Below are 139,617 nucleotides of genomic sequence, written 5' to 3' on the forward strand. Positions count from 1 at the left end.
TGTTTCCAGGCACTGCTCAGGAATGTATTTATGCACACAGTGCTTTATTTGCTTAAGAGAACAAATCATTTTTCTGATATCCTTTGAACTTTTTCCCCTCCTTTTCAACTTTTTTAAGTTTTTGATGTAAAACTTCTGTGAAATAGAGCAGGGTAACTGTCTACTATAAGTATTCTTAAAGAGTCACGATCTATTCTGTATCCAAATGATTAAAACAGATCCTGTTTATGCAACAGCATTAATCATTCCTTCAATTATGTCCCTGAACTGCTTTCAGAGCTCTGATATCTTATTTCTTCATCTCATATTAAGTGTGACAGGAATGAAAAGTGGCTATAAAAAAAAGTGGGCACTACTACCCATTTTAGTTCATGGGATACCTAAAACCACAACACTACTTATATCTGGATTAAAAACCTGGATAATATTCTCACTTGAGGAGAGAATGCAACAACATTGATGGGAATAATTCAGGCATTTTTCTTTAAAACAGGTTGACAACTTGAAAAAATGTGCTGTAAATTAAAACAGCTCATCCAAGCAGCTGTAAATTGCATGACTAGCACTTACTCAGCAAATGACTTCCTGTGGACCTCACTGACCTTGTCAATATTGTCAGGGGCATGGCTTCACATAGAGAGAAATTGCTTTTGAGTGGTTGCTCTGAGAATGTACAAATAAGCATGTCTGTAAAAGGAGGCATGAGATAATTTAAAAATACATGAGAAGTTTTAAAGCATAGGAAGAACATACAAAAATTTTCTGTGCAATTGGTGTTCCTGATCCACTGTTTTGTGTTTAAAGCTATAGCTTTAAGAATCATTCTTTTTAAAAAAAAAAACAATCTCAGCTAGTTTGGAGGGAAGGTCATTCATTAGCTGTCATATTTATGTAAGAGCTTCCAGCTGTCAAATTAATTGGACTAACATGCAAAATAAGGCTTTCTTAGCCCAAAGTTTTACTCCTGATGTAAGGTCAATCTAAAGCCCAGTTCAGTTTTTCTGGAAATCCAAATCAGCAATACTGGTGAGATGTGCTGCTATGCAGTAGATTCCTTTTTGCACTTGTTGACCTTAAAGTAAGTAATGCCTATTGAAAAGACATTATTTCAAGGCATAACACTCATTTTTGCTTTAAACCTCTAGATTCTGTGAAATTATCCTTTTTTTTTTTTTTCCGATAACTATTTGTAGCAAAAAATCATCCAGGTACCTTAATAGACAATAAAAATAAGATTTGAACACATTTGTTTTTAAGTTTGTAGATAGTTTTTCTGTCTCACTCATTTTTTTTAAAATTCTTTTTTTGCAATTTACCTTTGACCTTGTCTTACAATGTAGACAAGTTACAAGATTGTACTTTGAACCGTCTTCTTCTTGATAGAAGTGATTTTATTGGCACTTCAAAGGATTTGTTGTCTCTTACCTATTGTTTCCTGAGTATCTACTGTAATAGCCTTGGTAGCAGAAATGATTTGGAAGTTAAGCAGTGTAGCTCAAGGAAGCACTATTTGATTCAGATAGTTTTGCTATATGCTTAGATACTTCATTGCTGCGACTTAGGTAAGCCAGCTCAATGCTGTTGCACACCTTGAAGTGTTCCTGGACTATAGAACTTGCAAGGACCATAGAACGTGCCCTCTGGATCTTTTGTATATTTTTTGAAATTTCCAATTTGGATCTTTTAGCAAGGACTAACACTATGGTAATGTCCAGAATTTAAGATTGTCAGGTGCTACATAACTTCAGATACTGTCTGTGCTAAAGGACTTAAAAGCTAATTTACACAATACTCAACTGCCTCTCACAGTCACTTCAATGGAACAAGAGAGGATGGAGAAAATAACAATACAATAATCTGCTTACAGAAGCTGTTAAGGCCTCAAATTTCATGGTCAGTTCACTTTTGATACAGGTGGGAAAAATTTCATAGGAGGAACTGATTTGGAGAACTAAGGAGATTCTAGGCTGTTGATTCCTGAATGCATGCACAAATGCAGCTAATAATATGTAGTATATTCTATCTGCAGGTGCCTAAGTTTTCTCTAAAAATGAAAAACAAATTTCACCTCTACCTATAGGATAGGGAAAATGATAAAAGAGTAGTGAAATAGCCAGCCCAGGCTTATACTGTAGGAGAACATCAAAGAATAGAATTCCTTATCATCTGCATACTATTTGCAATACAATTTGCTCTTACTGTCATCTGTAACCAAACTAATAACATGACTTCCTACTGACATTGTTTGGGACAAAAGTATTAAATAAAAATTATTCATCACTTCTACCTTCCATTCACGTCTTCTTAAATGCAGAAGCCTGTATTGAAATTTAAGGGCAAAAATATTACACTACCTATACTGCCAATTCAAAATGACTTATCATTATTACCATGTATGAATAAATTTCATAGCTGGCTTTGATGAACAGTGTAAAGGCATAACTCCAATACCAGTGTTCCTACATTGTGAACTTTCATATTTGGTGTTCAGACCTGCCTGCTTCTACAAATTAGCACAAGTATTCAGAAAGGAAAAACAGGTCAAAGGCATTTTAGTAAGGCATATATCCTCATGGCAGTAAGCAAGGTAGGCAGATAAAAGAGACACTTAGCTGAATCACAAAAGAAATTCTCAGATACTTTGTCTGTTGCCAAAAAAAAGCCTCTCAAGTGCTTGCAAATTTCTGGTTTGGTTTTTGTTTGTTGGGTTGGTTTTCGGTGGTTTGTTTTTTTCATAATTGCAAATAATCAGCTGCCAGAAAATCATATGATAAATAGTTTGTGGGCATTCTTGAGGAAGGTTAAGGCTTGTATCTTAGGAAGAATAGCCATATTTTTTAGGTATCTCAGCACTGTCATGATGACGCATCTCTGAATTTTGTGGGACTTAGTCTGTTATAAAGCTGTTAAAATGCAGTTCTGGCCATATGTTACTCCTTATGTTATTTGGATAAAATTCTGGTAAATTCAGTAGCAGCAGGTGGCTTATGAGCAATGATTGCAAAACACGTACCAGATTCTATAAGGCTGTGGTCTTGGTTTCTTTTTTTTTTTTTTTTGCAGCTGAATAAAATGATTTATTCCATGTGTATTAAATGCTCAGTTATTAAGGATATGGCTGTGGATTTTCTTGTAATTCTAAATTTAGTTCAACAAATTGAGTTGTTTCAGCCACATAGCCCTGATTCTGAACCAGCTGCAGGATCAGTCTTTAGGTTACAGGTTTCCTATAAGGACCTTTGGACTTCATGAGCTCCTTTATGAGTATGTACCGATTTCTAAATAGAAACCAACCGGTTCATTTGTATTTTGCAGAAAGTTACTGCTGGCATCTAGTGGTGTTCTTTGAGAGGACAAAAAACTGACAAATTTGACTGCTTCATGAGCAAGTGCAACTGCTAACCTGATACTTCAATGCTCACTTCTCAAAATCTAATAAAATGTGACATTTCCTGTTGTAAACAGCTTTCTTTGAGGGGCAGGGGGGGGCTTGGGGGGTGAGACAGAGGAGTGGGGGTATAGTACAAATAGCAACCCTATGCTTTTCAAATGATTTTACTGTCACACAGAAAAGGCGCTCTAATGCACTTCTTCTAATTTTCTTATAATTAAAGTACCTAAAATATAATATTTCTCATCGTTCTGTTATTAGTTCAGTTGCTAAACAATGCATTGAAAAACGTTTAAAAAGTATTCTGGATTATTTTTTATCAATTTATTTGTATTTCAACTATTAGCCATAATGAAGCAGTGACAAATAGTTTCAAGTCTCAAAATCTCAAGGAATTTCAATAAACCTATTCAGTATTTACTTATGTATTTAGCCATGTAGTACTATATAGGATCAAATCTACTGTCTTCCCTGCCTCCTATGGTTTCTCCAAATGAAAAGTTTGGTTTTTTGTTTCAGTGCTTTTAGCTGAAGGTTTGGTTTTTTTCCAGTACTGTTAACACAAGGAATTCAAAACAGAAAAGATACATAGTATCCACTGTCTGTTTACAAAGAACCTTAAGGAAGATCACTTCCAAAGTAGATTCTTACAAGCTGTAGAAATTGCAGTTCTAGAGTTTGGGGGATACAAATAACTGTTTTGAGACATTTAGCTGTATACACATACAACTGTTTTCACTATAGGTACAGATATTAGGTATATAGATTAAAGATGCTGAACCTCAATTGAAGGGAAATTAATTTGATTTATGGTCATGTTTATGTAGATAGATGATCGTCATCTTACAAAGTGTTTCCCAGAGTTATCAGGAGCAGCCCAGTATGAAAAATATCATGCAACACCTAACCCGTGTGGTGGAATTAAAAGGAAAAGTCAAGGTGAAGTAATTTTTAGGGAACCCAGCATATGTACTTCCCCAATATGAATTAGACCTTATGCTTGACATAGCCATGCATGCTGGGCTGAAGTAGGTTACTTAGATACAGTGAAACTTCATTTCTTACCAAAATTCATGGATGTCCAAATAGTTGGAGCTATTAGCTAGACAGATGCATATGATGGCAGAATTATAATTGTGGACTTAATCTTTGGCAATTAATAAATTCCCGACTGGTTTTGTTTATTCGATTGACCATTATTAAGGCAAAGATGCCATTCTTTGCCCTGTACATGTTATAGACAGTCCCATAACAAATTTTCTTATTGCAGGATGCTACCATCGTCAATGTTCTCACTCCTGTACTTTTCCTGTGTAATATTCTGTTTGCTTTTCGATTTTTACTGCAGGTTTTAGGTTCATTACATTGTTTCGTGGTCTGGGATAGTGGTCTGTGCTGATGTTCTGTGGATTCTTCTGATCTAGATTGCTTTTGAACAGTTTGTAAAAGCAGGAAGCAGGTCTCAATGACATGGACTGTCACTTCCAGGTTTTATTTGGCAAGATTCTCTGCAGAATGTAATATCAGCTCTTGCAGAATCTTTCTAGCTCTCAATATCTTTTTTAATTAACAATGATCAGCAATTGGATGCACAACACAAAGTTTCAAATGGATATTAACAAGTCATTAGACAGATCTCTGTGGTGACCTTCATTGTCATCTTGCATATTTCCTAGCAGTGAATGGTAAATCCTTACTTCTGGGAAATTAGGTCAGAATCCACCCAATGGAACCTCCCAGGGGGCAAAACATCAACCTTAGATGGAATTTTATTATACGCTCTCTTCTGATTCCTGATCCTTATGATTCCTAAGTTTCTGTCTGCCTGGGATGAAGTCTCATTACTGCAGCAGGGACCCATATTTTAAGTGTATAATTTCTATATCTCATTTTCCATTCTTTGCATAGATGCACAACACGCTGGAAGATTTCTTTTTGCCTTCACTGCCCATTTATATTATCATCAAATATCCCCTAATATTTGAGAAAATGGAAACCCAACAGATAATCAGTTTCCAATGTTACAGACATGCTGTTTTAGTTGTGCTAAACAGAGTGGTGACTCATACTTCCTTAACACTGTTCTTCAGTTTTAACTTTCCCTAATGCAAATTAGTCTGAATGTTATGCTGTTATTTTGTTAAATTCCCCACTGGATCAAAATTATAGCCAAGTTACTGAGGCATTAGGTAATTAAATTCCCTTATCAGTATTGGCTAATGGAGAACAACACAGCCATTACCATGCATGGAACCATATTTATATGCAAATGCCTATCTGTATTTGCAAACAAATATTTCCAAATTTATTTTGTATGCTCAAAGCATTAAGCTGTAGGCAAAAAGAAACTGATCCCAGTGAATGCATTTTGTGCAATATAGAAAAAAATGGTAATAGTCTCTAATTTCTAGACATTGACTCAGGCCTGGTGCTTTACAATTTGGTTTTAAAATGTTTTCTTGGACTTCAGCTTTTGTAGATACATTGCTGTTCAAAACAGTCATATTTTCAATACATAAAACTTGTCTTACAAATTCAATGGAATTGTAAATGCGTATCAGCTGTTAAACCTAGTATTTTTTTAGCCATTACAATAAGACATACTTCTCTATTTTTTGTTCCTTTGTTCTGGCTAGGAAAAGGAATTGAAAGATATTGTTCCATGCTTTATTTATAGATAAAAGCTTTCACAATCTTAATCTTAGAAAAGCAACAGATGCTTAGACTCTGCAGATGAATTTAGTAATAATCTAATGCACAAGTGTTGGGATTCTGTCCTCAGATTTTAATCTAACAAGATTACAGTCAAAGCCTGTTAGTTTTTCTAGCAGTTATGACTGACCTTTCTTTTTTTTCTTCTCTGTGAACCATTTCCTAACTTTCTCTGTTCCTCTTGCAAAGAATGGGCTACAACGGTGCTGTTGACAATGGACCTAAAAGAGCTGTTGATTGGATTCAAATAGCTGTTGTGTTCACTTTGATTCAGAATGAAAAATTTTAATTTTAAACGCCTGTAGAAGTTTTATTTTAAGAACATTGAATCATGTTACTTCGTCGTATACATTTATTCAGTTCATCATTATATTTGTTACATTTAAAACATAGAGGTCCCATTTACCATTACTAAAATAAACTACTTCTAGATATCAAAATTTAATTAGAAAGTTGAAATGATTTGGTATTTCTTCTTCAAAAACTTTGTCCAAATATTTGTTCCCTTAAAACATCTGTTTTTCTAAGGACCGTTACAATTGCTTTGACTATCCTGCTCAACAAACCAAAAACTATAACTAAAATCATATTTTGTTGCTTTTAGTAGCTAATCTAAGACAAATTAAAAAAAAAAATCTTGTTGGGAGCAATGTGCAACTACCCTTGAATCCTTCACAATAAAACAAAGCATTGCCAAAAATCACGCACAATTAATAGAACATACAGAAGCAAGATCATCTGTCTGAAGTCCACTAGCACCATGTAAACAGTGATATTTCCATAAGGCTCACAAAGAATATTCACTACTTTTAAAAGCATGTTCATGATTTGACTGCTAGCTTGTAAGTGAAATTAGATGCATCAATTTATATATATGGCTGCTGTGATACACCCTAGAAACTTTTTAATACCTGGCAGTTGATAGTGTCTCCTTTCATACCACTGAAGTCAGGTAGGGTTGAAAATATATTTATTTTGGTGAGGAAAAAAATAACCTAAAGAATAACTTATTGCTACTGTTTCCATATTATGACAGACAATAGAAAATAGGTGTGGACAAGCCATGTACTGGGGCCATTGTAAAGAAGTAATTTTGCATCTGAAGTTAGCTGTCAGCACAGCCAAATATTTCTTTGGGGTAGGGAAGTAAAAAGGGTGGTTTATCTAGGTGTGTTTGCATATTTATTCTCTACTGTGCATCTTACCTTCTGTGAGTTCCAAGTGAATCTGAGCATTTAGGGCTTTGAGGCCACAGTGAATACTCAGGAAAAAAAATCTATGAAAAAAGATACTGGGTATAACTGAATAGATATTTTAGTAAATGGAAAGATAAAATGCAGTAGTGGCTCTTTTAAATACAGCTTATCTTCAGAAGCTAGAGGCTACACTGCCATCAAAGGCATAGCCTTTGGTGGGAAAATATTCCTAAAAGTGGTAGGCTTGTCCTAGTGTTTGTTACCTGTGTTGCAAGCATGAATGTAAATCAAATGATGGAATTTCTTCTTTATTATTAAAGTTTGCTGCATTCACAGTGAAACCATTTAGCATGGGAGCCACTGTATATGATCTGCACTAGGATATAGATTTCCTGTTGGAAATATATCATAAAAATATAAATGAAAATTTGCCAAAAAAGGGGGAACATGAAAAATGGAAGTGATTCTGAAACCAGACAATTAAATTCTGTGGGGAGATGCTGTTAAATAGAAACTACTGCACATCAAAAATGTTTAATATGCATGCTTAATTGAGAAAGCTGGAAAAGAACAAGATTTTAAGAAGACTGTCACCTTTTGGGGGGGGTTCTTAGAGGTAGAAAAATATTTCCACAATACAAGGATATCCAATTCCTAAATCCTAACTTCTTTACTACGTCAGTATGAAAAAAAGCTAAAACATTTAATAGGAAAAAAAATATATACATAAATCCAGTACTGCAAACATGAAACATCGAGATACCTCTTTTAAAAAATGTTGACATAATGGAGTGAAATGTTTTGACCTTTTAACCCTGCCTAAAAGGTTAACTTAAAAGTGACTAACTTCTCATTTCTCTGGCTCCACAGTTCTCTCTTTGGGATTAGAATTCCCCGGATGGAAAGTAAAGGCACTGACACAGTACAGGTATGAGTAGTGATGCATCCTTGTTGGAGCAGTGGAACATGCAGAGGAAAGGGTTGCAAAGGCTGCCTTTGTCACAAAAAAAGAGAGGAGAGGTGGTTTTGAACAGGAATCCATCCTAGAGCTGAAATCTTAGTTCTCTAACTCACCTCCTGGCTAGGCTAAGTAAAGCAACCTAATTGTACTGAAATGAGCTCTCATAAATGCTCTTATTGGGCCAGAATTTTTCAGATGCGATCTGTTCTGCTCTGATAATGTGACTTATTCTGCAGGTGCAGTTGATCTTTACAGTCAGTGCAACACATCAGAAGTGTACAGGTAGCTTAAATCCCAAACAGTGTCTGGAGTTCCCAGCTACGTGCTCAGGTCATGTTCACAGCTTATATTCACAAACATTTTTTTAACTCCACAAAAGGAATATAAAAGAAGTGCATGGAAACAAATTCTCCTGTTTTTGAGGTTTGGGAGAATGCTTATGAACACAGTCTGCCTGCCAGCCCTCAGGTACCCTTTTCCACATTTGTGTCAACTCTGAGCCTGATCTCCTGTTGGGCTTTCTGGACAGTCTGGACCCAGAGATGTTTCTCAGATGTGCTGATTCAGAGTCAACGTGCCTGGAAAACCTGGAGAAAGAGATCTTCGGAAAAACGAATTCCATATCAACCTCCATCTCTCCTCCTTTGGAGTCCCCATCAGCTAAGCTGGAGGCCATTAATGAATTGATAAGGTTTGATCATGTATATACAAAGCCCCTAATACTGGAGATTCCTGTTGAAGCAAGCAACCAAACCAATATGCTAGTGAAAACTGAGAAAGAATCTCTCTCTTCATCTGAAGACAAGGCTATCCCTGAGGTCCCAGCACCTGTGAAGGAAGAACCTGTAGACAGCTTCATGCCTGAACTGGGCATTTCTCATTTGCTTTCTTCTCATCCTAGCCTTGAAGCCTCAAACTACTTGTTGGATGCCTGTAATGACTCTGGGTATGAAGGATCCCCGTTGCCCTTCAGTGACATGTCCTCTCCACTTGGCACTGACCATGTGTGGGAGAATAGCTTTGCTAGTGAACTCTTTTCCCAGCTGATCAGTGTTTAACTTGGTAGTGTTAACTCCCTTTGGGTAACTGTCCTGGCAGATATCAGCATATGCCCCTTTGTGAAGTGTGTATGGGGAAAATCAAGTGTATTCAGAAAAGTGTTGCTCTCTTCTACCCATGCTAGTAGATGGAGTGATGGTATGAGAAAACACAGAGTGTCCTGCTCTGCCCCCCCATCAGTGTTGGCTTATGAGCGAGGAAGGTTTGTTTCTCAATAACTTGCTAATTCTATATGAACCTGAAAATGTTAATTTTGTTTTACATTTAAAATTTTAACACCAAAAACTGCAGTGGGATAGTCATGTATAGACAACTGGAATAAAACTTTAATAGTCTCTACATCTTACAGCTTTACTATGTAAATGCTTGATTTCCATTTGCGATGTAGAGTTGCTTTCTCCATTTAATATTTAACTGTATTGGTGCAATTAAAATGCAGTGCAGCTCACTGACCCTTTTTTGCTTTAGATCTCAGTGGGGAGGGGGGAGTATCTGGGCCTTCCAGAACTTAAGTTTAGGTTCCTCAGTGTCTCATCCCACCAAAAGGCACTGATAAGCAGCACTTGCACAGTGTCTGGAGCTGGATGCTGTAGCAGCTTCTTCTCGATGTGGTAGAGGGGTTTGTGTGAGGGCCAGAGCTGCTAGAGCAAAACCTTCAGCCTCAATAAGGAAAGTGGGTGGCAGGAGCTTGAAGTCTGAATAAAGTCACGGTGGTGTCACCCTGGTGTGGCCAGTAATGCCAACCAAAATGCTCAATTGGAGGGGAGGTGGGGGCAAGACAGACATAAGGTGAAAAAGGTGCACATTCTGTGTTAGCACAGGATATTCTGAAGCATCAAATGAACTTCACAGAGAGAATTTCAAATATCACAGCAGGGCTCTCTGTTGTCCACATCCATTTATTCCAACACTACAATATTAAAAACACTTGAAGAGACAGAAGAAACTGAAATTTTATACTGAAAGAGCTGTTGCAGGTTTTTGCACAGCTGCTCTTAGTTTCAGTGCTATTTCATGTTTTGAATCCAATTTTGACAAAAATAACTTGGAGTGGGGAGGGAAGGAAATGGGGGATGGAATGGGAGGGCTTTGGTCACTAACATTCAAGGAGATAGGACTTGGATTACGAGCTTCTTGTAATAAAGCATTCCATCTGAATAGTGGATAGAAATAGAGACTACAGCTATGCAATGTAACAAATTTAGATTAAATACGTGAGTAGTCAGAGAATAGGTTGCTTTACTTTCAATCTGGCAAATAGGGATGACTGCAACAGGACCTTTAGTATCAAATAAATTGTTGTGAGTCCAAAAAGCAAACAGAAGTGAGGATTTGATCCATGGTTTTGCATTACTTTTGTTAGCATTATTGGAACTTCATAGGACATTAAATTAATTTCTTAACTAGTGCAATAGATGAGTAAACAGAGTAATTGATGGAACTGTCTCTGTTCAGCGCCGCAGTACGTGTAGGCAACGTGTGTTTTGCTGTGAATTTGACATTTGGGACTGAGTCACTACAGGCACAGCCCATTCCTGTATGAGGCTCCTGCTTATTTTTGTGTCTTCAGGAGATGATCCCAACTGTAGGGTAAAGTGGAAGTTTTAGTGACATGCACAGTCTTCTCTATCTCAGGTTATCAATGATGTTTCACTTGTGATGGTTTAGCATTAGAGTTGCATTTTCTGTGCACCTTAAAAAAAGCTACAGTGACTAAACTGTAATAATGCAGCAAGAAATGGTGTCCCAGCAAAATGGCTTCATTGAGCATTCAAGAACCTGCCTGGAAAACCTTAATATCCACTTATGTGTATTTGCAAAGAACATGTCTCCAGCCTTTACGTTTAAAGGTGTAGAAATTCTGTCATTAAGAACTTTGAGGGGAACAAGAAGGCCAGAACTGAAGGAGTAAGAAATAGCATAGGGCTCAAAGACACATTACCATCTGATACCTGCACAATTGTAGGTACTTTGACAGCAATGCTTATGCAGTTGCTTTTGGGTTTTTTTCATGCTAGCTCAGATTAAGATACAACATTAACTGCCAGGATGAGGAAGAGTGGAGATGAAAAGTTAATGTGAACTCTTTTGGCAAACTGCTTAAGAGAGAAACTTGTGCTCATTGCATCATGTTTCATGAGGAAAATGTGACCTTTGTTTGCAATGAATAAGGAAGTTTATGGTTCTTACATTCAGGTTTTGATACACCATTACAAAGGCAGGGCCTCGTATCATATGCACACTTCATAGTGACTAAATCCAAGAACTCAGCAAGAGTGATTTGGCTTAAACTGAAGACCAAAGTGGGGTCACCTTTCACAAAATTATAGAGGCAGAGAAAAACAGTTTTCTTTAACAAAGACACCTGAAACATCTGGAAAAGCTGTCTAGGCAGGAAATGGCTGAGGGCAATTTGTTAAGCTGAAGACAAAAGTTGGTGGAAGCACTGAGACCTGCTACCTCCATGTCTGACAGAAATTGAAGTCCAACACCTGTATGTGAATGGCACACTGAAAGAAATATGAATACATGCAAAACATGGCCATCTTAAACAAAAAATCCTGTACCAATTATCAGCCTTGCCTATGCTTAAGCCGTCAGCAAGAAAAACCACCAGCAAATCCAGCTTTGTAAAGGACTGCTTCAGACAACATTGAGAATGAAACAAATGATACCTCTGCTGCGTATGACTCTCCTTTTTTCTTAAGCCAGTCAAACTGCAGTTCTCAGCTCCTAGGCAAGGTTCTCCTCCAGTAATTATTCTGAGTCAGTGGTTTAAGAAAGATCAGGGCTCACAACTTTGAGATTTTAAATTGCTTTGATTCATTTGAGTAGTTGGTGGTGGTTTGAACCAGCATCTTGAGTAAAGTGTAGTTTGATAGCTGCACACGTAAGCTTTTTTGGGTACCCTATAAACTTAATTCAACTTACAAGCCTCCCTTAGAGCAGCCAAGTGTTTTGAAGCCAAGGCTGCGCCCACAGCAGGGGCAGGTAGCAGTGAGGGCACAGATTCCCTTTTCTCCTCTGTCACTGCAGCAGCTGCCTGTTGTCACTGACACAGAGCACTGTGATCCTCAGAACCATCCGTGGGCATTAGGCAAAAGGCACAGGATGTGTGGTATGGAGCAGAAAGCTGCTGCCTTCTGCTGGAGGAGTAACTCCCCTGCAGCATGTCCTACTTCTGCAGGCAGGGAAAGCATGTCTGTCCTGTGGCTAAAAACACCTCCGGGTGGGGAGTAATGAGGCATTGGAATGGGATGCCCAGGGAGGTGGTGGATTCACCATCCCTGGAGGGTTTTAAGATGAGACTGGATGTGGCATTTAGTGCCATGATCTAATAACCATGGCAGTATTGGATCAAGGGTTGGACTTGATGATCTCAGAGGTCTTTTCCAACCCAGTTGATTCTATGATTCTATGAATCTATCAAGGTTTAACTGTGAAATGGGAATGAAAGAAGCTTTAGAGCCTTTCAGCTCCAAAGGAACTTGGTTCTGGTCTCAGTTTGTGTCTCAACTCCAAGAAAAAAATACTAATTTATATTCAGCAGTTGCTGAAAGAATTCAGAGAACAGAAGCTGGAAGTAAAGGCCCTAACCTCTTGGTTACCCAGCCTACCTCCTGGGCTCCACAGCAAATCTCTTAATAGTCCCAGATTTAATGTGATATAGGGTAGAAACCAGCACAAGTTCCCTCCCTCCCTCCCCAGAGCTCCTGATGGGCAGGCAGTTAACACATTGCTGCAGGCTTTCAAACACTTTCAGTGAATAAATAGATCCCAATTTATTCTTTCCTGTGTTAGTCTGCAGCTACCCAGTCTTCACTCAAGAGGGGACAGCACAACTACTTAAATATGTAAGGCAAACTGAGGTGATGGTGTGTCCTAAGTACAGCTGGATGAGCCCTGCAGAGGATTCATCAGTGCCAATGTAGCCAAAGCAGTAGCACTTCTTGTCACATCCAGAGGCTTATACAGAGGAAATCCTCTCCACGAAAACTGATGGACAGGCCTTTGGGAAAGCAGGAACACAGGAATTCATAAACAGTATGAAAAAGACAGTATGAAAAGCTGTAACTGAAACTTTTATTTGGACTTTTAAAAACATTTTTTAAGATAAAAAATATTTGATTATCCCTCTTAAAAATGAAATATATTACTCTCTCACATAAACAAATTCTCTTTTAAAAAGGAATATTTTACATGGCTCTGCAGGTACCATTGGTTATTTGTTTCTACATTAAAAAAGTAATATTCCTCTGTCAGTAATCTGTTGTTCAGGGTATCTGCTTTCGGGGTATGTCCACGAGGATTTTCAGAGACACTGGAAACAGCTAGGAATAAACTGTAATCGAGTTTTAAGCAGGATTGCGTGATGCTGCTGGTGCTCATCTGTGACACGTCTGTGCGCTTAAATCGCTTTCTGTCAGCCATCACAAGTGGCAGCGCAACTCTGAGCCACCTCCACCTTTGGCACCTCCGAAACCTTTCAGCCCCGGGCAGCTGGGTGCGGTGGGGGGGCAGGGGCTGCGGGGCTGCGGGGCTCCGGGGCCGCCCGTCCCGCGGCTGTCGGGGCCGCCGCCCCTCCCCGTCCCGGAGCCGGCCCGGCCGCTCGTCCCGCTTCCCATGCCGCGCCTGGCCCCAATTTCGGTTTCACTTCTTCCGGCTCTGGGCAGAATGTTTCCTCATGGTTTTCGTGGGCCCAGGAACTCGTGCAGTGGCAGGATGCTTCCAGACTAAAGGGGATAAAGCCTCAGGTGAGTGGGTAAAATTCTTTACTTCACAGTAATAAATGTGGATATCGAGGTGCAAAGGCAAAGTGCTGCTCAGGAGTTTGGATGATTTCTTTGATCTTGGATTTCTCTTGACTTTCAAGCCAAGTCGGTGCCACTGTGTGCGCTTTGGTGCTTGTGCCCAGATATGGGTCCCCAGCTAGCAGAACATATTTTTGTATTTTTAAAGAAAAAGCAATATAGGTGCAGTGGGAAAGTCCCTCTCTGGGAGATGCTGAATGCTTTCTTGCTAAATTCTCTAGTTTTTAAAGTTCTTGCTCATAATGTTAAAACTATAGTTCTTTCTTTTGCCCATCTGTAAAAGTGTCATTTAAGCCTCATAACGGGTGTGTGCTTTTTTCACTAGACCCCCGTCAAAGCTAAAACATGTAAAACTGACTCCAGATTTACTGCAAGAAAAAAACAGAAAAACGCAGCCCATCGGGCCTTGCTGGAAGTCAGCCAAAGAATTCCCTTTGTGACTGTGCAGTACATTTCTTGTGTCTATCAAACTTGGAGAGGAGCTGGCAACAATTGCTGCAAAGCCTGGCAGCTATCTGATCACCCTAAAACAAACCCTGGGACGGATGCAGACCAGGATGCAAGCTTCTGTCACAGACAAGCTTCCCTTTTGTTTTCCTTAGCGTTTCCAGCAGCCAGGGTGCAGAGGGATGAGGTAGGACAAGTGGGCCTTTATTTTCCTCAGCTATAGGGACACGGGTGCCGTGTCTGGCAGCAGCTGTAGCAGGTCAAGCTGCCTGCAGGACCAACAGATTCAGTTACTTGCTGTCCCCACTCCTTCCCTGTTTGCCAGTGGTGAGCGAGTGGAGAGCCTGGCTGTTTGAGCTGCAGGATGCGGGTCAGGCCGACATGCAGTAACCAGTAGGGAATTGTTTTTCATTAAGGTTTATTTTAAGTCATCTTTTGCAGTCCTTTGTGTAAGCCTTTGCAATGCTTTAGGTCTGTCTATCCCTCGCTTGTATCCTCACTCCTATGGGATTTTACTAATGTCTATCTTTAGATGGTCAGTGCCACAGTGGCACTCACAAGGTTCCCCTCTGGCCACTATAATATGACTTTTTGTCATTGGAGCCCTCTAAAAGGGCAGGTCAGCTATGGACTTTTTGTCTAAAGTGTGCCCTCTGAAAAGGCAGGTCAGCTATGGAGCCAAACTCTGCTGGGGTCTGACCTTCTAAACTCCTGCCTGGCTGCAGGTTGCAGTGTCAGTTCTTTGGAGTGTCTTGTTATTCTAGTGGAAACTTGTCTCTTTAGAAAACATCAGTTCTGAAGGATTCTTCTTTTTCTGTACAAATGTGCTGGTTTAATTTCTTATTTCTTGCTTTATTGTTTGCTATTGTGCAATACTCTAAGGTGCTCAAAGCTTGATCATGTTAATTAAACACAGGTTTTAAGAAAAAGAAAAGGGGAACTGTAGAACTAAGAAAGCTCATATTCCTGGGATTTAGTCTTTTGAGAAGCTCTTTCTGTTAAGTCTAGGAAGGTTAAATTACCAACTATAGACTGTTTTGTACTGGGGCACTAATACCATTCTCTAGCTGGGAGCCCATCATGCTGAGAATTTAACTCACTGGTAAAGTGAGGTTGGCAGGTAGGTTCCAAATTTATTGGCAGAAGGCAATACAGATATGTGTGTATTGAGATTGTGGAGACACTTATAGCTTCAGGGCTGAAAGTATAAGCTTTCTGTTTTTTAAAAAAGAAAAAATTGAAGAAAGGAACCTAAGCTTACTGTTCTCTGCTAAAGCATGGAAAACATTCTGGCAAGCACTCACAAAGTATTTGTTCTCCCTCTACTAAAGACTAATTCTGTAGAGAATAATATGGAAGGTACAGAGAACTCTTGATTAGCAGAAAGGCTATTTATTAGTCAAGCTCTATGACTCAGCAGGCTGGTCAAACCCTTCTGAGTTCTTACAGCTCTATTCTGATCAGAATTTATGTGGAATTAATTTTCTTCCTTATCCAGTAAAGCTGCATTACAAGATCACCAGGTGAATTTAAATCTAATGGATACTATATGAAAATGAACAAAATGTGAAAAAGCCTGAGATTCATTAGAAGTGTAATGACTAAACAGGAAGAGCCATAGAATGGAAAGAGGTTTATACTGTTATGGAAATGTTCAAAGGGTTTGGGGTGGAGTATATAAATTCTTAAATGTATAAGTTTTCCTGGAAGTGTTTGGATAAATGTATTGAATCTATGAGCAGTGCCTACACTTTGGCTCTTCTCCATTTCTCTGATTAGGTTGGTACAGATTTATTTTGTCTACTCTTACTTTCTCATACACTTTTCTATAGCTCAGTATTCCTTCTTGTGCTATGAGATGGAAAGATGGCTAGAATTTTGTGACTAGCTTGTAAAATAAAAACTGGCAAGAACTGTAAAATGAAGTGGTATATTATGTATTCTTACTGCATATAACTATAAATATTTTATGTGTAGTTAAGCTCAGAGCTCAATGATTAACATTAAGGGGCCCATGTACAATTTATTATATTTATTGTATTTTATGCATATTAAAGCAATGCAAAATTAATCAGAAAAGGGAAAATGGTTAGAAATTTGCACTGATAGTAGATAAAGTTGGTAGCTTTTCAAACATACCTATTTTTATGTTAGACAATATTATAGCTTTTAAATAAAACTCTATTATTTAGAGAGATGATTAGACATAACTCTTCTGCAGAAATGAATGCTACTTTATGGGTTAAAAACACTGAGTGTTTTCTCAGTATAAGACATACTTTTTGAGCCTGGCTGGCGTAGCCTTCAGTTTAGGATGCAAGTTGAGTCAAAATGATTGTAATTTGCACTGTGTTCATTTTGCCTTTGCAGATAAAATAATGGGAAGTGCTATTCCTTGGTGGAGCGGCTTATCTGTCAGACTCTTGTTTGTCTGCTGGCTGTGTGCATCAGTTGGAAAGCAATGTCAGATCCGAAATGAAATGGCTGACTGCAGTCACCTAAAGCTGACTCAAATTCCCTCGGATCTTCCAGACAATATAACAAGTTTGGACATTTCTCATAATCAGCTAAGACAGCTAGGTCCTGCAAATCTGACCAAGTACAGCCAACTGGTTTACCTGAATGCAGGCTACAACAGCATCTCTAAACTGCAACCAGAATTGTGCCAAAATGTGCCCCTGTTGCAGATTCTGAAGTTAGAACATAATGAATTGTTTAAGCTCCCTGACAGAGTCTTTGCTTCCTGCACAAACCTGACTGAACTCAACCTAGGATACAACAGACTAAATATAAAAAATTATCCTTTCAAAACCCTGGAGGTAAGCTTTAGAAATGCACATTTTGATGTAAATAAAGTATAAATAGGGAAATTACTATATTTTTGCAGTGTGTGTGCATAACAGCTGCCTTTGCATCTGAAAATACCCAACATATAATCCACAGTTTTTCTAAAGAAGAGGTCTAGTGGCTTTTTCTTTTAAAGCACACAGGAGTTTCAGCCATCCTTATGAATCAATGCTCTCCATTCCTTTTTCCCTGTTGCATCCCTTTGAGGCACCTCTCCATACAGGATATGTGCTGAGAGAACAGCAGCAGCAGCTGATGTACCGGGCAAAGTGGATGGTGTGGAATCTGAGTTGCCTGGGGTCTAAAAGTGGTAGGTGGCCTAAGTTCTCAAGGTTGAGGTGTAATTATTCAGACCTTGAAGGCCAGTGCTTAAGCTGAATGTAGTGTCTCTTAGGACTTTAGGAACTGACAAAGAGTAAAAGGGGTTTTATTCTACCTTTGTTTTTCCTGATAGTTTACATGCGGTTAAACACTATTTTCTGTAGCAGAGGTTGGGAGATCAGCACAGGAGGCAGGAAAGGACTATTCCACTGTCTTTGCACCAGGCAGAGAATCATGCAAAAGGAAGAGCCTAAGAATACAGGAAAGTAGAGACACTATGTGGATACTAATTGTTGTTCAGTGTTCTAATGAGTGTGCATGTTGTTTTGAACAAGTCTGAACTTTTCCAGTTCAGTATTCCAGTTCAGTCAACTAAATATGAGTGCAGCCAGCTTCCATGCTGGGAACAGAACTGAAGTTCTAGCCTTCCTCACTTTGCTGCTGCCACGTTACTGATGAAGACCAGGCTTGGGACACCTCCATGCACATTCTGTAGACTTGCCTTTAGGGCAGCATATCGTCTTCTGCAGGTGCAGGAGGAATCTGAGCACCTGGGCATGAGCTGAAGTATTGCAAAGTGTACAGTACTGATCTTTTTAGGTTGCTACTGCACTCCTCTTCCCCGTCCTCACATCCCATTTATGGGAGTGGAGCACAATAAAGAGAGTGGAATGCAATGTTTAATACTGCGGTAGTTGTAACTGCAGCCACCTCTAGGCTTTTGTCACTTTATCTGGAGCAGGAGGGCTTTCAGTGAATTAAGGAATTTTAGATAAAGTAGTTCTTTGGTTTGCAGTAGATACTTTAGCGGATTAAGACCATGAACACTATGAAAGTAACAGGTCTGAAAGATACAGAAGGCTTCTTCCTGCAGGAGCTTGAAAGCTGCCATTTCCCTAATACAAATTTATTTTCATTGTAGCATTGCAACTAATTCTAATCAGACTCTAATGAAATATTTCTATTTTTTTTGTGTGTGTTATACATCTTCTCTCCAGAACTTGAATATTTTGGACCTATCTCATAATTCTTTGAAGTCGGCCAATTTAGGATTGGAGCAACAGTTGAAGAACCTTCATGAGCTCATGTTGGGTAGTAACCAAATCACTGAATTAAAAAAAGATGACTTTGGTTTTCTTAGCAACACCTCATTGAATAGCCTTGATTTGTCATCAAATCCACTGAAAGAGGTAGGAAGAATTTGAACAGAAGTTCAATGGGTGTGAGTATAAAATGGAACTATCCTGATTTATCCTTTATGGTTATATGGCATTTACGTTACAATTTTGATCCACTGAGGTCAAAGATAAAACCATTCTCTTGTATAGAGCATTACTCCTGACATCTAGTAGTGGTACACATAATTATTTTCCTTGCACTGAAATCGGCACAGGCTGGTTCCATGTTGGTCAGAGGTCTCAGGCAAAAGCTGGATCAAGATGCTCTGAGAACCCTTACCTGGTATTTTTTATGCAGATTTTTTTTGACATACTTTCTGAGCAGGGAAAAAGTTGATATTATGCAAGGCTAAGTACACAATCCAGGTGTTACTTCCTAGTTAATAAAAGAGAACGTTCACTTGTGCCTATGGGGTACCCCAGAGAAATGATCATTGCAGAAAAGTATACTCACTCCTTTAAAAAAAACACGTGGGTGTGCATCTCTTTCACCTACCTGACTGTGCTCTCTGACCTGCTTCTCAGTGTTATAATGCGATTCTTTCAGGAGTGATGGTGTGGCAATTCTAAATTAGTTGACCCTCAGCATATGCATACTGAATACGCATTGAATTTCCTTGGTTTGTTTGGTTTGGTTTTTTGTTTGTTTTGTTTCCCAATTGATTGATCTCTAAAGAACTTTTACATTGAAATTACAAGAATATTTTAAAGTGTCATAAGCTTGTACCACTGCTAAGAGGTAGTCCCACCACCATCTTTTGCTTGGGCACTTCATCCCTCCCTCTTTCTGATAGCTTTAATGGGGCTATGCATTGGATCACTGGGGAAACTCTACAGATTTTTTTGGCTTGGTTAGCTTGTAGTTACACTAGTTCTCTATCTGGTTCACTATGTGACTGCATGTATGGCCATACTGGCAGAGGGATACAGTGTGTGGATAAGTAGATAGGACTGCTCCTTTCTTGGGTAGTGCTACTGAATGCTAGTTTCAGCTACTCAGATTTTACAGTACTGCTATCTGAAAGCAGCCTTGTGCATTTGAATCATTTTGACAAATAGAGTATTTAATCACTCAGCTGATACCTTAATCAAGATGAGGGGCCAGTGCTATGATAGAAGCTTGTGATTCATATTGTGGAAGCAGGTGTGAGTATTTCATTTCATAGTAGCTTCTGCTTGCACAGAGAAACTAGGTTTCTTCTTTGCTGTCTGAAGACCTAATAACTTTTTCACAGTATATCTGGTTTTGCACTAGGATATTGATATCTCTAACAGATATCAATAAAAGAAAGCTGAAGAAAGATATTATCACAATTTTTAGGATACTTCTAGAGAAAGAGTTTCAGTAGTTGGATAGAAAATTGTAATTAACTTGCATCTCACTAAGCAACTTCCTATCTTCTTCTAAAAAAATACTACTTAGATGTATGATAATCATGTTATAAATTATAGAAGTATCATCACAAGAAGTGTAAGCTCCAAGAAGTGTTTGTCTGAACTTGGCTGTGAAACAATCTGAGTGTAGTAGTTCTATTCTGCTTGAAAATCTCATTTGAAAACCTTTCCAAGTTTTGGCTTTATTGGTCAGCTTTCTTACATAATCCCCTTGTTTAGGTCAAGACTCTTTTTTTTCTGTTTCCTTTCAGTTTCATAAGGGATGTTTACATACAATTGGAAATCTGTTTGGCCTCATACTGAACAATGTTGAACTTGGTGAAAATCGCACAAAGAAACTTTGTACAGAATTATCAAACACAGCGATTCAGAACCTCTCGCTCAGCTACGTGAAACTTTCATATGTTCGCAAGTCAACTTTCCAGGGACTGCAAGGAACAAATCTTACAGTTTTAAACCTTTCCCAAAATTCTCTGTCTGTGATAGAAGATGACTCATTTCAGTGGCTTTCAAGTTTACAATATTTAAACCTGAAGCATAATAATATTCATGTATCTTCACGTTCATTTTATGGATTATCCAGCCTTAAACATCTGAATCTCATGAATTCACTTACTGCAAAAATAGAAGATTTTTCCTTTCAGTGGTTACACCACCTGGAGTACCTTATAATGGATAATAACAATTTTCCAGGAATTACTGCTAATATGTTTACAGGTCTGAACAACCTGAAATACCTGAGTCTCTGTAACTGCAATGTAAACTTACAAAGAATAACTAATAAAACATTTTCATCACTTGGTAATTCCAGTTTGCAGGTTCTCAACCTCACAAAAAACAGAATCTCTACAATAGAAAGTGGGGCATTTTCTTCCTTGGGACATCTGAAAATTCTTGATCTTGGTCTCAATGAAATTAGTCAACAGCTCACAGGTCATGAGTTTAAAGGTCTCTATAATATACAAGATATTTATCTTTCCTATAATAAAAACTTGACTTTGCGAAGTGAATCATTTGTTTTTGTCCCAAGCCTTAGGAAACTGATGCTAAGGAAGGTAGGTTGCAGTAATCTGGCACTTTCTCCTTCGCCTTTTCATCCTCTACAAAACCTGACTCTCCTGGACATCAGCAACAACAACATAGCAAACATAAAAGAAGATTTGTTTGATGGACTTGACAAACTTGACATACTGGATTTGCAGCACAATAATTTAGCTCGACTTTGGAAACATGCAAATCCAGATGGCCCTGTTCTTTTTTTAAAAAATCTTCCCAATTTGCAGATTCTTAATTTAAAATCGAATGGGCTTGATGAAATTCCAGTTCAAGTTTTCAAGGGTCTGTTTCAATTAAAACACTTGGATTTAGGATCGAATAATTTGAATTTGCTTCCAGCAACTCTGTTTGATGACCAAACCTCTCTGAATTCATTGAACCTTCAGAAAAATCTGATAACCTCAGTTGAAGAAGAAGTATTTGGCCCACCTTTCAAGAGCTTAAGAAAACTAGAGATGGATTCCAATCCCTTTGATTGTACCTGTGAAAGCATCGCTTGGTTTGCTGATTGGCTTAATATGACCCAAGTAGATATACCTGGACTACGGTCTCAATACATTTGCAACACCCCACCTAAATATCATGGTAGTCTGGTTTTGTATTTTGATAGCTCGGCCTGCAAAGACAGTGCTCCATTTAAACTTCTTTTTGTGATCTCTACCACTATTGTGATGCTACTCATTTTTATTGTCCTAACCATCCATTTTGAAGGGTGGAGAATAGCTTTCTACTGGAATATTTTAGTAAATCGAATACTTGGTTTTAAAGAATTTGACAGACAACAGGAAGAGTTTTATTATGATGCCTACGTTATTCATGCAAGAGAGGACAAGAACTGGGTGTCTAAAAATTTCATTTCTCTGGAAAAAAATAACCACTTTGAAATTAGGTTTTGTTTAGAAGAACGGGACTTTGAAGCAGGCTTATCTGAATTTGAAGCCACAATTAACAGTATAAAAATGAGCAGGAAGATTATTTTTGTTGTGACTGAACACCTCTTACAGGATCCCTGGTGTAAAAAGTGAGTAGGATATAAAATTTTATCTGTAAGGGGGAAAAGTTCTTAAGAGATCTTTTTAACTAGATAATTTTTTATGTGTGATTTAATAAAAAATAACATTTAATTAAAAACCCACCATGCAAAATTCACTTTAATAAATTTACTTAATATATTATAACTTCAGAATAATTCCTGAGTTAGTAAAGTTAATTGCTCTGCATGTACATACACTATTGGACATTTGAACATCTCAGTCAGTGTTTTAGGCATTTGTTTTGTTTTGTTTTGTTTTTTTCTCAAAAAGTTAAGCTGCCACCTGTGGAGATTGCTTTCCTTAAAATTACAGTTTTGAAAAATGCTGATTTTTATTTGCTTTTAAATGAGTCTTTTCACCTTTCTTATGTAGTGATCTTTTAAAGAAAGGAATTTTGCTAAATAAGGGTATATCAAGATAGTAGACTTAGGTTATATTTTTAGAGGGTAATTTTTTTTTTAGTTAGAAGGCAACTAATTTAAGAAAAGTAATGACCATTCTATATCACAAAATAGACATTAAGACCCCTGTTAAGAACTGTTTGTCTTTTTTTTTCCCCACGTGAAAAAAAACATTTATTTTTGTCTTGTTTTTGCTTCAGATTCAAGGTGTATCATGCTCTTCAGCAAGCTATTGAGCAAAGTCGGGACTTCATCATACTGATCTTTCTTCATGATATCCAAGATTTCAAGTTGTATCATGCACTTCACCTGAGAAGAGGAATGTTCAGATCTTGCTGCATCTTGAACTGGCCAGCCCAGAGAGAACGAGTCAGTGCATTTCATCAGCAATTAGTGATGGCACTTAAATCTAATAGTAAAGTGCACTGATTTTTGAAAGTACAGATTTGAATTATGGGGTCATTTTGTTGTATATATTTTCTATCACTGGAAAACTAGCAAGCCTTCATGCACATCTGAAAAGGTTTGTCGTGGTGGAAAGATACATAAGATTCGCTATAATTTAAATTTACTTATCTATGTACATGTTTTTGCTGATGTTTTAATTCAGCTGCACTGATGTTAAAATGGATCATGGTTGATAGTCATTTCAGTCAGTGTATTAAAAATGAGGTAGAAATTCTGAAATGCAGTGAGAATGACTAATGTTCTAGGTAAAATGCCCATCTGATGTAGGATAGAAAAAAGACATAGACTCTAAGGGGATATGCAAAAGAGAATACATTAATGATAAAACCAGCAAATTCTGTGTAGAAGGTAGAGTGGACACTGCTTCTTGCTTTTGTAACACAAGGGGAGATTCAGTGAAACTAAAACTGGAAAGCTTTCCTTGTGAAACACAGTAAGCAACATGGAAAATTCCTCCTGTAGTTCAAACCAAGAAACAGCAGTTTCAAAGTGAGTTTTAAAAGTTTTAAGAGAAAGTCACTGGACCCTGTGAACAGGCTGTTCAGAACATGCAGTGAAGGATTTGCTTATGCCTTCTGGGTGGCGTAGTACTGGTGACTATGAAAATTGATTTTCAGGCTGATGAGGCAACTGATTTAATCAATTTGGTATCATGCAAAAAATTTTTTTGCTCTTCCCTGCTGAAATTCAGAGAGCTGGCAGAAGGACATTTGTACTTAGAGATGTCACCTTGATTCTGTGAAGGCACATAAACTTGTAGGCGGGCCTGTAAATAGAAATTGAAATTGATGTGAAAGGTAGCCAAGGCACAGCTGCTGCACCTGTAAAAAATGAGTAAAGGCGTACATATTTGTATTGTAAAACCAGAAGACAACTTTGTGGAGAAAGTGGTGCTACTGTAATTTCATTACCAAAAATTTTGTTACTGGTGAAACAACAAAAAAGCCATACCCTCCTCCTCAAAGAAATAGTTTTTAATTTTTTTCTGAACAGTTACAGGTAGAGTGGGAGAAAATGTCAAAAATAGATGAATTTCAATTTTTTTGTTTCCTTTTTCTTTATGACTGTATGTAGTTTTGCCTTTGATAGCTAAAAAAATTAATTTCTGGTATATTAATCTAGTTTAGTTTTTTCTTTAACATACTTTACAGAAACATGGGCTAGTTGGCAGTCACCAAGGCATTAAGGTTCAAACATATGAACTACCAGCTTGATCTGGAGAGAGCTGAGACTGAGAAAAATGTGCTCTGAAAGGATGTTTATAATGTTTAAGACTGGTCAAAATGTTATAGTGTGTCTGAGCACAATTTATTGTAAATTAGACACTAGACAGTAATTTGTATATTTTTGTTAATATTTAATTGTTGCTATAAGGACTTTATAAAACTATGTCAACTTTTGGTAAGTGTGTGATCCTTCAATAGCTCAGGAATATTTTAAAATATTTTTTAAATTTTCCCCCTAGCATATCCCTCATCAATTTCAATACCACCATTACTACAAGAATGTTGTTTTACTGCTTTAGAAGACAGCTTGCTTATAGTTCTGTACTTAATGTTTGAAACAGCTTCTCTCCTGATTTGTTATATGCATAGATGAAAAACATGGGGTTTTAATAGGTTTCTTATGTCCCATGATGATAAAAACCTAACCGAGACAAATAATTAATAAAATAGGTTTTGCATGCACTGGAATAGTAAAGGAGGTGTAGATGTCTTTACTTGCTTACAAGTCCCGAGTGAAGACAAAAAGGCTCTGTTTACAGCTGAAGTGATAGATGATGATTCCGTAATTACAGTAATAGGATTATCCCCTTTGTGATGCTTTCATCTCATCTTTCTGACCTTTTCAGGCAAGTGACAAATTCTTTCTTTATGCTTAGGCCATGAAAATTGAGGAGGCAAGCTGGTAAGGATGGCGTGCCAGGTATGCACCACGTCAGTTGTTTTTTCTCTTATTTAAAGACTAACATGTGAAAGGGTTCCTATGTTTCCTAAATCTGTAATGACACATAGCAGCAGAATTTCTCTTTCCACATCAATATAAATAGTTTTGAAAATGTTAGCAGTTCACATGGATATTAAAAATGGCATAAAAATGCAGAGAATGCATGGAGAAATGCTGAGGTGAAATGTGATAAAAGAGGTCAGACTAAACGATCAAATATATGATCAAATGTTTTTTTCTGACCCTTAAAGCCTGACAAATGACATCATGTGTAAATTCTATAAAGATTTTTCTCTTCACTACAAATGTCCTCAAAGTTGATTTCAGAACATGAAAAAAAAATTATGAATGCTTAGTTTTGTAATATAGATAAGAATACAAATTAAAAGTACATGCTACTGAGTGTAAAATAATTTTAAATGATAAAAATATGATTATGATTTCTAAATAGTTATTTTAATATGTAGATTCAGTTTAAAATAATTTCCCACAGAAAAAGACATTAAGGCTCACAATGAGAATTAGACTAATGTTTAAAAAAAAAAAAGTACAAGGGCAATAAGGACAGGGCCAGTGGTTATCAGTTGTACCAGACAAAATTTTCACATAAATTTTCCCTGTTTTTCTAGAAGTTACCTACTCCTGCTCTGCTCCTGTACATTTGTTTGACAGTATTATTGAGACTACATAAATGGGCTTTCCATGGCTAAGATCTGTAGGTGCTTTCAGGATTCACAGTCCATATCTGAACTGTCTAGTTTCTTTGCAGTGGGCAGCATCAGACTATATTATGCTGATTTGCTGAGGAGTTGAACACCAAATACACGAAAAGTAGTTCCAAACTTGTAATGACAAAGATAGTACCTAGGATTAAAGAGGAATCATTTATATTGAACGCAGAATATGTAAAGGACTTGAGCGAGGCAGAATGCTCAGGTCTGGAGATTTGGAGTGGAACCTGACTGTTTCTGCAGATCTTGAATGACAGGGAGTCATGGTTTAGGAATGGTCCCCAGTTTAGTGAAACACTCCAAACCGCTTGCTCCCCACCCCCTGTGGTGGGGTGGAGAGGAGAATTGGAGGCACAAAAGGTAAAGATCATGGGTTGAGATAAAGACAATTTACTGCAAACAGCAATGAAATAAAAAACTAACAGTAACAGGAACAATATTAATAACAGAGTGTACAAGAGAGGCGATTGATTCACATGCGAGTGCTTACCATGCAGAACACAATGTTACCCGAACAGGTTGCTTCACACTACCCAACTGGAAGGGACTCCTTTTCCCCCTGTCCCAACTCCCCTTTGCTCCCTACACATGACATGAGCTGGTATGGAATTATCTCAGGGTCCTAGCCATGCTCCTCCTGGCTACTGGAAAAATTAGCCCCATGCTGGCCAGAGCCACGACACAGGGAGTAATGAACAAGTTACAGTGCTGTTCATAATAGGATCTATTCCAGGTCTTCATGCAGGGGCTGCAGCTGAGATAAATATACTACACACCAATGACCTCAATTATGCTACTTTCACTGCAGCTCAGTCAGGGCTTTTTGGCACGGTAGGAATAAATGCAGATTGTGCTGCTGTTAGGTTTATGTGCACCTATTCCATGGCATTTCATCAGAACATATTTATTCCAGTTTGTAAGAAAAAGGCCAAGAACATCCCAATTTCAAATCTCAGTCCTCTGCTTAGTGTTCCATGTGCTCTCTCTGTCAGCTTATTGCACTCCTTGATGTGCTAGGAAGACAAGACAGGGATAAAATCCCGCACTTTATACCTTGGTTTTTGTGTACCAGTAGCTGCCAACCTTAAATTGATAGTGTAACTAGTTGCTTGATGTGTGATCCTGAGGCTCCTACCTATAAAGCAGCTATGCCAAGTTTCAGCCTCTGCTGTTCTTTTGGATGCTGCCAAGGGCCGTTCTACATGTTCATATTCTGAGCTGATAAAATGTTTGCCCCGTCTATAATACCAACCATTACAGTGTTCCCAAACTGCTGTTGGAGTGGTCACACTTCTCTCCATCCAGGCAAGAATCCAATGTTGGAAAGCTAAGGCAAAGTTGGAAAGATTTGCCCTGTCCCCACTTGTGTGCCTCCAGCTGCCTGGCTCGTGCCACTGCTGTGGGGGTTTTTAGCACAAGAGAAAAAGGTCGTTCATCTGATTACCCTCTACTGCTCTCCAAACTGCATGGGATGATTGGGAGCATCTTTAAAGGCACGTGTTGGTCCCAACTGCTCCCTTCGGTGTCTGCCTGGTGCGGTGATACAGGTGTGCTGGATTGGGTCACTCTGGTTCCCCCCTTCTGTTAAACCCTCTCTGCTCACAGATGTGTGAAGCGGGGCCCTGCTGCCCTGGCAGATGGTCTTCGTTTCTGCTCCTTAATACTAGGTGGGATGCTAATCGGAGAGGAACCCCCCCTTTTTATTTTGTCGGCTCGCAGGCTGCAGCAGGTTGCTGCGCTGCGCTCGCAGGTGCGCGGGCCGGTGGGGGCGGCTCTCGGGCCTTTGGCCGGCGCGGTGCTCCCCGCCCAGGGCGGTGCGTGCCCGCCGGGGTTTGTTTCGCTTAGCAACGCCTGCCGGGCCGCAGGCGGCGGCAGCTCCCGCCGGAGGCCGCCGCCCCCCCAGCCGAGCCTGCGGCGCCGGGAAGGGGCTCCCGCCCGCCGCCATGAAGGTGGCGGAGCCGGGTCCGGGTGCCCTCCCGGCCAGGCTGTGCCGCGCCCCGCCGCCCCCCAGCCCGCGCCCCAAGTCCGGCGGGGGCCGCGCAGCGGGCAGAGGCGGCCGCCCCCCGCGCCCGGCTCCAGGCGCGGCTGAAAAGGAGCCCGGGGGGCGGGCGGGCTCCAAGGGGCTGCTCATCACCCTGCCCGACATCGGGGAGGAGGCGGCGGCAGAGGGCGAGGAGGCGGCCGGCATCCCGCGGCGCCCCGCGTGAGTGCGCGCCCCCCACACCTGAGGGGAGCGGGTGAGGTGTGCGCCCCTCGCTCCTGGGGGTTCCCCGCACCTGGCCTTTTCTGTCCATGGGTGCCCTGAGAGGTGCGGAACGTCTCCTTGCGCAGGAATTCCCTTCCCCCGGGTGTATGCCGGGGGTAGGGAAGCGCACCTGTCTGGGCAGGAGCCGTGGTTCCTGCGGGGCTGTAAGAAGGGAAGCGCTGGAGCGGCCCAGGGGGCCCGCCTGAAAGGGATGGGAGTCAGAGTCCAGCCTCGCACGGGCGGAGGAAAACTGCCCGTTCCGAGGGGAACAACGTCTCGGGATGCGCAGGGAGAGCATACCCTGTCCAGAGGGAGCGGAGGGGGTGCTGAGCTTGAGCAGGGATACCGCAGGTAAAGATACCGCATGTACGTGGGTGAGTCGTATCGAACTCCGTGCTGAAGCTGCAGCTGCGCGTTAAAGCAGACATTTCAGTCACTGTCTTGTAAAATTCTAAAGTGTCAATAACAGGGGTAAAATTTAGTTTGGATACTTCTATGTTTAATCTAAAAACTACACCTTGAAAATGTTTAGGTTTTACCTGCACATAAACGAAGCCTGTTAAGTATGTGTGCTTTAGGATCTGGTTGGTGATATTTTGCTACGGCAAAGGTATAGTAAAGTGGTTTCTTAGCCTATTTAAAACTGAATAGCTTACTAAAATCAGGAACAGTTGTATTATTGTATTGATGAATTTTTGTGTCCTCTTACAAAAAAAGCTGCGTGTATGTAATATTAGTACATAAACATCTATAATTGCTTTCTCTGTAGTACTAAACTATGCTAATCTTTGATATTACTGACTATTTTATTGGGCATTGATAGGAGTGAATATATTTTTGAGAGTTAAGTTTTTAACTCTTCTGGCCTGAAATCTCTTTAGTACGCTGTTACACTTTCAGTTGGAATTTAGAACCTCTACTTTTAGTTTGGTTTCCATGTAGCATAACATTTAAAGTCAAAGCACAAAACCTCCCTAATGTACTTCTTTTATTTTCCCCTCCTCCGATCAAGAGCATTTTGTTTTATTCCAGAATAAACTCTAAGCTCATTCAGGCTTAAACTTTTACTGCATTTGTGTAAAATAGCAGCCTTTTGCTAATAGGGAGGTTAATTTGGTTTGAAGTGAATTGGCAAGAGTTCTGTTTAGAAGGTATTTGATGCTTTATATAAACAATACCAGAACAAATCAGTGTCATGTGCCCATAATTTTCCCCTAGTTGCTTCTTTCTTTAGTACCAAAAATAAAGCCAAGTGAAGTGCTGCACAAGTTGGTATTCCTGTTGAAGTGCTGATGACTTTTATGCTTAAAAAAGAAAAGGATGAAATTCACTCTTAAAACAAACGACTGTATTGGAACGAAGAATAAATCCTACTACATTAAAACTGTTTGTGTGCGGCTAAATGCTTATTTCGACTTGCTATTGAAACATTTCTAACTGATACCACCTAATTATTCCCAACTGCTTTACTTTTGTATGCATGGTGACATTTCAAATATTTTACTCATAGAAGTTAAGGTCATTCTGATAAGGTATTGTCTGTCTTAAAAAGAACAAAACCAAACCAGAAAGATGTAGAAGAAGGAATAAGATATATCACTTTGACATGGAAAGTCTATACCTCCACATTAGCATTTTTTTAATTAGATGGTTCCACTTAAGCTTTTATAAGAAGCATCCTAATTAAATATTGACAACTTTAGTATTCCTTGCCTACAGTTGAGATTTGAATTTGTGAGTTACAGAATACATTATTGATAGGTACATGTTAGAAGCTTTTGCTTTCCCTCCAAAGAAAGTTCCTCCATAACAAGTTTTATTGCTGTTTTCTTGCTGTTTAAAATGTTTTAGAAGACATCAATGGCCAGTGTACTTTCATTAATAGCAATGTAACTAGAAGTAATTGGTTAATAGATGAAAAGATAAATTTTATGTCTTAGTATTTTTTTCTTAGGTACTGACAAGTTGATAGCAAACAAAATACTGTAAGAATGCAAAATAATGAAAATCTGGCACTTGTTTCTTCTTAACTTTTCCAAGTAGTCTGAATTTTCTGAGCTCCTCAACTACCAACTGGTCCTGATACTGTATAGGGCTAAACTATAGCAGCACATTGTGAGATTTTACATTTATTATTTATTTACATAGTGATTTCGCATCCTTTTAATTACATTGAGGGAGCATTAATGAATAAATCTTTTTTTCTTCATAATGGAGAAAAAAATCCACTTTTAAAACTCTTATTTAAAAAAAATGTTCTGCTATAAAAATGAAATTTCTTTGGAAGATAATAAGGTGCTTTATGCTATACTTACACAATATGCTGATGGCACCAATATACATAGATTGCTTTTTAAGAAATATTATTATTGCTATCCTAACATATTGCAATAACTAGCAAGGTAAGAGCCCTTACCTGGTCTAAAGTAAGTTGGGCAAGGCTTAAGTTATATTTCTTAGGAGTGGGTAATATTTTGTAGAAACTAATCCTACTGATCCCCTAACACAGGGAAAACATGTTTGTGAACTTGGTGCAAGAAGGGAAGCTTTATCCGTGAGGTACAAATGTCACGGTCTTCTGTCAACTTTTATTTCTCAGCAGCTCAAGCTTTGGCCTTCAAAATTATGAACTTTGAAAATATGGGTATAGGTAACTTGATGAACTGCAGAAGAGGGTGGAAACTGATTCCCTGTCTCCTGTTTTAAGCACTAAGAGCAATAGATCTCTTTCACATATGTAATGCATACTAACAGAGCATTGCAGTGTTACTTAGCTGGTCATTTCCATTTTTTGTACTGATCTAAAAGAGTAAATATAGTAATGTGATGGTTTGCCATGGTCCATTTTTTCATTGCAAATAACTCTAAAAGAGCGCAGAAATAAGTTTTAATTTTATATGGTACTACACATTCATCTACATCTTCTAAGTGGATATAACTAAAAATAATTCCTAACGTATTGAAATATTATATGTAACATGAGGTTTTTGGAAAATCTTATGAATTTTCCAGCAAGTCACAGAGTCATAGAATGGTTTGGGTTGGAAGGGACCTTAAAGATCCTTCAGTTCCATTCCCCATGACATGGACAGGGACATCTTCACTAGACCAGGTTGCTCAAAATCCTGTCCAGCCTGGTCTTGAACACTTCCAGGGATGGGACATCCAGAACTTCTCTGGGCAACCGGTTCCAGTGTCTCACCATCCTCACAGTAAAGAATTTCTTCCCAATATGGAATCTAAACCTACCCTCTTTTCAGTTTTTAAACCATTCCCCTTTGTACTGTCACTACATGTCCTTGTAAAAGTCCCTCTCTGGAGGGGGGACTGCAGGCCCCCTTTAGGTAATAGAAGGCTACTCTCTGAGTTCTCCCCAGAAACTTCTTCAGCTCTCTCATCCTATAGGAGGGGTGCTCCAGCCCTCTAATCCATCTTCATGGCCCTCCTCTGGACCTCCTCCAGCAGGTCCACGTTCTTCTTATGCTGGGGCCCCCAGAGCTAGAGGCAGTACTAGCTAATCAGCTAGAGGATAAATGTCAAAAAAAGCCTAGACCCTAAAACCAAAGGATCTTATTTTTGCTCTAAGTGTTTTTATTGTTTTCAGATGCTGAAAATTTACTCTTGTGTACATTGAATATTAGCCTGTATTGTTTATAGGAAACTGAGATGGCATATTTACAGCCAGGCATATTTCTGATGAAGTGCTCAATAAGTTGGTTACTAGGTCAGCCATGGAAAGGAGAAGAGGAAAGGCCCTTGGCCCATGTTGTTACACTTTAATGTCATCGTGAACACAATCTTGTGAGTTGGGGGACTAGAAATGGATTCTACTTTATATATTTTTAGTCATTTGTCAATGTAGAGTTCAATGTGCAATTGTTTGTGGGGTATGACACTTTTTAGTTTAGATTTGGCCCATAGTGGCACCAGATCAACTTTTTTTCTTCACCAATATTTTTGGTAATGGAGAAGATTCTTGGATCCTGCAGTAGTTTGGTGGAAGTTTCTGGTCTTTTCAGTGATGAGATCGTTCCTGTCAGCTTGATCAAGATCTAAAGGAATTAGAGATTTCTCTTCTTGACAAATTACTGAACTTGGGACTGAATGCTGAATGAGTCAGTTTATTCTTGCTGTTGCTATAATTTTGTTGAAGAAGTTTTGAAGTGATGTGAATGTGTACTTGGGCATGCGTGTACACTATATGTAAAATATGAGTGGGGATTTCTGTGCTGTTTTGGCTCCTTCCCTTGAAAACACATGTTCATACTGTGCAATACATGTGCACACAGATTGTGTGTTAGCACAAACTATTTTTACCTGATTTTTTTACATGATAATTTTCTCTAAAATGGAAAACTTAAGTAACCAATACAGGGAGCAATTGGTAAAAATCTCTGGGTTTTTATTGTTTTTCTTTTTTTCCTCTTACCCCTGTATTTTTTACAAAAGCGTATTCTAATTAGTTCCTAAAAGCTCTGAAAGTATGTGAGGATTAACACATAAAGGTTTTTAGCATTTTTACTAAATATATATACACACATACACATTTTATGCTCCAATCAGAGAGTTTGGAATGTTTTTGATAATTTTTTTTTTTAATTCTATAAATTGTAAGGGATAAATCCTAAATAGTATGCTTTAAGCAGTGGTATGTGTTATGTTGCAATGAGGTGGTTTAACAATCTCTAAGAATATTGTTACAGTGTTTTCTTTGAGATATAAATATTCATAGTAGTGAGGCAAAACAAAACACAGCATTCAGTTGTATGGTCAGCAAATAACTGTCCGTTGATAAATAAAACAGAAGCACACATAAAAATGTTTCACAGTTTTAGTCAGTTAAAAATATGGGATTACATATGTCAAGGTTGAACAAGTTCTATCTTAAATCATCAGTACGGCTACAGTAACTTGTCACTTGCTAAAACATCTCTCAACTTTCCAAGCGGTGCAGAAGTAAAACATTACCTATGCATAGCTGATGAGATGGAGTACCAGCAAGCCATGTGTACTGTTTTAGAGAATACATGTTTGGAGTATTTACAAATATACATTTACAAAGTATGATTTGTAACCAAGGGAGACACAGTCCAATAAAAATATTTAATGTGACCAGTTGCCTGAAGTCGTACTGACTGCCAAATATTTTTAGTGACATAACCATGTTGCAGTTCTTTACAAAGCGCATATTGGGAACTTTTCTGCACCAAAATGTAAATCCCTATGGATTTTTTATTATGGGTTATTACATGACATTAAGAATCCAAACCTTTTGTCTTGCTTTCTATTTTACACTGTATTTTTAATGGCTTTCATGATCTCTCCTTTTCATGTTATTCCCTCTCTTCCTCCAGCTCATTGCCTTTCACAACATTTTCTGAATGCATGAAAGTTTTTACATTATTACTCTTCCCTCTCCTGACTAGGTGTGCTGAACTCTTTAATAGTCTCCAAAATACATCCTCTATTGGCCAAATGGACTCCTCGGGATAGACTGGTTACTATCTTTCTGTCTCCTATCTAAAAAACACCCTCCTATCTCAACCCTCACCACAAGTTTTAATTATTGTTCAACCCACTGAGTTTAATTTTGATTTCTTTATGATCTTCCGATGACATGAAAGTGTACATCGTAGTGTACATAATTTTTTTTTCTTCCTGTATGTATGGACACACAGCTCAGATGCTGCTGTGCATGTTTATTCAGTTCATAGTTCTAATGTGAGATGAAAGGTGGCTAGCTGCTAGGTCATGTATTGGCATTGTGTCATACAGGCTTCAGCCAGCAAGAAACACAGGATTAGCACAGCAACTTGATGTCTCTTCTTAATCATTAGAAAGTGGCAGTGTGCATGAGGGGTTTCTCGTGGATGTGCAGCAGGAGATTACCTAATTAAATTCTGTCCATCATCAGTGTGTAATGCCTCTGCTCGGCTGATACTCCTCTGTCAGAGTTTTGGCTGGGATAGAGTTAATGTTCCTCTTAGTAGCTGGCACAGTGCTATGTTTTGGATTCACTATGACGATAAATTGATAACACAACAATTGTTGATTGTTGCTAAGTAGCATTTACCCCAAGTCAAGGACTTTTCGGTGTCCATACTGTAGAATGTCATGCTCAGTATATAAATTGGGGGGTGTGTGTGGTGATGGTGTTGTCTCTGTGGGGCCCATTGCTGCTCAGGGATGGACTGGGAATTGGTCATTGGTGATGAGTGATTGTACTGTGTTGTGCAATTGCTTGTTTTTTTTTTTTTTTTTTTTTTTTTTTTGTTTGTTTGGTTTGGTTTGGTTTTTTTTTTTTTAACCAAGAGGAGTTGAGTTTGTGGGATGGGTGAAGGGTTGTTACTTTGTTTTTCAGTATTGTCTTTCTTCCAATCCAACACCATGGAAGTCACACTATAGAAAGGACAGAAGAGAAATTTCAGGTTCTCAAGTCTGTTGGGCTACAGAAGCTTTTAGCAGTATGATGTGACATCTTGACATCTCAAGCCAGATGTGTTTGTGGTTCTAGAGGACAGAGAAAGGTATTTTGTGTACCTGAACGTATGCAGACTAAGGTCTCCCCATGCTTGCATTGCTTCACTCTGTATTCTAGATACTGTAGAGCTGTTGCCACACAACCTTTCAGATTAAATTTTTTTTAATTCACTGTTCAGAGAGGATGAAGTTCTGCACCTGTTCTTAATGATTTATTATATGTCAAATTTTCTTCAGAGATGTATAAACAGAATGGAAAAAAAATGTGCTGATGAGAGAAATCTATTTTAAAAAGATATTAACTGAATTTCCAAATGTACGTCAGTAACAATGTATATTGGGAAAGTTGTGGATCACTTCCAAGTGTTTTGTTAGGGTGCTACTCCCTCCCTCTGTGTTCAGATACTTGATCCTGCAGCAGTAAATGCCTCCTATCAGATCTAAAGAAATAAAACACCTTCTCGAAGACACTAATTAGCATTCTTTATTATTGCAGTTAATTAAGATGATAGTATTTTTCTTACTGTTGATTCATAATTTATATTAAAAAGTCAGATTTACTTCTACAATATCTTGCTCTCAGACTTTGTTTATATTGCCTAGAACCAAGTATTGTATTTGCATCGTATTTTTACAATGAACCAAGATTAGAAATAGGTTTAAAATGATACATATAATACGCCACAAGTTCATGCCATCTTAAAGGCTTTATAATTTTGAAATGCATTCAAAATTTGCAGAAGAATAAAATTACTATGTACAAATAAGCCTGTCTTTAAAATTGGAACGGTTTATTGTTACTTTGTTTTGTAAAGGTAGGAACAGAATTTAACACAGATCATGGTGGTTGTCCTGGTTCTGGCCATTTACTGTGCACCTACTGGAATTACCTCAGCTAAACTATTTCAGGAATGTCTTTTCAAGATATCCCACAGTTGTCTTGACTTTGAGAAAGCTGAGGCACAGGGACTGTAAGCAGGAACAGGCATTGTTGTCATCTACTTTGATTTTCTTTGTACTGCTGTATTTATTTGTATTGTGATTAAAGGCTGAGCCAAAGCGAATTCTTTCAACAGCAGCAAAAGTCACTGGATCTGTCTCATAAAAGGTCCAAACCTCTGAAGGAAGAATTCAGTGCTGCTGTATTAACTACATGTAAATATGCTCAACTCTGAGCACTGTTACAGTAGTGTCTTCAGATATGACCTCTTCTAGGATCTGCAACGATGTTCAGTACTGTCTGTCATACTTAGCAGTTTGTGGTCACTGAAGCTGTTGGAAGGGAGTAAAAGTGCTCTTAGTATGTGGAAAAAAAGATGTGTGTTTTGTCAAGAAGTACAGTGAGAATGTACCATGGTTGATTGCAATCAAGTTGGACAGATGGCTACCTGACCTAGAGGGAAAAGGATGTGTGTATTTCCTATGAACTTAGTATTTTCTGAAGTATAAATATTCAACTACAATGCTGCATGCTGGAATATTTTTATTTTCTTCTTGCTTATGAGCTGATGTGCTTCCTCTTCCAAGAGAAGCTTTTGTCAGATGCCAGAATTTATGTACGGGAGCTAGAGATGAATGGAGCTAGTGTATTGGTGGAGCTGCTGTAAATTTGCAGCTGACAACCTATGCTCTGCTCTGGCACGTGATGTGGAAGATCAGTGATGTGCACAGGGATAGTTTGGAGAACTCAATTAATTAACAAGGAAAATTCTTTATTCAATTGTCCAGCACCGCATAATTTTTGTTCATCTATGAAGGTGGGGGAAACCCCCTCTGGGCAGAAGACCATAAACTGGGCCTCTTTTGGCTGCGCGTTGAGAGGCGAGAGGCGGGGGAGATGTACACCGTCCCCGTTCAAGCTGAGGCTTTAACTTTGCCGGCGCCCCTTTTTGGGGGAGAGGCCTTGCCCCGGGGTGTGTCGCGGCGCGGGGGCCCCGCGGGTGCAGCGGGCGGGCCGTGCCGCGCCGGGGCGCTGCGAGGGCCGCCCGGAGCTCCCACATGCGCGGGGCGCGGGGCCCCGGCCCGCCGGGCAGCTGCGGCAGCGGCCGGGGGCTGCTCGTCGTGGGGTGAGTGCGGGGCCGGGGGCTGCGGGCCGTGGCGGCGGGAGCGCTGGCGCGGTGTAGGCGGGCGGCGTGATTGTTTTGTACCGTCACCATTTAATGTCCGCAACTGCAGAGCCTTCGGCGGCGCCTGGGAGTAGTCGGGAGCTGCGGCAACTCCTGGTGTTTGCTTGCCAGCGCAGGGGAAATGATGCTGTGGATGTGCTGGGAGGGGTTTTTCCTTTCGTCTTATATTATTGCAATAATTTCCTGGCACAGCTTCTAATGGCATGTGATCCAAGGAATCGGGAGACGTAGCACTACAACATGCAGTGGAACAATGTGGCAGAAACACTATTTTGCTCCATCTCGCATCAAGACAAGAGGGGACAGCCTCAAGTTGCGCCTGGAAGGTTTAGATTGGATTTTGGGAAAAAATTCTTTACTGAAAGGGTGATCAGGCATTGGAACAGGCAGCTCAGGGAAGTGGTGGAATCCCTGGAAGGGTTCAGAAAACATGTAGATGAGGCACTTAGAAACAGTTTAGTGGTGGACCCGGCAGTGTTAAGCAAATGTTTGGACTCGCTAATCTTAGAGGTCTTTTCCAACCTTGATGATTCTTTGATTCTCTGTGTTATGTTATTAAGTATAATGCTTATATGTAGTTTCCAAGAGAAGGTCCATGAAATATTACTGGTGGCATTTCTGGGTTTTTCGTGTTTGTAGGGTCAGGTTTCCTGCAACCCCGCCCACCGGGTTCTTTAGGAAGTCAGAAAGTCTTACAGATACAGGAGACCCAGTCGGTGTAGTTAGCTTATGTTGCCAAGAGTCTGTCAAGTAAATAAAGCAGCTGGAATTCAAGAGGAAAGGATTCTTGTACAGGCAAATGACTACAGTATGAAGCAGAAGGTAACAGTAAATGGTTTCCTTATCCAGTGGTGTTACATTGGAATCTGTCCAGGGCAGTTTGAGCTAGTTGCCCAGGTAAAGACAGGAATAGTGAAGTGTGAAATCCTGGTGGTGATATTAAGCTTTGGAAAAGTACTAAGAATGAAGATCAGCTATGATAATATTGAAAGACCTTATAAGGCTGCCTGAACAATAACCTGGCAAATAAAATTACAGAGAGATATGTACAGGAACAGAAGGAAACAGTATTCTATGTAGAAGATGGGCTGTGAGCTCACTGTTACTGCCTGGGAGGTAGATTTTGGTGTTAGGACAACATGAGACTCCAGTCATGGAACAGGACTGCATGAATTTTCATAGAGCCTCCTGCTGCTGACTGGCCAAAAGCAGATACCTAGGGAAGAGCTAGGATATTTTGAGCAAACACATAGAGATGTTTTCCACTGCTTTTGTACTAGCCTCCAAGAATCTGCAATTGAAGGTCTTCCCTGATGAGAAGTTCAACTTCTGATAGGTTTTTGGTGTCTTATTCGCTAAGATATAGGAGTAGCAGTTGTGATGTACTCCATTTGAGTGGGGAGTTAGAATTTGACACGTATCTTTGTAATATGTGTAATGGCCAGATAAATATCAGGATAGAAGGAAGACAGCAGTCCTAACTATTGCAGGGCAAAGCTGCAGTTCTTGTCTAAAGAAATGAAGAAAATTCTTGAACTGTTAGCTCTTTCCTTATAGTTACTCATTCACAAATGTACTTTGATGCAATCATGCTACTGTTCACAGTTATGACCTGAGGATTTTATGGGATGAAAATAGGATCTTTCACAGGTAAAGCACTCCGTTGTTATAAAAGTGTTTCGGAGGAACACTTTGACACATCTGTGTATGTTCTGAAGAGGTGGGCTTAGCTTATTGATGACAAAATTTAGTGGGATTATAGAAAGATGTGGTTATAAACAGTTTCCATTAAAAAAAGCTAAAAACAAACAAAAAAAACCAACCCCCCCAAATAAACAAACAATCATTCCTTCATTAAAACGTATACTAAACTAGTTTTGGTAAAGACCACTGTTTGCTTGGCAGCTTATCTGTAACTTCTTTTTATGTGGAGAGACAGCTGAGAAGGTTGACTTATGTTAATGATTGAACAGAAACACACAGGTAAATAAATTACTGTATGGGCAGTTACTGGTTTGTGCCTTTGCTCTGTTGCTGCAATTGTGAGGTGCTGCTACATTTGTGTGTGCTTTGTGCAAAGTTTAAACTGCACAATTGAAGGAGGATGCCTGTGGAGTATAACAAGTCTATTTTGAAACAAGGTAGTTTGTTTCAAGCAAATGTTTGTGTTGATGGATAGGATCAAAAAATTCAGCAAAGTAGTTGTCTTTCCCTCCTCCCTCCCCTCCATTGAGGATGCAAATTAATTTTATTTAAAATTATGAAACGATGTGTTTCTGTGTTTATAGGAAGGGACTGTCCAGAGGTTCCACAAGTCGGTGTATCTCCGGAAAAAGTGGAGAGTCTCTTCCAAGAGTTTTTGCCAAAAATGTGCAGGAAGCCATCGATAATTATACTTGGTATGCATGGACTTCTGTAACAGTACTTCATTAATGCACTTTTGACTTAGACATTTCAAGATTGGGATCAATTTTCACTTGTCATGCTTCTAGTTATTCTCATGGATAATAACTGTTGCACAACCTAATTCAGGATATAAATTGAACTAACCCATTTTTTAGAGGGTTTGAACTTTACTCCCGGTTTGCATTGTGGATCTGAGTATTTTGAGACCGTAGTAAAGGTCACTGATTAAGTCTGGAAGGAGAGTCAGACTTCATGATTCAGTTGAAATCATGCTTGCCAATGTTGCAGGTTAGTTAACTTTCAAGAAGTTTCATTTTGGATGACACTGGTTAGAATTTGCCTGGCCTGCATATTTGATTGCCATTACTTTCCCTGCATCCCAGCGTGGGTGGTAGCTGGCAGGGACCAGGTAGGGCTTCAAGGACTTTAATGCCAGAGCTCAAGATTTAAAGTACACCAAGTTTAACAACATAGAAGGCACTGCATTCAGATATATAATTCAATAGTATTTGTAGAGATCTTGTGCTTATTTGCAAATGTTTTCTTGTGATAGCTTCTAATGGAGTTAAAGAAGGCTTATGTTATCTATAACGTGGTTTTTCATAAGGTCACTAGCTGAACTGGTGAAACCAAATAATTGTTAGAGCTGGAAATATAGGTACATGGGTACAGATATATTTAAATACATACACACATATATATGCATATTTTAGAGGGCCCATACAGTTGCAATGATATATATACATACAAAAGTATAATAGTGTAGGAGGAATTGCCTTTAAGGCAGTAAATGGTACTAATAGGAACAGGTATTCGTAGCACTCTACTTCAAAATGTATGCTTGCACCTCTTCAGCTCAGCAGGAATACGTGTTGCTGTCCATTTACGTGATAGGTTGCTTTATTTTAAAAATGTTTATACAGAAAATAATCGTGTTTTTCATTTTAATTTGTCATATTTTCAGTGAAACACTTTCATCACTTTCATCTAGTGGCTGTACAACACCCACGGAGTTGAATAATTCTTGGTCTGGAATAAACAGCTATACTACTGGTTTGTCTACTGAAAGAAGTTCGGTTTACTCCTGGAGGGATGATGTGCGTCACAGAAACTTTTACAGTTCCCTTTCTTTAAATATTGTAGAAAAGATTAATATTTACTGAAAATGGACATGCAGCACCTCATCCATAATAGCCTAGTGATTGAATAAATTGAATTAATTGAATTTTTAAAGAAATAGTTTTGTTTGCAAGTTGGTATCAGTGCCACTAATGTGTAACAAAGAAAAATGGGATAAAAATATGAAATGATGAAGTTTGAGGAAAACAAACCTGTTTTACTGAAGAAGGTAGGCTTAGGTTTCTGAGTCCATCAGAATGATTAAATATGTGTTTTCAAATACTGCATAGTGCAGGTGATGTCTAAACTGAATTATTCTCAGTGTTTTCAGTTATAAAGTACGTTCATGAACATGTGTATAATTTTCCCAGTCTTGGTAAATGTTTAGCTCTTACATAAACTCAGTTCCGTTTTGTAGATGATGCAGAAAGAGGTTGTACCTTTTTATGGAGGCTGACCTCTGAGGCATACCTGGTGCAGGCTGGCAGTGTTGAATAAATCCAAAAGCATTGCAGTTGCTGCCACTTTTGTTTTAAAAAGCCTTCCATGGCTCGTAGTGGTAGTTCTGCCATTATTCTTGCATGATGTCCTAACCTTTAGGGTACTGACCCTATCTGTCGCTGCCAGCCCTTCAGGAGAAAGCCTCACTCTGGGTTATACAATAACCTGTATGAGAGTTATTTTCTCATTCCTTCTCGCTATGATCCCTTCTGTAGCCTAAAATGCTTTGAAGCATTCAGCTGGAAGCGAACAAACGTGATTTGGGCCCTGAGTATTACCACTTTTTTTAATATATCGAAGTATCTAATGTAAGTGGCAAATGTCATTATGAACAGTGCCCCAGCCGAGGAACCCTCAGCCAAGTGCTCGTCTCCACATCACTGGATAAAATTAGGCACTTCCCTGCTATTTTCATATGCCTCTGTGCTCACCTGTCTCTGGTTGCACTGATTTGTGGGTTCAGTGAAGAGGTGTGGAAGGGCATTTCTCACACTGAGACTGTTTCCTAACCACCAGACTAGGTCATGCAGATGGAAGGTGCCCCCTCTTTGCCCTCTTAGCTCTTTTACTGAGAAAGAGCAGGGAGCTTTGATGCCATGGGTCCCAGAGATGCAGTGTGCATGCTTCATGTTGGAGCAGGGAGCAGGCTGGTAGTCCAGACACATTATAGCTTTTTTTTTTTTTTTTTTCTGTTGGCTAATCCTGAGCAGCTGCCAGTTATCTGTTAACATCCTAGAAATGTAGGCTTCTAGTTCCTTTTTGCTAAATCAACTTGCTCAAGTCAGCTATATGGGATTTTTTTTTTTTTTTTGCATTGTGGTATATAGATTGTGTGTCTCAAATAAATGGTCTGAACATGCATTCTGACATGCCATGCTAAATTGATTCAAGTTGTTTTGTTCTTTATATATTGTGGTAATTTTAATTTAAACGCCGATTTGCTAACAACTATTAACTTTATAATATGTAGGAATTTGATAAAGCCAACACACAAAGAGTGCATCAGTTATTTTTGGAGATTGATGAAATGCTGTTTGAAGGAAAAGTGACCACCCAAACGCAGAGCTTGCAGGTCGAATGTGCCGATTGGGTTGAACAATTTCCTCACCTAAGGTAAAGAAACGTTTTGCTAGTACTAGTTTTCATCAGTTATCATTCTAATTTGTATTTTTAGGGTACGCTCTTATGGATTGCTCTTGATGCATGGCATCAGCAACACTTATGCATTCAAATCTGTATCTCTGGGACTGAGCTGTGCCATAGTTGCACAGTAAGTCTGGAAAGTGGTGCTTTACCACTAATGCCCATTATTTTGCTTAATACAATGATTGCAGGCAAATGTAATTTAGCAGGATGTAATGAGAAAATAACACATCATTTTCATAATGACTTTTCCTAAATAAACAATACATCTTGTAAATAAATATTTGATTTTATTGTAATTGAAAACATACTGTGAAATTCCAAGAAATTCAGTAATTCCGTATTGATTCTTCTAAAAATTAATGAAATATGAAGGGCGACCACATGCGTCACATATACTGCACAGCCACAACATCCTCCTAGGCACGTAAAACAATGCGTTATATTAACCCGGCAATAACCAATGAATAGATATGCGGATGCACACATGATTAATGAGAATTGCTTTGCATAGATGTGCAGAATTTCTAGGCAGCCTGATGACTGCTTCTCGTAACACAGGGGACAAGTCAGTGTTGCTCTGCATTATACTGTCTTGCCTTCATAAATGGTGGCATGACATTCTTTATGAGATGTGGTTACTGTTATTCTAAACATAGGCCTGCATGTGTAATGAGTGTCTTCTAGTCAATAGTTTGTTAACACCATTAAAAAGAATGCTTTCAATAACTGTGGTATGCTTTCAGTGCTTTTAGGTAATTTGCAGAGGCTTGGTTCTTGGAAATATAAACTAAAATCAACTAACAATTTCTTTGTCATGAAAATAGCAGAATTGTCAAATAACTGAGGCAGTTTTCACTAGCAGCAAGCCATGTTTTGCCTTGTTTACATACTGTGAAAATTAATAGAGAATGCATAAAATGGAGATTTTTGTGCTGTGTAATTCAATCAAAATATTAAGTAATTTCTCTATATTATTTAGGGTATTTTCACTGGGTAGAATTTATTTTAAGTGATTCCCTGTATGTAGTATTTTTTGATTCAAATCTAATGCTGGCAATACCAACCAGGTCCAAGAGGTTGAAAGTAAATTGAAGAAATCTGGGAGCTTCTGCATCATTTGCTACTAAGGGATGTGGTACCTCCTGTGGTTTAAAAAGAAAACAAAACTTATTTTCATTTATTAAGATGAAACCTTTAAACTTGGTGTGTGTTGACTAGTTACTCAGAAGAATAGCTTCTGGGATGCCAGATTTATTTCTGAGTTGTACTTCAAATTGCTTGCTGGCTGTCCTTTTTTTTTTTTTTTAATTTATAAAACAGCTGTGTTGGTATATGAATATGTGGCTCAACATGTGCGAATAAATATACTCAAGAATTGTCATCAGTAAGAGAAAGATCAGATCTATTAACGAGAAAGCTTTTTTCTTGGCTTACAAAATAAAGACTGAAAAAGGCCATTGCTTAGAGCTTCATGTGGCATAAAGTGTTGTTCTGTAAAAGCTAGTCTCAAGAAAACATGTTCAGGTGAGTCTGAACATTGCTGCTTGCACTACAGATTGGACTGGTAAATTCTATTGAGATCCCTTGTAAATTCTAGTGAAAAACAATTCAGTAAGGAACGATTATTTAACTATACTGTGTTCAGAAATTATTTTATAGCATAATTTGGTGTATATTTATTAGAGTTGCTTTTACCTTTTCTGTCTATCCCTGTACATTATGCATTTTGGAGTTCCTGCATTTTCTGAACATTAATTCTAGCCTTAATTTTCCATGTAAACATTATTGCTTAGCACTTTTGCTCACATTGATGGATACTGAAGTTAGATAAGTGAAGGCACAACAGATATTGTCTTCTGCATCCATTTTTAAATGTTTCTTACAGAGTTTTGGTAAGAAAGGAAGTGTGTTTATCTGGCTTTAAAATAATCTAGCAAGTTTGACTATTTGCTCTTAAAATTTATAAACTAGAATCTCATCTAGTGTAAATCAGCTTAACTTTAATAACTTAAAAACTGGGTGATGTTGATGTATTACACAAGGCTCTGAGCCCTCCATGAGTTGCTTTTGAAAGCATATGTAAGGTGTGCTTTTACATTACCTACTGTTTGCAGGTATTTGTATTCTGGATCTTTGCATATGGCATAGGCTTCCATCTAAGAAACTGCTTGTTCTCTCCTTTTATTCAGGGTTCTAGGAAAGCAGCTTCTAGTGCCAAAGGATGAAGGCTTTCAGCATTTTCAGAGCAGAAATGATGCCTATGTGGATACTAAGTGTCTGCCTGGCCTCTGTGAATATACTAGTAATACAAAAGAGTATGTTGATTTTTTTTTTCAAGTTTTCATTTTTGTCTTCCCCCCTTCAGAAGTATGTACAAATACTATTTTTGTATTACCGAAACATATCAGTATAATTAAATATGGTCTTTCTTCTTTCTTTGAATGTTTAATTTTCATTTTGTTGATTTTTTTTTCAGGCTCTGCATTTCGGGCTCTAAACTGATCCCAACAGTATCTCCAATACATAAATCACTGGATTCAAGTTCCACTAGGATTTCTGACTCAGCCATGTATTCCTTCCTGGAAGAAGAAATCTATGATATGGATGGAAAAATAGAAGAATATCTTGCCTTTGACAGCAAGGAACTGTAAATAACAGATATATGTATTTTTGAAGAATATAATGAAAAATTATCAGTGAACCCTGTCAGGGTTCATAAATTGTGTTTCTCTTCTGTAAGATACAGTTCCTTCTGTCCCTGTGTTTGGTAGCACAGTGGTCAGAGCACTCACTGAGCATGTGGAAGATTAGGTATGTTGTCTTTCTAGTGGTTCAAAACTCACATCTTCCATGTCAGAGAGATGTGTTTTAACCACTAGTTGTTTTGAGGTGTTTGGTGCATGGAGATTCAGTAAAAAGAATATTTAATTTTGAGATGGGGTAGAATGAAGGCATCCCTTCTTCCCAGGTGAGTGCCTTGAGCAGCAGGTTGTTTAGGGTCATTATACTGTACATTCTCTTATTGTCTGCCCTGATAAAGAATCTTAAATTCTTTCAGTGCAGTGTATTACAGCTTTGTGAGGAGAGCTGCCGGTTGCAGCCTGCATTCAGAGCATTTTTGTAAGGGGCAGGAGTCAGTTATTTTCTTGACAGTCACCTGAGGTTTCCTGTGAGCCAGTTGAATGTTCCAGCAACTAGGCTACTGGGTGGATCAAAGATCATAATGTGCTGTTTCCTAAAAGGCCTCTATGAGGGGAAACCTTTGGTAAGACTAGTTGGGCACAAAGCATAGCTTTTTGTGCTAAGGCCTTATGCACATTCAGGACAAAGACATGGTTGTTCTGAAAAGCTGAGGAACCAGACTGATACCCTTTCAGTCCTGTTTTTGAAAGAGAGGGCCGGGGTTACTGCCTTTGAGAATACTCTTAGTATTCTTCTCTCCTCATTTTGCGAAGTAAGCAAATTTAATTTGGGAGGGACACTTGCCTGAAGGTGTGTTTTCTCCTTTGTGCCTCCTTCGCATGCCTCTTGTTTTCTTCAACCTTGTTCTCCATAACTAAAACATTAGGCATTAAAAAGCCTGATATGAAAATAGCTTGGTCATATTGTGATTTGGACTGCTCAGCCACATTTCAGTTATAGTTAAGAATTATGCAGTTAAGTTTGAGGAAGAAGTGACTGAGAAAGGGAGAAACCAGTATGAATTTGGAATCATCTTTATGATCTCAAAAAAATGCATTCCTTAGAAAGAAATATGATGGCATTAAAAAAAGAAAAAGGTGAAAACTTCCTTCCTGAGAGGTGTGTTAGAAGACCAAGTTAAGAAATGTTGCTGCAATGTGCTGCCCTAAGTAGGGAGGAGACAGAAAAAAAACCCAAAAAACCATAACTGTCCTCACAGCAGTGGAAAGGAAGAAGGTATGTGTAAGGCTATAGGCTCTGCTATTCTTGTTAGACTACAGAAATCCTTTAAAGTTGTTTTGCCTTTGATCGATGGTGGAGTGCTGCAGATGTGTGCAGGTACACAGGGCATGATAAAAAAAGAAATATTCTATGTTATGGTCCTCCTGACAAATGCAACAGATAATAGTTCATTTATGTTACTGTAAAGAGTATAGGATTTAGTCTCAAATGACTAAGTGCCATGTATAAAGGTTTTTCCTAGAGCTGCAGATCTTTCTGTTGTAGTGCCCTGGTGGGATTCTTTAATTTTTCAACTGCAAGCAAAAACATAAAAGAAATCCTTATATGTGTATGATAGGTTCTGTTCCCATAGGTGCATTTAAATTTGAATTTTTTGGTGATCTGCAGCTGACTGCCTTTTCTTCTGTATTTATGTTTCTGTATTGGAAGGAAAGACAAAAAAAAGGCAAAATCCATAAGAGTTCTTTTGAATTTGTTTCCTTTATTAGTGATGATGAGAGTTGGGAACAAAAGAAGATGTGTCTCTCTGAGAAGAGGAGTAAGCGTGGCATTCCCCCTGTTTCTCCCAATGCCTGTATCAAAGATGCTGTGGCTTCTGAAGTGTTTGATCGTGTTTGGAGCAGTGTCATTGGAATATTGGAAGAACTGATTAAAAAAAATTGGGAAACTAGTATCCCAGGTATCTGATATTTTCAAATACGGTGTTTATTAAATCTAACTCAGAAAAGCGATTCTCCCCTACCCCTTAAAATAACCAAATTTTCCAAGCTTTATTTAAGGTAACCAGTGCTGGAGCACTGTAAGATACGTAATGCCTTGCCATGAGAATGTGCACACACACACAACACACACATGCACCTAAAATAAAAACTTCTTTATTAATTTTCAGGGAGTTTTTTATGAGAGGTGGGAAAAAAGGGAAAAATACTTACTGAAATAACTTCATTTTGGGAGAGCATGTTTAAAAAAATAAAATCACTGGCTTGAGATGCAGATTGATGCTGTTAGCAGGGGATCACTGATGATGTGATGTGAATCTAGAACCTAGGAATCAAAGTCTCCTAGTCCTCACTGTTTGAACTTTGTTAATAAAAAACCCTTTAGGTAGGAGATAGACAGTCTTGCTGACATTAGGAGTTCATGAGTACAGGATGAAGAAATGGTGACGCATGTAATTTTATTTTATGTTTTCATATTCTGTCGGACCGTAGCAAGGAAAATTAACTAGAAATGAAAATCTATTTATTGTGCATATATTGTCTTTGGAGGCTGAGGGAAATTCCCATTCTTTCAATGTATTTTAAAAGGATGGTAATAGAAAAATACCTGAGGGGGTTTTGGAAGTTACCTCAAGTATAAGGTACACTCAACCTCAAATATAAGATTACAACAAAGTAAGAAATGGCAAAATTCCTCAGAATGCTTGCAGCATCAGAATTTAACATTTCAGGTGTTACTGAAATATAGAAGTTCCTTTCACACCACAGGCGGATTGTTTAGCTCTCACTACTATAGTTTAGGGAGGATAGCTTAGCAGTATTATGATAGGTTTGCTTTTCTATCTTTTTGAAGGTCATGAACTTATGACAAATTGCTGGTTACCAAAGTATCTCAACTAGGAAGGAAAAGAGTTTGTATTTATAATAGAAATAAGATAGTAGTTTACACCCAAAATGAAACACCATCATCATCATGGCGAGGCTTCGCGAACGAAGATTTGGGAAGGCTCTATCCACATTTGCTACAGAAAATGAAACACCATGTAGCTGCTGTCAGACAAGGACACTATCAATAGACTTTTTGTTTTATATATATTTTTAAATTTTTTTTGCTGCTTAAAAAGAAAAATCTTTGGGCATTTTTAAATAACATTTCAAAGTCTTAGCAATATTTCCTTAAACACCCACCTCCAACTCTAACTGTATAGACAGACTTGTATGTCAGTGTCAGAGAAAGCATAAACAAATGGGAAAGCTTTTAGAAAAACATCATTTACGGTAGATTTTTAAATAATATGGAAACTTAAAAAGATATGAAAGTCTTTATTTACTGTGAAGTGTAATAGTTTTTGAACCTCAACAAAGGATGGCCAGTAAACAGAAAATTCCTCTTATTACATCTACTTTTTTTGCTATTGTGCAGAGTGTGACAAAAAATTTGAAAAACTGAAAGCTGTTACAGCAAAACTGCCACATTTGCCAGCCATTCATATTATAACAGATGCTGGGAGCATTCCTCTTTCCAGAGGCTCTGAAGCACGAAGTGTATCTTTTGGACCTCATTCTGTTTCATCACAGGTAAAAATAAAAAATAACTTTCTGTCAAATGATGTTCTTTTTTTCTGCAAATCTTGGACAGTCTTGGTTGAAATTTGGAAAGGGTCTTTTTTCCACCCGTTTTGTTTTGGTTTTTTTTATACCAATTAGGTGTGCTTAAAGTCATCTGATTTAAAATGCGGGTTAATTAAATGTGCATTTTTTTATTTGTTGTCACTGGTTTGTCTGTGGTGGTTCTTAAAGATGCCATTTACCCCTAAGATATTGCTGCAGTTGCTTTACCAAGAGAGTCTTGTTAGACTGTATTTTGTCCTAGACAGTATTCTGTCCTTAATTTTGCTTTATTGTGGTCCAGTAATTTCTTCTTGATAGAATTAAGAAAACAAAGTGGGCTTTTCCCTGAACTGCAGAGATGTGAAGTTGCAACTTCTTTTTCTCTGCAGTACCTCCACCAGCACGTTGGCACTAGGCCTTACCTGTCTGTGGAAGCTCATATTTATATTGATAAAATGTTCTGTTTTGTCCTGCTTCCTGCATCCTCCCTCTGTCACGTGCTTTGCACATATGTTTCCTTTTTCAATCACCACTTCTGTTTTTTTTTCTCTCTCTGTCGAGTTCAAGCAACTTCATTCTCTTCCATCTGCTCTTTTTCCATGCTTGTTAAGCAGTGGGATAAGGACCATGGAAAAGATAGTTACAGGGGTCTTGCTTCTCCTCTTTGGTGTGCTTTGCTCTGTAGTGCTCCCAGCAGCCAGAAGTAAAATGCTTAGATAAATAATTCCTAGACTCTATGCCCTGTGCTGAGGGAAAATGGAAGCTTTGGAGAATCAAACTCTGTCTTCAACTGAAAGAGTATTTTAAATTGAATTGCACTTCAATAACAAAATTATGAAAATCATATTTGTAAAAATCTGTTTTAAATAAGTGAAATTACATAGTTGCACCATCTACTATTGAGAATTCTATTAAACTGTCTTAATAGAAACTTTTCTAAAATACAAGTAAAATATCTCTTAACTATGTGCTTTTTGAGGTCTTCCTTCAAAAATATAAAGGTTAACGCATAGTTATTGCTTTTAATAGGTTCAGCGTTTCTCCAGCAACTTCTGTAGTGATTTGAATGGTGTGATGACAATTCAAGCAAAACCACTCCAACAGAGGCATGTTACCAGAGTAGAAAAAATACAGTAGGTTTTGATATTGACATTTTCAAAATGTGACATAATTCACACTGCATAAAAAATGTTTTGCAATTAGAAAAAGGCAATAAAAAGGCAGTGATTTTGTTTGTATGTATCACTGATGTGATAGTGATTTTGCAGAGGTTGAAATGATATGCTGTTAAGGATAAAAGGATTCTTGATCCTCATTCATAATTTCTTTCTCTTTCCCTAGGAACGAGCAAGAAGACAAACAGCAAAGCACTGCCTCCACTGCTCCAAATTCAGCACATGCTAGGCTGGGGAGAATTTTTGATAATAGTGTTCTGTCATCATCTCAGGCACTGCTGGCATCTTCTAGGAAACTACCAAACCATCGGAGGTTACCTTCTCTCACCTCTGACCAACTCTGCTCAAAAGTTCCTAATATGTACAATGAGGAAATCCTAAGATGGACGAAATTGTGAGTTTTTAATTTTATTCTCTGATTTTCTCAGAACTTCACTGAAATTTCACCAGTGAAAGATTTTGCAAAATACTTGAAAACTAAGCCATGATTTGTTATTAATTGTAAATTCAGAGAAAAAGAAAGCAATCCGAACCATGCTTTTTTGAGGAAAGGCATTTGTTTTATTTTTTATTGCTGTATTAGGTGCTGTTATGTTTTGTAGTCAAGCTCTATAAAGAAATGTACTACTTCATAATTTCATATTGCTTCAGTGAAGAAGTCTGTAACATGAATTTTTCTAAAAGAAGAACACTTAAAATTCTGTAGGGTTGCCAGCTCAGATCGTTTGTCTTCTGCTTATGCACCTGCAACACGGAACAAGTTACCACCAATAAATTCTGAGGCTCTTGAACAATATCTTTCAGTACCTCGACTGCAACAGAGCTCTGTAAGTTGTGTTCATTTTTGTACTGGTGAAGAACTTCAAGCTATTTACAAATAAACTGCTCTGTGTCACTGATTGAAAGGACCAGTTTTACAGTTTGTTTTGGTTTGTATTTCATAGATGGTTTTAACATGCTAATGTGAATTACATTGGGGTATCATTACAATGCAAGAGAAGTCAGTTTAAAACATCAGGTCACAAACAGATCACGGTGGAAAGACTTCTCTGACAACAGAAAAATCTGGTTTAAAAAAATAGAAAAACAGCAAATCAACAAGATAGTAACCTTGCACGTTTATGCATCTGGATTTAAAAGGCTCCTTTCAGTGTTTTATTCATTAATGTTAAGTTATAAGAAGTAGAAAATTATGCTGACTGAAGCAGAAAAGGATACCAACTGAACAAAACAGATCATCTTATACTGACCTATTTTTGAAGGTTGGGGAAGTCATGAATTACGAGAATGAAAGTAGATTGGCATGTTGATATTACTCTTCTTCTGAATAATATTATGAATTGAGATAAATGTAAAATCTTTTATTATTTTAATTAATGTAAGCCTTTGGGAATTATAGACTAGTATTAGGAACAGTCTCACATCTGTTTGAAAAACATGAGAACCCTTAAATTGGTGCTTTTGGTCAGTGAAAACATATTTTTCTTTTCTCCTCGTGTACTTTTGTGTGGCAACAGAAAAAAATATTTTAACTGATATAATTGCTGCATTCTCTTAATGCTTTTTTTAATTCTCTCAGCATCAAGGACGATATGCTCTTAGCAGAGTGTCAAGTGCAGTGCCTCGCAGGGTAGAGCAACCGGCACTCAGAGAAAGAACTGTTACTGTTAATCAATTTTCAAGGCCCAACACAACTCATACGTTCAGGGTATGTTACAATATAAGTAGAGACATGTCAAGGGGAAGAAGCTTTCATTCATGCCCAGTGTTGATCTACAGGAGGTCTCGTTTCTCTCCTGCCTTCTGATGTGCAGGGGTTCTTGCTACCTGTAGAGAGGAGGATGTTAAAAGTCTTGGGGAGGGTGCGGGACTATGAGGAAGAATTTTTTTTCAGGTCTAATGCATCAAACTGTTCCTTTGAGGGTTGTACATGTGTTAGAGGTGTGCAGTCTTCCTTTGAGGGAGTCTGTATGCTAGAGGTGTACAGTTTTAGCGCTGCTTGGAGCTTTGCACTTTGGTAGGATTCAATATACTGGATTAGATCATAAAAACCATCATAAAACCGTTTCAGTAGATAAGTGTATCGCACTAGCTAGTAGTATATCTTCCCTTTTTACAGAGAGACACATCTCAGAAGAGATCACTGACTCCCATGGATATTGCTAACCACAGAGGGATGGGTCAAGGATTTTTGACAACAGGTAGGCAAAGTAAGAATTACTTGGAAAGTAAAAGGCCAGAAAAATCTATGAAGCCATCATACAGTCAAAAAGTGAAGTGCTCAGGAGGAGCCATCTTGGCATAAAAGAACAGGTGTGCTTGGCAGGATCTTTTGAGTTTGGTTTTGCAGTTTCTTCTCACTTGGTCTGAGTTAGTCCTAACTGATTGGTAGGAATCCTGTAAAGCTTCTTTTTGTTGTTATGACATGGAAGGAGAAGGATTTCCCATCATCTTGTGTCTCTCTCTCTTTCTTTTTTTTTTTTTTTAGTATTTCAGTATGTTTACAATTATGGCAAGAGTAAGTGGTGTACACATGTACAGGCTAGATATTTTTGCAGCTGCTAGAGTAGTAACACAGATTCATGCTCGTGAGCTATTCATGACAAATTTTACTTTAGCTCCCAAATTAGTAAACTTTCTATGTGAAAAAAAAGTTTAAAATATGCATTTTTAATAGAAGTATAAAGCTCTCTTAAATTAAAAGATCAATATTGACTTGCAACTGTGTCTTTCAGTTATAATACCGAAAAGAGAGCAACCCTGTGTGGCTCATGTTGTTTCATTTTTACAATAAAGCTGACTAGCTAGTTCCTGGCTTAGTTTGAGTCTTTGTATATAACCCTTACTTGTTTGGAAGTTCCTTGAGTTTAAACGATTATAGAATTGACATAATTATATAAAAGGTGATGTAAAAATAAGGGTAGGTTAGCAAACATTGATCTGAGCAGACTAGTGGAAGTAACTTACATATAAACTTGGAGTGTGTTTCAGGAATTATGACAATTATAACAGTGTTTTATATTTTCCAGGCTCACAGCATCACTACAGATCTGTTCAGAGAAATCCTTCAACCTCAAGAAAGAGATTTCAAATTGCTTCTTAACCCATTTTAGAAAGAAGCAGAAACTCTCTTCACTGAATGACTGAGTGAAGCAATAAATTTACCACCTAGTATCTGTGTGTAATGAAGAAGGTGTGCAGTATGCTGGTGCTTACTGAGCCTTGTGATCTTCAGGATATCTGCGTTGCCTTCTTTTAAAATTGTCTGACCAGAGGTTAGATTAAAAATTAGAGCAAAATGAAATAAATGGTTGAGGTGTCTGCTCTGTTCGCAGCGTCGAGATGTTGCTGTTGCACTTTCTTCTCAGGCATTCCTCCTTTTTCTGTCTTTCATAGGGAATTGTTATTCAGTGTGTAGAAGTGAATAAGTTATGTTGAGGCTGTAAAGTCCTGCTCCCACTTTTTTTGTTTGCTCAGTGTTAAGGATGTTCTAGACTATGTAAACATCAGTCATATATAAAATTTATACTTTTAAACAGGAGTTCGCAGTACTTCCTCCTTAATCACTGTTTCAACATTTCTCTGTTTTTCTGCTTACAGCAGTTGGTTTCTTACAAATATTGTCTATCTCTACTTTTTCTTTGTCGTTTAATTTTTTGTAACGGAATTCATTCATTGCTTTTGCTTACACTGTTCTGATCATCAATAACTATGGGAACTGCTGGGATAAACTTTGTTTACAGGAAATATTTTTTCCCTGCCAGTCCGAACATGTTTATAGATGCTGAGCAATTGAACCAGTGTGCTGACAAGTCTGTAAGACTATTCCCACTTCTTGAGATTTCTTATAAAATAATGTGTGTTATTGTACAAATTAATCATCTTTTGAAATATGTGAGCCTTAAACAAGAAAATATGTACTTAACTGATGAAAGCATCATTTCATACCTCTTTGTGTAGACCCAAATGGGAAGATCAAAGAGGAGACTTGGAATTGTGTTTTGTCCAGCAAACAAAGCACTGATCAGATCCCTGGCTATTAGTGCTGTGAGCATTCGCAGTCAGGGATTCCTCCTTCCATCACAGAGCCAGTAGTTGAAGCAAATGTGTTTGAAGTGCTGTTGAAGTGTAAAGGAAGGATGAGAAAAAGTTACTTGCCCAAATTGTGCAGTTAAGACTAGTAACAGTTTTTTCTTCTACTTAGGAACTAATACCAGTTCTCCTCACTTTTTATGAATGTTCAAGGATTGATAACCCAAGGCCCAAAGCATTTGTAATGTATATTTCGTATCTATACTGTTAATCAGATTTCTTTTTTTTTTGTAAATGGTTTGTAAGCACTGTATTCTTTTGAATACTGGCTAAGTATTTGTCTTTGACTACACTAAGTTCACTCACTGGTGATGGTATGTTATAGTATCTGAGAAAGCAGAATGCTTGAACTTTGGAATTGCAGAGCAATTTCATACAGTTGTAGGTCAATTTGATGAAGTTTCTTCAGAAATCTCATGTCAAAGATGACTTAACTTCCAAAATTCACTTTCCAAAATTCCAGAATTAATGCCTTCAGCAACATGTCCAGAATATACTTTTGCTCTTGCGAGTGCTTCCTCCTCTATTGTACAGACCTTGACAAGAATGCAGAGAAGTGATGGCAAAATGTGTCCCTTTCCATCTTGTACTTTGCATTTCGTAGCAATGCAGATCTTATGTTGTGAACTAAATGAAAAGATGAACGTGCACTAGTCGATTCTGTAACAACAGAAGTGGTAACTGGTGAATCACTGAGGAGTGGTTCATCATCTGGCGCTTTGCCAAAGAGAGAAGATTGCTGACATCTGTGTAGCAATGGTGCTCAGTCAGTTGATCTCTATATGGAGAGAAGAGCAGAACAACAAACAGTCTGCTAATTACTAGAGCAGCAATGGAATGCTCTCAGCTGGCAGGAGAGAGGGAAGAGGAACGTTTGCTATCTACCAGAAGTATTTTAACACTTTTCCCTTTTGGTCAGTTTTTGGGCACCTGACAGAATCACAGTCATCTTTCATCCTGATAATCATCATATCGTTGACTCATTCCATATTGGAAGGGACCTCAAGGATCATCTGGTCCAATCTTTAGTGGCAAAACTCCTGACTATGGCTATAACAGTCTAGATGAGATGGCCCAGCACCCTTCCCAGCTGAATTTGAAGTGTCCAGTGTTGGGGAATCCACAACTTCCCACATAGTGGGATCATTCCAATGGCTGATTGTTCTCACAATGAAAAATTTTCTTGTATCTGATCAGAATCTCCCCAAGTATGAGTTGCACCCATCACCCCTTACTTTTTCCATATAATCCCTTATGAAAAGAGAGTCTCCATCTTCTTTGTATCTATCCTTTAAATATAGGGACATGATGATAAGGTGTCCTCTAAACTTCTTTTCTCCAGGCTGGACAAACACAGTTCTCTCAGACTTTCCTCCCACAGCAGGTTTCTCAGTACTTTGTTCATCTTTGTGGCCCTTCACCTTATCCAGCCTGTCCACATCTTTCTTGTATAGCAGGGACCAAAACTAAACACTATTCTGTGTAAAGTGGGATAGTGATTTCTTTATCTCTGCTGGTGATGTCCTCGTTGATGCAACCCAGCACTGTCTTGGCTTTCTTTGCTGCAGCAGCCAACTGTTCACTTGTACTGAGCTGTACTCATACTCCACCAGTTCCCCCAGGTCCCTTTCCATAGAGCTGCTCCCCAGCCAGGTAGGTCACAGCTTGTGCTGCTCTTCCTATAGTAAATTTTCCCAAATGCATGACCTTAGCATGTCCTTCTGAACTTCATCAGGTTGGTAGCCTACTCTTCCAACCTATCCAGGTCTTCCTGCAGGGTGGCTTTCCCTTCCAAAGTGTCCACTTCCCCACTCAGGTTGGTATTGTTGGTGAACTTCACTAGGGTACACTTGATCCCATCATCGAAATCACTGATGAAAATATTAAACCGTTTTGTACTAATATCGATCTCTGGGGGACTCCACTCGTGACAGTTGCCAGTTTGAAAGGGAACTATTTACACCACGCTATGGCTGTGGCTGGTCAGCCAATTCCCCACCCACCACATGGACCACTTGTCCAGACCATCACACATCAGTTTCTGTAGGAGGAGGCTGTGGGAAATCATATCAGAGCCTCTGAGGTACCCAGGTAGACAGTGTCCACTGCTTGCCCTGTATCAACTGAGCAGGTTACTTTGTTGTAAAAGGCAATACTTTGTTGTAAAAGGCAGTCATCTTTGTCAAGCACACTTTGCTCTTCATGAATCCATGCTGGCTTTTCCTAATCGCATACTTCATTAGGCTTGTGACAGCTCCCAGGAGAATTTGTTCTGTAAGTTTGCCAGGGACCAGAGTAAGACCGATGGACCTGCCATTTTCTGCATCCTCCTTTCAACCTTTCTTGTAGATGGGATTGACATTAGCTGCCTTTTAGTCTTCTCAGATGTCTCCCGAACTCCCCAACTTCTCGAAGATTATGGAGAGTGGCCTTGCACCATGTCAGTCAGCTCTCTTAACACCGTTGTTGGGTACTGTCAGAGCCCATCAATCTGTAGGGGTCAAGCTCCTTTAATAGTTCACATACCAACCCCTCCTTCACCCATGGTGGGTCTGCATTTGCATCAGCCAGGATTTTTGTTCCTAAGGCCTGGTGCTGGAAAGGACATAGGTGAAGAAAGTACATCTGCCTTTTCAGCCTTGATGGTGACTAATTCATCTCTCCTGTTCAACAGCAGGCAAATATTTTGTCTGTCTCTGCTTGTTGTTTACATACCTGTCCTGGTTTCAACTGGCATAGAGTGTATTTTCTTCCTAGTAGCTGGCACAGTGCTATATTTTGAATTTGGTATGCGAATAATGTTTATAACACTGATGTTTTGGTTGTTGCTAAGTTGTGTTTGTCCTACATCAAGGACATTTCAGTGTCCCATGCTCTGCCAGTGAGGAGATCCACAAGAAACTGTGAGGGAGCATGACCAGGACAGCTAACCCTGACTGCCCAAAGGGATTTTCCGTACCACAGAATGACGTGCACAGTATATGAAATAGTGGGAGTTGGCTGGGAGGGGCCCATCGCTGCTCAGGGGCAGACTGGGGATTGATCGATCAACAGGTGGTGAGTGATTGTATTATGCATCACTTGTGTTTCTTGGGTTTTATTCCTCTCCTTTTCCTATTTTTATTTTACTGTATTTCAATCATTAAACTGTTCTTAACTGATGGTTTTATCTTTGTTCTGATACTCCTCTCCATGCCATTGGAGTGAGGTGTCTGCATGGTACTTAGTTGTGCTCTGAGGCCATGATAGTATCTGAAGATTCTGTTCTTCTAGGTTTCGACATCTCTGACTAATTTCAATTTGAGCTGAGCTTTTGTTTTTCTAACTGCATCTCTGCACACCCTGCAATGCCCAATTACTTGGGCATAATCCTGAAGCCCAAAAGAAGGTTCAAAGAGAACTGGATGAGATGTTTGGTAAGATTTCCATTCCTCCTTTGCCAAGATTGAAGAAATGGGATATGCCATGTGGCCATTCAAGATGCTTTAAGTAGATAAAAGTAGCTGGGATGGGTGCTAGAAGGTGCATGAGAGAGTACTGAGAAAGTTTACCAAGTAAAGGGTAGGGTTTTTCTCTTTTTTATAGTGAAGCAGTTATAGATAGTCACTAATTTGCTGTTGTTTTGACCCTTCTCCCTTTTGCTTTTTTCCTTTGAAGGATATCAAGTATTGAATGGCACGAATATTCAGATCATAATTCATGCCATACACAGAAACCCCAAGATCTTCTGTGACGTGGAGGAGTTCAGGCCTGAGCGATTCTTCCCCGCAAATCGTAAGGATGAGCACCTGTATGCTTTCCAAATATGTAATGTTGTTGATAGTTTGCATGCATCCATGACTTTGTACTGACGTTTCTTGTCTCACTAGGGGGTGATGTGGAGGAATTTTCACTCCCATTTCCCCTTCAGTCTTGCAATGGTTTCATGGTAGGCTTTTCAGCTGAGTGTAGGTGTCAAGGTATCAGCAGCGGGGCTGCTGCTGGGATGGCCTCTGTGAGAAAAGACCTGAGAAGAGAACACACACGGTTCCTGCTGGTTCTGTGATGGACCCGCTGCAGGCCACAGCTGAGCCCAGCAGCCAAACCAGTGACATCTCTGTGAAAATGTATTTATAAAAGTGTACAAAAAAATGCTGAACAGGCAGAGGAGGATGGGAAGGGGAAAGATAGTAAAGCAGCAGTGCAAACACCAAGGTCAGTGAAGGAGGAGGAGGAAGTATTCCAGGCACCAGAGCAGTGATTCCTCAGCAGCCTGTGGAGCATGCTGGAGCAGGTTTATCCACAAGACCTGCAGCCCATGGAGGGGACCTATGCTGGAGCAGGAGAAAAGGGTGAGGAGGGAGCAGCAGAGAGGAATTTTTGTCTTTGTTTCTAACTTCCTACATTTAATTGTCCAGAAATTAAATAAAATTTACCAAGTTGAGTCTGTTTTGCTCATGATGGTAACTAATAAGCAATCTTCCAGTCTTTATCTTGACCCATGAGATTTTGCATCCTGTTGAGGATTGGGAGTGAATGGATGGGTGTCTGGCTGCTGGACTAGGCTAACCTACCACAGCTTCTAACAGGCTGTACAGCCGTGACTCTGTTATAGGCAGGCACATCAAATGTGGACAAGGGATTTCCTAGAGAAAATGTTGACACCAAATCTTCTTTATCGAAGGAATGCAGGTAGCAGATTTTTAGTGCTGTGTGTTTCTGTGACTCACATCACAAGTTTTTCCCAATCTTAACCTGCCCCATTTATTCATTCTCCATGACCTCTAGCTTACTTCATGTAATGTGTAGCATGCTGCTAAATGCTTTGTTTAAACTTGCTGGAGTTTAGCAAGGAGGAGGCCCTGTAGGATCTAGACAAACAACAAAACAGCGAGTGGAATCTCCACTTGTGACCTTGCATGAGTTATGATCATCCAACTTGGCAGTGTGCATTTTCCTTGGCACGTGGATGCGTAAATATAGGTGTGGTGCTTTGGTAGCTACTTAGGCTTATTGTCTATTAATTATGGCAACATCGTTGATACCTTATCAGAATTGCTTTACAACAGTAGGCTGTGTTCTGGGGGGACCAATGATGGTCTGCTTTGTTGTAAGACATGTCATTATCCTTGTAGGGAAGATTTTGGTTTCTCAGAGAGGAGGCAAACTTTTGTATTCTGTTGGGGATAATTCATTCATGCAAAATGTCTCAAGCGAAGGATCCCAATATAATGGCTACAGAACAGAGTAGTTGTTGCTGTACAGTGAACACCAGGTTGCAGAAACCAAGCAAGGTATGCTTGGTGGAGGTGGGCATCACAGCAATCAGTCTGTCTCTGAAAAACATAGCTGTGGTCTCTGTTTCTCAAATGCTGTTCATCTCCTCTACCTCTGTGAGAAAGGATCCACAGAAGGATTTGAAGCTGTAGATTTTTAGGCTACAGTGACATGAAATTTAACATCAGGCCCTAAAATGCTTCTCTGAGGACTGGGGGAGATCTCTGAGTTGTCCAGCACTGATGATATATTTTGAAATGGAGACATGCTGTGTTACATTTTTTTGTGTAGGTGATGACTGTTGGGGGCTACAAATAGCCTGGGCTTTTTTAGAGTAGATTTCTATATGAAGGTTAATCATGTTGTGATGGTGTATGTTGAGAAAGAGAGAAGGTCTTACTAAGAAAAACCTTTCTTAAGAAAAAAACAGTTTTTCAGAATGAGTAGTGTACTTCTCTTTTTTTTTCAGAATGAGTAGTGTACTTCTCTTTTTTTCTTCTGTTGCATAAGACTCATTTTAGCTTTGCTTTGCTTTGGGTTTTTGTTTTTCTTGTTGTCAATGATGATTTTATTGCTTTCTTTATTGAAGAATCCAGGCTGCGTTCTAGGGACCAGCAGAAACCTGTGTTGTCATTTGTGCTTCTGGGCTTACACAGCTGCCTAACAGGATGCATACCTTCTGTCAACATGGGCAGATAGGCTTCCACTTAGGTAAGAGGCTGAATAAAAGCAGGTTTGCACTTTTGTGTGCATTTATGAAAGCAAAGATTCACTAACCAGTGGAGTGCTCACAGAAATCCAACACTGAGCAAATAGCTCTCTGAAACTCCTCTCCTATGGGACATCTTCCAAGGTTTGCAGGTCTCAGTGACATAATTAGGCCTCGAAGATGCCAAAACTCTCATTTCTTCTTTCTTTTACGTCTCATTCCAGTGTTGCTGCTACCTTTTGTTAGCAGCATCACCATTGCCAGCTGCTGGCAGGATTTTGCTTTCCCTGTGGCTTTTTGCCTTCTCCCTGCTGTTTCACTGTTTCTCTTTTATTTATTTTTTTCCCCTGCAGAAGGAGTTATCAGGAGTTAGAAACACGGATTTTTGACTCAGAATCACAGTTAGCCCCTTCAAACTGCGAGGTTTTTTCTAAAGATGAGAGCATAATTACTCAACTGATCTCCATGTTAAAAGACAAAAGTTGAGCCTCTTCATCCTGCATCCTTACTTCCTTCCTAGGATGTCACCTGGACAAAAGAGGGAACTGATGGCTGTGTAGCTTGCCTTGTGTGTTGGCAAGACAGGGTATGTATCTACTGCTCTCTGTCACAAAGCATTACAAACAACAGCAAGAGTAGCAAAGTTCATTTCCAGCTGTTTACTGTGCATAAAGACACAACAGTCAGCATTTATGATAAAGTTTTTGCTGGGAGATTGCAGGAACAAAGTACCAAAATTTAATCTCTTCTGCTGCCAAGGGTCATCAAAATCTTATTTAATTTCTGATATTCTGAGTCTTCTGTTTGTGTTTTATGTCTTAGTTGTTGTGTTTATGCTGTTTGTTTATTTACTAAAATGCTGGTGCAGTCAGTGCAATCATTTTTGGCACAAAGCAAATAGTCTGAGTGTGACTGTGACTATAAGTAGTTTTTGTGCTGTATTCAGAGGGTGAAGTTTTGTGAATTGGCTGTGAGCTATGCTGCCTCTTTACCAAACTTCTGTTTTACCACAAAGTTTCTGAGCGCTTGCTTTGAGGCACAGATACTCAGTAGCCCTGCAGCAGTGAGAAGAGACCCTGGGTCCTCCTGAGGCAGGAGCAGCAGCAGTGTGTATGGTGGATATGGTACCGCCTCTGTGCGAGCACTTTGCAAGTTGTGGCACAGATGCTGGTACTGTCAGTTGTGTTATTGGCACCCTTTAGCCTATGCCTGAGCATTCAACAGTGACGTCAGTAAAGGCCATTTGAGCTGAGAAGCATCAGTGTGCTTTGCAGTGCTGCTCTTGATCATGGGTCTATATGGGATCTGGTTTGGGTAACTCCCTGAAACCATCAACCCAACTGAAGCTTAAAGATATTCCCCATCTCACCCTTCAGTCATAGTGTTGGACAGCACTGGAGCAGTTCAGTTCTGTATGGCAAAATAGTGTTCTCTGAGCACCTGAAAACAGATGGAGAAAGATGATACTGAGAAAACTCATCCTTCCCAAATCATCAAAAATGTGTGTTTTCTCTTGGCAGTGCTTTATGTCGTTTCCTGCTGAGGTATTGCATGGGCCTGCAAAGAACTTTCTCACTTTTCATTTGAGTCAGAGGAGTGAAGTGAGGGCAGGGAAGGAGCACTGTTCCCTCAAACTTCTCTGCCATTAGGAAATGCTTACAGGCAGTCGCTCCATGTGCGTGTTTTTTAAATCTGTTTATTTCCCTGGCAAGAAGCTGCGCCTGTGGTCTTTGTGACAGCTCCGCCTCCTGCTCTCCTGGCCAAATTCCCCACACACTCACCTTGGTGCAACGGCACTGGCGGGTACAGGCAGTGCCAGTTCCGCAGCAGGGATCAAGGCTTGCAGCAGGAGGCTGAGAGGTGATGATGGAGGTTATGCAAGGATCCTCAGGAAGACTCCAGCTGCTGCCCTTGGGGGCTGGGGTCATCACTCTGTTGTTGACAGTTGTGGCTTTATGCTCCCTGCCCTCCCTGATGAGTTACTGGAGGCGATGGTGGATGATGAAGTCAATCCCGGGTATCAGCCCCTGCTATCCTGTGCTGGGAAATGCTCTACTCTTAGAACGGAGTGGAGAAGGTAAGGCCAACTCACGCTGTAGCCCGGCTGTGAGATCCCTGCGCTGTGGGGTTTGCTGGAGGAGCCAGTGCTGGTGAGGTGCTTGTGTGTTTGAGCTGTGGCTGGCTGGGGAAGGGGAATGGGAGATCAAAGGTGTGCTGATGCATTTAGGTCTGTCTGGGGCTGTGGGCAATCTGCAGAGGGGAACTGTGTGAGGAGTGGGCAGTGAAGGGGAAATGAGAGGAACTACATAAATGTAGCATTATTATCAGTCAGAGATTAACTGGAAATTCAGTCTGACAGCAGCTTCCAGATGCTGCTGCTGGACTCAGATGGTTACAGTTGTTGGTAGGGTGGAGGATGAATGCTGTCAGATGTGTTTTTCCAACAGGGAGGCATACTGAGGGCTCTTGCAGGAAGTGGTATTTCACAAAGCAGAGCACTGTGTTCTCGTGACTGCTAGCTGTGATCCAAACAAAACTTTAAACAATTCTCTTCCCTCAAGTAAGCATGTGAAAGGGACTTTATCATGCTGAGTTGCTGGGTCACTTTCAGCAATCACAGAATTAGCTGTGACTTACATGTGTTAGATGCAAAAGAACTTGCTGAGTATTTACAGTACATCCCTCAAAAGCAAACCTTTCTGTTCTTGCACTCATTAATGGGACCTTCTTTTTTGCCAGGTACTTGAGAGAGCACTAATGTGCTAGATGTTCCCTTTCCATTTGGTACCTGTTTTTTTTAACAGGAGCATATTTCTTAAGGAGTTTGTGGTGTGAAAGCATTGATGGCTGTGCTGTCAGTGGCCCAGATGCTTCTGTGTGTGTTTGTGATGCCTCTCTATGCTGGTTCTGCTCTGTGCACATGTGTTCCTGGCTGTGCTGCCTGGTATGCTGCCAGAAGAGAGACTATGCAAGCATGGTAAAGTCAAGGACGAATACAGCATTGGAACACAAATTGCTCAGTGCTGACCCATGCCGAGACATGGTGCCTCAGTTCACAAGGGTACACTGTCATATCTTTCCCCTGCATTGAACCCCACATCTAAATACAGATATGAGAGATCTTTGGTGGATGTGAGGGCAAGCAGCTTTCCAGGAAGCTGGCTTTGGGGAAGCAGTAGGAGGATCATAGTCAGGATGTTTATACGACCCTGACTGAGAGATGAATCTTCTTCTTTTATTTTTTTCTTTTTTTTTCCCCCCCTCTTCTTTTTAAATTTTCTTTAAAAACCAGAACAAAACAGAGCATTGTTTCTATCTCCAGAAAGCAGTTTGCTAGAGACCCTGATGTTCTTTGGAGTCTTTAATCTCATTTGTTAGCAGAAGTCACATAACCTCCATGCTTTAGTTAAATTAGTGTCTTTGTTCTTGTTTATTTATGTAAAAATGAGTGAAGTTTGTGATTTATAATACTTTCCATTTAAAATGTGACAATGAAAAAGAGAGAGCTTTTTTAAAAAATGGTAAAGTTTTATAGCAGAAAAAAGAAGGGCTTTTCATATGATGGTGATTTGGTTTGTTGGTATTGGTAGACAAATGCTGGAAAACATGATATTTAAATCATGGCAATGCTAGGAAAAATATTTTAAAAATAGCAAAATAATCTGACACTCTTAAACCTGTTGGATGAGGTGTCATTAGAACTCAGACTAGGGAAGGGTGTATTTGTGCATTGATTAGGAAATGATTATTTTTCTTTTTTTTTTCCTCTGATTGGGGACCTTTGAGTTTTCAACTCTGCAGAGGCTTGATAGGGTGTCTTTTATTGTTTAAGCTCGCTTCTGAAAGGGTATTCTTTGAATATCCTGATAATGGCCACCACATGTAGTATTGCAGAATGAACCTGAATGCTGTCTGCGATGAGATAGCATCAGAGACCTTTTTGAATCAAACTAAACACCATCTACTGCTCCTCCCTTGCTCACAGATCCAGCTATCTCCCATGCTTTCTGTATAACTAAACTGACAATATATGGATTGGATGAGTGTATAATAATGTGGGAGGAGGATTGGCTGAATTGCTGAACTCGCTGGTATGAAGTCCAATTGGCAGCTGGACAGAAGTGGTATCTCTCAGGTGTTCTGTGGCATAAATGATCTTATGAGTCTGTGCCCTTAGAGATTAGGACATCTGAATTGTAAAATCCACAGGTGCAAAATGTGCTGCTTGATCATAAAGCTTCAACAAAATCAAAATTGCAGGGCATATGGTGTAAAAGTTTTTCTAAAGTCTTATTTAATAACCCCCCCTTTTTGATAAATTCTAATCTACCTTCTTATTCTAGGTTTTTTTAATCAACTAAAAATTTATTCTGAAGAATTCAGGAAGTGGTCATTGTTCAATCTTTGGCTAGGACCATTGCCTGTCGTAGTTCTGTATCACCCTGACAGTGTGGAGGTGAGTGTGCTGGTCTCCTGCCTATTCTACTGTCATGCAGAGTAGTGTCCCTCCTGTTAGTTTTTGTTAAAAAGGTCTTGGGCTGATTTTCCTTGGAGTTGTCCTCTGACCCAGTTCTAAAGAAAGGTTTAAAGCAAAAGAATGTAAAAAAGCCTAGTCTGGGTGGGGAGGGGGGAGAACTGGAAGGGGGGGATACTGAAGATGGCCAGCAAATGAAAGCACCAACACAATATGTTTTATACGAAGAAGCATCTCCTTTAGCTTTTTTTTTTCACATGTGTGAAAACTTCTGCTCCCAAGATCAGAACAGATAAGCAGACAGCAGGGAAGGTGGGACCACTGAAATAACGATGGAACATTATGAAATACAGATTTCAGTGCTTGTCTCTGACTGACTTCTGCATTAGAACTTGGTGGGTCTGTCATGGTGCCATAAAATGTAGTCATTAGTTTTGCTACTGCCAGTGATTGTCCTTGAACTGGTGTAGGAATAGTTGTGCTTTCAGAAGAATTTGCAATGGGAAAGCTAGAAACTCGTTTTCACTTAAGAAGCCTGCAGATTATCTTCTCAAGAGGGTTGTTTTTTTTTTCTTCCCTTCTGCGGTCCAGAGGGGGTTGCAGAGAGAGCTGTGTTCTCTCTGTTTCTCTGCTATGCTGGAGAGCGATAACTCTAACAGACATGCAGGGAGGCCTTGGGAAGGTGGGAGAGAAACGGAGGGGATAAAAAGGTGCTGTACAGGGCATGAACTTGCCTTTTTTTTCCCTGGGGCCTGGTGCTTGAATAGCACTGTCAGGTATTTGTAAGTTTCTTGTGCTTTGGCCTTCTGAATAAACTTTGAATTCTTTCTACTGCGTTGGCATTTCTGGGGATACCTGCATATTTTACTTTACAACTGAGAAGACAGGGTTTTCTCTCTGTTGGAGTGTTTATTGAAGACAGAGTGAAGAAATCTCTATCTAACAAATGATATTTTTTTTTCCTCGCTATTAATTTTTTTGACAGGTTATTTTGAACAGTTCAAAACATATAGAAAAATCATACCTGTACGACTTCCTGCATCCATGGCTGGGCACTGGGCTTCTGACAAGGTATAATGAAATGCAGTTGCATTCCTGTCTTTTTGAAATTCGCAGGGGATATGATAGGAAGAGATCTTGGTGGCAGGAATGCTGTGTATATCTCTGAACAGAGAGATTGTGTGCGTTGCTTATCTCTGCTGGTGATGCTGCAAACCAGTAGGATTGGCGTGAGGCTGGTGATGCTTTGGGGTAGGATTGGAGAGTATCTGCATCCTGCCCTTCATTTCCTTCATTAAGTGGAGGATCATAAGAAGTGAGCTCAGGTAAGAGCGTAGGTCAGGAGTGGAGAGAGGGAAGAGCAATGATGTAAGGGTTTGGTGTCCTCCAGTCTTGGGAGGGTAAAGGAAGGTTTATTCTGGATGATGCAGATATTCAAGAGTGAGAACAAGGCGAGGGTAGAGTGGCTTTGGTGTCTTTGAGCCTCTTTTGAGTTTTTGCGAGAAGGTCAAGGTCCCCCTGTTAGTTTGTTTCTCTTCTATGGGCTTTGCTGCTTGTTTGGAGCCCTCAGAGGTGAACTCCTTGTGCTTTATGATGGGACCATGGTGATGTAAAAGCCAACTGTGATCATGTGGTGTGAGAAGTGCAAGTTTATGTGAGAGAATGAGGAATGCCTTTTATCTTGAATTTTGTTCATGGCCCTTAAGAAGCCAGTTAGGAAGCAGTAACAAAGTGCAGAAAGTTTAAGTCCATAGGCATCAGACATCTTCACTGTTAAGTCTTCTTCCTTGTTTGTTATTTTGTATCCCATAGACTTACAGAGGTATTTTGACTTGTTTGTGCTTACAAAAACATAATGGAGGCAAATGTTCCAGTCTCTACTGATTAAGGGCAGCACTGGTAGACAGCAAGCAGATAAGCTGGCCTGAGGAGTGCCCCAATAGCAAGTTAACAGGAGTAGTGGTGTGATGGTTTTGCCTTGTAAGCAGAGGTGCGAGCTGTGTACCTGTGGCACATGTGATTCAGAAAAAGCAAACAAGAACCCTCAGGAAGTTATTTTCATTCTCTGTGGCTCTCTGCTTGTTCACTGGCATGAGGGAACTGGTTGCCTGTCTCCAAGGGAATTCTTGGAAACCAGGCCTTGAGGCAGTCATTTTGGTAATGTCCCGAGGCCCTAGTTCTCCGGAATCCTCATTTCGCAGTCAGCAGATGAAGGCAAGCGTGACTAGTGATTCAGAGAGACACTGTGGTGGGTTGAGGCCTTGATGCTGAATAGCTGCTTGGTCCCTCTGAGCCTGTGCACTGACCAACAAGGCTGTATTGCCTGGAGGCTTGTTGGCATCTCTGTTTGTTGAGAGCAGCTAGAGAAATGGTGGCTTCTGCTTCTGAGAGATCTGGAGCAAGAAATATTGCCATTTGCTGCTTCTGGGGAGTGCTATGAACAGCTTGAAGAGACATCTACAGTGTCCACCTCTTCCAGGCTGCAGTATTTACTGCATACTTCCTGTGATGGTGAGGTTTTTATTTTTGACTTGGAAGTTTTTAACCCTTCCTTCACCCCATTAATTTTACAGCACTGGAGACAAGTGGCGGTCGCGGAGGAAGATGATAACTCCCACTTTCCACTTTGCAATATTGAATGATTTTCTAGAGGTTATGAATGAACAAGGAAGTATTTTGGTTAAGAAACTTGAAAAGCATGTTGACAAGGAACCATTTGATGTTTTTCTGGACATCACTCTGTGTGCCCTTGATATCATCTGTGGTAAGTCCTCTTCATTTATTGTGGTGGGACTGTAAATTATGTGGATGCTCATGAGTACAGCTGTGCCAGTTTGTGTGAGGAGGTGATTGAAGAGAAACGTCCCTGCATATTGTGTGAATGCATTTCTATCCTCCCAAGGCCATCCTTTCTCCCAGGGTTTATTATGTGCATCTGAGCAGGTGAGTTTGTGGGATTGGCATGAAAGAGATAGCATTTGAAGTGAGGTTGTGTTGAAGAGCAAGATTTCTGGGCATGGAAACACAAAGCAAGCTCATCACCTGGAAAGGGATGTTTATATTCACCTGTCAAAGGGATGTTGTGGTGGCAGTCAGAAGCTGGGAGCAGTAGTAACTTACTGTGTACACAGACTTTGCATTTCACTTTGCACATGTGAAATGTTGATATTTTTCTCCTTCTAGAAACAGCAATGGGCAAGAATGTAGGTGCTCAGAAGAATAAGAATTCTGACTATGTTTCTGCTATCTACAGGTAAATGGGCATTTTCCTTAGCTACTGCATAGAGCTGGAGTTGATGCTGCTGGTGTCAGGAGGGAAGGCCAGGGGGGCAGAGATGGAGGGATATAAAGTACTGGAACAGACCAACCCTGAGTCACTAAATACCCTGGAGGTATTTGAAAGACTTGTAGATATGGCACTTAGGGTCACGATTCAGCAGTCAGTTAACACTAGGGTTAACTAGTTGAACTCAATTATCTAAAAGGTTTCTTTCAACCTAAATGATTCTATGATTCTGTGATCTCACTCCAAGCTTTCAATGGTGCTTGTTGATTACAGGTACGTTACAAAAGAAGGGGTGGACTTCTAGAGTTTGATTTTCATCGATTCCTTGGCCTTTCCCAAATTGTACCACAAGTGTGTATGAAGTTGGCCTAAATGTAGTAACTACTTCTTGAAGTCTCTGCAGCCAAAGCATGTTCAAGAGCTGCATAGCAATGACAATCAGCCCTTCCAAATGTACTCCAGTTTGTTTGAGCATACTTGAAGTCTCATATTCTTTGTTTTAAATTCTTTTACATGTTATCTGGCATATATGGTATCTGGAATTGTACTCCAGTTGTGTTTGAGCATAAGGATACTTAAGTCTCATGTTCTTTGTTTTAAATACTTTTATATGGTGTCGGGTGTATATAGGATCTGGACAATCAAGTAGGAATGTAATGATGTCAGATGACTGAGTTCTCAGGGCAGATATTTTGGAAGCCTGTCATGAGTAGTCTTTTCGACATGGCCAGTGCCTTACTGAAGTCACATGGGACTGAACTGGAAACAGACTTAATAGGTCTGTTTCAAGAGGATTCCAACTAAATGAGAATATGCTCTCCTTCTCAGAGAACAATGCCTAAAGATATAAAACATGGTGATGCTGGGACAGGTAACAGAAATTTTGAGATGGTGTGAGATCAGGAAACAAATGTGAACAGCCTTCCTTTCAGATGAATGAGTTTAAACTCACACAATCTGTTAAATTCTACTTCATTAGAGTACATAGAACACTTTTTTTGGTTTTTGAAAGTGTGTTGTAGTTTATTTTTTTGTCAATAAATGTTACATGATGTAATTGTTTTGCCCCTAGGATGAGTGATCTAATCCAACAGAGACAGAAGAGCCCTTGGCTTTGGCCTGATCTTTTATACATGCTATTCAAGGAAGGAAGAGAGCACAAGAGGAACCTCAAAATCCTTCACAATTTTACAGATAGAGTATAATTTCTTTGTTTGTTTGTTTGTTTGTTATTTATAATGATAATTGGAGCCAAGTCTTGCACTCAGTAGAGAGCTTCCAAATGGGATGAGGTTCAGCCTCCTTGATATGCATGTACTAAGAGAAGAGCTCTCTCTCAATTGGGATGCTGAGGAATTCCCCGAAAAGAAGACAATAGTTGACTTCCCTTTCTGGAGTTCTGTCAGATTTAAACAATAGGAAGTATACAAATCCAAGGGAGTGTCAGGACTTACAGCGGGAATTCATTGAACTCTTGTTCTGCCCCAGAAGGAGAAGCATCCGAAGCACTGCAAGAGCTCACTGCCAAGTTTGGAGCAGTAAGCGTAGGGCTCTGCATGGTGATGCCATTTGATCCAGCCCTCAGAATTTGAAGGCTATATTCATTTTTCCCTATTCAGAGCAGAACTGCTCAGATAAGCAAACAGATACAGGTCTCCACATCAGCAGAAAGACACTTTGACACAGAAACCATTAAGCGTGCGTCACTGACTTGGCATAAAATGCAGTGTTCTCTCACTACGTTAGACTGGAAATAACAGCCCTTTCACTCACCAAATAATTCCCACGCTACTCTTGCTAATGTTTGCCTTCCAAATCTACTTCGAGGATGTTTTCAAACTTCGATTACATATAATGAGCCACATTGTGTTTTTTTTAAGTATATCATGTTTTGCTTCCTTTTATTGGGAATTGCAGCAGTGAGACATGAGAGAGGCTCTTAAGAGGTCGTAAGATAACACTTGCTCTCTTCCTATGCTGTAGCTGAATATAAAAAGCCAAATCTTAGAAGATGACAAAGAAACAGTAAATAATAATGTCACCTAGTGTAGGTACTGACAGAAAGAACTGAGCCAGCACAGCTTCATGAGAGGAAAGTCCTACTTATCAACCCTGATTTCCTTTTATGACAAGGTAATCCATCTAGTTGATCAAGGGAAGCCAGTTGATGTAATCTTTTTGGATTTCAGTAAAGCTTTCAGTACTGTCTCTCACTGGACCTTCTGGACAAAATGTCCATCTGGATAAACACATTTCGTGGTGAGTGAGCAATTGGCTCACAGATTGAGCACAGAGGGTAATAGCGAATGGGGGAACTTCAGACCGGTGACCTGTCACCTTGACAAATTAGAGGACTGGGCGATCACCAACCATATGAAGTTCAACAAAGGACAGTACTGGATTCTGCACCTGGGATGGGGCAACCCTGGATATTCGTACAGACTGGGGAATGAGATGCTGGAAAGCAGTGCCATGGAAAGGGACCTGGGGATCCTGGTTGATGGCAAGTTGAATATGAGTCAGCAGTGCCCTGGCAGCCAGGAGGGCCAACCGTGTCCTGGGGGCATCAGGCAAAGCATCGCCAGCCAGTCGAGGGAGGGGATTGTCCCGCTCTGCTCTGCACTGGTGTGGCCTCACCTTGAATATTGTGTGCAGTTTTGGGCACCACAATATAAGAAAGATATTAAGCTATTAGAGAGTGTCCAAAGGAGGGCAACAAAGATGATGAAGGGCCTTGAGGGGAAACCGTGTGAGGAGCAGCTGAGGTCACTTGGTCTGTTCAGCCTGGAGAAGAGGAGACTGAGGGGAGACCTCCGTCTACAACTTCCTTATGAGGGGAAGAGGAGGGGTAGGTATTGTTCTCTTCTTTATGGTGACCAGGACAGGACAGGACCCAAGGGAATGGCCTGAAGTCGTGTCAGGGTAGGTTTAGGTTGGATATTAGATTGTGGTTGGATACTGGAACGGGCTCCCCAGGGAAGTGATCAGAGCACCAGGCCTGACAGAGTTCAAGAAGCATTTGGACAATACTCTCAGTCACGTGGTGTGACTCTTGGGGACGGGCCTGTGCAGAACCAGGAGTTGGACTCAGTGATCCTTATGGGTCCCTTCCAACTCAGCATATTCTGTGATTCTGTGAAAGATGGTTCAATATGTGACATACAGGCATGTTCAGTGAGGCAAGCAATGTGTGTGCATGAAACTGCATTTCTTCTACCATTCAGTGCTTCCTCTGAACAGAATTGCATGCTCTACAGCCTTTCTTTTTAATTATTCTGTTTTTAAAAGCAATGCCAGTTTATGAAGGGTTCTGTTTTGTTGTTGCAACAATGGTGGTAACAACAAGAAATCTGTTACTGGGGCCTAGAAAAGGGAAGTTCAACCATTGCTCTCATACTGAAGAAAATTCGGGAAGCTTTAATCTAGTGGTTCAGTGATGCTATGTGTAGCGTTGATGCAGGGTTGTGGTATGTCTTGTCTTCTCTTCAGTCTCCTGGGTTCCTCAAGGTTGGAGGTGAGATATTTTCCTTAGTTTACGGGATAGGATAGAGAAGATCTTATTAGTGGTTAGTCTGTTGACATTGTGATGATTTTTTTGATTTGCTGTTGCCGTTGTTGACATTCATGATTGGCTGGTTCCAGGTACTCTGGACATGTTTACACTTCTTGATGATCAACAAGTTGTTTATGTAGTTTGCTGTCTATTTCTTGATCACACAAAGGTTCATTCTGTTGCATGGGACAAGAGGTGTTGGTCATATTTCACCTACTAACACAAAAGGTCAGTCAAAGTTCATGACCTAATGCTGATAGCTATGCTAAGTAGATCATGTGGACTGCTATAGATGGATGTTGTTGTTTTGATAAGTTGGGACAAAACTGTATGATGTAGACAATGGGCCTGTGCTGAATGCAAGATATCTGATATAATGGTTCTAATCTCAGGTCATTGCAGAAAAAGCTGCAGAACTTGAAAACACTAAGCAAAAAAAACATGATAATGATGGCAACTGTGAAGAAAGTGTCTCCAAAAAGAGAAAAGCATTCCTGGACATGCTGCTGAGTACAACAGATGATGAAGGGAACAAACTGAGCTACAGAGACATTCGTGAGGAAGTGGATACTTTCATGTTTGAGGTAACCAAGGAAGCCACAGGTTTGTTTGTGGTTTTTTTTGTTTTGTTTTGGTTTGATTTTTCTGGTTTTGTTTTTTGTTTTGTTTTGTTGTTGATGTTGGTTCTATTTGTTTATTTTGGATGGTTTTTTTCCCAGAACCTGAGATTCAGAATTTGAGGGTAGTGACTCTTGTCTTAATTCAGGAGCTTGCTTTTAGTATGGAGTTATTTTAGCCCTGGAAGCCTAAGAGGAAATATCAGTCTTTCTACCCTACAAAGGTAGGATAGAAACGTTGATGTGCCCTGGCAAAATGTTGGGCAATACATGTGTGGTAGGCCCTACCTATATGAACAGGCTCTACTCATGAAAGCAGGTGAGTAATACCAGCTTAATGACTGACGCGGACCGTGGACTCTTGGCTTATGTTGCAAACCTCATTAACACTGAACAGAGCTCTGAATGGTTTCGGTGTTTTGACTTGCATTTTGTCATCTCTCCTCACGTTTTGTCCATTGCCATGCTGGCTTTTCCTGGTTCTGTTGTCAGCTGTGTATTAGTGTGTTGTCTTCTCACAGAATCTTACACAGAATGGTTTGGGTTGGAAGGGACCTTAAAGATCATCTGATTCCAACCCTCCTGCCATGGTCAAGGATGTCACCTGTTAGATTAGGTTGCCCAGGGCCCCATCCCACTTGGCCTTGGGCATCTTGAGAGACAGGACATTCACAACTTCTCTGGACAAGATATTCCTCACTGCTCTGTGAGTAAAGAATTTCTTCCTAACATCTAATTTAAATCTCTTCTCTTTTAGTTTAAAACCATTCTCTCCAAACCCTCTCATTTTCATGGCCCTTCTTCATGTCTGGTTCTCTGTCTAATGAAGGATCTAAACAAGATTTTCACAAGTTTCCCACACGCTTCCATTAGGTGTACCTGAATTCTGTCTCAGAAGAGCTTATGTCATAGAATCATGTTACTGCTATTGTAACCTAGAGAAGTTCTCCTCCCATTATTACTATTTCTGTACTACATCAGAATCCTGAACTTCACTGCAGGTGCACTTTTTCAGTACCGAAATCCGTTTTTGGTCAACTTTTCCCTTTTCTGTTCTCCCCTTTTTTCTCTCTTTTTTTACTTCTTTGGTTCCCCTTTCCTCTCCCCTTTCCTTACTTCTCATTGCCTTCCTAAGTGCTGAGAACTAGTAGTTGATCCCCTTTTCATAGGAAGCCATGAAGTATTTTCTCCTTTAGCTACTGTAGTGTGTCTTATTAGACCATTTTTAGGCAGTTTTGTAAAGGTTACAGGTTGTGTCCATTTTATCTCTCCTGCAGTAGTCATTGGCTCCCCAGATGTTATGTTGTTGACTGGACAGTAACCAAAAATATGAAAATACATCTGTTTCATTGTGTAGAGACTGATACTTCACACAGCTGAGAATCAGGAGAGATTTTGCTTGTGTTATTTCAATACTTTTCCCTTTTGGTCAGTTTTCAGCACCTGACAGAATTGTGGGTCATCTTATACCTTGATAATTAGTGTGTTGAATAGAGTGTTTCACTCTTGATTCTTGTTTTTCTCGTGGTCATGGGACTAATAAGTGTCGCTTTCCATATTACCTGCATACCTAAGTATTTGCAAAGCCCACTGGTGCACAGGAATAGAGTTGAAGTGAATGTCTTTGTAAATCTGAACCTCTAGGGCCATGATACAACAGCAGCTGCTATGAACTGGGTCCTATACTTGCTTGGACATAATCCTGAAGTTCAGAAGAAGGTTCACAAAGAATTGGACGAGGTGTTTGGTAAGTTTCCATTCCCCCCTTCAACTTGGTGGTAGTTGATGCATTTGTGAGTGGAGATGTGTTGGAAGCTGAGATACAGAAGGGGAGTTAGGAGCATGCCTTCTGGCCCTTTTGGAGCTTTCAGCAGCTAGAAGTGATTGGGACGTGTGTGGGAAGATCTGTAGGGGTGTTCAACCAACCTTACATCTTGGGGGCAAGATATGCATGTTCAATATATGTGTAACAGGTTCTTGTATGTAGTCTTGGTGCATGATAGGAATTCCTGGAGGGATCTAGGGTGAGTTTGTTTAGCCAGAAATGGGGAGTTTTGATCTTGCTCGTTCCCCTGTTTGTTTTTGGACAGACAACACTGAGCGTCCTGTTACAACAGACGACTTGAAACAGCTTCGATACCTTGAGTGTGTTGTGAAAGAAGCCCTTCGGCTCTTCCCTTCAGTTCCCATGTTTGGCCGTACCTTGAGAGAGGACTGCTGTATTAGTAAGTAAGCTGTGTTTGCCACTTTCTGTCCTGTTAGCATGTCCTCATTGGAGATGTTTCCCAAGTAAATGGCAGCATTGTTTTGTTTTTTACTGTGCTGTTGTGTATAGAAAGTCACTTATTTGCTGTTGTTTTGACCCTTTTTCTTCCTTTCCCTTTTCTCTTTAGGTGGGTATCAGATACCAAAAGGCACAACTGTTCTTGTTTTAACTTATGCCCTGCACAGAGACCCGGAGATCTTCCCGGACCCAGAGGAGTTCAGGCCTGAAAGATTCTTCTCTGAAAATTCTAAGGGAAGGCACCCATATGCTTACGTGCCCTTCTCAGCTGGTCCCAGGAACTGCATTGGTAGGTGTCTGAAGAAGTCTTTGTAATGTGACAGTTTGGCTTTTGGTGTGGTAACTGAGGCAGCAACGAGTGTATCATAAATTTAAGTCTTGATATGCCTGCTAATTGTGTACTGTCCTTCCTGCCCCTGCCACACCCAGCCCCTGAATTCTGGGCGCTGTGGGCCCTGGAAGCCTAGTGCTTGAGCTGCCACATTTGTTTCTTCCCAGGTTTCTTCTTGAGCTGCCACATTTGTTTCTTCCTAGAGACCAGTGTCTATCACGCTGATGTTTCCTCCTCACTGCCTGTGCAGCCTGGCAGTATGTTATTTGGCTCTTGTGTTAGGACAGGATTCCTTCCAAATTTCTGATTCTCAGTGTTAGCAGGACAGAGTGAGAGAAGACAAATGCCCTGCACCTGTTTTGCTCTGGAAACATCTCCTCTGTCTCTCTCATGATCTGAACTGAGTGTCCCAGACATGCAGTCTGCAACTGATGTATTTTTTCCCTCTTTTCTGACACTGTAGTTGATTTGGTCTTTTCACTGTCATCCCAGAACTTGTTAGCTCTTCTGATGCCACTGAGATGCTTGGCGTTCATCTGTGCTCAGAATAGAGGCATTGTTAGTTTTATTGTAGAACACATGAAAAGACTGTTCCCTGCACTGATTTTAACTGCAGGCGGGGAATATCCAGAAAATGTCATGCCATTTACAAGAACAGGAAATATAACTTCTAGGTTTTTGATTTTGTTGGTTTGGTTTGATTTCTTTTGGGGGGGGGATGGTGTTGATTTGTTTTGATTTGTCTCATTGGTAGTAGGTGTCCTTCCCATAAGAACAGTAAACTAGGTCTTTCCATGTTCCAAAGAGAAATCTAATCTAATCTAACATGTCTAGCTAGTTCCTGAGTGTGAAGGAACATGTGCAGGAGAGATGGTTCATTAATATCATTGCAGAAATGCATCACTATGTTCATGTGTATGGACATCTGTCTAAGCATATTATACAGAGGGGAGAACAGAAAAAGTTTTGAGCCCTGGCTTTGTGTCCTGTGCCCATTTTTCAGTTTAGTTTGTGTGAACTGCCAGGATTGTGGCACTTGGTTTGATTTCCCTCATGTTTCTCTGTTCTCCCCTTTCCTTCTTCACCTTTCTCTGAAGTGTAAATTGAACTTTGCCGTCTGTGCTACCAAATCGTCAGTGTGAGGTTTAATGATCTCTGAAGGAAGATCTATCTGTCATTCCATTGCAGTCATACCTCCTTTGCTCCTCTCCACATATATGGACCAATGAGATTTTTCACTCTCCACAGTCCCTGTATGGCATCTTCTGCTCTGGTCTGCCATCCGTTCCCCCTGCCTAGTCCATCCAAGAGATATGACAAGGCTGTGTTTTGTAGAAGTTCCATAAAAAGTGTTGACTGTTTCTGCTTTGCTGTTTGAATTCTGTGTACTATGGGAAGGAAGACACAATGTGGATTGTCCCAGGAAGGCCAGAGTTTTCATGCTGAGAAAAGTGCTAGTATTGTTAGTATCCATGTAAACTCGATTTTGGCCTAAGGCTAGTTCTGTTCTCAAGGCAGATGCACAGTCCTTGCTCTCTCCTGTTCCTGGGAGTATCACGGTGAACATCCAAGTGCAGCAGCCATTGATGCAACCTTACAATAACTTTTCTTCCTGCCCTGTAACTTGTAGGTCAGCGCTTTGCGCAAATGGAGGAGAAAACTCTTCTAGCCCTCATCCTGCGGCGCTTTTGGGTGGAGTCATGTCAAAAGCCAGAAGAGCTTCGTATGGCTGGAGAATTGATTCTTCGTCCAAATAATGGCATCTGGATTAAGCTGAAGAGGAGACCAAATGCTGGATCAGAATGAAACCCATTTCAATGGGTTTACTTCCAAACATTTTCAAGCTATTTAGGCTGAAATGTTTTAAAATCAGATATTTTGATGTCAGTCCAGCAGTTTGTTAAAACTGGTTGTTACTGTTTCATTAAAGATGATGTAATAGTCCTAAATTGCTCTACTTTTCTAGTGCTTGTGAACTTCATGTTAATCTTTGAACTGCAAGTCTTTAAATATTAACTTTTAATGCCTTATCTGCTCAGATGAAACTATTCTATTGCAACAGTGCCACAAAACCTTAAGTTATGGTAGTAACAACAGCAATGCCTGTGATTTAAGTGATCTGGTTACATGCCATAGCATTTGCCAGGTAATTGATAGTCTCAAATATTTGTAGAGTTTTCAGGTTTCTTTGGTTTGGAAAGGTACAAGTGATAATTCTTCCTCTCAGACAAGATCTTATAAAAAGAAAGTTTTTAATTGTTGAGTTTACATAAATGAAATTACAGATCTTGACAAAGAGTTTGTGATTTTGCCCTTAAGAAAAAAAATTTTGCCCTTAAGAAAAAAAAAAGTCATGTAGCAATGGTAATATGGCTGCATTCTTCAACCTTCTTTTTCAAATAGGTTTCATTTCTGTATAATAACAAGAACTTAAGTTTCCGGGGCTGAATGTAAACATTGTTTTCTTTATAATGAGATAACTTTTGAGACTACCTTCATATGTTCATATGACATGTGTTTTCTTAAGGAATTATTTCATACTTTCTAGTACTCAGCAGTGTGAGCTTTCAAGGTATACAAGATTTGCATCCAAGATATGTTTTCTCAGGACTTTTGGTATGTAGTTGAAACCTGGAGAGGTACCTCATGTTTTCCTAAACTATGTCCTTAAAGATGAAGACTTTCAAGACTTCCTTTTCTTCTGTGGGATCTATTTTGTAGAAACAGTTTGTAAGATAGACCAAATTATAGAAATTCCTTCCATAAGATAATTTTTTTTACTTCTAGCTATTCTGGCCAATATTTTTTCTTGCACTTTGTTTTTGCATCATACTCTTCTCATATAATGAGATCTCAAGTAAATTATAATTTATTATGATTTCTGATGTGAACAAGAAAACAATTGAGACAAAAACTAGATAAAACTGTAATGAGAAACTCATTATTAAAAGTGCATGGGCTGAAATACTGGCCCATGTTGCTGAAGTGGAAAATCCCTATTTAGTGATGCACATAGTATCTTTGCCAAGATAAGCACTGATTTAATCCTGTAATCTTTGTGTTTGAAGCTGCTCTGAAATGGCGGTGACCTCTCATCTTCAGTTGTGAAATTTGGTTTTAAAGCAGTCTGAGGCTCCTAAGGAAATAAATACTGAGGAAAAATACTGAAGCTACTGAACTTTCTACTGGGATAGCAGAAACGGAGCATATGAGTGTTTCTGGTTAATGGTTTACAGCTGTTATGGAGAACACTGACAATAAACCCTGTGTAACATCTTGGGAGGTTCTGCTTGAGAGCTCCTGCAGATGCCTCAGAGGAACTAGAAGTTTCCAGCCAGCTTGACACAAACTGCTTTTTGGTGTCTGAAAGCTGCATGTTTGGACTCACGCAAGAGGTGGACTAATGGTGCTTTGTAAACATCCACCTGCCTTCCTGAATTTAATCCTCATGCTGTAAAAGACAAAACTTCATATGTAGATTTTAGTACACTGCTGCAAACAGATAATTTTGCCATGTGTTTTAGCTCTAAATTGAGCTAAAACACTCAATTTATCATCAATCTGCTCTGTTTTTTCTGTTTATTTGAACTGTATACCTTATCTTTCCAAAAGTATGGAGTTGGAGTTTTTTGGGGTTTTTGTTTGTTTGCTTGTGTTTTAATAAGATAGTAATGAACTGTAATAACTGCCCAATATCTGACCTGGAAAGCCTAGATGAGAAATAAAAAGTGAAGAAATTAAGTCCTTGGAGAAAAGTTCTAATCCTTTTGTGCCACCAAGTGAAATGCATGCAGACATGTACACACACACACACAAAGGCAAAATAATTTTTTTAACTGAACACTAATACAAGTTGAACAATACAAAAAGTTGTAAGTTCAGCTTGTTTTTTTTATAAATATTCTGATAAGTGGTAGGTTTTGTGATTACTTTCATGGCGATGAAAACTTCGTAATTTGAAGTAAAGGTGAAAATTTTTCCAGGGGTGTGAAAAATTATCATCACTTTTTGGATGAGAAAAGAGTTGCATATTTGTGACTATACAGGAAGGCTTCAGTGGTGTTGCCTGGCAATGGTGTGGTGTACTTTTCCAGAACTGTGTTCCCATGATACCTGTCCACCCTGTGACCAATATAAAAATCTGCTTTTCTGAGTTAAAGGTCAGAGCTGTACAGACATCTTAGTCTCAAAACATTTCGTGTCACAGGACTAAACTATCGATGTGTTTTTCAGTAAAGACTTCTAGCACTCTCAGTGTTGCACACGTAAAACAGAATAGAGCACATAAAAATGAAAGCTGCTTACTGAAAACAGTTGAGTCCTCTCCTACAAACCTGTCAGGGCAAAGCAAATTGATACATGAGAGAGTATGAAGACTTTATTTGAGACAGTTCTTCTTCTGTAAGGAGGAGTTGGAGACCTTGCTGGCCCTTAAATCATGGAGAAGTGATTTCAATCATCAGGATGCTCAAAAGGGTCATAGTTGGGTGGAATGTTTTGATCTTGATACTTTTTGAGTTGAGTATATATATCTGTCTTTTCCATATTTGATTTAAAAGAAAAGACGAAAAAAGAGTGGGGAGAAAGGAAGAGCCATTACTTAAGCAGTTTCACTGTGAAACAAAACACCTTTTTTTTCTTTTTTTTTTTCTCAGATTTGAAAGATTTTTTTTTTTGGCTTTTAACACCTATTAAAAAGAATAATAGAAATCAAAACAAGTGATTCAGATAAGCTAGAAATTAAGTTTGACTACTTGTTGTATTTACATTTCATACATCTGCAAACAGGCTTGTGTTTTTTCTGCTTTCTGGCAAACTGAAGACAGTCTTTGTTGAACTTAGCAACAAAAACAGGAGTGTGGAAAGGCCGACAGTAAAATTACTTGGAAGATGTAGACAGGATAATTTCTGTGGAGTATTGAAAAGGAGGAATGAGAACTTGAAATGATGTTAAGAGCACAGTATACATAGTTGAAGTATATATCTGTGTTCGTCAAGGGAGTACCTCAAGAAAATGATGTAATAATAAGAAAATATGGGTGATGATTCTGTCCTCAGCTGCTGTAGTTTCATAATGGTGTTGTTTACTTGGGTCTGAGTTACTAGTCTGACTAATTTCATGTGGATTCCCCCACTCCAGCTCCCCTGGGTCAGGATTTGTTCTTGAGTCAGCTCTGGTTCCTTGTTTATGTGGGTTCCTGTGCTAGCAGCAGATACTCTGACTGTTCTGAATTAGAGATTTGCCTTTTATTTAAAATGCTATGAAAGAGGCAGATGCTCAGCTGGTGTAAAACCAGAACATCTATTTCAGTGCAGTGTGGATGATGGATGTTCTGAAAATGGGTCCCAAGGTCAGTAGCTATCGACAGAAAAGGTAAGGTACCCGTTCAAAGTAAATATTAAAGATAAGTTAGCATTGCAGGCACAGTAATATTTAACACGAAGTGTGGACTTCTTTTTTTTTTTTTTTAGTAGAGCATAAACCTTACCCATGCATCCAGACCTACTGTATGTTCAGGTATGTAATTGTTATTGAAACTGGTATTCAGTGAAAGGTTTTCATAGCAGCAAGACAGTGTATGTTGAAATATTTATGACTTGTGTTGTGTGGTTAATTTATTTGACTATTTCATAGCTTAAGTTGTTGCATGTGAAAAGAAAGGGTTTAGAATTCATATAGCATATACCAGAAGAAGTGAGTGTGAGTCATTTGTTTGCTATGGGGATAACAGTATCTACTAAACTATCAGGAGAGTCAGGATTAGTAATATCATTTCAATGTAATATTGCTCCCAGTCTAAGCAAGAATAAATATTCTGCTGTTAAAAAAAGTAGAAATTCTTGAAGTGCTTATAAGCTTTATTGCTTCTTACAAGCATAAGTAAAGGGATAACTTTTGTTACTCTTCCATGCTACTTTAGATATACCAAAACTGTATATCACAGCTGTAATTTGTAAATTTCAAAGTAATATTGAATTAATGGTGAAACAGTACAATTGTAAATCAGTGTTATGCTTTGTGGTGCCTTATAAAACTAGTTATACACCCTTTATTTAACACATCCTAAATAATAATTTTGTGGTTTTTAGGATGATTTGGATTTATCGGACTTTTAATTTCATTTTCTTACTTGCTTCGGTTTACAGTGGTAAGTGAATCTATAATTTCTGAGATTGACACACAGAGTAACACAACTCTTATAGGTGGGGAGATGATAACTACAGTCTGGTCCTGAGAGAGCTGTTTTGATTCTGCTGAGTTGTGCTTAGTTAAGTTTGGGTAACTCGCATAACCCTATTATCTGACATGGAACTTTCTAATGGGGCTTTACTGATACTGTCCTGCCACCCCCATTGCAGTAATGTGTGCTGGCTGCTGTAGGCTCAGTCTGGCAGTGCTGGGTGAGCTATCACTATCTGCCTCTTCCTGGCTGCAAAGGAGCCTCAGACCTTTCCCCAGATGCTGCCCTCAGGTAGGAGGCAGGACTGATGGGCAGCCTCACTGTGAGACACCAGCTGAGCTTCAGAACAATCATCCTTTTTTATTTTTTTTAAATAAGCAAATCCCACCAAGTTCAGTCATACTCACACGTTGCCTTTGTGTGAAATTACTCATGTGAAAATTATCTGTGTAACACCTGTGTACCACTGTGCTTGAAAGACTATTGCAATAACAGTGAATAACTCCAAAACCAGTTGTTTTGTTGTAAATGGTTTTTAGAATTCTCTTGGTACTGTGGAAAATTGATAATTGTACATTTTTTTCAGTCTGTGTTAATGATTTACTTTGTTCAGTTAGCAAAAGTTAAACTACAAAAATTGCATTATATTTCTCTGAAATTCCTTTTGCTGATAAGTTATAACTAAGGCCTAACAGAAGTTAAGTTCGGTAATGTATTATCTGTTTTCTCAGACAACAGTTAGGTAACAGCTTTTTAGCAAAATCTGTTTGATAAATGTAGTATTATTTAAGAAAATATTTTTCCTGGCTTTAAATCTCAGCAAAACTAAAATCTTGGAAAATTTCTGAGGGCTAGAAAACGTTTTTATTAAATTAACGTGTTCAGAACTGGCATGGTTCTACATGGTGCATAGTTTTACAGCATAAATAAAATTTTTGTGTGTTAATTTACACTAGAAGAAGATAAATAAGATCCCAAATATCTGATACAGCAAACACTTAGAGTATTCTTTTCTGTTAATGACAAAGTTGGGCGAAGAAACTCTACTGAGAACAATAATTACCAATTTTTAGAGAAGTATCTTGGAAGTATACATACCAGAAAAATATGGATATTTATAAAGTACAAATTTTTATTAATAAGAAATTCAGCTTTGAAAAATATTAGGATATCTAGCACATTGTCTAATAATTCCTTGCTTTTTCCTTTTCTTTTTTTTTTAAGTATATATTTTACTTATGTGCAGGAAACATAGAATTGCCTATGCAGAGTTTATAATCACATTAACAAATAAAATCCACTTGTAATATTTTAGAACTATAAAGTCCAATATGATAGTTCTATTTCTTTTCATTTTAAATAGTGTTTCATACATTATGATTGCTCTGTAGTAACAGATTAAACCAGTAGATAAAATGTTTTCACTTAGGTTTTCCTCCCAGTCTGCAAAATTACATTATTTTCTCTTTATCTTTTAGCTGAGAAAAAGCACTTTTGTAGATACAGGAATAAAAATTGGCATACTTGCTGGTTTGCTACTTCTTTTGGAGGGCAAATTCAAGAAGATAGTGGTCTTCTGTGCAAAGACAGCTCTCTTGTGTGTTTTAACATGGAGACCTTACAAGTGCCTTCATTTTGAAAGATGGGAGCAGGTTGCTGCTTAGGTACCTTTGTTGCATGGCTCTGGAGTGTGAGTGGTTGTCATTACAGAGTTCAGTAGGTCATTCAGAGTTCAATATTCCTGCAGATGCATGGTCGTAGTTGAGCTCATTTTTATTCTGGACCATTGTGAGATGCTACTCCTGAAACAGTATTTTCTTCATTGTAAAGCAAGTTGGGGGGTTCAAGGTGAAGTGTGAGGGAGCAGAAGGTTTATGAAATGCTCTGAGTCATTGAGGCTGTGTACAGTGGCACCGCCTGGGACTCTGGCCTCAGAGCATCACTGGACAAAATAGGACTGTCTTTACATAAAAGTTACTAAATCTTTTTGGTCTCTGCATTTCCTCCTCCTCGTTTTCCTCATAATGGTGGTCTCTCTCCGAAGAGGCTTCTGCTACTCCTGAGATCTGCCATGAGATGGTACTTTCCCTATCTGCCATGCAGATATGGCCTATCCTGCTGCTTGGGTTTCTGTCTTGGCTCAAGCTGCCCTGCTCCAGCATTGGGTATGAGGCAGGGAATGGGGGGAGACATCCGAGGGAGTTTTATTTCTGCTGGAGAGCAAAGATGAGACTCTCAGAGGAACTGTGCTACTCACCCCCCTTACCCACTTTTCCTGCCAACAGACTTTCTTAAAAGCCAGGTCCATGACAAAGAGGAGCAGTGGCTTCATCCTCTACTGCTGAACTGCATGCTCCCATCTTTAATAATTGACATGTTTTGTTATTCTGCATCAGAATGTGTGACTCAGATCTATGAAAATACATACTTCCAAGGTGGAGACCTCACTACGTTTTATACACCGAGTGCCAATTACTGCCAAATAGTGTGTACTTACCATCCTACCTGTCTGTTCTTCACCTATTTGCCAGCAACATGGACTAAAGATCCTGCAAAAAGGTAGGATGTTCATGTACATGTCTATTTTGCTAGCCTGCTGTGATAATTTAGAAACTTGGTAACATTTTGACAGAACACAGGCACGCGGGGAAAGGTACAGGGTTGCCATGGAACACTGTGTCATGTATCTCTAAAACTGAGATCTTAGACTAATTGCTTGAATTCAGAAGGTTAAATTTGACAATACCCAATTTTTCACACTCACATACCGACCCTTTCAAGGAAACAGAAGTGACTCTGCACTCCCTCCTTTGTGCCACAGATTTATTGTTCAGAGACAATGTAATTTCACATCTCCAGTGGTCCCCTATACTGTTCCCCACCCTCTCTATTTAGCATATTTTTCTCACAATTAAGAACTTCTTTAGCCTGAGAGAATGAGGTTGTATGCCCAGTGCACTTCTGTTGTCCAAACCCTGGGCTCTGCTTCTCGCTTTATTGAGACCTCTTGGAGCTCCCACGTACACAAAGTATTGTCATCTGCCACCAGTGCCAAAAAAGCATATGTGTCTCTACCCTATTTTTCTTCCAATTATACATGTCAATGTTTTAATATTGGGGGATGTTGGAGAGCCTGCATTTCACCTGAGAAACAATTATGAAAGTCTGTGTTGTACTGTAAAAGCCATGAATTGCTGCATTTTAAAACACAGGTTTTCCTGCTATTTAAAAGACAGTGATACAGAAACGCTGCCGAAAGTGGATATGGAAGGAGCTATCTCTGGACATTCCTTAAAACAGTGTAACATCCAAATCAGTGGTAAGATACTGTTATTCACATGCATGTACTTTATGCTGTGTATTGGGTGGGAGCTGTTAAAAAATTAGCATTTTGTAAAGAGTAATAGAATCAGGGAAGTAACCAAGCAGTGATTTGTATGGTCTTTGCCAGATTGCTTTCAAACACAAGTGACAAAAACTCCTCTGGTTTTAGCCTTCAGCTATCCACCACTGAGGCTCCCCAGATGACGTGACTGTTTCATTTGCTAGAGGCAGATGGGAATGCAAGCTTTAGCTGCTGACTCCAGTTCTAAAGATTATTTTACTACTACAATTCCACTCCTGCTGCTCATATGGCATGTGTGGCCCTGTTTTATAACTCTGAGGTGCAGATGTCCAGCAAAGAAGTGTATTGTCACAATGTGATGTTCGTACCTTCATGATTCTGTGTAGTAATTTATTAGCAGCTGCATCTTTTAATGTATGTGTGCTATACATGAAGTCTTGATTTCAGCATGCCGTGTCTTTGAGTTAGCATATTTAAAGCCTATTAAATTTCTTGTTTTAGATAGGCTTTAAACTTGCACTGTAATAATGATGTCATCAAAAGGAGCTTTAAGCATAGCATGGTACTTTAGAAAAGGAGAATAAGGAATAATATTCATTTCCTGTCTACGAGGACAAATAGTGTCTTATGGATGTCAGGCTAGTTCTTTAGTTTTGTTGGTATAGCACCTCAATGTGGCAGGACTAAATGGGTTTTTATGTGAGTTCTCCATTGCAGCTATTATAAAATAAGTTGTGCTTGCTTTAGTTTGCCACTTGCCTTTCAGAGCAGTCAGGTCTTTTAAAAGCCCTTTCCTGCCAATATCCTGTCGTGCTTATATTTCTGAGTAGCTTTGACCCAGAAGAAGAGATTTCAGTGGGATGTTATTCTTTATGCTATTTAGACTAATTAATATCACTATAGTTACTCTAGAATCAGACTAATGTAACTAAAGTGAAAATCTTTCCATATATATTTTAAAATGGCTCCAATCTTTGGCTGACTCATGTTCTTTGAAGAGAACTCAATGACCTGCATTTCAAACTCCACAGTCCCAATTCTCCCTCTGTGAAGTGTAAATTAAATATTCTGGCTCAAATGGGAGATGTTTGTTGCTTATAAGGACAGAATTTGCCGTTTAAACTGCTCTGTGAATTTGGAACTGGGAAAGTATGTTTTAGTATTAATCTCGAGTTCTTGCTTTGCTGAATATCAATTTGCTCTCAGTCAGCCACATTGGTTAGAGCCCCTCTCTCATGTAGGCAGAGGCACTGTCAAAGTCTGACAGTTTGCCATGTGATACTACGCTAAGCCTATGTTTCTAATTTAGTACTAGAAGTATGTATGAAGTGTGATGTAACTGAAGTGAGTGTGGGATGTAGAATGTGGATTATGAGGGCTGTGTTATACAAACTATCTTCTGGGCAATTTGAGGTACGGGATGGGGTAAAGAATAGAAGTACATTTTCAGAACTTGGTCTCTCTTTCTTCACAGCTTGCAGCCCAGATGTCCATGTAGGACTGGATATGGAAGGGAAGATTTATGATATTGCTACGGCTGACAGCTATCAAGAGTGTCAAAAAAGATGTACCAATGACAAGCATTGCCATTTTTTTACATATGCCTCTGAAACATTTCACAATGCAAGCTTTTGGTAAATACAGGTTGGATCCATTTCCTTGGACAGCACTGTGCTTTAGTAGAGTAAATCTCAGAGCAGTCTATGGTGCAAGAATTACTCAAGGATATTAATTTTATTCCTCCTTGCAATGTTTATTCACACTTACAGGTAGGGAAATATCTTTAGTCAGTTAGCTTTCATTTGTTCATTGGTGAGAAAGACAAACTTGATTATTATTGCACTGAAAAAATTTAAAATCATCTGGAGATATAGAAATGCAAATTATATTGATACGTGTGCAACATTATTGCTCTGTTAAATCTTGTTCTGCTTATTGTTCTGAAAATAGCATCATCAGAGCAGCCAGAGAAATTATTTAGTTTTTATGAAGCGTATTTTTGAGCTCTTGATCTGCTCAAATTTGCAAGTTAAACGTTGTTTAGCTAGCTCTGTTCATCATTTGAAGCCTTTTCTGGGGGTTGGACCATGCACCATGATAGGAATTATAGATCCAGGAGGATGGTTTAGTCCAAGGAAGAAGGCCTGTTTTCTTACCACTTTCTTTATTCTTTATCATTCAGTAAAAAATGCTTCTTGAAACATACCAGTGTTGGAACTCCAACCAACATAAAGGTGCTTGATGAGGTTGTGTCTGGATTCTCTTTAAAGCCATGCCAGCTTTCTGAATTAGGTAACTATTTAAAATCTCTGATTCAGTTTAGTTTTGAGGGTTATGGATGACGAAATGTGGTCTATCACTGACATGTATAAATGTTTCATTATGTAGAATAATTCTGATATAATCTTATTCTTACAAATGTAGTTTGTAAGGCACAAAGGAGGTTCATCTCTTTTTAATTTTTCCATGTTATCATTTATCTTACAGAAACAGTAGCCTGCTTTAAAGATATAAAGATTTCTTTCATACAATTAGCTTGATGAAATTGTATGTTATTTTTGTATCATGCATATCAAAGTCAAAAATCAGAAAGGAATATAAAGCTTTCTAAATTCTGTTTCTGTACTCTGTATGCACTTGAAAATTTTAAATGAAACCCTGCAGCTTTCTAATACAGCTGGCTAATATGAAGGGATATATTATGCATTTTGTGGGTGATTTGTATGAAAACACAAAGTCTGTGCTTTTTCCTGCAATCATTACCAAGGCAAAAGTCTCAAGAGTCTAAAATCAAACAGTGTGAATTATACCTTCTGTAGCTCACAGATAATCTAGTTTTCCCATATAAATCGCATTTTGTAGAGACTATATCAATATATTTTTTTTCTATATCAATAGATTTTCTTCAGACTCTGCTAATCCTACTGTAGGAATAATCTTTGGAAGCTATTGAAAAAATCAATTTTGTTCAGATCTTAACAATTAAGACCGTTCATGAAAAATTAACTGTAAAGAATAAAAGAAGGAAAAAAAAGTTTTGTAAAGAGAAGAAAACAATGTAGCTATTCCCTCCCTAGGCGTACGGGATAGAATAGAGGCAATATTTTTTATTTTTGCCAAACTCTTGCTTTAAGATATACTAGAAAGACATTCATTTATGATTAGAAGAAAAATCACAGTACTCAGGGGGGTCCTACTCACAAACTTTGAGAAGAATTGGGGGACTGTAGCATATCTGCAAACAATAGAATTTTAAGTAAAAAAAGTAAATGAAAAGCTATATGAGACTTCATCAAAGACATTTATGGTTTACGACAGTGATTCCATGGTTGTAATGATCCATCACAAATAATCTGAATTTCTGAAAGCATGCATATTGTGTCTGGCTGAGATGGAGTTCGTTTTCCCACAGCAGCCCTCACAGTGCTGTGCTTTGCATTGGTAGCTAGAAAGGTGTTGATAACACACCAGTGTTTTGGCTACTGCTGGGCAAGGCTGGCACAGCATCAGCACTGTCTCTCCAACATTCTCCACCTCCCCATCAAGGGGCTGGGTGTGGGCAAGATCCTGGGAGAGGACACAACCAGGCCAGCTGACCCAAATTAACCAAATGGATATTTCATACCATATGATGTCAGCTGAGATAAAAAAGCTAAGAAGAGGAGGAGAAAGGGAGGGACATTTGTTATGTACAATGTTTGCCTTTCTGAGCAACCGCTACACGTGCTGAAGCCCTGCTTCCTGGGAAGTGGCTGAACATCCCTTGCTGGTAGGAAGAAGAGAATAAAATTACTGGGTTTCTTCTCTTGCTTGTGCACGCACAAACTTTTCCTTCTGCTTTAGTAAACCACCTTGTCTAAACCTACGAGTCATTTTCCATCTTATTTTCTCTCCCCTGTCCAGCTGTGAAGGGGGAGTGATAGAGCAAGTTGGTGGGCATCCAGCCAAGGTCAACCCATCACAGTTCTTTTTGGCACCCAGTGTGGCTTTTCCCTATTATACTGTCTTTATCTCAAATCACGAGTTTTCTAGCTTTTACCCTTCTGATTCTCCCCTCAGTCTTACTGGTGCGGGAGTGAGCGAGTGGCTGTGTGGGGCTTGATTGCTCTCTAGGGTTAAACTACAACAGCACGTGAAAGTCAATCGTGTTCCTACATGTCTTTCCTTACTCTCTGTGTCTTTTGAGTGAAGCAAGAGCAGAGAGAGAGAAGAAATAAATTATGTGGTCATAGAAGCCTAAATAGTGCTGTTGGATCAAGAGGTCATCTAAGGAGGTCAACTGTCCTAATCCAAGACAGATCAGCTGTACCTGTCCAGATGGAGATTTGTCAAATGTAGTCATAAAAACTCAGTACCATCTTCTGCCTTGTTGTTTTGTAAATATATGAAATGGGTTTATTTGAATATTTGTTCTAGTATTTTTCTGACTTTATTTAGTTTATTCTTTCCTATGTGGCCATTCATTTTATGCCTTTGCCTTTCCGACTTTGTCCTTACGCACACATACTATTATAGCAATATTTCTGTATTTCTGCCCTTTGCAAGGTGCCTTCCTTGGGGTCATTTCATATTGAACAAATGATCACTGAACGTGATCCTTTAGATCATGAGTTAGCTTCCCAAACTTTCAGATACACAGTTGTGCTTTAAATATAATTTTCTTTAGAAACTGTCCATTTCTTGAACACTATTTCCACTTAACAAGGGATGTTATCCACTAATTGTCAGAGTTAATTGACTTATTTTCTAGATTGCTGATTTTATTTTCTTACTGTTCTTATTGTGTAATTACTGCCCAGTGTTGTTGTCCCTTCATGCTTATGTTTTTTGAAAACCTCATGAAATTAATAGGAGTCATATTAAGCTCTACCTCTCCCTTTTTTTTTTTTTTTCTATTTTCTGGTAAGTTGTTCCAGTATGTATATCTATAACAAACCAGGTAGTGTTGACTTGGTTGCTGTACTTTCTCAACAGCTGAAGTTTTCTGCTGCCACCAAGTCCTGTCTTTTGGATCATTTCACTATTTTTACCATCTTTACATCTTAATAGGTTCAAGAAACATCCTCTGTGCTGGTGCTTCCTTTTTTTCTCTTTTTATTCTTGCATTAGTATTCTAACTAGGACTGGAAGTATGTCTCTGGAGAAGGCAACTCATTAATTTCTTTCTAAACATGCTACTACTTCCTGTAACTTCTATATCCATAGTCTGGTTGTGTGAATTATCCTGCCAAGCCTCTGTTGTGCTATTTTGGTCATGTCAGAGGGCAGAATATACAGAAGTCCTACTTATTCTGCCTGCTTTTCAAACAGTAGAAGCTAAAGTATTAAGAGGATCATTCTATTATTTTTCCTCTAGTTTTCCCATGATCCTGTTAGATATACCCATTTAAAATTAATTTAAAGCTTTCCCTATTAGATTAGCAAATCTGTACTGTATCACATAATTTCTCTTTTTCTCTGTATGAACATTATCCCTCCTCAGTAGTGCTCTCTGTGAGTTTACATATTCAAAAATGTTCTTGAGAAACAGTTTTTGGTTAAAATGTTGTGTTATCTTTCCATCTTATCAATCACGGAAGGGAAATCGGAATAAAGATAGAAATGAATAATTTATAAATCTCAGTATTCTGATGACATAACAAAGTCTTTGGATTTTTTACATTTTGTTCTTGTTTTATACAGATTGTCAAATGGACATTTTTGATGATCAAGAGTTTTCAGGAATTAATATTACAAGTTTTTTCACTCCTGATATTTCTGTCTGCCAAACTATTTGCACGTATTTTCCAAAGTGCTTGTTCTTTACATTCTTTACCAGGAAATGGGAAATAGAATCCCAAAGGTGAATATGACAATCAAATGTAATTATCTATGTAGATTTTTTAAAATTTATTTTTTAAAATGAAAGTCTCTTTTTTAAACACTAATTTCTGAAATTTGAGGAATTTTATGTTAAAATGCTATTTGCAGTAAAACACAGCTTTTTATGTTTTTTTTTTTTTTCATAAGTTTATAATTTCCTGTGCGCATTTCATCTGTTTTCTAATACGGTAAGGGCTTTTGTATTGTGGTTGCATATCTGGTCTTAATCTCAAAAGGTCATCAAAAATACAGTGAACCTCCAGAGTGCTTTAGTGACTTAAAGCTGAATTTTATGACATTGTCAAAAGAGTCGTATGGTGTCCAGGCAGGATAAACGTATTTACCTGAAAAGATTTTTCAGTGAAATTTAGAAATATTTCTATTTGTCTTCCTTCTTTCATACACAAACAAGAAGATTAAAGTTTCAAAGGAATTCTGCTGAGAAGCAAAGTTGAGATGGCATGCATCATCTAAACTCACCTCTTCTACATATTTATAAATACTGTATAACCTTTAGTAGCGCAGTTATATGCCATTTCACAGTATTATGAAACCTACCTCAATTAAGTGTGAACTAGAGAACTTAGTGAATGCATTTTCATGTGAAATACTTTTACAGATTGAGACTTGTGAGAAAAAAACATATTTAAGAAAGAAACTTCTCTTACCAGTACCTACACAATTACTTTTAGGATGTGATAACAGATTTAGTTATTGTAAAAAATATTTCATTTTAGAAATCTTTGCCTTCTGAAGACATCAACAAGTGGGATACCAGAGGCACTTATATCACGAGAAAATGCTGCATCAGGCTTTGGTCTCCTAAACTGCAGAAGATCTTTTCCTGGTAAACAAATTACAATAAAAATACTAATTTTGAATTAAATTAATTAATTCTGATGCTCGGACTGCACTCATTCTTACAGCCTGCAATTCTCGCACTTACACGCATATGGATTTTTTGGGAGATGAACTAAATGTCACTTATACTAAAGGACACAGAGCTTGTCAGCAGGTTTGCACAGACATGATCCGCTGCCAATTTTTTACCTACTTTCCCCTCCAAGATTCATGCAATGAGGAAAGGTGAGACATATTTTTTAAAATATTCAAAGATTGCTGACATAATCATTCTGCAGATGTGGTGAGAGGGTAATGGAAGTGTTCTGCATTAAAAAAGTACAAACGAAGTCTTTGCATTAATTCATTGACAGAAAATGTGAGTGTCACCTAAGAATGTCCTCAGATGGATCTCCAGTGAAAATAGTGCATGGGCCAGGAAGGATCTCTGGATACTCACTAAGATTATGTAAAAAAAAAGCCAGTACTGGTAAGTAAAACTTCTTTCATGCAAGAAAGCCAGTGCTTCGCTGATTTCAGTATAGGAGGCCAAACATTTTTTTTTTTTTTAAAGTGGTTGCACTGAATTGGTTGCACTGTCCCAATGGGTCACCTTGTGAAGCTGGAGTGTTCTGAAAAAGTGAAGTCAGCCAGGTCTGCACATTGTAAACACCAGCAGTAGCACTGTGAATTTGGTTTAAATAGGCTTTATGATCGTAAATCCTAAAGGGATTAGAATGTATCATGTCTCACCTTCTTCTCAATAGATGGTCCTTATTCAGAGATCAGCAGTAGTCTCATCGTCATTTTTCTTTGGTGAGTGCAAGTTGTCCCTAAGCTCAGTTTTGAATTATTTCTGTAGTGTGTATGCAGCATTCTGCAAGAACTATTAGGATCGTTGGAGGGACAGACTCTTCCCCTGGGGAATGGCCATGGCAGGTCAGCTTGCACGTGAAGTTGTCTCGTCAGAGACATCTGTGCGGGGGCTCTATCATCAGCAACCAGTGGATTCTCACAGCTGCTCACTGTGTCACCAGGTGAGACCTAAATGTAAATGTACACATAAACCCAAAAATTTAGTCATGCGTCAGATAAATTGAGATCTACCTTTCAGGATAATAACAATGATAATTAGAATAAAACAAATGGTTTTAATGTAACCAAAAGGTGAACTTTTCAGGTAGACTGTTCATCTTCTTAAAGTAGCTGGAACTCCATACATTGTCCCTTTGTAACATAGTATTGTACTGCTGATGCTAAATTATTTTAATGAATCTAGAAGATAAAATTGTAAAGCAGACAACAGATATTTACAGAACCTTAGACACTCTAATGAGATATGAGCTTTTTCTTATTGTAATACCATATAATCTATCAAGAAAAATCTGTAGCTGAGTTATTTCATTTCATAAATTTCAAATAAGTTATCTCAGAGATTTTTCCGTACCACTAGTCTGATAGTTTCAGCAGCAGAGTTCTCAGCAGTGTAACCTTTTTGACCAGGATGCACCGTGAATCTCTGAGTCCAGTTAGGCTGCTGCTGGTACCTGAGCATTACATGAAGCATCAAGAACACAATTGTCTTGGTTTATTTTAACAGTTTTTAATCCCCCAAATTTTATAAACCAGTGAATTAATACCCTATTTTTAATGGAGATTTTCAGATTTAAAGCAGTCAGTACTAAACTGATGCATATAGTCTCTATTGTTAATAAAATTACCATCAGATATGGGTTGTGAAATTGTTTACATTGTGAAGGGCTGATTTAATTGTCATGTAGTTGATCCATTTCCTTTGTTAGATTGTCAGCACCTGTAAAATAGCTTATCCTGCCATTTACAAAATGAAATGGAAGTCTACAATGCAGTCTGATGGGAGAAAAAGTACAGGTAATGGATAAAAGGCTTCAAAGAAGAGAATGTTGACCCAGTATCATGATCCAAAATTGAGCATTTTTACTGATGCAGTGTAGTATGCTTCTCATTATTTTTTTTCTCATGGAATAGTATTACCATTATTTTGCCTCCACTGGCAAACTTTTATAAAGTGGGTAAACTTTCTAAAAAACTCTATATAAAAATATCCTTTACCTACTATCCAGTGTAGAAGTTACCATTATTGTAAAAGGCAAAGGGAGAATATATACTTGCAAAATAGCGATAAAAATAGACTTTTTTAATTGGAATTTTTAAAACCCAACTAATATTTATGAATTCATATATAAAATCTTCAAAAATGTTGGAGTTTATTTAAGACACTTTTTGCATCTTCTTCATTGCATGTACCAAAACTTCTGGGTTTCCTTAATGGTAGGTAGAATGTCACAATGAGATATCCTTAAACTTACTGAAAATAAAGTTAGAATAATAAAGATTAGCTGAAACCTTTCGTATATGTCTATGGTATTACACTTTCTAATCTGTATTTACATGGCTAGTGTCATTTTCCCAACTAATAAGTGTCAGAATAGACTACTTGAATTTATATTACCAACCCTATTTTCCTTACTAGAAAAATCGTGTTGGAATGAATTGAAAGAATCACATTAACTACTTCAGGGCTTGCGTTAGACTTTTTAGCCACAGGCTGACTGTTTGTCTTTTTCCCTCAGTCTTGCGAATCCCAACAGTTGGCGTGTTTATGCTGGTATTTTAAAACAATCAGAAATAAATGAGGATACACCTTTCTTCAGAGTGGAAGAGATTATTGTTCACCCTCAGTATAAATACGCACAGGCTGGATATGACATTGCTTTAATGAAACTTGCTAAGCCTATGAATTTTACTGGTATGTAGTGTATCGCAGAGGAAGTCTGAAAATGTGCAGGATGACACAGGGCTGGCATTGCTATGGCAGTGCATGACACCTGGGCTGGCTTCCTTTAATATGCAGTTAGAGGGGTTTGAGGAGGATCTCATTTTGTTGATTTTGAAAAGAAAATGGGTGGCTTTTATTTATGTGATGGGAATGATATATAGTATAAGGGACAAAGCATAACCTGGAGTCTATCATCAGGGGTCTTATTTGACCCTATTTGCCTTATTGTTGTAGTTGTCTCTGCTGGTCAAACTAATACTTTTAATTGTATTTTAGATCTTCAACTACCTATTTGCCTGCCATCAAAAGAAGACACTAACATATTTTATACTGACTGTTGGGTAATTGGATGGGGTTACAGAAAGGAAAAAGGTACAGAAAAATATTTTTAAACAGTGAGTTCTTGTATTTGTAAAATTCATGTGTTTGAAAAAACCCAAACCCCCTTTTTTAAAAAAATAAAATTCTGCTCTATTCTTAGGTACCATTGTTGCTTCTAGCCAACACTGTAATATAATTCTTAATTAGAAACCAGCACTGTAATACAATTCTTAATTAGAATCTATTTCTATTAAGACATCAGAAAACATAAATTAAAGACATAAGAAATTGTCATTAAATAACTCCATGCTCTGACACAAGAATTAATTTTATAAATTGTTCAATTCATTAATTTGAACTATGTGAGAATTCAACTTTAAATATATCCTGTCCAGCTCTCAAATATTTTTCCTTATATTCCAGCTTAATCTACTGGTAAAATCCAGTATATATCTGGAATGCACACCCCTTTTCATGGTCCTAGCTGAAAAAAGACAGCAAACTTATCATTGAACTGTTTTGAATTACAGCCTGCACATAGTCCATGCTTTTTTTTGATGTGATTATATTCATATGACTTTGGAAATCGGAGATTGAAGTATGTTGCTTTTATTATTCTCAAGATTAATTATAAACAATGCCAATTACTTGAGTTTTGATAGTGATGAGATTTGAGCTTCTCTGATTTTATATGGAGGTAAGCCAAAAAGCTCCTTATTATCAAAGTATGGTTTTACATCTGTCTACTTATTTATATTTTTATGTGTCATCTTTATATGTTTATGTGGATAAATACCTATTTAAAGAGTATCTTTTCCTTTATACAGCTGTTTGAAGGTTAGAGTTCAATGAAATCTAGCAGATATTGTATAGACAAATTTCTTCTGTTAATTTCTAAGAAAAGGCTGCTCTCAAATAGTCTTATTTATTCTATGTGCAAGTTTCTCCATCCTGTACTAGGACATAGAGGAGCATAGATTTGGCAACTGGGAGATTCCAAAGTTATTGCAACACTTTACTAGGAAATAACAGTTACTAAAAGCATACTAATGGCAATGCTGCGAGGGCCAATGTCCTGAGAGCCATACACATATGAGGATTCCTTGCAAATCACAAAGAATTTTTGAAGCTTGTCCAGTCATAAGAAAGAAAATGGCATTATAAAAACATTCAAGTTAGAAGACAATTCACATTGCTTGTAACACAAAGAAAGGAAAATTGGTGTCATCTATCAACACTCTAGAAGCAGTGACCTCCCACTTCGTAATATCAGTTTATGGGGAAGTTTAATTTTAACTTTTCTCTGCTCATATTGCCTTTTACATAGGTCGAGTACAAGATATTCTTCAGAAGGCTCCCATTCCCCTCATGTCAACAGAGGAATGCCAGGCAAGGTACCGGAAGCGCAGAATAGGTGACAAAGTCATCTGTGCTGGCTATGATGAAGGTGGAAGGGATGCTTGTAAGGTAATGAAAAACAATAGTGTGTAGCTATATATTCTAACCATTTTTTCAAATATATAATTGAATACTGTAATTATTTTTAATTGCTATTTGAAAAGCATGGTTATCGGTAGAGCTGTTGATTAACTTGTCACTTTTCCTTATCAGAAGCACTGAAAATCAAGGTATGTGGAAAATATTTCTTATGTCACATTGAAACCTTTAGGGATAGATTCTAGGAAACTCTGAGTGTGCATATATATAGATAGCTCAACCATTTATGGAATAAAACAGTATTCCTTCAGACTATCAGAAATGCAAAGAGAGCAAGTATAGCATCTCAAGGCATTTCTCCAATAAAAGCAGACTTCCTATGTAGTGTTTTATTTCTAGACATGAAATACAGTACTTGAAAGCTTATTTTAAAGCATCCACCTGTACAAACCAGAAGGGAGGGTGCTAGCAATGCTATTAAAATGCATGGCCAATAGAAGGCTAAAAACAACCTGTGCAAACTGCTCTGTTCGTTATTAGAATTGGAAATGTCACAACAGTGTGAGTTCAGTGAGCTAAATTCTCTCCTCAAGTGTAAACTCATGCACTTCCATCAGTTTAAATATTCTGAGCTAATTTATACAAGAAGAAAGTATTCTGATTATTAAGATTAAATTCTCTACCAAATACAGTTTTCACTGTAAACATTTAACAGTTAATATTTTTGTGTTAAAATGTTACTATTACTATGATTGATATTGAGTAATTAGGAATAAAAATTTCCCCTATGCCAATTATGCTTTCTTTATCTGATACAGTGTACCAGAAGATGGAGATGCTGTTTTATAAAAATAACACACTTGCTATTGTCTTAACAACTTACAACAGCTACACTGAAGAACCTTATGTTCAGAAAGATGGGTTAGGAATAGGAAAAGAAAACAGAGAAGTGTTTTATCCTGATGGGGAAAGTCACTGAAACGAGATAAACCATATAGAGAACTGAGATTTGCATACTAAAAAAAAAGCCATAAGAGAAAACATTGCCAAATTTACTGTTTTTCTTACTTGCACACATAGTCTTCATTGGGTTTTAAATCACTGCATGCAGATAAGTAAGGGGGAAAAAAAGCTACTAGTTTTGAACTTTCATGGTAAGTAGAAATTATTTGTAATGACTAGAAAGTATTTAGAAATCAATTTACAAAAAAATCAGAAAACCTGCTACATACATTAAGCGAAAGGGATTGAAATCTAGGCAGTTATGCTTGTGTTAACACTGAATTATGCTGATTTTATTCGAGGCTTTCTTTGAGATAGAAATACTGATGAGGGCTCTTCCTTGCATGCTCTTTCTTTTTCTCCTGTGACACAGGGAGATTCGGGAGGGCCACTGTCATGCAGGCATGAGGAGGTGTGGTATCTGGTGGGCATCACCAGCTGGGGCGAAGGGTGCGCTCGCCCCTGGCAGCCGGGAGTCTACACCAAAGTTGCTGAATATTCAGATTGGATTCTAGGAAAAACTACGTAGCATGAGCATTACTGACTCGCTCAAAGTGATGTTGTGGAATAACAACCCTAAGAGCAACATGATGAAACATATCAGTGTTTTTTAAATGGTGTTTCTTGTTAGCCCGGAGTGTAAAAGGCTTGATTTAAAAAGCAGAAAAGCAGGATTGAATGATTTTTCCTATTACTAAATAAAAAGCAGTAATAAAAATAAACTCTGTGGTCACTTATTTGACAGAAAAAAAATATGGCTGAACCATGAATTTCTTCTGAGCTTGCTAGCTTAAAAGAGGAGTGTATGAGGTTGTAGTACATATATGGACCTGGGAGCTGGGAACTACTAACTTAAGAGGTTTGAACACAGCAGTGGGCATTTCCCTCCGTTGTCTGAATGGGGCTAAAATGGGCAAACAACTTACAAACTTACTAAGGGGCTGAGAGAAGCGAAGCTGAGACAGAGAGATGCCTATACATTTGCATAAACCTTGTTTCCTTAGGGAATTAGCCAAAAAAGTAGCAGTACTAACCAAGAAAACAAAACCAGAGGTCTTGGCAAGCTCTTCAGTAATGATTTTGTAAAGAAGGTAATAGTGCTGTGTGTGAGTCAGCACAGTCAGGCAGAGGGAACAATCATAGATCCGTGGCTGAAATGCAATGGATTACCTTTATTCTATTACCTTGTTAGCCAGAGGATCCCCAAAGCAGTACCTGGGCAGACGTACCTGGGTGGCTGCGGATGCCATTAAGGCAGTTCATGCTACAAGATCCCCATCCTGCTGTTCCCAGTGGTCTACCAAGGGTTCATGCGTGCGTGATTTGCCATCGTACTGTGATCTTCACTGTACTTTGATCTTCTCTGGACCAAGGCAAGGAACTTAGTATGTCCCTTAGAGTCCCTCCAAGTCTACCAAACACCTGTGTTATCTATACACAGATGTTCTCAAGGCCCTCAGAAGGTAAACAGGAGTAGACATATATGTTTTTCTACATTACTACTTTCCAGAATTTTTGCATTCCCAGCTGAAAGGTCTCTTGGTTGTACTTACAGTCCTACTCAACAGTCTTCTGCTTTTAACCCATTCCTCCCAATGCTCTGTCTTTCACTTACCTTACTCTAGTTTCTGTGGAAAATTTTGTGATAAGAATGATAATGTGGGTCTCTTTCTTTTGAGGCAGAATATCTAGAAAATCAGTAAAAGATTCCCCCCCCTTTAGAGACATCATTAGCACAATATATTTTTATTTTCCAAATCCCTAGCTCTCCGTGATTAAACAAATGACTTTATCATTTTATCATATCTGTTTTTTTTTTTCTTTTATCATTTCTTGTTACTCCATGTCAGGTAGCAGATATGTTTCATGGCTAAAATTAACACTAGTGTGAGAGACAGCAGTGAAATCTATTACTTTCTCATAGTAAGAGGCAGCATTTCACACTGCATCAGAAAGGAGAGCGGAGAACACAGCACTGTATTTGCAAACTTTATGAGCTTGTTTCCTAATAATCTACATTACCTTAATTGCTGAAAATATGTTCCAGACACCACACTGGGAGGTAAACAGCAGGAGTGTCTTTGCAAGTAAATGAGGTCATGAAAATTAGAAATTAAACATAATATTTATGGGAGAAAACAATTAAGCTGCTGAAAATTACTTTTATGTTTATTTTTTTATGCTTTATTTGTAAATAATACTGAGGAAAATAATGTAATTGCACAACTACAATCTTACGCTCTGTGCTTGAGCATCCGAAGAGGCCCTAAAGTCAGAGTGCTTCTCAGGGTGTGCAGTGCTAAGCTGACTGCAGTCAACAAACCTGAAATCCCAAAGCTCTGTTCAAAGGCTGAGGAGTTGATTTAGTTTGTTTATTTTTAAAGAATTAGAATTCAAAGAAGGGATAAAACCAGTCCAGATTTAAAAGGAGGGGAGAGGGCATGATGCTGCTGCAGGCATATCTGAGAAAAGGAAGGTGCTGCCTTCCCTCTGACCCACAGTGGACTCCTGGTGACAGAGGCTTGTGTTGCTGGGGTTGCACAGTTCTCAAGGTCTCATGCTTTGTGTGTCCCTGTGCAGGTTTGTAGATGTTCAGAGTGCCAACAGGCAAAGTCTAGTATGTGTTGGGGGAATTGGATCGAGGATGAGAGGGGAGGCATATCACTGTGCTGGGGTTTTTGCCAAGATTGCAGAAACAGAGCAGGAGATAAAGGTGGGGGCTGATGTCCTTTTCATGCTGTGTTTAATCCACAGATGGTTTAAAATATCAGCAAACCTCAGACACGCTGTCAAAAACCTAGAGACTTTAGTAACAGACTGAGAAAGAGTAGGAAAAAACAGAAAACGGGGAAAAAAAAAGAAAGATTCCTGGCATTCAAGTATAGTTCTGTCCTCAAGGGGAAGGAGTGAAGACAGCTGGAAAAGAGTTACTGAAGGAAAAAAGGAATTGCTTCAGTAGGAAAACAGAGGCTGAAACTCTCTAAAGAAGAATCATCAGAAGACTGCCTGAAATACTTGTCTGCCATACTCAAGCTGTGTATTTGCTAAAGAGCATGTGCAATGTCAATCTGATAACCCTTAATACTTTCTCATAATAATGCTATTATCAGCTTCTTTTTCAAATGCACAAAAAAAGCATGTGCTTTTCTTTTTTATTTTTGTTTGTCTGTTTGTTTGTTTTCCACAACAACTTTCCGGGTTGTAACTATTGAAGTAAAAAAGAGGAATGGCAGCTCAGCAGTGCTCTGTAGACCTCTAGAGCTCCACGTTTTGTTTCTGAGAGGTATACCAGGTGATGGCAACGTGCCAAAGGAAGCTTAACTGTTTTTGTGGAAAGGATAAGGGATCTCAGTGACTGCATACATCCTTGATGAGCAGCTGTTGATCTGATAAAATATCTTATTACTATATATTTTCACCGAGAGCAGATATTCTTCAATGACATTTTGCATTAGTTGTCTGTCCATCTATAACAAATTCCTGATAGCTAAAAGTGAGTACTAGAATAGAGACATAGAGAATGCAGGAGTTCCTAGTGGCTATATGAAGTCCTTTTGACTTTACTGAAGATAAACTACATGAGGGAATGTCTGACCTTTCTGTGAATTTATATACGTGCATAATATGTCATTCATTGAGACCTTTAGACTCACAGATAGAAATGCATTGGTATTATTAAGTATTATGTTGCTTGGGATTTCTGGTAGCCATAACTGGTAACTTGCACTAAATGAGAGGCTGTTTATGACCTTTATTTATTCTCCCTTCTCCTCTACCTCCCTGGGGAAAAATAATTTTTAAAAAGCCAACAAGCACAAAACTCAATCTCATTAAAGAAACGCCTGGGCTTATACTTTACATCTGCTTCTGTTTATGTTGGGACAGAACATAAACATCAGTGCTTTAGTTGTTATTTTGATTTTCTGGTGGTGCTGAAAGTCAATAAAGCACAGAAATCTTGTAAGGGGCAAGTGCTACTATTGATGTAGTGAATGGCAGCAGTAGAGTGCCCTGATTTTTTGTGCAAATAAGATCCCTGATCCCAGAAATTTGCAGTCTCATTCAGGCACAAATGAAAGAGTTTATATGTGCTGTGATAGTCTGGAGAGCAATTAGTTCATCATAAAGGAAGGCATACTGTGTTGGTACTCAAGTGGACTCTTTAACTTGTAATAGCCTTCTCTGTAGTCATTTTTAATAAAATTGTAAACCAAACAAAACCAGTTTCCCATTAAACTGGCAATGCAGTGTTTCCTACCACTGCTGGTGCTTTGCCTAATATCTGAGGCTGAAGTACGACTTCTTGAAAGTGACCTGAGCTGTGAATAATAAGATATGAGGTGTCTCATTATTTCTTGTTGGGAGAATTAAAAATTCTTACCATGAAGATGTAGAGAGATCTCCAAGTACACCCATTGGGAATTGGAGGGGAGTGGAACAATTTGGCATAAGCTTTTAGTGTAAGTCTAATTTATTCTGTGACAAATTATTATTCTGCTGTGATGAGAAATGCATCTCAGATGCTGAAAAATAAGAAACTGGATGGAATTAAAATAATTCATGGTGGCATTTCTCATAGTAGGAGAACTATGAATTCTTATTCTCTGCCTAATTTCCAGTATATATAAAGGATTATTTGGAAAACTATTGCTAGATCATTTTTTAAAAATTAAATATCTGTATTATAATTCATTAAAATTGCATTTCCACTTCAAACAGAAGGCAACATTATTTTACCTCTGAACAATAATAGCAAATATAAAATACTACATATTTATAGCGAAGCATTTTCTGAAGTAGCAAATTGATTGTTTTTCCTGTGGTCCTTGTGTTGTAAATCACATTATGGATATGTATAGATGTATTAGAATTACTGTGGAGTGTTGCATATTATAAGAAATTTTTCATGAGTTGTGCAGCAGAGATGTAAAACAGGTTTTTTTGCATCTTTTTAGTGTTTCTTAATTTTCATAGGATCATAGCATCTTGAGAAGATGTTTAGAGATTAACTAGTGCACCATCCTGCACTTGTGCACAGTCAAGAATGCCTATATCATTCATGACGAGAGTTTCTCTAGCCTCTGGGAACAGAGGTTCTACAATCACCATGTACAAGCTATTTTAGTGCTCAAAGGTCTGTATCATCACAAAATGTTTCCTTATCACCGACTCAAAGAATTTTTCCTGCATTATAATTTTAGTATTTCCTGTACTACTTGCCATGAAAATAGAAAACAAGGAGGGGGGAGTTGTTTTGTTGTTGTTGGTGGTGGTTGGTGGTTTTTGGTTTTTTTTTTTGCTTTTTTTTTGTTTATTTTAAATTTTCTGTAGTTACCCTTAATGTTTCTGATACTCATCCCATCACAATGTGATGTTATCCAATGTTGTCAGTTCCTACATTTTGTTGACTGGCTTATTTGTAAAAGTTAGAGAAGTGTGGGCGGGGAGTAAGAATGATAGAGGAAGAGGACTATATGCACAAAGCATGCAAGAAGAGATTAAAGGGAGCTGGTAGGAACTACAGTTAAAGTGTGAAGTTAAAGTGAGTTGGAACAAACAAAATAAGAATCAGTGCAAGTTGAAGAAAGACCAGCCTAAACAGTAGATACTCATCTGGGCATCTGGGACTGAAAACATGATGGAGCACCTAGATCATACCCCAGGACCTGAAAATTAATGTGGTATGGTGCAGGAAGTTCTTCTGTGCTAGGAAGTTGTAGAGTTGTCTGAAATTCAGGCTACCCTAACATGACTGTCCTCTGTTCAGATCTGAGTTTATTGCCACACAACTCTGCTATGATTTGCTGCTCTACATGATGTATCAGATTGAATTTTCAGTCTCGTATCTGTACTTCCATTTCTATTTCCACTGACTTTACCATCTGGTAGATTTTGTCTCTCTCTCTCTCTTTGCTCATTTTTGTACTCAAAAGTCATGTGCAGTGGTTTGAAGAGTGGTATTATTTTAATTATCATAGGAATTTGAAGAAATCTCTGTTCTGAGGTATTAATGGGTGATGTAGCCTCTCTGAAGTTTACTGCATTCATGTCCCTAGTACAGCATCACTTTTTAAATGATTCCTGTTGGTTGAGTGCTGCTTATGGCAAGGTGCTTCTTAAGGAAACACCATCCCTAACATTTGTGAAGCTTCTGTGTTTCTGTGCTCTGATTCCCCTTTCCTGTGCATGGTTCACTATTAAGAACTTTAGGCATGAGTGTCTTGGTTTTGAACTTGTGCCCAGCATGTTGAGTAGGAAACAAAATATACTCAACACATCACCCAATGTGACTAGTGAAAGAGGGAGGAGTGGTGACATCCCGTGGGGCTCGGGGTGAAAGTGTAGAAGGGGAAGGACAAAGGAATGACAGCTTTAAAGCTGCTTCTCTCTTCTGGGCTTCCTCAGATTTGGTTGTTTTGACAGATGACTTGATGAAATAAAACTCACCGAATGCAACTAATTTTCTGAACTCTGTTGTTGGAAGAACTGGGGTGAACAGTTAATAAGACACACGATTAATGTGGAATGAGTCCACATAATCCAAAACTTCGGACTTCAAAGAGTTCAAAACTTTAAGATAGGCAGAACGGGTTGGTGGGAACACTGGAATTACTATAAGCATGAAAAATAAATGGAATAAGGAGGTTGTATATTTATTTCCAGTAAATGTGTTGTGCTTATCAGCAGAAAGGTTTGTATGACTCTCGGTAAAACTCTGATTTCTTTTACATTCATTAAATTTTCAGCGAAAAAGAGAACCATTTTTGTGGATTCTAAAATAACTTTCAATAGCTTGTCACTAGGTGGCGCTTTAGCTCTAATTTGTCTTGTGCTTGATGGCTATGGTGAGAAAATTAACATCTAAAAGAATATATTCATTGCTAAAGCTGATAAGTAATAGTAAATAATTAAATTAGCATCTTCATTTGTAGAACTTGGAGAATTAAAAAAAGCTAAATGTGTTTAGCTCCACATTTCTGCACAGCACAGGGATATTAAGAGACAGTAGGATATGAAGGCTAACAAAATCAAGCTAAGCGAAAGCCATTTGCCCACGGCTCCCTGCCTGTGGAACACCAAAGTATTTCACAGGTTAATAAATAGACATAAAACCATTGGAAGACACATTGAGGACTCTAAGCACATCTGCTCTCTCTCTGGAGGGCTTGGCTTGAGGCCAGCTTGGAAACAGTGTTGTTGTCTGGACCTGAATTAGGGAGCTGGGGGAGACAAAATTGGGCGAAACCTCAGTTTGGGGAGTTGTGTGTGAACCTGACCCTCACACATTACTGCATCTTATAAGCTTAAAACCGTTTAGGCTGTACTTTAATAATATGTGACTTGTTCTCACCGCCAAAACCATACCCATCAGTTTTAAAAATTCCTTTGTCAGATTTTCATATCTGGGAAAACCTGTAGTGAGATTGTCTGAAAAGGATAAATTGCTCAAGATTGGGAAGAGATGATGATCTGAATTGTTAGTCTCCAGCATTAGCTCTGCACACAACCAAAGGAAACCATCCAGAATGATGTCACAGGTACTACAAATTCTTGAGAAGCAGAAGAGTAAACAATATCTTGATATTTTACTACAACTCTATAATTTCAAAGCGTCTGTTGATCTTTGTAAAACTTGGACCAGTCAGGCAACGGGAAAGATATGTTCTTTTTGTGCATTAGTGAACACACCAAAGATTTAGATATATTTGTGGATTAAAGAACTAATTACTTTAAGTAGCAGCAAGAAGGATGCTAAGGAAACCTGTTATGGGTAAAGAGAGTGAAGCAGTAGGTAGGGGGCAGTTGGTGATATTGTGGAACTTCCATCACTGGAAATATTTAGGGCTAAGTTACACTGCAGTGTAACCAGTCCTGTTACACAGGTTGCACTGGACCTTCCAGATGCTGCCTTATGGTTACCAACACAAGTACAAAATCACAGCTTTAGGTTTTTTCTTTAAATAGATATGTCTTTTTGAATATTTGTTTGTTTGTTTGTTTTGCTTGCCCATTCTTTAGCTGGTTCATTCCTTTCATTCTCCTGCAAACAACAGAATTTTTTATTATGGACTTATTTTTTTCCCAGCTTCAATAGAAATTATTTTTATTTAGAAGGTTCAAGTTTATTTAAAATCATAATAAAATGAAAGGAACAAAGACAAATGAGAAAAAAAAATAGACCTGAACATGACTAGTATAAAGACATAAGTTAATTGTGCTGGACTGTTCAATGTGATTTTTGCCATTAGCAGGAGAAAACACCAGGCTTTGCACTGACCTGGTTGTGCAGGGACACACACTTGTCTGTGACTCAGCCTGAGCTGGTTGGGCTTCATTTAAGACCTGTACAGTGGTCAGTGACTGCTGCATGACCTGTTTTTAGCTTGAGTAATGGGAACCTGTGTGTGGTAAAGGCCAAAGAGAACCACTGGGCAATGAACAACAGTCCCCTGGAGTATCAGGGCTGGAGGGGACATTGTTCAAACTTGACTAGGAAGCAATGAGAAATACACCATGATAAAAAGCATAAAAAGAGGATTTTAAGTGGATCTTTGGGATATGCAGTGTCAAAATCCTACTTTTCTGAAGATTTTGATGTTTGTTGTACATACAACACTCCTCCATCATCCAAAAGCCTCTCAAGGAAGCCTGAAACCATTGACCTTTGGACACAAGAGAACATGGGACGGGGAAGCACATACCAGAGAAAAGGGGTATGTGGTAGGAAGTGCTATTTTCTTTCTATAGCAATTTTCCCTGTATTATTAATGAAGCATTTCTGTGTTAATTGGACAATACAGATTATTAAGCTATTAAAGTACTAGCTGGACTGGCAGTACATTTTGAACATGCATATGTGCATTCCCTTTGGCCAAAAGAAGATTTTTTTTCAGTGGGACATAAACTAAATGGGGATTTGTGTTATGGAAATTTGTGTTATGGAGATTTGTGTTATGGAGGCATTCAAGGGAAAAGTAGAAAACCATCTCAAGGTAGTACCAGAACTTCAGTATGGAGTATTTTTGTCTGTTGATTAGAAAACAAGAAAACAATTGCTTTTTCATTTTTTTCTGTTGCTTCTGAACTCTTATATTACTCTGTATAATACAATGAAAGCCCACCTTGGTTTTAGCCTCCAGGGGCTACCTAATAAGAAAACATTGATAAAAAAAATAACTTATAGTGCTCTTTTAAGTACAGTTGTACCAGCATAAAAAGGTAGTATTCATTATTTTTTTAATTTTCTACAGAATATTCTGTATTTGGTATTCCTTTTTAAATTGCAGCTGCAAAGTTCATAGGACTGTGTAGGAAGGTCACATTTATACATAAAAAGTACATTTCTGTCTCTTGTGGTAGCAGGGAAATAAGCTGAAAAACGTAACCTTTGGCCATCCTAGAGGCTTACAAGCTCCCATTAGTATTTGTAAGCAGTTTTTCTGAACAAAAATCCTCCTGATATTAAAGCTTTTTTCATTATTTTCAAAGATCTCACTCACAGCTGTCATGTGTGATCTGGCAATACTGTAAACCTCCAGACAAGATGAAGAGTAAATCTCTTGAACCAAAATGTAGGCCAAATGTTCCCCCAGAACATAAATTCAGCAAATTTGATCTGAACTTTTTGCATTCCCTTTTATCTATAGCACAGACTTTTAAAAATTATTTAGGTCACTGTCATTGGTTCTCAAAGGTCAATGCACACTGCTGAAGTACTCCAAACTTGAGAGCAACCTTGGGAGACAGACCACAGGTGATATGCCATGTCTCAGTGCTTTTCCATTCCAGAAGTGAACACTGTATCAACACTATGCAGACTTACAGATAGGGATAAAATTACCCTGGGAGAAGCACACTTGGAAGAGAGATGAGTAGGGTAATCTTGTAGTTGAAACTGGGATTTGACAGAGCTAACTATTTCTTTTTTCACTTCAAGACTACCGTTTATGATCCCTCTCTACAATTCTGTGCTCTGGTATGACTGGGGGAAGTCTCAGAAGTAAATACTACTACTACTACTACTACTACTACTACTGTTACTGCTACTACTACTACTGTTTTATCATTAGGAAATTGTCCTAGTTTCGGCTAGAACAGAGTTAATCTTCTCATGGTAGCTGTGAGGGGGAGGAGCTTGGAGCCATGCTGTGTGTGTCTCGGTTGTTATTCTATACCATGCACATCACCACCAGGCAGTGGAAGTAGGGGTTCTCACTTCCAAGAAGGAAGGGGGTGTGGCTTAGGGAGCAAGAAAAAAGGGAACATACAGACCATCCATGGCCATTTTGTCCTTTTCTGGAGGAGTGGGTGGTGAGCTGAGCGGTGGGGTGGCACTGGTCCCACGTGGGTGGTTTGTCCCCCACTGGATTTTTTTTTCATTGTCTTGGGCTTGGGAAAAGAAAACATGGTGGAGGGAGTGGTGTGGGGGTGCCAGCTACAGTTACATTGCTTTGGACTTGGCGAGCATTTTTTTTGCATGTAAACCACCTCTTTTTATATACTTTTGTTATTAATATTGTTGATGTTCATTTTCTTATCTTATTGCTGTTTCCAGTAACTTGTTATCTTAACTCGTAACCTCTACCCTTTGTCTCTCTTTCTCACTGGAGGGGTTGGGGGGGAGGGGAGCAGCTGCATGGGGCTTAGTTTGCAGCTGGTCTTAAACCACAACAGAAATTATATAAGTATTTTCAGCTGCTGTTTCTGTGCTTTTGTTGATGGAAAGACTCCTGATTACAGTGTTTGATGGGTGCACTTACAATGCTCTGATGGCCATCTACAGTACTTTAGGGCAGACAAGGTTATAGAGGGATAACTCATGTTTTCTAAATGCATTTTTTGAACATAAGGAATATTCATGGCAAAACGACTCATGTCTGCCTGGTGAGACACTTTTCAGTGAATTGCTTTCAGAACCTTATTACATGCAGTTGTATGTGGCATCAAAGCAGCCTCTTTTTGAGTGTATGTTTTGATGCAGTGCAAAAGGTTACTTTATAAAACATCTAACACATTATGTTTCATTTATTCAAGAAAATATCTAGATAATATCATATGAACTTAATGGAAAGGATTTAGTATGCTGTTTGTAACGAAAATTCTCTAGTAGTAATAAGTTTTACAGGATAAAAGGACTAAGCTTATCTGTTGGACTTGACCCCATACTGGGGACATTTCCCCATATCTAAAGGCATCTATGTCTGACTTGGGTTCTCCATGAGTTGAGTTCACTTCACTTCACTGACTCTTATCACTTTGATTCTTGTTTTATTCATCTCTAGTTACAGGCATAGGAAAACTTTTTAAGGCCAGCTTGTTGGGCACTGAAGGGCTTTTGATGAGTTAAAAATGATGTTTCAGATAGAGGTGCAATTATATTTCCTTAAGGAAGATTGCAGGAACAAATGAAGCAAGCACATTTTTTAGACCACGGTACAAAGGATATTCTATAGTAAAATGAATTATTTCTATGTAGATGAGAGGGAAATGACAGATGAATATAGAGGATAAATGAACAAGTTTTAAATGTGCAATATTGATTTCTTTTTCAGAAAGTTAAATAGCTACTCCATTATTTTTTTTTTTCAAAGAGGGTAAGAATGTACAATAAGCTATCAGTATTAAAACTAGTTGCTGGCACTTTATTGAAATATAATGCTGAAATGCATAATAGACTTGTGTTTCAGATGCTATACTCAGTTTTGTAAATAATAGATCTGCTGTTTTGTTTAGTGTTGCTTATGCATCTTCTTTGTGGTATATTGTCAAGCAACCTTTTTGACTGTTTAGGATATTTCCATTTTTGATTTCATTAATGTTCAGTGCATGAAATATTCCCCATAAAGACTTTTCTAAGTGTAGTAGAGACAGCAAAAGGGATTATGGCAATCTGTAGAATGGACTCAGCTCAGACAACTTTATAACAACTACAGATCAAGTTTTCATTGTGAGGCCACTTATTAAATTTATAAACACATGAGGAATTCAAAGAAAAAAAATCTCTGAGATTAAGTACCCAGAGAGATTTTAAAATTAGTGTACCTGGTATCTCTTCCAGGTGTGGCATTGAAGAGCTTTTGCTTCTGTGTTCTGCAATTAAGCTAGTAAGGCAGGAAGTAAATAAGCATAAAGCAAAGTGGATTTTCAGATGTTCTTTATTTTTAGACTGAAAAAATTTCTGATGAAGATTGTGACATTTTCATTAAGTTTGTCATGAAGTTGGTTTTCCTAACATTTGAGCTCAGTTTTATTTTTTTCAGGCCACTGGACAAATCAAAACAGTGAAAAAACATCGTATTTTTTTACCAAATAAAATATTTTTGAAAATTTTGATGGCATTTATTCATTTATCATAATTAAATGCAAATGTACTTGTACAAAGACTCTACGTAAAAAGAAAGGAGCATCTGACTATTTTCTGATACATCTGATTATGTATTTTCTAGCATAGGAAATACTTGACATTTTCAAAATGCCATCCATATCTTGCTTCAAATCCACATTGGCAAGTTTCCATGATCACCTGAATGTGTATTTTTCTGGTTACATCTGTAATCACAAAATCATAGAATAGTTTGAGTTGTAAGGGACCTTAAAGATCACCTAGTCCAATCCCTCTGCCATGTGCAGGAGCACCTTCAACTAGCTCACATCACTCAAAGCCCCATCCAACCTGGTCTTGACCAATTCCAGGGATGGGGCATCCACACCTTCTCTGGGTAACCTGTTCCAGTGCTTCACTACCCTCTGAGTAAAGCATTTCTTCTTAATATCTCTTCTATTTTAAGTTAAAACTGTTCCTCCTTCTCTGATCACTATCTGCCCATGTAAAAAGTCACTCTCACAGCAAACTCAGGTAAGCACATCTGGAACACACATGAGTCTTCTAATGAGTAACATGAAACCCTGAATTTTCAATCACAACATGTTTGTTATAAATGCCCAAAAATTCTGAATGTCATACCTTGGAGCAGCCAGCCATTCATGGGGTTAGGCTTTTCACCTGCTGGTTATCTCACAGCCTGCTTGAGAACAGCTCTCACCTAGGGCATGGATGGTGCAGATGGTGATGCTCTTGACAGCTGACTTGTGTAGAAAGAAAAAACCTTCACACCCACACCTGGGTGATGTATGTGGAAAGTCAGATTCTCAGTGTGTTTATCAGTTCTCAACTTTTTATGTGGTAAGTAGGATTCTTAAGCCATTGTGGTCTCTGATTGATTCTTTTACTATATGTTGCATGCAGTTGTAAGAAAATAAGCCTAAATAATAACATTAAAAGCTTACAAAATTGAAAGGTTACTTATTTATCAGTACTCCATGTCCTGGCACAAGCACCCTCAATTCAAAGACCATTTTTCTGTGATTTCAGAAATGTTCTTTATACCAGAAGGGCTAAGTTGCTTTCCCCATACTGTATGCATTTAAAACAAAAGTAAATATCATAGCAAAAATCTTTGCATGAGATGATTAAATAAGTATCTGCTGTAACAACTGTTTGTTAAAGATAAAATAGGAGGTCAGCAGACCTCTTTGACATCAGGGAAGTAGTTAAAAGAAGTTAGAGGATGTGTTGGTGCTAAGCAGTACATGTACAAAGGCTGGCCCTTCCACTGCAATTTTAAACTGTAGAAAAAGACTAAAATTTATGACTCAGGGACGGAAGACCTTATGCAAAAATATTACTGATGAGAAAAAAGAGCTGGGATAGACTGGAACAGCTAAATATACTTTGGCAGTTGAAGCATGCAAATATATAATAAGACAATCAAGATGAGAAAATGATGTATTCCTAGCTTTTGGACTTTATTCCATAAAAACCAGAAAAAAACAGTACTTTAAAAACAGAGGAAATACAAAGGACTATTCTATCCATCAGCACTATAAGGTAATATTTATAAATATATAATACAGAAAGAAAATGAAAGAATAGCTTTTAAAAATTGTACTTTACTGATGGATTTTCAAAGTCTGAGGAAGCACAGTAAGGATCACCACAGTTTGTGGTTACTATGGCACTTTTTTGAAATATACAGATGCCAGCTGAACTCTCCCGGCTATACTTCAGCCAGGGCAGCATTTACATTCTCCTCGTCTACCTTTTACTTGAGTTTCTTTTGAAGAATTATCCTTTTCTTTCCTGTCTGAAAACCAGCCCTGCAATGTTGCAAGAATGAAATGGATGTCGTGGACTCTTGACCTCGAGGGTCAGATCCCTTCAGAGGTGGCTGAGACGATCCATACACATGAAGCAAAAAATTCCAGCTGGAGTGAACTCAGAGGTAAAGTATTGTGACTATAAAAGTAGCTGATGCTATTTGAACAGCTTGGGACTCACTTCAAGGAAAGGGAAATGCTGGCCCTATTCAAGTAGGAGAGTAGTTCACCTCTCCCTTTAGCAAGGCCAGAGTTTTTCTCTGAAGATATTGTCCTATATCTTCTCTATTCTACCTTCAGGACTGTAAGGTGGTGTCAACAGAATGACTTGTAAAAGCTCTGCTATATCACAGAAGAGGGCTGTGAGCTGTCTTCTTGTCAGTGATCCCTAAGCCAGGTCTGTGTGAGCGGCACATCCGGGTGGTGCCATGGGCTGCCCAGTGTGCTGCAAAAGCCCCAGTGGGGTCCAGTAGCAATTTAGTGTTCTTCCAGAGTAAATTAGCTCTGCTAATAGCAAGGCTAATTAGCATGGATTCAGAATACTCCTGATACAACAGAGTTTTTGCTCTTTTTGCTTTGTTTTTGTGCTCGTTTAGCACTGGGGTGCTTATTCATGGTGTTAAATTGCTCTGTATGGATGCCTACAAAGCGGAACATTCCTCACTGCCTGCACAAGTAAAGCAGGAGCTTCACTTGGTAAGTGTCTCTCTTCATTCCTCAGTGGTGTTACAAGTTGTCTTTCTCAGCCCAAGAGCTTTCATCCTTAGTGGTGATTGTTGTCTGAAGATTGTTCTGCTGGTAACTGACTGTTACTTTGGTTGCTTCGCTGGGCTGAAACTATGTTATTTATAGTGCTTAGTCATTGTGTAGAACAGATGTATCTTATTATCCTGGGAACCGTTGGAGATTCAAAAGCACTCATGTTTCTCATGAAATGTGGAGGTTATGTCAGGTTTGAGGGAAAAAATACTTGGGTTTTTTTTTTTATTTTTATTTTTATTTTTGGAAAGTTAATCATGCATTAGGGTGACAACAGTTGCTTTCAGTAAAGCTGTATGAATAATTGGTTTTATCCCCTGGCAGATGAACCAAATTTAAAAGATTATTCAGGTCAAACTTCTCAGCAAGTTTATTTGGTGAATCAAATAGGTTTCATTTTCATGCTGTCCATTTTTAACTAAAGAAGGGATCCGAAAGGATAAGTTGCTGAAAGAAGCTGCTGACCTTTCACAGAACAGGGAGGAGAAGAGATCTGACCTTCTTGAAAGTGCTCCCATATCATTAGACAATCATCAGAACAGGGCTATCTCTGTTACCTCAAGCATATGGTACATAAAAAAAGCATATTACAGAGAGAAGTTGGAAAGCCTGATTAAGGCTCTTGCTTGTGACCTGATCTTCTATGCTTTTTATGTTCTTATCTCTGAATTTGGATAACAACACTGCACTCAGATCTTGGGTTGCATCATTATCCCCCATTGGCTTTTGTGCAAGTGCCCTGTTCAAATGAATGAAGCTTAGAGAGGTATTAAAAATAAAAAAAGAAGGAATTTAGGGGAAGATTTTTTCTGTATTATGGTGTATATGGCTTATGCTGTTCCTGCTTGCTTTTTAGTTCAGTATTAATAAACTTATAAGCATTACTACTGGAATTTAAACACCTAAATCTGTAGAATTTGTAAGTTCTTCTAATGAAACTGAGGAAATCTTGTTCTAACAGTCTCATTTTTTCCCAGTATTTTCCTGAAGTGAAAGAAACATGGTGCTACTTTTTAACAAGCATGTAATGGTTACAGATGCATTTACCTTAAACTGTGTCATCTGTTTAAATCTCTTTTATGACCAATTTCAATTCGCTGGGACTTGTGCATTCAATATATCAAGCTTTGTAATTTTTGAAGTCTTTAATTAATATTTGAACAGTAACAAAGCATTTCATTTTTTAATAAGCATTTTCACTTGCTCTATGGTAAAAAAACAATGTTGTGTTAATCCTGGAAATCCTAATTCTGTTCACAATCTGTTGAAATGGCTTCAGATTTATTTCATACCTCACAGGCACGAATGAATTTTTAAGAGCAGAGAAGCTACTGTCGTATTCAATTGGACTCAGCCTGTCTCCACTGCTATACCAGGGATGCAAAGTAGCTGCCACTTGGACTGGCTGTGTTGGGACTGAGTAAGTAACACATTTTCACAAGCAAATGCAGTAGTGTGAGTAAGGAACTGCTCCATTTTTGAGAAGGGCTTTAAACACTAGTTTCACAGTAGTGCTTTTTTGAAGAGGAAAGATGAATCTAAAGACCTACATTGACTCTCTTCTTGGATTTTAGATGGAGCTCCAGATTCTGTGTCATTGCAGATTTCATTTTTCTCATGGCAAAGCACAAGAGAGGAAAAAGTAAATTCCACAGCTTTTACTTTAGTAGTTGTGAGGAGCCATAGCCTGGAGATTTTAGGGAAAACAAATTCTAAGACTCTCAGCTACTCAGCCTAGCAAATGTAAAATTGTCTGGACTAACCTCACACTTTTCAATCCAATTGCTTTCAGGACTGACCATACAGTTTAGTTTCAAAATCTAAATCTAGGAGATTTAGACCTTTGGGAGCAACATAGCTTACAGCACAAAAATCTCTGAAATTTTCCTTGCTGCATTAAACACTTGTTCTCACTTCCTCTCCAAGGCTTTGATTTCAGCAGCTTTATGCTCTGTTTTATTCCTTACTACTACACTCTTTGCTTTGTAATAGAGAAGAAAGAGTCCTAACCTTTGAGGACACATTTGTGCTACTATGTGCTGTTAATAAAATTTATGTTAAATAATGCAAAATTGCATACTGAATGCACCTGGATTGCTGGTCACAAGATGGACATAATGTTACATGAAAGGTAATAAAGGAAGTGTTTGTACACAGATTGATGTACTAGGAAAGACTTAAGCTGTGGGGGTCATTGACTTGAAGATATTGAACCATTAACATTTACAGGATTTCTTTGGTGACAAGGAGAAGATAATCATGCTAGAGGAGTAATCCTACCTTCTACCACAGCTGGGATTTTTACTCAGGACTTTACCTGGGCTCTCTTTGTTATGGTTCACTCTAACACCAGGTCAAAAGGAGCTCTGCCTTCCAGCTCAGTAAAGAGAGGTGAGGATCAGAGGAAATGGAAGCATTTGTGACAAAATTGGACAGGGTCTAGCAGACAAAGCTGACACAAAGCCAGGATCAAAAGAAACCTTAGGCTTGAGATTTTGAAATTCTTGTTCTGATTATTTTTAAGCCTCGCATGGTCTATACCCAGGTTTAGTTGCCTTTTCTGGAAAAAAAACAACTTCTTGGTTTGATCCCTAGGTGGCCAGAGTGCTACTTTCCTGGGTATTAGGGAGGAAACCAAAGGTGACATTTTGCTGTGTATATAACCCAGCACTGACAAAAACTGGCAGAATGCGTTATTTTCTAGCTGGGACTTTTTCTATCCCTACATCAGAGAGGAAAAGAATGGAAAATTTTATGATACTGCCTCTTTTTCATGCATGAGAATTAACTGACATCTCCCCCATGAAGAAGTATCATGCTGTTTTCCCAGTTATAGGTGCAAGGCACAAAGGATTTACCAATGACACATTTAACACTCTAGGTCATTTCTGGTAAGAATACTCTAAAATTCTTCAAGTGCTAATGAAGACTTTGTCTTAGTGCTCATTTGAACTATCAATAACTGAAATATTCAAAATATGTGTAACAAGACTGTAAGTCATTAAAAACTCTAAGGGAACTATAATTAAAGTTTAATAATTCATAGGTGGCAATAAAAAATGACAAGTTGTTTCATTTTGTAATTTTCCTGTTTGATTGTAGTAAGTACAGTTCCCAAAAAGTTAAGTACATGGAATTCCAGCCAGTACCAATACATGCACTTATAATTCACCTCAAGTAATTAAGAATGTTTATGCAAGAGTAGGACAGTGAGAAATCACTTTAACTAAAGCACTCTGTTAAACAACTCTGTGCTTAAGGTTAAGCCAATATGTAAATGATTGCTGCATGCAGTCCAAAGGACATGAGATATTTGCTGCTGATTTTCAGTGTAAAATCTACCTTTGGTGCAGGAAGAAAAAAGAGGGATGATTTTTGCAGCTGGATTTTATTCAGTGCAACTCACTTTGCAGACTGTTTCCTGCAGATTTTGTGGAATTGTGATGGTCATGCTCTATATCCTGATGGAAAAGTGGCAAGGCCACCCAAAGTTTAAATCAGGGCAGACTCTGATCAGTAAAAGTTATCCCAAAGGAAAAGAGAAAAGACTGGGAAGAAGAAGAGACTAATATAAAAAGAGATGAGAGGAAGAAAGGTGAGGGGTGGGTTTTGTAGATGATTATCTTGGAAAAAAGAAGTCTTTTTTATTGAGAAAGATTCCATTAGAAAATACTATGTATTTAAACCTGGTTTTTAGTGGATTTATTTGTTTGTTTGTTTGGCTTTTTTTTTTAATTAAGCTTAATTCAATTTGCAGTTAGTACTTCTATCGATATAATCAATGAGAATTTTTTTAAAAAGGTAGATAACAGATATTAATGCTACAGATGTTTATCCTCTTTTTTGGAGAATTTAAAATGAGCATGATTCTAAGAATTTAGATATTGAATGTATATATCTGCATGGTTCTGACCACAAAGAGGAAATTTTATTCTGTGATCAAAAGAATACTTTTTATGCAGTAAGATAAAGATAATGCAAAAAAACCAGAGAGATTAATAGCCTTTGATCCTGGTGAATGAGTAAGTATGTCTTGCAAGGCAGAGGATGACAATAGAGTGCATCCGCTGTATTTTTGGAGAGGATGGAGACACTTCGGTCCTTGGTAGCACTTGGTAGTTCGTTTTCCCTCTGTTTTAGCATTAAATGCTAAAAAATCCTCTAAATTCTATATAGCTTTGTAATGAAAAAAAAAAGTACTAATTTCTTATGAAAAATGAAAGGAAATACATTTTTGTGTATTGCACTGGGTGAATGCTCTGAAAACAGAGCTGGAATCACTGACTGAGACCTCTGTGAAAGTGCAATGAAAGTCAGCATCATAAAGATGGGAAATGCAGCTGATTATTCCCTTGTAATTCCCTTTTGGAACTTATGGCTGGGTTATCCTAGAGAGGCTGAAGACAAAAGTCATTTGCAGAATGACTCATTAAATAGTCACTTAGATGTTTCAAGCAAATGTCACATTCTGATCTGTTCAGAGGTTTGCAAAATAAAAAAAATCCTGAGAAGCAGGAGGTTGATTGTAAAGCCTCTGATGTTGCCAGTGCAGTCATACAAATTCTTAAGACAACCCCCCGCCCCCATTTTGAGTTGGAAATATTTGCTACAAAATGGATCTTTTCAGCATCTCAGTTTTCTCAGTAGAATATTCTGGAGAGCAGCATTTTTTATATGTGTAAGTGCTCTGTGTGTGTGAGACAGTGAGTTTTCTCCCATATGATTATCACATGTCTTAACCCATATCTGGCAGATGAGGTGGTTTAGTTAATTGTGTATCCATCTGAAAAAAGTTGTTAGGCAGTCAATTTTTTCATTAGAGGTCTACTTTCCATTTTATTTTACATATTTTTACAGTGTTTTGCGTTTCAAATGCTGTTGGAAGAGATACTGTACATTGTGGGTATTACTGCAGTTGTAACTCAAAATTCTGAGTATTCCTAATAGAGGTAGTTTTTAAGTATGCACCATTTACTTATTTACTGTGATTATAATAATTTTTAAAAAAATTAGTTGACTTTCAACAGTAATCAAATTCTTACTGCTTTCTAAGTTCCCATGTATTCATGCAATGTATTTTGAGGCATGCCTACACTAGATATATGTAAATAAATACATGTATTAATTTATTTTTATATGTATGTTCATGTAATCTTTGTATTATTTTATCTAGGAGATTTATATATAATTATCTACATGGAGTATTCTGTTTCTCTTCTCAAGCAGATCAGAAGAGGATTGATTTAGATACAAGTGGCCCAGCAGGAGCAAGGAGATGAGGTGCTCTAACTCTTCCAGAGAACAGAATTAACATAGTCAGTCAAAAATAATTTTTCATTTGTTTCATTTATGTAACAGGTAAAAATTAACAGATTCAGATTTAAATCTGAATTGTTACAAAAGTGTGAATTGTATGAAGGAGATACATCAAGTTATCCTTGTCTCCTTTTCATTCTAGTAAAAAATACACGATCAATTCAGTAAAGAGGTGATAATCTAAAAGATAAATTGTCATAAATACACAAGTTAATTACACTTCAGATTTCATTTCCTCAACTACGATAGAAATAAGTTAATCTAAAGCAAACATGAATTTTGACTATCCTGTCTGTCACATTTGCCTAGGAGATGGGTATTTAAATGGGATGTCTCCATTTGACACACTGTCTTGAGCAAGAGTGGGATCTGGACTTTTAGCTGAAGGAAACAGAAATCTGATAGTGAACATTTATTACTATTTAAAGTGACTTGTTTGACTCATGCCCTGAAGAGTGATGTTTTGTATTACATAACAATAATTAGTTTTAACAGATCATTCTTTTTTCCTTTTTTTTTTTTTAAATTTTCTTACCAGACAAAACCATTCATCGTATCAAAGTCTGACAGCAGACCTTAAAAAAAAGCGTGACCAAAATAAGTTTTATGCTTTGAAAATTGAGTGTATGAGATACAAGGAAAATATTTTTTTCTCTTAAATGAAAACGTGTAACAGACAGTAACTGCTCATACCTCTCGGCACACAGAAATTGGCCCAACAATCAGAAATGCGAGTCACAGGCAGGTTGGGAGTTTCACTGTGCTATCATGCCACTGATTACAGCACTGAAGTTTTATGTTCAGATGCCTTTATGAAATGGCTATGTATTTTGAGAAATTGCTAATGTTGGATATATTTTGATCTCAGTTTGCTAACAAAAATGCAGGAGAGTGAGAATGACAGCTGGGTAGGAGGTTGTTACAGTTGAAATAACTTGCAAATTTTTTCAGTCTTTTGATCTGTAGAAAGGCCCTTCTCTTGAGCAGAAGCAATTTCAAATGTATTAGCAACAGAGATTCAAAATGAGCAGTACCAAATGAGACTCTAACTTGTGAATTCAAAGCAGAAATACATTTATTTGGAAGTTCTGGTCCTGGGTGGTACAAATGAAAAATAACACTGAAATAATTACAAGAATATTTAACTTGTAATACACACATTTTCATCAATATGTAGATGTAAAATGTGTAGAAAATAGAGTTTTAGAGAGAGCTCTTGGACCTAAGAAACATGGCTTTTTATTTTCTCTTAAGAATCGCATGAATCCCCCTTCCAAACTCCACAGCTTTTGCTCTAAGAAGCTTGAGAGTTTGCCAGGACAGCAAAATACAATTTTTATTTTTATTTTTGAACCTACATATAAGATAAATAATAATAATTAAAAGTTGTATCAGAATGGTTATATCGTACCACCACAGATCTTACCACCAGAATAAGTTGTCAAACTTGCAGCAAACTATTGAATTTTCTCTGTAAACTTAGTTATTTTCTTGAGCATGCTCTATGGTTGGTATTTATCCATGCTTCACATCTCTGTTCATGTTCAGACTGCTACCAACCCTTACCCTCACTGTTTCTGGGGCAGGCATGCATGTGTACCCCTGTGGTTCATTTTCCATAGTCTGATCACCTATGGGAAAAGTACCATTTTACCATTATTACATTCTGATAATCCCTATCCAGGTGCTTTAATGTTCTTAATGATGTCTTTCTTTAATAGAAGATAAAACATACCATCTGGTAGGGCTGTGAAGAAAGTTGTCACTTCAGCAGTTTGGCATTTGAAGACATTATTTTCTTTTAGTCATCTGAAGGGTATGGATTTTCACAGCACTTAGAACACTGTGTTTAGCCATCATAATTTCAACTATGATTAATGTATAATTCTAGAATTATAATGCAAAATACATTTGAAATCTTATTTAGACTACAACAAATAGCTTTTTTAATGGAAAACACATTGAAAGTAGTTTTCATTCAGAACTGCACAAATAAAACAGTGGACTGATAATACATTTGATACATATGAATGATACAAAGTTGCCTTACAAGTAAATCTGAGGGAGGTTGACCTAAAAAGCGCTGAAAAGTACTTTGGTATTTTTTTATTGAGACCTGAAACAAATTCTCATGTGTTTTTCTCAAAGAAAAAGCAAACTTATTTCTGATATGCTGTTGAGCTTTCATTAAGTTTAAAATATTTGCACAGTATGCAACTTCAGCAGTCTTTTTTTTTTTCAAAAGAACAAGCACCACATGGAAGATGAAATATTAGTTTATTTTGTTTCCCTGCTGCACACTTTTAGTAATGCAGGTCACTCTTAAGGAAAAAAAACTATAATGGCACATCATCCACAGACTCTGAATGAGCAGAGTTTAACGAATGATTAATTGTGAGGGCTCACTACTATAGAGTGAAACTCAGCAAACCAAAACGTTAAAAATTATCCCCTTATTTTTGCAGATTTCTAATTAATAAATGAAAGCTGTAAGTGAAATATTTCTCCAGCACAAAAAGCCGTTTGCAATTCTTGGTAGACAGGAGAAAAACAGAAGTCATGATTTCAAGTTTATTTGAAGTGTGCACACCTCCGTGCAATGTGATAATGGTGTTTGTACTGTCTTGAAGTACCATCCATCTTGAAGCTGATCTATCTATAGAAAGCCTGAGGAACATGAAAGCCTCTGTCACTGAAGGTCTCTAAAACCCAAACAGACTTGGTGATGAGTGTGTTACTGGTGTAGCAGGGAAACATGCACAGAAGAAACACTTGAGTGCACCGGCAGTTTCAGAAGAGAACATGGCTTATAGAAGTGCTTAAGAAAACTGTCCAGTGAAATAATTGCAAGGTGAGGTGTAAGAATATTTTATGGGAAGATTATACAAAATAGTTCATGCACCTTGTAGCTGAGGACACCTAGAAGAGAGCTCTAGGAGTCACACCCTTCCCCTCCAATGTAAATTGCTAGCAATTAATCGACTTTATTGAGAATCAATATTTTCTCCTAGAAATTAATATATAATGACTTCCAATTTTTTTAAGTGATTTTTCTGCATTAATTCAATTGCAGAAAGAGATATATGATAAAGTTTTCACTGTCATCCAGATATATCCTCTTTGGTATTGTACCAAGAGTGAACAAGGAACAATAGCTCTATTATTTTTTGCTTTATCTGAATTTCCATTATTATGGTTGGATATCTTCTACTCAGTGCCAGATGTTTTTGTTTTTAGACTATGATATTTTAGATTGTTTCTGAAGATAATGTTTGGCATTTTTTACGTTGCAGCATCTAGTTTGATTCTTCAGACCTCATTTATAAGCAGCAAGATTGTCCCTACAGACCCAGGAATATTATATACTCGAAAGTGCCCATCTGTCTACAACTGCTTACCCAAATCAGTGTAGCCAAGGTCATCTTACAATTCTTGTCTAAGGCTGTCAAACTTATTTTCAGCCTTGTCAAGTTCAGCCTTTGCTTTTTATCTTTGCGATAAGGGGACATTTAGTGTAACTGTGCTTCTGTTGGCATTTCTTTTTCAGTCGCCTTTTTGACATTTGCTTTTTGGGCCATTTGTTGCTCTGTAAGCATTCTTGGTTTATTTTAAAACACAGACTATTTTCTTTCTTTTCTTCATTGTGTTTCTTACAATCTCTAATGTAATCTTAAAACCCCTTTCAGCAAAGCAAATGGCTATGGAATTTGGTTTATTTTATTGTTTCATATGAACTGAACTCAGAAATCTAATCAGAGTTCTTTGAAAAGTAAATTACATAGTTCAGGCTCAGAAGGTGGGAGCACTTCTGTAACATCTCTGAATGCTTGTTTAATCTCTGATTATTCTTGTAATTTGAACAACAACAAAAAATCACTCAGAATAAAAACACTGTACTCTTAAGCATCATAGCTAGGATACTTAAAAACTTTCTATGAAAAATATAACCAAACAACGCATTGTCCATCATCATGTATACACATATTTTGTCTAGTTTATCATTGTCAAGCTTGTGTTATGCCATTTGTGCTGGTTACCTGCAGGCAAACTAATCTAAGCTTATCTATAGCACAGCGGAAGTGGCTTATTGCAATTTTTTCCTACACTGAGGATCCAAAATGGGCCTAGGTATCCTGTACAACTACAAGGACTAGCACACAGGTTTGTGCTGTGCTTGGCTGCTGCTTGGGTAATCTTTAAGGGAACAGCATCATTGCAGCAGTCCAAGATAACAAATAACTCATCAGAGTATTTTTTTTCTCCTTGCTTAGGGGAATTTTTCAGGCACATCTTCCAGGATGCTATTTCACCCTGAAACTTTTAAATGGTGCATTCAACTCAGAACTACCTAGCATTTTGTAGAGCTTATTAACCCCCTTGTTAGAGATTTCAATCAAGAGTCTTGTCCTTGTTGACACAGAGTGAATTGTGCATATTGCTGCAGCTTTCTTTTTCATTTGTTTTCATAAAATAATATTCTTAAACTTCATGACTGACCTTGAAAATGTAGTTTTGCACTGAAGTGGTTTTTCTTCCTCCTTCAGGGAGCTTTTGTCACTACCTCAACAGACTATTCAAATGATGAAAATGTGGAGCTGTTTCACCTATTCCCTGCCTGGTTAGCGCTGTCAGTGAGGAGGGACACCCAGGCACCACAGTTTTAGGAATTTGAAGGCACAACTTGGGTCTTCACTGCACCAAGGGACTCTGCCCCCATTTCACCCACCCCAGGGAGCCCACCCCCCCCCCCTATTGTGCTCCAGGGCAGCTACTGTCCTGTCTCATGGGAATAAGCTTTGGGAGACTGCCCAAATGGGGGATGAAAAACAGAGATGTACTGGAAGGGGTGCAAGGCAAGAGACATATACTGTTCCCAAAGAAAAACAAAACCCATGCAATGGATTGATCAGGAGAACAGCCTGCAAATCCCTGCAGACCAGAAGCGTGAAGGAAGGACAGAAAGGGATGGCTTTGAAACGAGTCTGGATTTTGCTCATGGTGCCACTCGGGAGCTGTCTCCTGCTGGTGAGCAGCCCCATGAGGCAGACAAGCTGCTGTGCCACAGTGCTCAGTTGTGACTCTCTTATGGGAACTTAGGCTGTAAGGGTAGAGAAAGAAAGGCTGTATGTGCAACCTGGAGCACTGTTGTGAGGATTGGCTTCATGCTTTTTGAAACCAGCACCAAGGCAGCCTGCTGTGGTGGTGCTCTTGGAGAGTCAAGCCTCATGCCTAATTCCTCCTTTGCTTGACAGAACTGATGTTTACTGTCTCACTTTCCTGAAATGGTATTTTGAATGATTGGGATCAAAGAACCATAAAGAAGAAAAGAAACTGTATGCAATTGTACCCTTATTAGTAATCCAGACAGGGGAAACTGAGAGACTTCCCAAGTGTCACCTGGGGGGTGGGTGACAGAAACCTGTGCCTGTGACAGGCTCTGCTTCAGAGTTTTGCATCAGTCAAGAGCTTGAACATAACTGACCAGCTGTCCAGGCAGCAGAGCCTCAATTTTTTGATTCCTTTCTCCCAGCTGAATGCCCTAAAAACTAGAATTCTGTTTCAGATTCACATTTCTTTTCCAAATGGCTTTTTGGGGTTCTCTTTGGTGTGGTACAAAGGCCCTAAGGAAAACCTCCTTCACTTGAATTATCTGTAGAGACTTGCTCATTTTCCTAAGAGGTTTGAGGGGAATCAGCGTTCCTGATTTGTACTTGTTGGTCCATTTGTACTTGTTGGTCCTTTTTCCTCTAAGAGCTGCAGGATCTCCTGGCTGCAGTTCCAGGATGCAAAGACCACCCCATGTTGGCTTTCCATTCATTAGGTGATAGGGATTCGGTTTTCTGTTTTATTTTTTGAATGAATTGAAGCCTGCTACAGTATGTTATGAGTTGTGCCGTTCTTTTGCTGTCTTGATTTTCTCATGAGAAACAATCTCAGTCCTCAGGGACTTGTGCTGTAGGGAAGACTGGCTTTTTAACTCTAGTCATGTATATTTTTTTGTAACTAATTTTGCTGAGAGACTGTTCCTTAGCCCTGCAGGTAATGAACACTTTTTTTCTTCTCTGCTTCAAAGCAGGATAAACAAGTCCAAATTGCCTGTTGGGAAGAACCAGACATCTGCTTTCCCTTGAATCATGTCCAAGTATTGTCTGTGAGCATTGTCATGGACCAAAATTACATCAAAGAGTATGTTAATAATTAAATAATGTGGATAATTGTGGCCCAATGTTGATGCTGTTTAATATACTATTACAAAGGTACTAGTATCAGTGTGACTTTGCAGCTGAACTACTTAACCGGTATTTGATTGCTCCTGCTGATGTGCTTAGATTGTGAAGACCATCATGGCAACTGTGATGATTTTGGAAAAAACCCAACAGGACAGTTTGTAGGTAAATTGAAATAAAAATAACTTCAAATTGTAAACTTTAGTGTAGAGACTAGACATGTACTACCTCGGAAGAGATGGAAGCACATCTATCATTTCAGGAGATGTTCCTGGAACTGCTGTAAGGCAAGGGAAGTTTACAACTTGGTGCACATATGTTAATGCAAAAATGGACCCAATGGTTCTACATTTTTTCGTTTACTTACTTTTAAATTAATTAAACTGTGGAAGGTTTAGGACACAAGTGCATTTTCACCTAGTTCATCCCATAACTTATAGAATTTTTAAGTTAATTACAGTCATATATATGTTCACTCACTGATCAAAAGCTAATGATCTCTTTCATCATAAGATAAAGCATTTTATGGCTCACTACTTGTGGTTAGGCTCCTGTATCTTTTTAGCAGAGAAAATTTGTAAGAGTCAGAAGGCCATGGAATAGCACATCAATGAAACTGCATGGAAATTGTAGCAATTGGCTTCAGAAATTCATCAATGACTGTCAACTTGCATAAAGCTTTTAAAACTCTGTCCTCTTGGTAATTTCCTATTTTAACTAAAGAAGGTGTGCAGGCACTGCTAATTCATTCTGAAATCATTCTCTACCTGCTGTACTGAAATGGAATCCAAAGGCAAGAAACACATCCTTGTTTTTGTTGTGAGTTCTATGATGCCATGTCTGCAGCACAGCTTAAAGATTGCCACCTGCTTAATTTAAAGCAACACTGAATTTATTTAAATTATAAACAAACCCTCTAAGATATTTTTCTTGTGAATGTCACATCAGCTGGATATGTTGATTATAATAATCACTTTACTTCACCATTGTAAAGAGCTTCCTTTCCTTCTATTTATATATAACATCCAAAAATTGATCTAGAGGGTAAAATTGCACAGTCTAGTGCTTGCTTCTTTCTGTGGAGAATTACTGATCTTTCATATATGCATTGGAAAGCACTGAGCCCACCTGTGGCATTTAAACTACCTAATGAATGTAGCACTAATGAGTGAAACGCTACTCACCTAAGCTTCTGCCAGACACAGAGTCTCAGTCTTAAAAATTTGGAGTAATTTCTGTCAGATAGAGCCTTTTTCTGTTGATCTGCTACTTTTACCAGCCTTTAGACATCTGCATGTTTCTCAGGTATGTAAAAACTGGTCTCTAAAATAAGAGAGCCTCTATGAGCAGAAAGTGCAGCTGTCTCAAACTGTGTTCCTAGAGCAGATAGATCAAGAATCAAATTATGGATGGTGATGTATTTCATACCTGTGTCAAAAGAAATATTTTGGAGCCTGGGAAAATTTTCTTGTAGGCAGATTTCTATCTACAATAGGTACAAGTGAGATGAATTTTCATGCATCTTGCAGTATAATTAAGAATTGAATATATAGTTCATCATTCAGCGATATCTTGGGGATTTATAGTTCTCCCTGGAATTTTCTGTTTTTCCAAACAGCCATTTCTGCCACAATTCTGTTCTGGTAGTGTATCCTTTATTGTCAGTATATAATGAAATTTTAAATAACCAAAATCTGCAGTGACAGATAAAAGTAACTTCTTGAAGACATTTGTGATCAAGTCAGATACCTTTCCTCTTTTCAAAAATATGACCAAAGAGACCTCTTGTAATAAATAAGCTTTCATTGAGGGAGTGGGAAGCGTGCCCCTTCTGCAAATGAATGAATAGCTAGTTTAGAACATTTATAGATTTATTTTTCCATACTGTCATCAAATTCTTCCTCCCCTCCCTTTTCATTCTGCGGTTCTGAAAGATCTGCCAGTAATTCCCTAGTCATTGCCTTAAAAATTCTTTAAATGAGAGCCTGCCAAATTGATGGGCCTCTACAAACCTCTCCTTGTGTATTTGCCTTGAGATGGAAGGTGTTTTCACCCTGTTCTCTCAGCCCTGATTGTCCTGTATTTGCTGAATCTTCCTGGAGAATCTGGCAGTCATTTTGTAGTTGTACAAAGTTGACAGTTGACCTTTTTTTCTCAACCAGGGCAAAGATAATCATTATTCCACAGGATATAAAAATGCATGTACAGATCCACATGTTCACAGTGTTATGTCACTCCCATATTTCTACTTGTACAAGGCTCAGAATTTTGCTATTATTTTGAGCTGCATATTTCCAGGAATGCAAGCCAAAATTGTACAAGAGCTGGTTGCTACTGTACATTACATGTTTTTATACCTGGAAAAATGTGTTTAGTGGACTTGGACTAGATGATCAAGATGACAACATTACGTCAAAAAGGGACTGCAGTAAAAGTAATTTCCCCATCCCCCTGTGCCACTGACAGGGAGGAGGTAGAGGAGGTGGGAGTGATGTTTAGCCTGGGAAGAAGGACAGGGTAGGGGGAAGTGTTTTAAAGATTTGGTTTTATTTGTCAATATCCTACTCTGATTTGATTGGTAATAAATTAATTTTTCCCAAGTTGAGTCTGTTTTGCCCATGACGGTAATCAGTGAGAGTTCTCTCCCTGCCCTTATCTGGACCCATGAGCCTTTCATTACATTTTTTCTCTCCTGTCTGGATGAGGAGTGATAGACCAGCTTTAGTGGGCACCTGGCATCCCTGTTTGAAATTTCTTTTAACAGTGTTTGTTCAGAACACTTTAATGACTCAAAGACATGAGTGAGATTAACAGCTCTCACCACTTGCTTTCTTCTCTCCAAAATATGGTTTACAGGGATTAACAATCCTTCAAGGAAAACCATAAATAAATGTTTAATCCCATAAATTACTCCTGGATCAGCTCTGCCATGATTTCACTTCCATGAATGTACTGTGAACCAATGACTTGGTTTTCTGGTTTTGAGAGCAGCACTTACTGAGACATGGAACTAGATAGCCCAAAAATGGCACTGACAATTTGCAATGACAACATTGTAGAATTAAATAATTCAATGCCATGGGATTACCAAAACACCTGAACATAAAACATCTAACATATGAAAAACTGAATAATAGCCTAAAACTAGATTTTTTCAGGTAAAATGATAGTTTATATTTTAATACTGTGCTCAGTGTTGACATTATTAACATGTTACACATACACACAGCGCTATTACATGTTGCCTTTGTAACCATATATACATATATATATGGCATATATATATACCATATATATTACACTGGTAGCATAGCAACACAAGGGAACATGCATGGCTTTGAAGAATCTAAAACAAATATATAAGTAAGTGGAGGGAGTCAGGTCTGAAGGAAAGACGTTTTTTGTGCAACAACAAGAACAGAATATTGACCTTCCAGGAAGTATTTTATTAAAAGTAGAAGCTTTGTTTTCTCCATGTAAATGCCTTCTAAGTTGATTTCATAGTTGGAATTGCAGATTTTAATTGTAATTTTTTTCCTCATTCATGACTTGCCCCTCTTCCTTCTAGGATGAAAGTGCATCACCAAAAAGTAAAATTTCTGGAACACTTTCTACGATGTCTACAATACTGGGCACTTGAACTTTGTGGTGTGTTTTATGAACGGTGCGTGACTTAGGCATGGACAGACCTCTGCGGGTCTGTGTTTTAGAGACTTGGGACTAGAGCTGGGAAATCATGTCTGTTTAGGACAATGCAAAATAAATTTTGCAAATTCAGTATTTATCAAGGATATGCTTAAAGCTAAATGCATTCTTAAATGCTGATCAGAATAGATATGAATTTAAAAATACAGGGACATCACTTCATGAACCAGGGACAAAGACAGGACAACTTCAGCGCAAGAGCTCTTCTCTTCAGTGCCACTGTTCTTTTGGTGCATGTCCCACCCATGTGAGGCTGTCTAAACAAGAAAGATTAGAAGACTGCAAATAGCATGCAAAAGACTAAGGAATGGTAAAATAACCATACTATCCCACTGCTTATATAAATTTTTATTGCTCAGTATTTTAGTGATTTAATTTCTGTACATGTTAATCACGGTGGCTTTCTTTTGTTCCTCATGAGATCACTGCTATGGAGCTGTTTTTCACTAAACTTGAGCAAATTTCCATCTGTGTAAAATTACACATTCAAGTAGGTGTGAATTCCAAAGGAAATGACTTACTTTTACTGCAGTCCCCTTTTGACACAATGTTCTCATTTAATTCTGTTCACTTTCTCTATTTTAATTCTTGACACTAAATGGGGTTGTATGTGTGGTAGAGACAATATGTGAAACTTGTTATCTGGGTAGATGTGAAAAGTATCTGTGTAGCTACATCCAATTTTTATCTTACAAGAAAAAGACTGTATATGACTACAAAGCCCTGACCACAACCAGAATTCCCTTGTCATGATGTGCACCTATCTGAAAGGACTTTTCTTATAAATTTTAATTCAGTACTGATATTCTCAATTATTTACATTTTTTGTTGAATATTTGTTTCATACATATAAGCATTTTGTCTCTGAGACATTGTAGAAAGTTGTTGGCTTCTTCCCCTATATTAGGTTTGTGGTTGCTATGATTTCTTGTGACTGTGTCCATAGTAGCCTGTAGCAAGTCAATAATGCTAACACGATCCCAGTTTGGAGGCAGAAACTGGAATCCTTTATTGGACTCACAACTTCATCTTTAAACGGTTTAGGGTTCTCATACTTAACAGGGGGTTTACATATTCATTGGGAGGATTGCCTATTCATTCTATTAAAACTAGGGGGTTTCACAAGGATGAAATAATAGGGAAAAACCCAGATTGACAAATCTCAGGGTTTTAGGATTACCTCATGGGGTAATTTTATCTTAGAGGATTTTACGGGGGGGGGAACAGGTATTCCAGTCTACAAAATGCAAGGATTCAGGGAACACAAGTGGAGAGATAAGGTACAATGGTTCTTCAGCATAGGTCTGATGAGATGAGGATGTGGACTTTCTGGCTTGGGCAGGGCATGTGATAACATCATGTAAGGAGTCTCTTTACATCCTGCTGAAGGCGGCAGGAAGACTCCACAGAGATGAGGTCAATGAAGAGGGGTTTTCCCAGCTTCTGTAGCCCATGACCTTTTGCAGAGACCACTCAAATCTCTCTCTGCAGATATCATATTTTGGAATCCAACAGTAGCCAGAGAAATGAAAGATAAACAGTTTGTGATACACAGGCACGTTCTCACTGTAAGCCCTGTTTTTATAAATTAATGCTGACAATCAAAGTTTGGAGTCTTTTCTCAGCTCTCTCTCCTGAGTTCAGCTGGTGTCCCATGTGTTCTTGGTGTGTACAATTCACTACAGCTCTGCTGACTGGGGAAATTTTGACCTTACTGGGGGCAGACTCAGGAGCCAAGAACGTGCCAGTGCCATAGTGAGTTTAAGTACTTCCACTCCTGAGAAGAAGGGGAAATTAGTTTCTGAGCTTTGCAAAACACTTCAAAAGCTCACACTACTCAGCCAAATTTTCTAAAAAGTTCTGTTATTTGAGAAATTGCCATTACTGTTACCATTGGCATTGCCATTGCCAGAAATGTGAGCAAAGGGTGTTTTGATCATAATGAATTTCAACCCCAGTTGTTTGGAAGACCTTATAGCCCATCATGGCTTTTGCATGTTGCCTTTGTAACCATATATATTACACTGATAGCATAGCAACATAAGTGAACATGCATGGCTTTGAAGAATCTAAAACAAATATATAAGTGGAGGGAATCCTCACAGTCCATTGCCTGTGTGGACTTAACAAGATGAGGTGAAGTCACCTCTTTCTTAGACATATGTTAATGTCTAAACTGCTACTCAAAAACCTTTTTCTCACACCAAAGAGCATCAGTCAGGATGCAGGTACTGAATATCTCATTTTAGAAAAGCAAGCAGGTGATATAATATAGCTGCATAACACCAGGGGCATCATCAAGATTACTCTCATGTCTTCCTGTACTGTAAAGTGATTGACCAGGAACAGAGATAACAAGTTAGAGCAATGCAAGCTTTGGGTGTTTTCCTGTGCTCAATATCCTTCAAGCTGTGTCTTCTGTCACTTTTTGAAATGAGCATGATTCCTCCATATACATCAGAGACTTCCAACATAACTGTTAAACAAAACTAAGTTTATTTTAGCTACATGAGGAGACAGCAGTACCCATTAAATCACAGAAGTCCAGCTTGTCATAGCATCATTGAATGGCTTGGGTTGGTAGGGACCTTAAAGCTCGTCTCATTCCAACCCCGTTGCCATGATCAAAGACACCTTCCACAAGACCAGGTTGCTCAGAGCCCCATCTAGCCTGATCTTGAGCACTTCTGGGCATGAGGTGTCCACAATCTCCCTTGGCAACCTGTTTTGGTGCCTCATCACTCTCACAGTAAACAATTTCTTCTTAATATCTAATCTAAAACTACTTTCAGTTTGAAGCCATTCCCCCTTGTCCTGTCCCTACATGCCCATATTAAAAGTCCCTCTCCATCTTTCTACTAGGCTCCCTTCAGGTACTGGAAGGTCACAATTAGGTCACCCTGAGGCCTTCTCTTTTCTGAGCAATCCTAATTCTCTCAGCCTTTTCTCATAGGAGAGGTGCTTCATCCCTATAATCACCTGGACTTGCTCTAACAGGTTGATGTCCTTCCTGTGCTGATGTTGTGGTTTGAAACCCCCAAAAATCCAATTTCCAAGCCCCCCTCCCCATTTTGCTTCAGTGTGAGAAGGTTTTCAGACATAACACATCTACTTACATGGGGAAATTGTATTACAATTTATTACTTACACAATAAATACTATAATACATTTATATACAACAATTCTAACTATGTCTCCTATGGTAAAGCAATATATTTACATAGATCAAATCCCTCCTTTCCCTCCAATAAAAGTTCAGAAGGAAAGAAGAAGAGGTCCTTTCCACTTTCAGGGCAGCAGTGTCTCTCCTCTTCAAGGCAGCAGTCGTAGCTGGATTTGTTGTAGCTGAAAAATATCTCTCTCTCTCTTCATTACAACACAGGGGTTTTCTCTCACCCCTCTCGGCCCTTCAGCTCCAGCCAAAGGTCTCTCCCTTGGGCTGCAAAAGCGGGAAAAAAGCTTACTTTGCCACGGTCATATCATGAAGTGCAATGCATTTCATGAAAGTCGCTTTCTCAGGGAATCAAGCTTCCCCTGAGTCAGAACATTTAGGGCTCTCAGTTTAGTTTTTTGCCCCAAGTGTTCTACCAGAGCTCCTTTGCTCTGTCTCAGCTGCCAACATGGCAAAAAGGGGGGGAAGGAAGGCCACTTCCCTTGCATTCCTTCTGGCCGTCCTGGTCCAGCTCCAGGACATCTCTGAGCTTTCGGCTCCTCTCTCTCTCTCTAGCTGCTGCTGCATTTCAGGACTCTCTCCAAGTGGAAGTCCACCCTCTCCTTCCAAAAGGGGTCTCAAGGGTTTGGGGAAATAAAGACAGTCTCACCCCAAACAATCTCTACTGAGCTTGGTTATCTGTCTCTCCGTCGGACATCTCTGTGTCTCTCAGCTTGGCGCCATGCCATCTTTGCTGCTTTTGGTTATCTTCTTGGCTTTCAGCCACAGCTCTCTACTCAGTGCTGTCTCTGCTGCCGCTTCGGCGTCTTTCTGCTGCCCACTCACAGTGGAGAAAACTCCCTCAGTCTTTGGCCATGGCACCTGGTCCAGGTTTGGTACTGTTCCAGGTTTCTGCAGCCCCAGCCGGGGCTGGGTGACCTTGGCCCCCAGCGGGACTCCCTGGCCCCTCTCTCCTCGTGGTCTCAAACCATGGCTGCTGCTCTTCCAACCACGTAATCTCTTCTCCTTTTCCGATCTGTTGTAATATATTTAATTTTGCAGGGGCGCTGATTGGGTCAACACCAAGAACACCACCCCCTGGGATTAACCACTTTCCAACTCCAGGGAAAAACCCTTTTTATCCCACAACAGCTGAGGACCCCAGAGCTGGATGCAGCACTCCAGGTGGGGTCTCATGAAAGCCAAATAGAGGGGCAGAATCACCTCCCTCAACCTGCTGGCCATTTTTCTTTTGATACAGCCCAGGATATGATTGACTTTCTGGACTGCAAGCACACTTTGCTGGCTCATGTCCAGCCTCTCATCCACCAGCAACCCCTTGTCCTTCTCAGCAGGGCTGCTTTTAATCTGTTCGACCCCCAGCCTGTATTGATATCAGAGATTGCCCTTACCCAGGGGAAGCACCTTGTACTTGGTCTTATCAAACTTCATGAGATTCCCATGGGCCCTCTTCTCAAGCTTGTCCAGGTCCCTCTGGATGGTGTCCCATACTTCAGGTGTGTGAACAGCACCACTCTGCTTGGTGTCTGAGACTGCGCTCAATGCCTTTGTCTACGCCATTAATGAAGATATTAAATAACAGCTCTGAGCTGTTGAGCCCTGATGGACATCAGTGACAAGTGGTGTCAAATCTGCTGCACCTGTGTATGCAGAGATGTTAAGAAAACTAACCCACTTACCCCATCTTGATTGGGATTATTTTTTTTTTCACGAAAAGGATGAAACTGAAAAGAGTTTATAGCAGAGTTTCAGAATTAAAGATTATATTACTACAGTTTTCTGCTTCTTTGACTCTTCTATTTTCTTTCAGTAAAACAAAAGCATTCCATGGCCTTCTCTGGGTGTATGAAGGTCATGGTTGTGGAGCTTCATCCTCCTGGCTATAAGGTGTGCCTGGGGTTATTTTTATACCTTTTCTCAACACAGTTTGCTTCTTTCTTGTAGCTTCACAGCTGAAGTTTGAAATTTGCCCGCAGCCTCTCCCAGCCCTGTTACCCCAAGTGATTTTTGTTTGTGCACACTGGTTCCCTGGGGCTCTCACATCTTTGACATGTGTAGTGTCCCATCACTCAAGCTAAAACAGGTCAGGCAGCAGCCACTGACCCCTGTGCAGCTCTCAAACCAAGCCTCAACCACCCCAGGCTGAGTCACAGTGAGCTGGGTCCCAGCGTAGTCAGGTCCATGCAAAGCCAGGTGTTTTCTCCTGCTAATGTAAAAAATCATGTTTACAGGTCTACATGGTTCTGATGCAGACCTGGGACTGCTCCTGAGTTTCAACTCTGATCAGAAACCTGAAAATGTTCTTGGTTGTTGTAGGCTACCCATAGCCTCTCTGCTATCCTTTCCCCTACTGGATAGCTCTGTTACAGTGTTCAGAAGCAGACACATATGAAATTTAAATGGATGTGTCTCAAGTTACTCACTGTAAGTTAAAAAGTAAATGTTGAAAGACTTATGGTTTTTAAAATTGCATTTAGCTGATCTTTGCTAACAATTTGTATGAGCATATCTACCAAAGTCTGCTGTAACTAGCCATTATTTATCTGCTAGATACCTTGGATAATTTCTGATATACTGAATATTAAACATGAAGTACTGTACTTTTCTTGCCAAATAATGTTCTTCCAAGGAACATATGACAATTTGAGATGTTATGGGTCCAGTGGATATCACTGTAATAATGTGTGTCAACCTCCATACCTAAATAGATAACACTGAATTAGTAAAATTGATAGGGACTGGGTTATATTATTGTATTAAATAGTGTATGATTTCTATGAGTTTGTTTGCCTCTGTAAGGAGTCTTGTGGATGTCAAAGTCTTTAAAATGTCAAAATTAATATAACATTTGACTGCAAGATAACTTGTTCTTTTTTTTTATTCTGGCAGTTAACATGAGAGAACGGTCCTTACCATTATTAAGTTGACTCTTTTTTCAAGCTATATTACCTCTCAAATTTTCACTTATTTATGAAGAGAAGCCAAGAGAAATCTGTTTAACATTGCAGTGTTGTAAGGCAGAGCTCCTAGCTTGTACCCAGGCAATCCACTGGTTCATGCTTAAAATGGCTGCAGCAGGTCAGATCCAATGTTGCAATATGTTAGAACCAGAATTTACGAATACTGTGATTTGTGTTAGTATCTCATTGAAAACTGGGATCTTAGCCTGTGCATTTGCTACCCTTAACCTTATACATTCCAGATGTCTAGGCACCATTTGAACTAATTTCCATGGAAGATTTTCATTTTTGCACTCATCTGAGTGCATATGTGGCCCTAAACCAAAGTGCTACATCTGACACACAGCTGCATTTCACTCAGAAGTGAAAATGTGTGATTTCATACTTAGAAGGTACAAATGATGTAATCAGCTTCAAGACAAAGAAAAGCTTCCAGCTGTGTTTTGTATTATAATTATAAATGGAAAATGAAATAGAACCTAAAATAAACAGCCCTTCAAACACCTTGCGGTAATCTACCACTGAAATACTTAGTGTTAATAACATTTGATTAGGAGAACAGTATTGGGCTTGACATGCTACTAACAGTGTTAGAAGGAGCTCCCTGGAAGGTGCCTAAAGAAAACAGGATAGTGCCAATCTCTTTAAACTCCATTTAATAAAAGAAAATTGTCTAGTGTTTCAGGCAGCAGAGATGCATCAATACAGATGCCACTACAGAATGAGCTATCACTGATTACCACTGCTTTTAATCTATTTTGTTAATGAAATCATTAGTTATTTTCATGTCAGCTGAGACAGAACTATGGTAACTTTTATTATTTGACATTGATCAAGAGAGTGTTCATGTCCTAGAAATCGATGAGTAATGAGACGATTTTCTAAAAATTCTGGGTAGCACTAAGAGCAGTTAGGTATATCAAATTTTTAATAGGCACTTGGAATGTCTGGGGACAAAAAGAAAAGGAAGTAAAATACAAAAAGAATTTTGGGAAGAGTTGTCATTTCCCACTGTACTTTAAGTTCTTTGCTATAAATGTTTATATATTTCAAATATTATGCTAGGAACTCGTAGCATAAGCTCAAATACACCATGGCTCGTGAATCCCTCAATCTAAGCAACTATGTAGTCCCTATTGGAGCAAGTTAGCAAAAGAGCTGGTACCTGAAGAGTAGGAGAAGAGAAAGAGACAAAGAGGAGAAAATGTAGCTCTGTGTTTTCCAGACTGGTTACATATCGTTACTACTAGCTGTTGTTATGAAAAATAGAATAAAGTCTCCCAAGTAATACTGCTTACAAAGATTATTCCTTCTTAGCACATGATGACTGTGTATGATGACCTTTACAGACGGACAGCTATTGCAGTGGGTAAAATGTTTGTGTGCCATTGAGATATTATCTGCTGCATGGAATGCTCTGCATTTCCATTTTCTGGGAAAAAAACCCAAAAAGCTTTTTCTTTCCTCTGCTTAACCTGATTTGGCAAAAAACCCCAGCCAACTAGACAAACAAAAAGACAGTGGTCTCTGCACTACAAGAGTCAAATTAGTGCCTCAGTCTCAGAATTACACAATTCATTATGTGTGCTGAGATAAAAACTGACCCACACAAATATTGAAGTGTTTCCATCTTATTTATGTTAGTTTTTCAAATACAAAGTGAAAAAGCTTTAGTCTTCAAAACATCAAATTACTTTTGGTAATTTTATTTTTGTTCTAAGCAAGCATTAGAACATTAACAAATTAGTAGTCTTTTCATTTATTTTCACATCAAACTGCCAATTTCATTGATTTTCATGTTTCACGAACTGGTGCCTCTGGATAGTAAAATGGCACAAATTTATGATTATCAGTTTATGGGATAATATTAACAAAGCTGTTCTCTTTCATGGATCCTCTACTATGTGCTCAAATAAGGCAAGGCAGAAAAATTTCACCTGTTTGACAGTTTACTCTTTTTTATGTGAATTCATTCATAGAACCATAGAATCATAGCATCATTTAGGTCAGGAAAGGCCTCTAAGATCATTGAGTCCAACCATTAACCTAACACTGCCAAGTCCACCACTAAACCAAGTACTGTCCAGCCACATTTACATGTGCTGGGTAAAGTCTAAGGCATGTGAACTTCGAAAGAGCAAATATAACCTATATTTAAATATTCTAAATGTGAGTTATACCTGCTTATTTGATGAAGGTTCCTAAGAGAGGATTAGGGATATCTTACTGCAGAGTTAAATACAACTTCAAGCTCTTCTTAGGATATATACCCAAGACTATTGCAGTCTGGCACACAGATAAAGTGATACGTGTACTGAGGAGCCCGAGAAAGCTGGATATGTTTCCAGCAATTTAATTTCCTACGTGAGCCACTGAAATTCATATTTCTGCACAGTAGAGGCCCAGGCAGACCTTTGAAATTACAAAACCTAACTGAAAAGTGACAGCATTTTGTTCCACCCAGCAATTCATCACATGCTTAATGATGAACCTGAGATTAATCCTTTACTTCGTCCTTGCTCAGCAGAGGAGTTTCTCCAATGCCACCAGCAGTAACTGGCAATTGAATGTGTTGACTCAGCTATGCCCTGCCCAATACATAAGCAGTGAAGAAGACAAGTGCTTAGATAATGCCTGTGCCTTGCCTCGCTCCTCACTCAGGCTGGTCTTGCTATAAAGTAATCAAGAGCTGTTTTGGGCCTCTTATTCCCCTGCAGGAAAGTGCCTGGTCTTGCCTGGATGCAGGTAGAATAAAACACTTTAAATGCATGTCACAGACAAGGCTGGGAAAAAGGGTAGAAGAGTCAATGCTGCTATAATTATTTTAGTAACAGTCTCAGCGGTGGAGGCAGACACGGATGTTGAAAGTGCAATTACGGCAGCGACTGTGGTGATAACAAAAGCAGTGCAACAACAGGCACCCACTTGTCTTTTTTCCTTTCTTTAAACTAAGGCATCAAAAGGAAGAAATGGCAATGTTTCTCAGGCGAAGAAAAGTATTTTGATTTTAATCACACATCCCCTTGCCTCTTTCCCCTCTCTCAAAATGCACCACTAGGCAGAAAATGATGTGAAAACTAGAGAGGCTCAGTCCCCATAGGTAACGCTACCACACAGAAAATTCGAGAGAAATCAACTGTGTGAGGAAATACAGAAAACTTTATTTGACTAAAGTAATTTTATCTTTTGTTTTTAAGGCATTTGCTGCTTATTATTTAAGGCTTCAGTGTCTAGAGGAGGGTGAGACAGACATGTGGAATGAGGCTCTCCATTACTATGTTGGGTTTGCGTTTGTGGCTATTTCACTTTGGGATTTTTCTTTTAAGTCCTTTCTCTAGTTATTTACTGTTTTGAATTGAACTGTGGGATCCTGAATCAGTTATTCCTTGGAGGACAAACAAACCTTAGGAAGAGGAATACTTAAAGTCCAAAAGCTCAAAGGAGGAATAGGAAAACATATAAATACTTCATATGTTCCTCTTATGGGATTATTCAGACTGCGAACTGATGTCAGAACATGCCATAATCAGCCTCAGTAGTTTACCACCAGCCTACTTCTGCTTTAAATTGGACATGAAGGGCAAGAACAGTTTCCACTGGGCACTGTATTTTTATAGAAACTCTTTATTAAGGGATTGGTGCTTTGAAGCAGCTACTTTTATACTTTGGAAGGAGGTTAAATTATAATTAGATTTTGATTTTTCTAGGAAATATGTTTTAAGAACTGGCAGATCGTTTTCCCTATTTTTTTTAGCTGAAGAACTGCTTTCTATGTACATGAAAGAGGTGACAGTCTGATTGTCTGATTGATTTTCTTTAACTATCGAAGAACTCGCAGCTTCCTTAAGGAGACGAGAGAAGTTGCAGCTGTAAATAGCAGCTGTAAAGCAAGACCCTGGCAAGCAGTGGAGAAGAAAGGGAAGTGTAGCAGCTGTCTAGGTCAGCACATTGTTATTATAAATGCAACTGGTAGAGAAATATAAGTGAGATTGATTATTTTTAAGCAGTTCGACAGGCAAATTTAATGAGTGATGTTTGTGACTGCTTGATGAAGTATCTTAGCACCTTGTAGGAGAGAATTCAGTATGACATGTTGGCTTGGAGGATTAAGAATGTAGCTGTGTTAATGATGGGCCTCCAGATGTTGATCTCTCTCTGTGGATTTTGCCAAGTCAGATCTCTGCAGATCTCTAACATAATTTTATGATTTGTGGATAAAATGTAGGGTCCTCAAGAATCCTGTGACCCTGCAGTTCATCCTTTTTGTGATGTCTGCAAGTCTTCATGAGCATGACTAACTTTTGAGAAGTGGACGGTTCTACTTGAAATTTTGTTGCAAATATAGTCTAAATTGCTTTTAGGATTTTCTTTCTCCATCAAAGGAAACTTACAGGTAAATAGCAATTCAGAATAATAAAGGATGTGTTTTTCAGTAGTTAAGACTATTGATCATATGAATATTTATTTCCATTTTGAATCATAAATCTCGATTAAATTTTGAGATTTTCATGCAAGTGGACTAATTTCTGTGATTCTGTTGTTTAACATTAAATTCAATAAGAACATCTATGTCATAGATTTAAGGGGAATCTGAGAAATAATGTGCAGTATAGGTAAGAGTAGAATAAGATGATTTTAATTCCTGATATTTTTTAAACTAATAATTTTTATCCCATAGGTTTTTGTCTAAGTTACCTGTGATTTTTTTGTATAGTGGGGAAATCTAATTTAAAAAATCACTTGGTAAGAAGAGTGGAGGACAATATGTAAATCTCATTCTTTTTAAAATTCTCTATTTTTAATAGCACAAGAGATAAACTGGTAGAAATAGGAGGAAAATAAATTACACACAGCAATTTTTAAAGAAAAATAACACAAATAAGATGAAAAATTATAAATCTATTTTTAAAGACTCCCTCTATGAGAATCGCATGTGATTGAAACACAAACCTGTTCCAGTAACAGAGACTAATCAAAAAAGGATTATACTTACTGGTATCATTCAGTGACTGGGTAGATCAATCATGGCTGGGTTTCACGAACGAAGATTTGGGAAGGGCTCTACCCAACGTTTGTTGCAAGCGCGTTGGTGGCTGAAAAGGCCAATACGAGACAGGCACATCTGGTTGCAAAAGGCACAGCAGAAAGACTCCTTACGTGGTATATTCTGCAAGGCACGAATCTTTCTGCGTTGCCTTTTCTCCTCGAGGGTGATCCTGCGTGCTTTCTCAAAAGCATCCGCAGTGTTATAGATGGTGGGTAGATCAATGTAACTGTGATTAATTCACTAAAGACAGCTAGAAGTAGTAAATGTTTAAGTGCTACAATTCTTCAGCATTAATCATATGATAATTTTAAATTGACTGTAAACCTAGCAGCTTTGACAAATTGTCATCTTTTGTGTCAAATAGTAACATTTCCCTAGGATTTCAGTGCTTCAACTGGTGTCATACTTTTAAAATGTATAAACAAATGCCTGGAAAATTTTGTTGTAAGATCAGTGTTTTTATTTACTGCACTCATTCTGCTGAAGACATTCTGCGGCACTTCTTCCTATGAACATTGCCGCTAGCCCCAGGCCACAATGGATTTAAGGTAGGACAGGCATTTTCAAAATTGAACTTCAGGCACCAGAGAGACCTGGTACTTGGTCTGTTCAGTCTCACTTTTGTTCTTTTTTATTTAGAACCTTGATACACAGTGCTGATACACAACTTTATTCTTGTCTTCATATATCTTAACATGAAATCTGTAGTATGAAATTCCAGAGACTGACATCTGAATCTGAAGTCCCATACTTCCACAAAAAAGGTGCCAGAGTTCTAGAAACTCCCGAGTTTAGTGGGCTAAAGGTCCATAAGTTAGAACTCCAGTAGTGCATGTGAAGATGATGATGAAAGGGAGAAAGACAATTAGCTATATATGGTACACAAAGCTGGAGATTGGCTGTGAGGATTTAGGGACTAGGCCATCACCCCATCACCCTGGAGGAGGTAAGCAGTGGTCTGGAGTTTTAAAGAACTAGCTGGAGAAGTCTGTGTAGGCAGAAGGTGATCCCAGGAGATTAGTCTAGATACACCTTTATTTCCTGGTGTGGAAAAGAAGGATCAGTGTAATGTAGAATTAAATTGTTAAGTTGTCCTTGTTGCATAAATGACCAGTAAGTAACTAATAGAATTTTGTTTGAGAATGTTGATTAAAAAGAACTTTCATGTCATGAAAAAACAAGCATGTACCTTGAGCAAAATATGTGGTTATTTTAAAGGAAAAATGAAAAGCATTTGCTGTAATTAACCTGAAGGGTAGATGCTTGTTGATGTCCTTTTTCGTGATGTGGGCAGGTTTGGTCTATCAGCAGAATCCCTCTGAATGGACACTCTTAAGAAGGCTCTTGCTGCTAAGAGATAGGTTTCTGGTATTTGTCATCTTTCTGTCCTCTCATTCAATCACATTTTGAGATATCACAGAGAACATTGCATGGTTAAAGAAAAATATTTGCTCTCTTTCCTTGACCTGGTATTATATTGGTTATGTGAGGGTGGTTAGGACTTACACTGTATCTGGAGCAGGCTGGGAGTTCACCTTGGTAGTAAATCTTGCAGAACTATTTGATTCCAGTAGATTTTTGTAAATAACTTTCTATTACATGCAAGGCAGGATGACTGTCACACATGTTTGTCATACATTTTGCTTTCTTAAATGACTGAACTTTATGGAGAGGGGCGTTTATCTAAGTTCCTCTAGGGAAAGTAGAGAGGAAGGTATGTTCTCAAATTCCTTGTCAGTAAAAAAACCCTCAACACCTTAATTCAGTAATGAATTGTATCTTCTTGTGAGGGGATCGGTCAAGATCATCAGGCACAGATTTTAGCTAAGGGCCAGGTGTGAATATAGATTTATGTGACTTTGCATGGGGACAAGAGCCAATAATTTCCAAATGCATCTTTAACTTGGTTTCATTACTCACTTCTCCTTATTACAGAGATGCTGCTCTGAAAGCAGATTATGAATGCCATATCAAAGAAAGAAGGGGTGAATCCTGTAGTGTTTGCTCCGTTCATGTGAGTCTGCCTGTGTAGCCATGCACCGAAGAAACTTCATGCTTCCAAAAGTGAGGGAAAACAAGGAGACCAGAGTCACAGGGCTTCCCACAATTTCTTAGGGTAACATAGCAAAGCATAAGACCACAGGGCTAAATATAGAACATAGTTATTAGCCTTGCTGTGTTTGCAGCTTTTCTGGGCCTTTCCTTGCATGCTGTGCACTAGGCAAGCTTTGGGGCATATTGTGTAGAGCGATGTATTTTGCCTTTGATTTCTCTAGCACAGTGAGCTAATCTATCCACTCAGATGCTGTAACAGTAGTGAAATGGGTCTGTTGCCAATCCATGCTGTGCAAATGAAGTAAATTTTCTCTCTCAAAGAATGCCTGCATGTTCATTGAAGCTGCTCAGGCTGAATTTTTAAAGGGTGATTTTAGCTTATAGATACAGACAAAGTAAGAG

At 38.6% G+C, this 139,617-nt stretch overlaps 5 protein-coding genes and 1 long non-coding RNA gene across 19 annotated transcripts; all 6 read left to right on the top strand.

Moving 5' to 3' along the window:
- The first annotated feature begins 8,197 nt into the window (after positions 1-8,197).
- Positions 8,198-9,318, top strand: LOC108496493. The gene is made up of 2 exons (XM_017813656.1): positions 8,198-8,227; positions 8,710-9,318. Exons 1-2 carry the CDS (start codon positions 8,198-8,200, stop codon positions 9,316-9,318), a joined length of 639 nt encoding a protein of 212 aa, XP_017669145.1.
- Positions 9,319-13,968: 4,650 nt separating this feature from the next.
- On the top strand, positions 13,969-34,867 carry TLR3 (toll like receptor 3). 2 transcript variants are annotated; one of them, XM_017813739.1, is made up of 7 exons: positions 13,969-14,073; positions 16,948-17,396; positions 18,744-18,935; positions 20,570-22,395; positions 23,010-23,178; positions 25,160-25,203; positions 34,562-34,867. In XM_017813739.1, the coding sequence occupies exons 1-6, from the start codon at positions 14,004-14,006 to the stop codon at positions 25,187-25,189; spliced, it is 2,736 nt and encodes a 911-aa protein (XP_017669228.1). In that variant the 5' UTR covers positions 13,969-14,003; the 3' UTR covers positions 25,190-25,203; positions 34,562-34,867. The 2 variants fall into 2 exon arrangements, with proteins under 2 accessions (XP_017669228.1, XP_017669146.1); XM_017813657.1 differs by lacking the exons at positions 25,160-25,203; positions 34,562-34,867 and having other exon boundaries at positions 23,010-24,978.
- On the top strand, positions 27,566-52,743 carry FAM149A (family with sequence similarity 149 member A). 8 transcript variants are annotated; one of them, XM_017814471.1, is made up of 14 exons: positions 27,566-27,622; positions 39,095-39,205; positions 40,177-40,309; positions 41,803-41,945; positions 44,168-44,293; positions 44,455-44,625; positions 46,391-46,581; positions 48,045-48,199; positions 49,262-49,365; positions 49,574-49,801; positions 50,114-50,234; positions 50,987-51,115; positions 51,527-51,608; positions 52,437-52,743. In XM_017814471.1, exons 4-14 carry the CDS (start codon positions 41,860-41,862, stop codon positions 52,508-52,510), a joined length of 1,467 nt encoding a protein of 488 aa, XP_017669960.1. In that variant the 5' UTR covers positions 27,566-27,622; positions 39,095-39,205; positions 40,177-40,309; positions 41,803-41,859; the 3' UTR covers positions 52,511-52,743. The 8 variants fall into 8 exon arrangements, with proteins under 8 accessions (XP_017669960.1, XP_017670347.1, XP_017669881.1 ...); XM_017814858.1 differs by lacking the exon at positions 27,566-27,622 and adding an exon at positions 28,063-28,158; XM_017814392.1 differs by lacking the exon at positions 27,566-27,622 and adding an exon at positions 36,679-36,746.
- Positions 52,744-56,646: 3,903 nt separating this feature from the next.
- Positions 56,647-77,750, top strand: LOC108497383 (cytochrome P450 4V2). 2 transcript variants are annotated; one of them, XM_017815034.1, is made up of 12 exons: positions 56,647-56,915; positions 57,157-57,273; positions 63,808-63,920; positions 64,924-65,009; positions 66,512-66,702; positions 67,122-67,191; positions 68,297-68,423; positions 71,170-71,361; positions 73,039-73,141; positions 73,485-73,619; positions 73,788-73,967; positions 75,640-77,750. In XM_017815034.1, the coding sequence occupies exons 1-12, from the start codon at positions 56,909-56,911 to the stop codon at positions 75,813-75,815; spliced, it is 1,497 nt and encodes a 498-aa protein (XP_017670523.1). In that variant the 5' UTR covers positions 56,647-56,908; the 3' UTR covers positions 75,816-77,750. The 2 variants fall into 2 exon arrangements, with proteins under 2 accessions (XP_017670523.1, XP_017670456.1); XM_017814967.1 differs by lacking the exons at positions 56,647-56,915; positions 57,157-57,273 and adding an exon at positions 61,225-61,541.
- A 1,474-nt stretch (positions 77,751-79,224) lies between these two features.
- On the top strand, positions 79,225-96,535 carry LOC108496781 (coagulation factor XI-like). Of its 5 annotated transcripts, XM_017813854.1 has the most exons (15): positions 79,268-79,527; positions 80,100-80,158; positions 82,588-82,750; positions 83,404-83,510; positions 85,012-85,171; positions 85,720-85,829; positions 89,220-89,379; positions 90,137-90,246; positions 90,326-90,485; positions 90,614-90,729; positions 91,102-91,276; positions 92,852-93,027; positions 93,334-93,429; positions 94,706-94,845; positions 96,191-96,535. In XM_017813854.1, the coding sequence occupies exons 1-15, from the start codon at positions 79,520-79,522 to the stop codon at positions 96,344-96,346; spliced, it is 1,896 nt and encodes a 631-aa protein (XP_017669343.1). In that variant the 5' UTR covers positions 79,268-79,519; the 3' UTR covers positions 96,347-96,535. The 5 variants fall into 5 exon arrangements, with proteins under 5 accessions (XP_017669666.1, XP_017669343.1, XP_017669423.1 ...); XM_017814177.1 differs by lacking the exons at positions 94,706-94,845; positions 96,191-96,535 and adding an exon at positions 93,909-94,075 and having other exon boundaries at positions 79,225-79,527; XM_017814017.1 differs by lacking the exon at positions 82,588-82,750 and having other exon boundaries at positions 79,512-79,527.
- Positions 96,536-109,979: 13,444 nt separating this feature from the next.
- Positions 109,980-116,047, top strand: LOC108492332. The gene is made up of 4 exons (XR_001873080.1): positions 109,980-110,099; positions 110,571-110,670; positions 112,033-112,153; positions 115,960-116,047. It is a non-coding gene; the product is annotated as an uncharacterized LOC108492332 (long non-coding RNA).
- Positions 116,048-139,617: the final 23,570 nt, after the last annotated feature.

This window comes from Lepidothrix coronata, unplaced genomic scaffold (genome assembly GCF_001604755.1).
Source record: "Lepidothrix coronata isolate B3197 unplaced genomic scaffold, Lepidothrix_coronata-1.0 Scaffold0, whole genome shotgun sequence".
Taxonomy (NCBI): domain Eukaryota; kingdom Metazoa; phylum Chordata; class Aves; order Passeriformes; family Pipridae; genus Lepidothrix; species Lepidothrix coronata.

Coding starts and splice junctions, on each gene's coding strand:
- FAM149A (XM_017814392.1), top strand. CDS start 36,679: ATGCGCGGGGCGCGGGGCCCCGGCCCGCCGGGCAGCTGCGGCAGCGGC. Junction 50,235..50,986: donor CTCGACTGCAACAGAGCTCT/GTAAGTTGTGTT, acceptor TAATTCTCTCAG/CATCAAGGACGATATGCTCT. Junction 51,609..52,436: donor TCAAGGATTTTTGACAACAG/GTAGGCAAAGTA, acceptor TATATTTTCCAG/GCTCACAGCATCACTACAGA.
- LOC108496781 (XM_017813854.1), top strand. Junction 85,830..89,219: donor ATGCCAGCTTTCTGAATTAG/GTAACTATTTAA, acceptor TGTTTTATACAG/ATTGTCAAATGGACATTTTT. Junction 89,380..90,136: donor TGGGAAATAGAATCCCAAAG/GTGAATATGACA, acceptor ATTTCATTTTAG/AAATCTTTGCCTTCTGAAGA.
- TLR3 (XM_017813657.1), top strand. CDS start 14,004: ATGGTTTTCGTGGGCCCAGGAACTCGTGCAGTGGCAGGATGCTTCCAG. Junction 17,397..18,743: donor ATCCTTTCAAAACCCTGGAG/GTAAGCTTTAGA, acceptor TCTTCTCTCCAG/AACTTGAATATTTTGGACCT. Junction 18,936..20,569: donor CATCAAATCCACTGAAAGAG/GTAGGAAGAATT, acceptor GTTTCCTTTCAG/TTTCATAAGGGATGTTTACA.
- LOC108496493 (XM_017813656.1), top strand. CDS start 8,198: ATGGAAAGTAAAGGCACTGACACAGTACAG. Junction 8,228..8,709: donor AAGGCACTGACACAGTACAG/GTATGAGTAGTG, acceptor TTATGAACACAG/TCTGCCTGCCAGCCCTCAGG.
- LOC108497383 (XM_017814967.1), top strand. CDS start 61,328: ATGATGGAGGTTATGCAAGGATCCTCAGGAAGACTCCAGCTGCTGCCC. Junction 61,542..63,807: donor CTTAGAACGGAGTGGAGAAG/GTAAGGCCAACT, acceptor TTCTTATTCTAG/GTTTTTTTAATCAACTAAAA. Junction 73,968..75,639: donor TGGTCCCAGGAACTGCATTG/GTAGGTGTCTGA, acceptor TGTAACTTGTAG/GTCAGCGCTTTGCGCAAATG.